Source organism: Capricornis sumatraensis, chromosome 5 (genome assembly GCF_032405125.1).
Source record: "Capricornis sumatraensis isolate serow.1 chromosome 5, serow.2, whole genome shotgun sequence".
Taxonomy (NCBI): domain Eukaryota; kingdom Metazoa; phylum Chordata; class Mammalia; order Artiodactyla; family Bovidae; genus Capricornis; species Capricornis sumatraensis.
The window spans coordinates 106,606,729-106,731,769 of NC_091073.1; the positions used below are offsets into that span (position 1 = coordinate 106,606,729).

At 38.4% G+C, this 125,041-nt stretch overlaps 1 protein-coding gene across 2 annotated transcripts; it reads left to right on the forward strand.

The window, feature by feature from the left end:
• Positions 1-1,873: 1,873 nt before the first annotated feature.
• TRIM24 (tripartite motif containing 24) lies at positions 1,874-114,903 on the forward strand. Of its 2 annotated transcripts, none has more exons than XM_068972541.1 (19): positions 1,874-2,237; positions 54,751-54,869; positions 59,132-59,279; positions 62,901-63,033; positions 67,027-67,143; positions 69,979-70,093; positions 72,978-73,124; positions 82,848-82,965; positions 85,518-85,786; positions 91,720-91,893; positions 95,403-95,576; positions 98,069-98,204; positions 100,078-100,150; positions 103,492-103,660; positions 106,531-106,859; positions 107,650-107,782; positions 108,774-108,848; positions 112,573-112,722; positions 113,686-114,903. In XM_068972541.1, exons 1-19 carry the CDS (start codon positions 1,874-1,876, stop codon positions 113,893-113,895), a joined length of 3,153 nt encoding a protein of 1,050 aa, XP_068828642.1. In that variant the 3' UTR covers positions 113,896-114,903. The 2 variants fall into 2 exon arrangements, with proteins under 2 accessions (XP_068828642.1, XP_068828643.1); XM_068972542.1 differs by having other exon boundaries at positions 85,518-85,684.
• Positions 114,904-125,041: the final 10,138 nt, after the last annotated feature.

Genomic DNA, 125,041 nt, shown 5'->3' on the forward strand with positions numbered 1-125,041 from the left:
CATAGTGCCAGCAGCAGTACATGCCACTTTGTCTGGCAAATGGGAACTCACCGTCTGTAACACCTTTTCAAGGCTATCCAGTGACCTGTCTGCCGCCTCCCAGTCTTCCACCAAGGCCCACACCGAGAAGACCACGCTGACCAAGTACCACATGCTATGCTGTGGCCACTGGCTTCCTCCATCTATTGGAGCCTCAGGCTTCCCTTCCTGCTAGGTATCCTGCCCACTATGCCAACTGTTTCGCTGATCACTGAATCCAGGGTAGGCAAGGTGCGAGCAACAAAGCTGGAAGAAAATGCGAGGAGCCATAGGAACTGCAGACATGCTTTATTTGCAGTGGCTGACACAGCAGCAAGGGATGTTTCAGGTGGGCTTAATATTGGTATACAGAAATAAAGGTGGCAATTTGACAAGCTATTGCATCACAATGCACGTGTGCATTGTTATAGATGATCTCAGTTGTTACATAACCATGCAAAGTTGTTTTTCACACAAAGTAGGGCAAGAGAGCCTGACTACCACCATCTTGGCTACTTACTATTTCTCTAACACAGGATCATTTCCATTTTAACAAAGCCTAATCTGACCCCATCCTACTCTCTGCAAAGGTGCAGCATCACTTCATGTATTCTTTAAAATGGCACTTCTACAATCATATGGGTACAGAGGCTCGTTTCCCCTACCCTATTTCTATACTTTTGTAAAGCTTGGCCATTTTTAAAGTGAAAATATTGTAACTTCTGATCAAAGTTTGTTTGCGGAGGGGTGGTGAGGGTTTGGAGAAATGAAAAAGAATATTTTAGAATTATTTGGATATCAGTATTGACATTTATTTCCATATCTTGTAATGATGCCATATTTATGCAATAAAACACTCAGTCTTCGTTAATCCCTTGAAGAACAAATCAGTTTTATTCACCTAAAAAGCAAATCACTTTTATTTAAAAATTAATTTCACCTTTTTCACGAGGAAAACCTTTAAAATTTTCGGACTTTCAAAAGAACCTCCCCTCTTATCACAGAGATTAGTAAATCCAGGTGGCAAAATCCATGCTACTTCCACAACATTTTCCCTTTTTGAAAAATTCTTCCCTTTGCTCCCTCACTCGACTTCGTTATTCTTAGACCCTCCCCACCATATTTACTCCTACAGGACCTCGGTCCGCAGTAGTAAACAGAGAGTTTTTCGAAGCAGTTAATTAACAGCTTTGGGTAGACACTGTGAAGCCCCGCCCCATAGGAGGAGCTAACACAGTTGGACCGAATTATGTGGTCGATCGTTAACAAATAAACGCTTAATCTTTTTAGGGGAGCTAAACACACACAAAGGACCAATCAGAGGCCGTGGTTCCCGGAGCTCGAGGGGCGGGGCGGAGCAAGCGCCCTCCCACCTCCCAGCCTCCAGCCGCGGCTGTCTGAGCCTCGCGGGCTTCGGCAGGCCCCGCCCGCCGATCAGACGCGACTGGATAGGAGGGCTCTCTCCCTGCCTTCGCTTCGGTTGCTGGGAGAGGGAGGGCGGCGGCGGGGGCGTGGCCTGAGGTGGGGCTCGCGGGCCCCAGAGAAAGGCAGGGAGGCGAGGGCGGGCTCGGCGGGTTTGACGAGCGCCGCGGCGGTTGGCGAAGCGAACCGGGCGCAGCCTCCCCGATGCGAAGAGCAGTCCCCGCTGACAGATCCTCTTCTTCCGGCCGCGCCACCCGGGAGGCGGATCCCCGGGGCCTGAGGAGGCTTCCTCGGCCCGAGCCCCCGTCCCTCCCTCTCCTGCGGGTCACCGGAGCGGCCTAGGAGGAGGAGGAGAAGGAGGTCTGTCGCGGGCGGCGGCGGGCAGAGAACGCGCTCCCCCTTTCCCGGCGGCGGCGGCGGCGGGGGCAGGACAATGGAGGTGGCTGTGGAGAAGGCGGCGACGGCGGCCGCGGCCGCTTCGGCGGCGGCCGCCGGGGGGCCCTCGGCGGCGCCGAGCGGGGAGAACGAGGCCGAGAGTCGCCAGGGCCCTGACTCGGAGCGCGGAGGCGAGGCGGCCCGGCTCAACCTGTTGGACACTTGCGCCGTGTGCCACCAGAACATCCAGAGCCGGGCGCCCAAGCTGCTGCCTTGCCTGCACTCCTTCTGCCAGCGCTGCCTGCCCGCGCCCCAGCGCTACCTCATGCTGCCCGCGCCCATGCTGGGCTCCGCCGAAACCCCGCCGCCCGTCCCCGCCCCCGGCTCGCCGGTCAGCGGCTCCTCGCCGTTCGCTACCCAAGGTGAGTGGCGGGAGGGTGGGGTGGGGTGAGGAGGCCGGCGCCCCGGGGCGGCGCGGCGACCCGCTGTCACGTCGCCGCCGCCCGGGGTGCCCGGCGGGGGAGGGGCGAGGAGGGTCTGTGCTGGCTGCGGTGACATGCAGGGCTCGCGCGCTCTGCGGCGTCCGCGCGCCCCGCGAGCAACTTCCCCCGGCGCTGTGGACTTGGCCGAGCTGCCGCTCCCACCCCCCCGTCCCCCAGCCTCCTCCTCCGGGCTGCGTGGCCCGTGCAACCCGTACTTCTGAAAACCTCTGTTGGAGTGCACTGTTGTCTATCTCCGGCCCTTTGCCGGCTGCATCTAGTTAACCGCTACCCTCTGCCTCCCCGCAGCTTTGTCCAGGTGATACTACTCATCTCGTCTGTACCCACGTTATTTGAGCTGGCGAGGGGAAGGGAGGGATGAAGATGAGGCGGTGGGGACTTTTCTTTGGTTACATATCGGATTCTGTTTTTTGTTTTGTCTTGCATGTTTTGGGTTATTTACCTTAATGAGCCATCAGTTCTCTCCAATGGGGACAAAGGAACTAAGAGACGGTGTTTCGTGGTGCTTCTCTTTGGGAGATTTTGTTTTGAGACGGTAAATGGTAAAGACAAATAGAAAAAAGTGATTTGGAGTGCAGCATTTTCTTGGATTTTGTGGACAGCAGCTGGAAATGTTGAAGTTACTGTTGTCTTTGTGGTGTTTGTTACCGTATAATGAGACTTTTGACAGGTAGGTCCCATTGCTAATGTTAACAGGTTTTGAAACACAAAGTTGAAGTAAGCACAGTAAATTGTTTGTGGTAGAATAATTGAGGTTTTAAATGTTTACGTGGCGAATATTTGAGCAACTCTCTTTAAAAAAAGACAAAGTAACCGGAAATAATTCGGTTTTACATATACTGCCTTTTTAAAAGGGACTAGTGGATGTAGGTAGAGAAAAATTGGTAATTAAATAATTGAGCGAGGTCAAAGAACACATGAAATTGATGCTTTTAAATAGGTTGCCGTGTTAGACTCTTGATTTATTTATATGTTAGAAACTGTCTAGTTGAGAGACAGTTTTCCATGGATCTGGCTGTTTCTGCAGAGCTTGCCAGGGGAGGTACTGACTGCCTGCCCTTTGTTTCTGTTTTTAAAGGATGTTTGTATAAGGAAAAGCCTTGGATGGTAGAGACAGTGTCTACCATCAGAGCAAAGAGGAACCATGCATATGGTACAATGGTAACAGATCAGTGTCTCCTAGGGTAGAAGGCAGGCATGCTTATTGCCCATCATAAAAGATTAGGGTTCCCTAAACTTGGGCTTCCTCTCCTGCAACACAGCCCATTGCTTGCGTTGCTTAAGCAAGTGTCAGCTGACCCTCTTCACCTTGCCAGGTGAGAACCTGGGGCTCTGGGAACCAGTGCGCTAAAGTGTTGATGCTTTGGCTTATGTTATTACTGGAAGTAATAATAAATTGCCCTTTGTCTCCGATTCACCAGTCTCATGCCTTCTCCCAGCTTCCATGGTAAGCTAATACTTTGTTAGTTTGCAAGTAGGGTAGAAAGCTCAGATCCTTCACCCTAATTTGCTCTTGACATGGCCCACCTGTTGGAAAGTTAGTACAGGTGAAACTTAAATTTTCGTTCTTAATTTTTAGACACATTTAAGGGTTTCTTTTATTTATATTTTAAATGCTTAAAACAGCCAGAAGCCAATTAGGATCTGAATTCTGCGTAATTCTAGAATTAAAGATGTATTATATTCCAGGGCATGACATTTAGATCTGAATGAATGAGAACATGAGTAATAAAAGCTCTGATCCTCAATTCTGAGGCAAGTTTCCAATTATAAAGTTCTCAAACTGTTGCAGTCTCCAGATATTTTTTATCTTTGTTTGTATTGTAAGCCAGAGTTCAGGAAAGCTTTTAAATTGGAAGGTAATGTTTTCGTTTTTTTTATACTGAGGAAGATGTCTTTTACCAACGATACTTCCACATACATCTCTAAAAGTTAGGATTATCTTCAATAAATTAAAAATAGTATGTTGAGTCTTAATATCTTGAATATTTTCTCCCTTCCTCTCTCCTTACAGACTTATTCTAATACTAGCTATAACAAAAGTTACTAGACAGTTTATTTCAGAACCACAGTTAACCCTTAAGCAGCACTGAAGGGTTAATGCAGCCACAATAGGGTAGCGGAGATGTGCCTGCAAACGGGTCTCTCTGCTCGGGCTGAACGCGCTTGCAAATGAGGCGTTCTGCCGAGGAGTCTGGACACAGCCTTGAGTTTAACGGTCCCTTGCAAACAAGGGAACATTCCCTTCTTGTGATAAGGAGAAAGAAAAGGGGCTCTGGACAGACTGCAGTAGACAGGGATTTCACTCCCCTTGCTGTATGATAACATGTATGCACCTGCGCTGTACTGAAAAGGCTTATTCATGCAGTCTGGAATTCTGCCTAGGGGGCTTTATAAAAATAAACCGCAATTAGTTTTGCGCAGTTTTTTCCTCCGGCCGGAGTGGTGTATTGTCTGTCTCTTGTGTGTCTCGTTTGTTTTGTCTTTGTGTCATTTCGCTCGCAACAAGCACAGTTTGAACTGCAAGGGTGCACTAATACACAGATTTTTTTCAACAGTAAATACTAGAGTAGTACATGATTTGTCATGGGTTGAATCCAAGGATGCAGAACTGGGATGGGGAAGGTCAACAGTAAGTTACATTCGAATTTTCAACTGCGCAAGTGTCAACACCCCTAACCCCCAGGTTGTTCAAGGATCAACTGCAAATAAGGTTCATTATCTCTGTTCTTCTTCTCCTAATGAACTTGTGGGGACAGGCATCAAACTACAGTTCTGTCAGGAGCTAAGCAAGTAATAGATGGGGAACTAGAAGGGTTGGGTACAATAATAGGGAATGGTGGGAGAGAAAGGAGGGGAGCAAACTCTACTTAGCTCCAGCAGGTTGTCTTGTGATAGAGCAGGGCCAGGGTTGGAGGATCTTTAATTTTTAATGAGAAGTCTGAGGTCTGGAGGAATGTAACATTTCTCTAGTATTAGATATTGGCAAGTAATTAACACGTACTCATTGTGGACCCTTTCTGTAGGCCAAACAAAACTAGTTTTGTTGAGGCCACATGTGTTGCAGTTCATACTCAGATTTAGATCTAGTCAAAGCTATGGTTTTTCCAGTAGTCATGTATGGATATTAGAGTTGGACTGTAAAGAAAGCGGAAAAATTTAGATAGGTATTTTCAAATTTTCACTTTACTAGAATCACCTGGTATGCTTGTTGCAAATAGTTTTCTAGACCTCTCACTCAAGAGAGCTCAGTATGTCATAGCTTTAGTTCAGAGTTCTAGATAATCATAAACCCTAGTGGTTTGGTTTTATTTTGTTTTTTAGTTCAAGCTGTATTATTCCAAAGTACAGTTGCTCAAAGAGGATTCATTAGAAAATGAAGACCAAATTCAAAAGTATAATGTTCTCAACACCATCGAACCTAGTTTCCCTTTCTGTTAAGTGTTTTGGTGCTCCCTTTTTTATCCTAAATGAACTTTATAGAAATTGTTTTCTAACTTTTTTTTTTTACAAAAATGGACATAATGGTTTGATTGTTGTAAAGAAGAAACAAAGCTAATTTGTAACAACAAAGATAAACACATGTAAGAATTAAAGATTTTAAAATTTAAAAAAAAATAAATAAAAACACATATGAAAACACTAAGACAAAGGTAAAATGGGAAAGAGACATAAATAGGTAATTTGCAACCAAATGAAAGTAGAAATATATGAAAAATACTAAACTTCACTTTTAGTCAAAGAGATTAAGATTAAGGTAAGGCTGTAACCTGTTTCAAATTAGCAAATTTTTTTTTTTTGGAAAAAAAAAAAAAGATACAGTTTTTGTAAATGCTAAGACTCATTTCATGTTTTGTCACCAAGCCCATATTGAGAACATTGTTTAAATTTTGTATGGCTACCAGTTAGAAAATGAGTGACCACAAGACTTTTATTTTCTTAGTATGCAGTAATGTCCAGGAAAGGGGGAAGAGCTTGGAAAATATTTTCTTTAGATACATTATGGTACATGAAGTCAGGAGACAAACTGATCTTAAATGTTATAATGTTGTGAAATGTTACAATGTTATACAATATTTTATAGTGTGGATGTACTGTTCAGCCAAAGAGTAGCAAGCTCTAAGAGCTATTTTTAAAGAAGACTGAGCACACTTTTGAAAGGGGTCACTTTAGTTGTCAAAGTGAGAGTAAAATATGAGTCCATCAGTTTTCTTTATTAACTGGCAGTCTGTAACACTTAACCATCAATTCTGGGAGCTGATTTCTTTTGTGAAGTTTGCTCTGAAATATTTTATGATAATATTCTTTAATAATATTGAAAGTGGTATTTAAAATTTTTCATTTCCAATTGTTGCTTACACTTTGAAATACAATTGACTTTTGTGTATTGATTGTATCCCATTCTCGCTAAATTCAATTAAATCTAGTAGTTTTTTGTAGATTCCTTAGGAATTTCAACATAGACTATCATGTTGGTTGCAGGTAGTTTTAATTATTTCTTTTCATTTTTTTATAATTCATGACATTTTCTTCTCTTACACTAGCTAGGACTTCCAGTACACTATTGAAGAGAAGTTTAGTTAATTTCAATATTAAATGAGAGATGACATTCTTTTTCTTATTCCTGATCTTAGGGATAAAACATTAAATGGGACACTGTCACAGCAAGGGATGGAGAGGGTGGGATGAATTGAAACATACACAGTAGCATTGAAACATACATACTGCTAAGCTGCTTCAGTCGTGTCTGACCCTGTGCGGCCCCATAGACGGCAGCCCACCAGGCTCCACCACCCCCGGGATTCTCAAGGCAAGAACACTGGAGTGGGCTGCCATTTCCTTCTCCAGTGCATAAAAGTGAAAAGTGAAAGTGAAGTCCCTCAGTCATGTCCGACTCTTAGCGACCCCATGGACTGCAGCCTACCAGGCTCCTCCATCCATGGGATTTTCCAGGCAAGAGTACTGGAATGGGTTGCCATACCATGCATAAAACAGCTAGTGGGAAGTTGCTGTATAACATAGGGAGCTCAACCCCATGCTCTTTGACAATCTAGCGAAGTGGAATGGAGGTTGAAGAGGGAGTGTGCATATATATACTTATGACTGATTCACATTATGGTATGGCAGAAACTAACACAACATTGTGAAACAATTATCCTCCAATTTAAAAAATAAAAAATTAAGTTGCTCACCATTAATATGTTAGCTTCTTTGTTTTTTATAATCGCCCATTATTAAAAAAATTAACAGGTTTCCTTCTATTTCAAATGTCTTGAGGGTTTTTACCATGAATGAACGATGAATTTGGTCAAATGCATTTTCTATATTTATTAAAATGGTTATGTGGTGGACTTTTTTTTTTCCCTGTGACTGTGGTGACTTACATTGTCATATGTTAAACGAGTCTTGAATTCTTGGTCACAGTGTGTTGTCCTTTCTGTGCATTTCTAGACTTGATTTGCTAATACTTTAAGGATTTTTTTTTTTCTTATATTCATGAGGAACATTGGTGATATGGTTATCTTCTGTTCTTACCTAATTTTGGCATCAAGGTAATACCTCAAAATATGATATAAGGTGTTCCCTCCATCTCTGTTTTCTGAAAGAGTGTTTGTACTACTGTTAATGTCTCCTTAAATATTTGACAGAATTCACTAGTGAATCCACATGGGCTTGGAGTTTTCTTTATGGGGAGGATTTTGATTAGGAATTCAGTGTCTTTAATAGAAATATGGCTATCAGATTTTTTGTATTTCTTCTTGAATCCATTTCAGTAAATTGTGTGAATAAAAGTATATGATTCTGCTAATTGGTACATTTATTGGCATGAGTTTGTTCATAACATTCTTCAGGAGCTGAGTGATATTTCAGCTTTGGACCAATGGGTTGCCTAGAAGTGTGTTAAATTTGTAGATGTATGGGGGACTTTCTAGATAGCTTATTTCATTAGAGTGAAAAAAAAATGCTCTGTAGGATTTAAATCTTTTGAAGTTTACAGTCAGCAAAAACAAGACCGGGAGCTGACTGTGGCTCAGATCATGAACTCCTTATTGCCAAATTCAGACTTAAATTGAAGAAAGTGGGGAAAACCACTAGACCATTCAGGTATGACCTAAATCAAATCCCTTATGATTATACAGTGGAAGTGAGAAATAGATTTAAGGAACTAGATCTGATAGAGTGCCTGATGAACTATGGATGGAGGTTCATGACATTGTACAGGAGACAGGGATCAAGACCATCCCCATGGAAAAGAAATGCAAAAAAGCAAAATGGCTGTCTGAGGAGGCCTTACAAATAGCTGTGAAAAGAAGAGAAGCAAAAAGCAAAGGAGAAAAGGAAAGATATAAGTATCTGAATGCAGAGTGCAAAAGAATAGCAAGGAGAAATAAGAAAGCCTTCCTAGGCGATCATTGCAAAGAAATAGAGGAAAACAACAGAATGGGAAAGACTAGAGATCTCTTCAAGAAAATAGAGATATCAAGGGAACATTTCATGCAAAGATGGGCTCAAGAAAGGACAGAAATGGTATGGACCTAACAGAAAAAGCTATTAAGAGGTGGCAAGAATACACAGAAGAACTGTACAAAAAAGATCTTCATGACCCAGATAATCACAATGGTGTGATCATTCACCTAGAGCCAGACATCCTGGAATGTGAAGTCAAGTGGGCCTTAGAAAGCATCACTACGAACAAAGCTAGTGGAGGTGCTGGAATTCCAGTTGAGCTATTTCAAATCCTGAAAGATGATGCTGTGAAAGTGCTGCACTCAATATGCCAGCAAATTTGGAAAACGCAGCAGTGGCCACAGGACTGGAAAAGGTCAGCTTTCATTCCAATCCCAAAGAAAGGCATGCCAAAGAATGCTCAAACTACCACACAATTGCACTCATCTCACATGCTAGTAAAGTAATCCTCAAAATTCTGCAAGCCAGGCTTCAGCAGTACGTGAACATGAACTTCCAGATGTTCAAGCTGGTTTTAGAAAAGGCAGAGGAACCAGAGATCAAATTGCCAACATCAGCTGGATCATGGACAAGGCAAGAGAGTTCCAGAAAAACATCTACTTCTGCTTTATTAACTATGCCAAAGCCTTTGACTGTATGGATCACAATAAACGAAAATTCTGAAAGAGATGGAAATATCAGACCACCTGACCTGCCTTTTGAGAAACCTATATGCAGGTCAGGAAGCAACAGTTAGAACTGAACATGGAACAACAGACTGGTTCTAAATAGGAAAAGGAGTCCATCAAGGCTGGATATTGTCACGCTGCTTATTTAACTTCTATGCAGAGTACATCATGAGAAAAGCTGGAATGGAAGAAGCACAAGCTGAATCAAGATTGCCAGGAGAAATATCAATAACCTCAGATATGCAGATAACACCACCCTTATGGCAGAAGTGAAGAGGAACTAAAGAGACTCTTGATGAAAGTGAAAGAGAAGAGTGAAAAAGTTGGCTTAAAGCTCAACATTCAGAAAACGAAGATCATGGCATCTGGTCCCATCACTTCATGGGAAATAGATAGGGAAACAGTGGCTTCCTTTATTTTTTTGGGCTCCAGAATCACTGCAGATGGTGACTGCAGCCATGAAATTAAAAGACGCTTACTCCTTGGAAGGAAAGTTATGACCAACCTAGATAGCATATTCAAAAGCCAGAGACATTACTTTGCCAACAAAGGTCCATCTAGTCAAGGCTATGGTTTTTCCAGTGGTCATGTATGGATGTGAGAGTTGAACTGTGAAGAAAGCTGAGCGCTGAAGAATTGATGCTTTTGAACTGTGGTGTTGGAGAAGACTCTTGAGAGTCCCATGGACTGCAAGGAGATCCAACCAGTCCATATAAAGATCAGTCCTGGGTGTTCATTGGAAGGAATGATGCTAAAGCTGACACTCCAGTACTTTGGCCACCTCATGCGAAGAGTTGACTCTTTGGAGGGATTGGGGGCAGGAGGAGAAGGGGACAGCAGAGGATGAGATGGTTGGATGGCATCACCAACTTGTTGGACATGGGTTTGGGTGAACTCCCAGAGTTGGTGATGGACAGGGAGGCCTGGTGTGCTGTGATTTATGGGGTTGCAAAGAGTCAGGTATGACTGAGCAACTGAACTGAGATATTTTATGTCCTAGCGTATCATCTGTTTTGATGAATGTGTTCTTAAAGAATTTAAATTCTCTGTTTGCTGGGTGTAGTGTTCTGTAAATGTTTATTAGGTCAAGTTGGTTGTTAGTGTAAAAATATGTTATATTTGTATTGTTTTTTGTCAGGTTTGTGTTTTTGTTTTTCTGCTTGTTCTATCAGTTATGGAAAAAAGTGTTAAAATCTTCAATCATGATTGCTGATTTATCACTTAATTCCTTTTTTCTAGTTAGTTTCTGTTACACGTATTTTGAAGCTTTGTCTTACTGATGGATTGCCTGCCCTAACAATATGAAATGTTCTTCTTTATCTTTCATACTATTTCACGATGCCTGTTGTCGTTCAGTTGCTCAGTCGTGTCTTATTCTTTGCGACTGCATGGACTGCACACACGAGGCTTCCTTGTTCTTCCTCATCTCCCAGAGCTTTCTCAAAGTCATGTCCATCAAGTTGGTGATGCCATCCAACCATCTCATCTTCTTTCATCCCTTTCTCCTCTTGCCTTCAATCTTTCCTCGCATCAGGGCCTTTTCTAATGAGTCAGCTCTTCATTTCAGGTGGCCAAAGTATTGGAGCTTCAGCATCAGTCGTCCTTCCAGTTAAAATTCAGGGTTGATTTCCCTTAGGACTGACTAGTTTGACCTCTTTGCAGTCCACGGGATTCTCAAGAGTCTTCTCCAACACCACAGTTCAAAAGCATCAATTCTTCGGTGCTCAGCTTTCTTTACTGACAATTCTCACATCCATACATGAATACTGGAAAAACGATAGTTTTGACTAAATGGACCTTTGTCTGCAAAGTGATGTCTCTGCTTTTTAATATGCTGTCTAGGTTTGTCATAGCTTTTCTTCTAAGGAGCAGGCATTCTTTTAATTTCATGACTGTAGTCACCATCTGCAGTGATTTTGGAGTCCAAGAAAGTAAAGTCTGTCACTGTTTCCGCTGTTTCCCCATCTATTTGCCATGAAGTGATGGGACCGGATGCCATGATCTTAGTTTTCTGAATGTTGAGCTTTAAGCCAACTTTTTACTCTCCTCTTTCAACTTCATCAAGAGGCTCTTTAGTTCTTCTTCACTTTCTGCCATAAGGATGCTGTCATCTGCATATCTGAGGTTATTGATATTTCTCCCAGCAATCTTGATTCCAGCTTGTGCTTCATCCAGTCCAGCATTTCACATGATGTACTCTGCATAGAAGTTAAATAAGCAAGGTGACAATATCCAGCCTTAATGTACTCCTGTTATTTTATTATAGCTATCCGTTTTCTTTGTGTTTAAATTGTGTATTTTTTTCATCCTTTTACTTTTAACCTTTATATTCTATCTCTTATAGGTAGTGTATGCTTGTGTCTTGCTTTTAATCCAAGTTGTAAAATTTTACTTTTAATTGTTTTATGTATTTACATTTTAAGTTATTATTATGATCCGGTTTAAGAATGCCATCTTTTTATTCATTTTCCTTTTCTTCCCTGTGGGCCTCTAGTGGATCTTCTCCTCTCTCAATCCCTTAGCAGCTGCTCTTTGGTAAGCTTCTGTAAGTCTCACCCTGCACGTGCATGGCAGCCTTCAGCCGAGGATTCAGAGAAACTCTTCACAGACTGCCGGTACCCTTCCTCTGTGCAGTTCCCTTCTCTCGAGTGCTTACCTATTTCACCACCCAAATTTTCCTCTGGATTCTAATCTGTGTCCTGCTTAGGCTCTAGTTCCCTGCACCACAGCCAGAATATAGTTCCCAGGTAGAGAATCAAGATATTATAGGGGCTCACTTCTTGAGTTTTCCCTTTTTCAGGGATCACTGGCATCCATTTCTGTTGTTCAGTGCCAGAAAACAGTTAACTTCATATGTATTCTTCCCAGTTACATATAGTTGTTCATGTCAGACAAGCTTGTCCTGCTATTAGTTACTCTGTCCTGATTGAAAATGGATGTCAGAAGACCATTTTTTAATCACATTGCTTTCTTCCCCCTCTACTCAAATGTGGTAATCAGCAAACTTTGGTCCTTAGATCTCCAGACTTTTCCCTTAAATTCGGAGATTGCACCAGTTTAAACTGTCACATAGATGCACACGTCTCTTGTATCTTCCTATAACCTAATTCCTTTCTCAAATTTTACTTGTATATTTTCACGTATATACTAGACCAGTAGTCTCCAAAATGGAATGTGTGCCATATTATGAAATAAAATACCTACTGAGGAGAGGGAAAACATTAGAACTTATTTGCATAAATTAAATTTGGAAGTACTTGGTTGTATAGATTACTGTGGTCTCATGAATAAGCATGCCACTTGGCTGCGTTGCACATGTCGTATCCTGAAGAGAAGTCAGGGTTGCTGCAAGCCCCAAAGGTACCTTTGTGTGAGTTAGCAATAAGGCTTTTCTTGGCATATGTAGCACCTGGGGGATACATGGCTTAGCAAGTGGTATGTCTATAATCGTCATTTGCCCTTTTAAATTAGGCAATCCCTAGTGCTGTGTCTGAATCTTCCCTTGCCTACCAACCAAATTTAGTTGTGCTTAGAGCATAGTGGAATTCCGTCTATGGGGTCACACAGAGTTGGACACGACTGAAGTGACTTAGCAGCAGCAGCAGAACCCTGGAAGACTGAGACTTAGATTGAGACCTGGGAATCTTTCATAAAAGCAAAAGACAAAAACAAAACTACACAGCTGCCTTAGGGGTGATGAGATTTCTCTACTGCAGACCCTATTGTGTTTTTTTTTCTCCTGCAAATTGTAACACAATTTACATGTGCTCGGATAAGTTTATGGACTAACTGTCAAAGATTGAAGGTCATGGTAGGCCATTACCAGGATCCTGGTGTACAACCCTCTAATCTCCATTCCTAGGGAAGTTCCATATGGATGCCACTCAAAGTCCCGTGGTCTCCAGAGTCCATGCGCCATAGCCATAAAAAGTGATTCTATGATCAATTCATCTTTGACAAATGAGGCAAGAATATACAGTGGAGAAGAAGTCTCCTCAATAGGTAATGCTGGAAAAACTGGACAGCCACATGTAAATGAATCAAATTAGAACATTCTCTAACTCCGTATACAAAAATAAACACAAAATGGATTGAAGACCTACATATAAGGCTGGATACTATAAAACTCCTAGAGGAAAACATTAGGAAGAATGCTCTTTGACACGTCATAACAGTATTTTTTGCATCTGTCTTCTAGAGTAATGGGAATAAAACAAAAATAAGCAAATGGGACCTAATTAAACTTAAACTTAAACTTAAACTTAAACTTAAAATATTTTGCATAGTAAAGGAAACCATAAACAAGGAAACTAGTAACCCAAGGAATGGGGTAAAATATTTGCAAACAATGTGACTGACAAGGGATTAATTTCTAGAATACATAAGCAGCTCATATAGCTCAATAAAAAAAAAATTAAACTCAAATCAAAAATGGGAAGAAGACCTAAAGACATTTCTCCAAAGACATCCAGATGGCCAACAGGTACATGGAAAGATGCTCAACATGGCTAAATATCAGAGAAATGCAAATAACAATCACAATGAGGTATCACTTCATGCTGAATGGCCATCATCAAAGAGTCTACAAATAATAAATGCTGGAGAGGATATAGTGAAAAGGGAACCCTCTTACTCTGGTGGGGGGAACGTAAATTGGTGTAGCCACTGTGGAGAAGAGTATGGAGGTTCCTTAAACTAAAAATAGAAATACCATGTAATCCTACAATTCCACTCCTGGGCCTGTATTTGGAAAAGGTGAAAACTCTGTAATTTGAAAAGATACATGCACTCCAGTGTTCATAGCAGCACTGTTTACATTAGCCAAGACATAGGAGCAACCTAAGTGTCCATTGACAGAGGACTGGATAAAGAAGATGTGAATGGAATGGAATATAACTCAGTTCAGTTCAGTCACTCAGTCATGTCCAACTCTTTGTGACCCCATGGACTGCAGCATGCCAGACTTCCCTGTCCATCACCAACTCCCAGAGCTTACTCAAACTCATGTCCATCGAGTCAGTGATGGCATCCAGCCATTTCATTCTCTGTCATCCCCTTCTCCTCCTGCCTTCAATCTTTCCCAGCTTATTACTCAGCCACAAAAAAAGAATGAAATAATGTCATTTGTAGCAATATGGATGGACCTTAAGGTTATCATACAAAGTAAGTCAGTCAGAGAAAGACAAATGCCATATATAATTTTTATGTATAATCTTAAAAAAATGATATATGAACTTATTTATAAAACAGAAATAGATTCACAGATATAGAACAAACTTACCATTACCAAAGAGGGAGAATGGTGAGGGGGCAGCAGGGTAAGTTTGGGATTTAACAGATACACACTACTATTTCTAAAATAGCTAAACAACAAGGTTTTACGGTATAGAGCAAGGAACTATTCTCAATTTCTTATAATGATGATAATGGAAAGGAATCTGAAAAGAATATATATTTTATATATATACACTCCAGTATTCTTGTCTGGGAAATCCCATGGACAGAGGAATCTAGCAGGCTCCAGTCCATGGGGTCACAAAGAGTCAGACATGACTGAACAACTAACACTTTCATATATATATGCTGCTGCTGCTGCTAAGTCACTTCAGTCATGTCCGACCCTGTGTGACCCCATAGATGGCAGCCCACCAGGCTTCCCTTTCCCTGGGATTCTCCAGGCAAGAACACTGGAGTGGGTTGCCATTTCCTTCTCCAATGCATGAAAGTGAAAAGTCAAAGTGAAGTCGCTGAGTCGTGTCTGACTCTTAGCGACCCCATGGACTGCAGCCTACCAGGCTCCTCCACCCATGGGATTTTCCAGGCAAGAGTACTGGAGTGAGTTGCCATTGCCTTCTCCCATATATATATATATGTATATAAAAAAACACTATTCCTGAAACTAACACAACATTGTAAATCAACTATACTTCATTCAATTAAAAAATGATAAATTCTTTTTAAAATAAAGTGATCCCCAATTCCAATTAAAATTGTAGAGATAGTTCCAGTTAAATCTATAATCAAGATTGGGTACTGTTGACTTGCTTCTTCCCCGGTGACAGAAAGCTGAGCTCTGAGAAATCAGGACTGCTCATATTTGATGATGTCTTCAGTGTTTTGTAGAGGGATAGATACTTGTTCTTGACACCTGAATATGCAATCAGTGGTGAGTTAGCTGGTGAGGAGATCCACGTTGTGTAGAAAGCTATAACTGTTACTGCCTGGTTGCTGCCTTATTTTGTGTTTAATTTTATCAGGTGTATGGAGTTGATGGTGTTGTGAGTTTTCCCACCATGCTTAAATTGTTTAAAAGATCATTTTCAGCTATCTTAAAGATAATACTAATTTTGCAAGTATAACATTAGAATAGCCGAACTGACACATTTTTAGGTTCTTCATCAGTCTTCAAGCTAATGGTATTAGCCAAGCTTCATAACAGTATGAAACTTCCATGATTAGCAATACATTTAAGAGTATTTCATTCTTTAAAAATATCTTATATTTTTGTGATTTATTATGTACAAGGTATAGTCGTTTTTAGCATATATACATAATAAATATGTAGGGTGCTTATTCAAACATTTGTGTTTAAAACAATGCATGAACATGACTATCAGCTGAATTATCTCAATGTTTTTGCATGTTTATCTAGTCTTTAAAAACATTTTTCACATTCTCTTTAAAGTTACAAAACAATCCTATTCCTCAAAGAACTTTGTTTTGATTTCCTTTAATAAAAATAGTTCATAGGTATTCATATTATGGTACAACAAAATTTAAAAGAAGTTCTTAAATAGTATTATTTAATACTTAATTCTTAATAGGAGTTCTTAATAGAAATTCTTAAATAGGAGTCATAATTACCAGAATATTTATTTTGATATTGGATGGATAGGCTCCCTGGGATCTCTTAACTATATATCCTCAACACTAAGCTTAACCAGGAAGAGAGCCTAAAGCACTTGATATTTTTAGTGTCTGTCTCTATACTGATGTATGTTGATTAATATTTCTTCCTCTCCTCATCAAACTTCTAGACTGGTCCTGTTGTTCAAGTTCTCCTCCCACTTTCCTGACCCTTCCTATTTGATCTTCTTGCTGTCTTCTGTTTCTTCTGCTCTTAGCAAATAGAGTGTGGAATACACCTAGGACAAGCCTTTAGGAATTCTTATGTCTAACGACTACTGGGCTTACCTTGTGGCTCAACTGGTAAACAATCTGCCTGCAATGCAGGAGACCTGGGTTCCATCCCTGGGTTGGGAAGATCCCCTGGTGAAGGGAAAGGCTATCCACTCCAATATCTGGCTCAGATGATGAACTCCTTATTGCCAAATTCAGATTTAAATTTAAGAAAGTAGGGACAACCACTGGACCATTCAGGTATGACCTAAATCAAATCCCTTATGATTATACAGTTGAAATGAGAAATAGATTTAAGGGACTAGATCTGATAGACAGAATGCCTGAAGAACTATGGACAGAGGTTCATGACATTGTATAGGACACAGGGATCAAGACCATCCCCAAGAAAAAGAAATGCAAGAAATCAAAATGGCTGTCTGAGGAGGTCTTAAAAATAGCTGTGAAAAGACGAGAAGGAAAAGGAAAGATAGACCCATTTGAATGCAGAGTTCCAAAGAATAGCAAGAAGAAGAAAGCCTTCCTCCAGGATCACTGCAAAGAAATAGAGGAAAACAATAGAATGGGAAAGACTAGAGATCTCTTCAAGAAAATTAGAGATACCAAGGGAATATTTCATACAAAGATGGGCCTGATAAAGGACAGAAATGGTATGGACCCAACAGAAGCAGAAGATATTAAGAAGAGGTGGCAAGAATACACAGAAGAACTGTACAAAAATGATCTTCATGACCCAGATAATCATGATGGTGTGATCACTCACCTAGAGCCAGACACCCTGAAATGTGAACTCAAATGGGCCTTACGAAAGCATCACTACGAACAAAGCTAGTGGAGGTGATGGAATTCCAGTTGAGCTATTTCAAGTCCTGAAAGATGATGCTGTGAAAGTGCTGCACTCAATATGCCAGCAAATTTGGAAAACGCAGCAGTGGCCACAGGACTGGAAAAGGTCAGCTTTCATCCTAATCCCAAAGAAAGGCAATGCCAAAGAATGCTCAAACTACCTCACAGTTGTACTCATCTCACACGCTAGTGAAGTAATGCTCAAAATTCTCCAAGCCAGACTTCAGCAATATGTGAACCATGAACTTCCAGATGTTCAAGCTGGTTTTAGAAAAGGCAGAGGAACCAGAGATGAAATTGCCAACATCAGCTGGATCATGGAAAAAGCAAGAGAGTTCGAGAAAAACACCTATTTCTGCTTTATTGACTATGCCAAAGCCTTTGACTGTGTGGATCACAATAAACTGTGGAAAATTATGAAAGAGATTGGAATACCAGACCACCTGACCTGCCTCTTGAGAACTCTGTATGCAGGTCAGGAAGCAACAGTTAGAACTGGACATGGAACGACAGACTGGTTCCAAATAGGAAAAGGAATACGTCAAGGCTGTATATGGTCACCCTGTTTATTTAACTTATATTCAGAGTACATCATGAGAAATGCTGGGCTGGAAGAAGCACAAGCTGGAATCAAGATGGGGCTGGGAGAAATATCAATAACCTCAGATATGCAGATGATACCACCCTTATGGCAGAAAGTGAAGAACTAAAAAGCCTCTTGATGAAAGTGAAAGTGGAGAGTGAAAAAGTTGGCTTAAAGCTCAACATTCAGAAAACTAAGATCATGGCATCTGGTCCCATCACTTCATGGGAAATAGATGGGGAAACAGTGGAAACAATGTCAGACTTTATTTTTTGGGGCTTCAAAATCACTGCAGATGGTGACTGCAGCCATGAAATTAAAAGACGCTTGCTGCTTGGAAGAAAAGTTATGACCAATCTGCTAAGTCACTTCAGTTTTGTCCGACTCTGTGCAACCCCACAGATGGCAGCCCACCAGGCTCCCTCGTCCCTGAGATTCTCCAGGCAAGAACACTGGAGTGGGTTGCCATTTCCTTCTCCAGTGCATGACAGTGAAAAGTGAAAGTGAAGTCGCTCAGTCGTGTCCAACTCTTTGCAACTCCATGGACTGCAGCCTACCAGGCTCCTCCATCAATGGGATTTTCCAGGCAAGGGTACTGGAGTGGGTCACCAGTGCCTTCTCCAATGACCAATCTAGACAGCATGTTAAAAAGCAGAGACATTCTTTGCCAAAAAAGGTCCATCTAGTCAAAACAATGGTTTTTCTAGTAGTCACTTACGGATGTGAGAGTTGGACAGTAAAGAAAGCTGAGCACTAAAGAGCTGATGCTTTTGAATTGTGGTGTTGGAGAAAACTCTTGAGAGTCTCTTGGACTGCAAGCAAATCTAACCATTTCATCCTAAAGGAGATCAGTCCAGAATGTTCATTGGAAGGACTGATGTTGAAGCTGAAACTCCAATACTTTGGCCAGCAGGGGGCCAATACTTTGGTCACCTGACTCATTTGAAAAGACTCTGATGCTGGGAAAGACTGAAGGCAGGAGGAGAAGGGGATGACACAGGATGAGATGGTTGGATGGCATCACTGACTCAATGGACGTGAGTTTGGGTAAACTCCAGTAGTTGGTGATGGACAGGGAGGTCTGGCATGCTATGGTCCATGGGGTCGTAAAGAATTGGTAATGACTGAGCGACTGAACTGAATGTCTACTAGATAAGGATGAAACCTGCAAAGGAGACAGACAGAAGTAGGAGAAAACCAGAAAAATAGAGTATCATCAAAGTGAAAGAGAGAAAGCATTAACAAAGGCAGCAGTGGTTCATAGTGGCAAGCTCCTGCAAGGGCTAGTAAGAGATGCCAAGAGGATTTTAGGGTTAGAAACATGGAGGTCTTGCAAAAGTATGTTTTGGTAGAGAGGTAAAAGGGAAAACCATGTTAGAGTGAGTAGGAGGCAAACAGACATGGAAAATTGCCAAGTTTGTAAAAAGAAAAAAGTTTACTTCTGGGTCAGAGAGGAAAGGGATAAGGCAATACCTGGGAAGAAGAAAGGAATTGAGGAATATTTGTTCTTTTTGTAAGTCAGAAAGACTTAAGCATGTTTGTTTATTGTTTGTACAATATTTAAAGGTTACTCTTCATTTTACAATTATTACAAAATACTGGCTATGGTTCCTGTGTTGTGCAATATTATCTTACACCCAGCAGTCTGTACCTCCTCCCCCTTATCCTTATATTGACACCTCCCCCCCACCCCCCCACACACAAATACTGTTAACCCTAGTTTGTTCTTTGTATCTGTGAACCTGCTTTTTTTTTGTTTTCTGCACTACTTTATCGTATTTTTTTTTTAGATTCCACATAGGTAAGTGATATCATGCAGTATTTGTCTTTCTCTGACTTATTTCACTTAGCCTAACACCTTCCAAGTCCATCCATGGTGGTGCAAATGACAGAATTTTGTTTTTTTTTATGGCTGAGTACTTTACCTGTGTGTGTGTGTACACACATACATCGTCTTTATCCAGTTACCTGTTGATGGACACTTAGGTTGCTTCTGTATCTTGGCAATTATAAATAATGCTGCTGTGAACATTGGAGTGCATATATCTTTTTTGAATTAGCATTTTTGTTCTTTTCAGATACATACTAGGAGTGGGTTTGCTGGGTCATATTGTAGATCTATTTTGGGATCCACTCAAGTGAGCTACTGAACATACAAAAGAAGAGATGTGTGACTGTGTGAGGCCTCTGAGAAGGCAGAGTAGGCTTGATCCAAGGCATAGGTGGAGACATTGGTGACTAGATAGGAGAAGAAACATTTTCTTTATTGTGAACAGGAGAGAAGGCAAGAAAAGGCATAAATATAGAAGGTTTCTCTGTGTGTCCTCAAAGTGGATGGTGTTTCCCAGTAAAATGTATTATGATTATAGATCATGTTTGCTGCTAAAGATCAAAATTATAGTGATACTGAAACTGGTTCTGATGTGATGTAGCCACGGAGTGTAGTCTGTACCTGAGCTCACAGTTCTTGTAAGGAAAAAAAATTCCTTTACTCAGTTGAGCAGATAATAGAGACCACTTGAGGCTTGCAGCAAGAAAGTTTTTTGAAAAGGAGCAGAGACCTTTGACATAGATATCAGAAGGGGGTAGGGAGAGTACCCACTTTGTTAATTTGAGCAGAACATTATATACTTTTTGTTGGCTGCTAACAATAGATAAAAACACCTCAGGGTTGTAAAAGTTCCACCAGACCCTTTCCCAAGGCATACATCCTGAGATAACTTCAGTACAAAAGATTAGCCTGTTTACAACTCATACATAGGAAACTTCTCTTATAAATTTAGGAAAACAACATAATATGAATTATGGAATCTACTGTGGTTTTACACCTTTCAAAGATATAAGAAAAAAAGACAACATCTCTCTGAATAACAGATCTAAAGAAATGGAGATAGCATTGCACCTTAGTCTTAAAGTAGAGATATAATGAAAACTATTTCTACAAATAAAACAGAATGTTATGTAAAAAAACCAGAATTACAAAATTTAGAAATGAGATGACTGTGATACAGAAGTCATGAAAAGAAAAACTGAGAGTTAAGGAATAAAATTAGAAGTATTTCAGAAATTAAAACAGAAAGTTCTTGAATAGACACTCTTGTCCTCATGCTCAGTCCCACAGTTTTGAGTCTGACTCTTTGTGACCCCATGGACTGTAGTGCACCAGGCTCCTCTTTCAGTGGAATTCTCCAGGCAAGAATACTGGAGTGGGTTTCCATTTCCTCCCCAGGGGATCTTCCCTACCCAGGGATCAAACCCACGTCTCCTGCATCTCCTTCATGGGCAGGTGAATTCTTTACCACTGAGCCACCTGGGAAGCCAAGACACTCTAAAAGCTACCATAAAAGAAGTAAAGGGTAGAAAAAGATGAAAACAAATCAAACAAGTAGAGAATGAGATCAAAGAAATTCATAGAGAAAAAGACAAGAAGATCTTCTATTCTCATACCCATAAATATATGAACATTTATAATTGTTGTTCAGTCACTGAGTCATATCCAGCTCTTTGCAACCCCATGGACCACAGCACACCAGGTTTCCCTGTACCTGAATGAGTACTAAAATAAAGGAACAGGAAAAAAAAAATTACTTTCGAAGAAAATGTCGCTGAAAGTATGATAAACATCTACATTGAAAGAGCTTTCCATGTACCTACAGCCACCACTGAAACATGTTCCAGGGTTTTAAAGAAAACATTTTGGACATCTATACAAAAAGACTACATCACTTATAATGCAAAGAGTGTCAGATTATCATTGGACTCCAGCATCAACATTAGAGTCCAGAAGACTGTAAAGATTTTGAGATTTTCACAGGAAGAAAAGGTGAGAAAAATGATATCCAAGGTGACTCAGCATTAAAGAAATCTGCCTGCCAATGTAGAGACTATATCCAGCCAACTGATTTTCAAGCATAAAGGCTACATGTAAGAACTTAGCGAGTATTGTCCTTACATCCCTTTAGTAAGGATACCAGATTTTGCTGTGTTTTCTTTATTTCTCATGTTAGTATCAGTTCAGTCCAGTTGGTCAGTCATGTCCAACTCTTTGCAACCCCATTGGACTGCAGCACGCCAGGCATCCCTGTCCATCACCAACTCCTAGAGCTTGCTCAAACTCATGCCCATTGAGTCGGTGATGCCATCCAACCATCTCATCCTCTGTCGTCCCCTTCTCCTGCCTTCAGTCTTTCCCGGCACCAGGGTCTTTTCAAAGGAGTCAGTTCTTCTGACTCCAAAGCATTGGAGTTTGAGTTTCAGCATCAGTCCTTCCAATGAATACCCAGGACTGATCTCCTTTAGGATGGACTGGTTGGATCTCCTTGCAGTCTGAGGGACTCTCAAGAGTCTTCTCCAACACCACCGTTCAAAAGCATCAATTCTTTGGTGCTCAGCTTTCTCTATAGTCCAACTCTCACATCCATACATGACTACTGGAAAAACCATAGCTTTGACTAGATGGACCTTTGTCAGCAAAGTAATGTCTCTGCTTTTAAATATGCTGTCTAGGTTGGTCATAGCTTTTCTTCCAAGGAGCAAACATCTTTTAATTTCATGGTTGCAGTCACCATCTGCAGTGATTTTGGAGCCTCCCAAAATAAAGTCTCTCACCATGTCTAGTTCTAACTGTATCCAGATTTCTCAGGAGGCAGGTCAGGTGGTCTGGTATTCCCATCTCTTAAAGAATTTTCCACAGTTTGTTGTGATCCACATAGTCTAAGGCTTTGGCGTAGTCAATAAACAAGAAGTAGATGCTTTTATGGAATTCTCTTGCTTTTTCTGTGATCCAGCAGATGTTAGCAATTTGATCTCTGGCTCCTCTGCCTTTCGTAAATCCAACTTGAACATCTGGAAGTTCATGGTTCACGTATTCTTGAAGCCTGGCTTGGAGAATTTTGAGCATTACTTTACTAGCATGTAAGATGAGTGCAATGGTGTGGTAGTTTGAGCATTCTTTGGCATTGCCTTCTTTGGGATTGGAATGAAACCTGACCTTTTCCAGTCCTGTGGCCACTGCTGAGTTTTCCAAATTTGCTGGCATATTGAGTTCAGCACTCTCACAGCATCGTCTTTTAGGATTTGAAATAGCTCAACTGGAATGCCATCACCTCCAGTAGCTTTGTTTGTAGTGATGCTTCCTAAGGCCCACTTGACTTTACATTCCAGGATGTCTGGCTCTAGGTGATCGTGATCACACCATCGTGGTTATCTGGGTTATGAAGATCTTTTTTGTACAGTTCTTCTGTGTATTCTTGTCACCTCTTAATATCTTCTGCTTCTGTTAGGTCCATACCATTTCTGTCCTTTATTGGGCCCATCTTTGCATGAAATATTCCCTTGGTATCTCTAATTTTCTTGAAGAGATCTTTCCCATTCTATTGTTTTCCTCTGTTTCTTTGCAGTGATCACCGAGGAAGGCTTTCCTTGCTATTCTTTGGAACTCTGCACTCAAATGGTTATATTTTTCCTTTTTTCCTTTGCCTTTAGTTTCTCTTCTGATTATTATTAGTTCTTGTCAAACAAGTTTACTCACTTGTTTAAGGTAGTGAATGCTTTTCTTCACCCAAAAGATTTTGTTTTTTCTCCCTTTTGTAGTTAATACTTCCTATGAGTTTGGGAATCTGTGAATATTCAGTTCCCCAAATCCTTAGATGGACATGCACTGCTAACTCATGCTTTTATCAGTTGTTGATGTGATGTTGCAAAATGGTGGTTTTTTTATGTCATTCCATGCTTATTGGTTGATAATTTACTACTCAGTGACATTTTACTGCTTCAATGACATTTTCCTTTTTCATTTATTTATCATTATTAGGGGCTTCTCTAATTTTTTATTTAGTATGTTATAATCCATTTCTTTTTTATTTTAATAATCATATTGTTCCTATTTGGGTAGTACAGACCTCTTCAAGTCAACTTCTTGTTATTTGACACAGCCTTGTTGATTTTTGAACTTTATGACAAAACAAAGAGTTTCTAGATTTGTCTCATACTTTTTCTATATCAGCCTTAGTTATTTCCCCAAGGATCCTTGATTCCTTATTTTGATGAAGTACAATTTATCTTATTTTCTTTTGTGCTGTATCTAAGAAATCTTTACTTACCACCAATGTTTTCTCCTTGAAGTTTCTTTTATGTTTTACATTCAGGTTAATGATCTATTTTCAGTTAATGTTGATATGTGGTATAAAGCACAGATCCAAGTTCATCTTACATATGGATATTTTAATTTTTCCACCACTGCTGTTGAAAAGGCTGTTCTTTTGTTCTGCACTGCCCTTGTCAAGTGCCAGTGGTCCGTGTATGTCTGGATTTATTTCTGGTCTCTCTGTTCTATTCCATTGATCTATTTGTCTGTTTTTATGCCAGTACTATGCTGTTGAGACTGTATATTACTGTCAAAAGATCTTATGCCAAAAAACAACAGGGAAGATGTTCTGCAGGAAATTCTTATGTCTAACTGCAGAACTGAATTTAATATTAATAACAGGGAGAAGGGGTGACAAAGTAGTATGTACTTGTTTGTTACATGCTCTAACAAGGTAGACATAATACAATTATTCAAGAACATAAAGAATATAGTTCATGTAAATCTGTCTTGAGGAAGCTATTCAGTTCAGTTCAGTCACTCAGTCATGTCCGACTCTTTGCGACCCCATGAATCGCAGCACGCCAGGCCTCCCTGTCCATCACCAACTCCCGGAGTTCACTCAGACTCACGTCCATCACGTCAGTGATGCCATCCAGCCATCTCATCCTCGGTCATCCCCTTCTCCTCCTGCCCCCAATCCCTCCCAGCATCAGAATCTTTTCCAATGAGTCAACTCTTCACATAAGGTAGCCAAAGTACTGGAGTTTCAGCTTCAGCATCATTCCCTCCAAAGAAATCCCAGGGCTGATCTCCTGCAGAATTAGAGAATAAATTTCAGGCAACCAAGAAATGATTTTATAGGCTCATTGATTGCCTTATAGAAATTCACCAGGGCATCAAAGAATATTACTTTAAATAGATACTGGGGGATTCAGTGCAGAGATTATATGAGAGGGGAAAAGAGCTAATTTCTATATTACTTATACTAGTGAATCAATAGACAGTAAGAAGTATGGAAGGGGAAAAAAAAGAACAAAGGAAATAAACACAGTGAAATAATTTAGTCTGACTCTATGACAGAATTGAGACCATATCAGGCAAATCATTAAATGAGCTTAACTGGCTTCTTAAGAGAAACATATTTTGAAGTTAATTTACATAACAAAATCTACCCCTGTAATGTATGCAAAAGATATAATGACAAAACTAAAAGTTAAGAATGAGAGGTTAGACAAAGATACGCCAGACAAATCAAAGAAGACAGAGGTCACTATTTTGATGTTGTGCAAAGTAGAACTCAGACTAGAAATTCACTGGAGAAGTAACATAAGTTACAAGCTGCAAGTCTTAATGAAAATATATTATTGGACAGATTGATATTAATGACAATTTTGATGATTTTTTTTTAAGTTTCAGGAGTCAGTAAATGCCAGAGTCCAGCTCCAGCAGCCAGGGAATCAGCCTGAAGGGGGGTGAGCAGTGTCAGCAGGGGATAACGTAGCCTCTGACTCAAAGTACGGGACTACATGTTAGCTTCAGGTTTTCTTTTATACTTTGACAAAAGCATTAGGTCAGAGGTTTGACATTTTTAGTTTCCCCACACAGATTTATTGTCTCCAGAAATCATTGTTGCCCTACAAACAGAGTTCCTGCTTCAGCGATTCTCTTAGAATCAGCTTTACTATCTATTATCTACTTCCTCTTATGTGTCCTATACTTAATTTGTGATTACACTGTAACTCATGGCACATTCCTCAGTTTATTTCTTAAACTTATTTCTTCTTATCTTTCTAAATCCTGTTTTCCGTAGCATCCTAAGCTCACTATCTCCTAAAAAGGCTTCTAGCTATTCTTAATTAACCCTCAGCTCAGCAAACTTCTTTTGCCATAAACATTCCCCTCACAAATAGGTCTCAGATAATAATCCTTCCCGTGGCCTCAAGCTGCAGCTGCTCATCCTGGAACATTCTTTGTAAAGATCCTTGAACAAATGTCAGTGGTTAACTTTATGGATTATTTTCTGGGCACAACTGCAGAAGGCTTTGTGCTTTCTCATGCTCCTCTCAAGAACAATAAGCACCTTAACATTCTTTCTTAGCCAATTCAACCGAAGAAAGGAAGAAATGAGTCAGAATCACAAGAGCTACCTCTTCGTCCCAGGACCATGCCTGCGGGATGAGGAGAGGAAGTTGGGGCCGTGCCTCCATTTTGTCAGCAATGCCTAATATGACTCCCGACAAGTAAGAATTAGAGCATATTAATAAAAGAAGACTTAAAAATCTCAGTTGAAAATGGGTCAAGTGACCAGAAATGTTATTAGGTTACTAGGAGCTCAAAAGCCTCTTGATGAAAGTGAAAGAGGAGAGTGAAAAAGTTGGCTTAAAGCTCAACATTCAGAAAATGAAGATCATGGCATCTGGTCCCATCACTTCATGGGAAATAGATGGGGAAACAGTGTCAGACTTTATTTTGGGGGGCTCGAAAACCACTGCAGATGGTGATTGCAGCCATGAAATTAAAAGACGCTTACTTCTTGAAAGGAAAGTTATGACCAACCTAGATAGCATATTGAAAAGCAGAGACATTACTTTGCCAACGAAAGTCCATCCAGTCAAGTCTATGGTTTTTCCAGTGTTCATGTATGGATGTGAGGGTTGGACTGTGAAGAAAGCTGAGTGCCGAAGAATTGATGCGTTTGAACTGTGGTGTTGGAGAAAACTCCTGAGAGTCCCTTGGACTGCAGGGAGATCCAACCAGTCCATCCTAAAGGAGATCAGTCCTGGGTGTTCATTGGAAGGACTGATGCTAAAGCTGAAACTCCAGTACTTTGGCCACCTCATGCAAAGAGTTGACTCATTGGAAAAGACCCTGATGCTGGGAGAGATTAGGGTCAGGAGGAGAAGGGGATGACAGAGGATGAGATCATTGGATGGCATCACCAACTCGATGGACATAAGTTTGGGTAAACTGCAGGAGTTGATGTGGACAGGGAGGCCTGGTGTGCTGCGATTCATGGGATTCCAAAGAGTCGGATACGACTAAGCGACTGAACTAAACTGAACGGAAGACCTAAATAACACAACCAAAAGGCGGACCTCGTGTCTGTATATTACATATGGGAGAATGCGTCATCTTGGAAATGAGTGTGGAGCATTGATGAAAAAAATGATTTTTTGTTGATGTATAAACAAAACAATCCAAAAACATCCCCAAAATAGATACCACGGTTTTGGACTAAAAATCAGTATAGAACATTGGAAAAGACCCCTCTACCTGGAAACTAACAAACATATTGCCAAACAACTCTTGGCTTAAAACGAAAATTCAATAAAATTGTTGAGTTTCCTGACATAATACGTCAGAATTAAGGCATTATAGTGGGGGCCGGTAAACTTTAAAAACAACAACAACAACAACAATAGTTTGTGGATCATATGGTGCTGGGAGCCAGCACGGGAGATCCCACCCATGACAAGGTCATGTGGAGAGACCTGGCGGGCAGGGCGAGTCGGCTCTCGAGGGACTACCCCAAAACCAGAATCTATCTGTTTTATTATTTCATGACTTTCACCAACTCCTCTGACGTTAACAGGGGCTATCCCCAACTGCCTTTCTCTGGAAAAAGTTAACTTAGAGCTCCAGTTAGTCTCCCACATATAAAAGGAATATCTCAGCTCAAACCTCTCTGATGTCTGTCTAACTTGCCTGACAGGTTTCCCCGGACTTTTACAACTTTACAACTACGCATGTGATTGTTTACAGCCTCCCAACTGTGAGAGGCATGGGAAGCTTAAAACATCTTAAAGATATAGAGTCTTTTTAAAGAGCTAAGAATTATATTGGTGAAGGGTTTCATTGTTGAGTTAATGATTGCTGCCAGGCCTCCATATCCTTTATCTTTTAGGCACCTGGGAGGATATTCATCAATGTAATTGGGATGCAGAAATAGGAATATAGTAGTTTTGATGTTAGCAATACTAGACTTTTGAGTTAATGAATTTTCTCTTTGTTATAAATCACTGTACTCCTCTTTCTTTGTTATAAATCGTTGTATCCTTGCTATGTAAGAATGTAACTTTATTTAGTGCTTTCTGAGAGTGGCACCAGACTTTGGAAAGAACAACACTTTTAGGGCAAATAAGTTTTCTGGTTGAGGGACCCTTATCAGAAAAGGGCCATAAAATGCTAATAGGCCTCCTGGCCAGAAGATGATATAAATCACCTAAGACCTGTGTATACAGATAGGTATGCAGAGAGAAAGCCTGGTCTCGATAAGGGCCAGGGCTGCTGACCCTGCATGACTTTGTATTTTCCATTATTCTCTATGTACAGCTTAAGGTATATAAGCTCCCTGGAAAAATAAAGTTTTGGGGCCTCACTTACTGAAGCTTGGTCTCCCTGTGTCTTTCTTTGTTTCTTTCTTTATCTTCTTTTCAGGCTGACTCCCTGGGGCGTAGAGGCCCTCTGAGTTCACTTTCCTGCCCGGGCTTCTAAGACCCAAGCGAGAGGGAGCCCAAGGCAGGGCATCTTCCGCTATTCAAGAGGGCGCCTGTGGCCTACGTGAACAGAGCAAGTCTCTTGTTTGAGACTTTATTGGCTTTCTGCGTAAACCAAGGAATATCAGTCTCTTTCTCTCCTCCACTTTCTTAACTGCAACATTCTTTCTTTATCTCTCTCTATATCTTTAAATAAATCCTTATCTCCTTCTGTATCTCTAAATAAATAAATCTCTCATCACCTATGCTCTCCACGCTTCAGATACCCTGATCCAACTGGGACTGGTCCCCGGTAATATGGTGTCTTTTGCAACTTTCAGACTTTTCCATTGTAGTGTGAAAGTAGTCATAAGATGATATATAAATAAGTTTATCTGGCTGTTCCAACAAAACTTTATTTATACAAACAGGTGACAGACTGGATATGGCTCATGAACATCTGGGTTATAGCCAAAGCTATTATTATCAATAGAAAATTCTTAGCATAAAATGTTTACATCAGTGAAAATGACAGTGAATACTCAAAAGGTAGAAAGACACCAAAGGAAAAGAATGCAGAAGGAAAGATTTAATAAAGAGTGGGTTTTAGCTAACAGAAAAGTAGAAGTAATACATGTAAGCATGACAATATGCTCATAATAGTAGCAATACAAATTAAAACTATAGTGAAACACCATGTTTTTGCTGAATAAAATGGCCAAAAAAAAAAAAAAAAACGTTATACTAGTTGGATGAAACTGGAGAAAGTAAGACACTCAGCAGCATTGCTGATGGGAATGTGAAAATGGTAGAGCTCCTGTGGTGTGGACTTTGACAACATCTAGCAAAATGGGAAATGCATTTTCTCATTGACCTAGCAATATTCACTTTTAGGAATATATCGCAAAGGTAGAATTGCAAACGTATGAAATTAGGTATGTGCAGAGTTGTTGCAGTAGTGTTTGCAATAGTGAAAAATTGGTGTGACTAGCAGTAGATAACTAGTGGAATACCCTGTCATTGTGCAGATGTAGAAAAGGAGTGAGGAAGTTTCCTGTGGAGCGAATTCCAGGGTGTATTGTCGAGTGGAAAGTGGCAAGATGCTAAAGTATGTGTCATACTGACATTCAAGAAATAGAGTGAGATGTGTTAGTGTGTGTTTCTTACTTCTGTCCACTGTGGTGGCCTAAAAGCAGTATCTCAGTAACAATAAGAAATAAGCAAGAGAGGGACTTCTCTCATAGTCCAGTGGCTAAGACTCCACACTCCTGATGCCGGGGCCCAGGTTCTATCCCTGATCAGGGAATTAGATCCCACATGCTGCAAGTTGTGTGCTGTAAGTAAGGCACATTTTTTTTTTTTAAATAAATAATGTTTTTAAAAAGAAATAAGTGGGGGAGGGGGAAGATAAATAAGTGAGAAGAAAAAAGAGAAAATATATGCTTATATTTTTAAAAGAAATAATAAAAAACTAAAAATGGCTACTGATGATGGAGGCAAGAGGATATAGGGAAGGGATAGGGATGAAACCAGATCCATGTCAATGTAACTTATATTGCAGTATTGATTTTTGAAACAATATAAATGTGTTATATAATAAAAACTGAAGTATTAGCTACCCCCCCAAAAAAAGATCCCACCCCTGAACAAATGAATATAATCAGCCAGGTGTCTTAATCAATTTTTTCAGCTGATTTTAAATCACAACATTAACTGTATTGTTATATAAACAGAAAAATAAAATTTGTATTTCATTCTGTGGCTTATTATTAGTTATTATTCTGGCATAGATACTTTGAAACTCCCTGTTTCATTGGCATAAAGCAAATAGATAATTATGTTAATATAATCAGGCCAAGGAATTTCCAGGATATAGTGAAGGAAAGTCCAGGATGGTAGCTTGCAGCAGACTTGAGGGAAGATTGTGTCTGTTTACGTATGTATGTGTGTTCAGTTGCTCAGTCGTGTCCAACTCTTTGTAAACCCCATGGACCGTAGCCTACCAGGCTCCTCTGTCCATGGGATTCTCCAGGCAAGAACACTGAAGTGGGTTGTTTCCTCCTCCAGGGGATCTTCCCAACCCAGGGATTTAGTTCCCTGCATTGCAGATGGATTCTTTTCCACTGAGCTACCAGGGAGCAACTGGAGAAAGACTTCAGAGCAGGATACATCTGAGTAAAAAAGTGAAATTCATAGACTACTTGATATACTTGAACATATTGAAAGGGATTTGTTGGAAAGTTTGGGGCTGATTTAGTGATGAATACCTAAAAACTAAGCAAATTATAAAATGTAGAAACTGTTGATTACATCCAGCAAAACTGAGAAATATAAATGTAATATGTTCTGTGACTCAGTTGTGAATATTACTAACTGCTCATATTTTGATTTAGTGGAAAACTAATAGAAATGTTAGGGTGATAGAGGGAAAGAATTTGGGGGGTTTATCATCTTCCATTGTGCAGTTGGGCAGGGGCCTCCTGTTTTTTAACCTGATACAACTTAAAAATACTTGGTGTCATGTATTAGCAGAATTAAAGGAAAAAACTAAAAAACATGATTAATAAGTCATGGCAAATTAAATTATTTTAAAAGTAGAAAAAGTCTCTTAAAAAATCATACCTGTGGCACTATTTAGTTAGTAAAAGTCAACTTGTTTAAATATTTCAGTTGATTGTGAAACAATCCACTATTTTTGTGTTCTCTTTTCCTATATATTCAGTATGCATTTAAAAAGTACTAAGCTAAAAGTTAAAGCTTCTTCCTTGACTTTATGTCAACTTTCTTTTCATATCTATCGGAAATCTCTTCCCTTTTTTATTAATCCTCTTAGATCAGGCCTTCTCTATTTCTTAGGATTATTTCAGCTACTTCCTAACTGTTCTTACTTCTCAGTTTTGTTGAATAGGTTCCCCCTCTCCCCCAAAATTAGGACATTTAAACTTTTTAAAATTGTGAAGAAAACACACATGCAATTAACTGTTCAAGTGAACACTCATTTAACTATCACCTAGATCAAGAAATGAACATTGCCAGTACCCCAGAAGTTGCCTGTGTCTCCCTTTCCCATTATCCCTTCCCATCCCATAGATAGTGACTTTCCTCATTTCAGTTCAGTCACTCAGTTGTGTCCGACTCTTTGCAACCCTATGAATTGCAGCACGCCACGCCTCCCTGTCCATCACCAACTCCCAGAGTTCACTCAAACTCAAGTCCATCGAGTCCGTGATGCCATCCAGCCATCTCGTCCTTGGTCATCCCCTTCTCCTCCTGCCCACAATCCCTCCCAGCATCAAGGTCTTTTCCAATGAGTCAACTCTTCGCATGAGGTGGCCAAAGTACTGGAGCTTCAACTTTAGCATCAGTCCTTCCAAAGAAATTCCAGGGCTGATCTCCTTTAGGATGGACTGGTTGGATCTCCTTGCAGTCCAAGGGACTCTCAAGAGTCTTCTCCAACACCACAGTTCAAACGCATCAATTCTTCGGCACTCAGCTTTCTTCACAGTCCAACCCTCACATCCATACATGAACACTGGAAAAACCATAGCCTTGACTAGGTGGACCTTTGTTGGCAAAGTAATGTCTCTGCTTTTCAATATGCTATCTAGGTTGGTCATAACTTTCCTTCCAGGAGTAAGCGTCTTTTAATTTCATGGCGGCAGTCACCATCTGCAGTGATTTTGGAGCCCAGAAAAATAAAGTCTGACACTGTTTCCACTGTTTCCCCATCTATTTGCCAGGGAGTGATGAGACCGGATGCCATGATCTTCGTTTTCTGAATGTTGAGCTTTAAGCCAACTTTTTCACTCTCCTCTTTCACTTTCATCAAGAGGCTTTTTAGTTCCTCTTCACTTTCTGCCATTAGGGTGGTGTCATCTGCATATCTGAGGTGATTGATATTTCTCCTGGCAATCTTGATTCCAGCTTGTGCTTCTTCCAGCCCAGCGTTTCTCATGATGTACTCTGCATAGAAGTTAAATAAGCAGGGTGACAATAGACAGCCTTGACGTACTCCTTTTCCTATTTGGAACCAGTCTGTTGTTCCATGTCCAATTCTAACTGTTGCTTCCTGACCTGCATACAGGTTTCTCAAGAGGCAGGTCAAGTGGTCTGGTATTCCCATCTCTTGTAGAGAATTCATACAATAGTTAATGAATTTCTACCACATGCCATGCAAGGCCACATAAGGACAGAGTCAGCCACCAGGTATTGTAGGAGGCAGGCTTTGTATGTACTGTTTTGAAAATAGGATGTCCCCTGGTTCCCACAGGAGGATGTGATTGACATGTTTGAATAATTCTATAAGCTGACAAGGAACTGAAACCCACTGTTCAAAGATAAGCAGAAACTGTCTGGTCCCTTTGATTAGGAAGGAATGGTTTGTTAGGGGATCTTACCAGTGGGAGTAGAATGCAGAGGAAAACTTGCAGTTAAGCTGTCTGTGAAGTGGCTCATTTGTGTCCGACTCTTTGCGACCCCATGGACCATAGCCTGCCAGGCTCCTCCATCCAGGGATTTTCCAGGCAAGAATACTGTGGGTTGCCATTTTCTTCTCCATGGTATCTTCCCGACCCAGGGATTGAACTCACGTCTCCTGCATTGCATGCAGGCTCTTTACTATCTGAGCCATTCCTGAGGAAGTTAAGCTATCTGAGACACTTCCAATTTTACCAGAATTGAGGCAGCATAATATATTAAGCCTTGCATTTAGGCCTTAAAACTCCTCACTGCTATTATGTACAAAAGGTTTTGGGTTTTGTTTTCTTCTTTAATTGTGAGTAGATTTTTTTAAATCAAACACTTTTTTTGCATCTAGTGAGAATAATTTTTTCTTTTCTGTTATGTGATGAATTCAAAGATTTTATTTTCTAATGGTAGAATAGCTTGCATTCCCAGGCCAAAGTCTACTTGATAATGTTAAATTATCCTCCTGACACATTGCAGGATTTGGTTTGCTACTGTTATGATTTTTGCTTCTAAGTTTAGAAGATAGGTGGCCTGTGATTTTTCTTTTTTATGTTACTTTTATGAAATTTCCTTTAGAGTTATGCACACTTCAGGATTCTCTAGGGGTCAGTCCCTCCACTGAAACAATTTTTTTAAAAAAAGCTAAAAATAAAATTATTAGAATCAGCAGTTTCAGACTCTGGACCTTGATCAAACACTCAAAAGAACCAGGGGAGTGCTTGATAAAGGGAGAGCCTGCTGCAGAATGGTAAGAGGACTCCACAACTTGGAATTTTGTGTGTCTTGATCAGTCTCATGGATCCTTTAGGACTAGAGGGATGGACTCTGGCATCGCTGAGATTTAGACGTGGTACCTCTCTCCTTTTGGATTCAGGCATTTAGGGAAATTTTTGTCAGTTTATTGGCTGGCCACTAGTTAGTATGGAACAGACGACAGACACTTCATAAGAAATTCGTACATACTTTGCAAAATGGTTTGGAAAAGTCACAAATGGACTGCTCTAGCAATCAGTGAGTAAAACTTAGTAATCCTTGAGGAGTAGAAAAATTATAGAGTTCTGGAGTTACCATTGTTATGTTTATTAACAAGATCTTTTTTTAAGTTTATCTTGCTTGAAGTTTGTTGAGGTTCTTAAAGATATAGATTCATATCTTTCATCAAATTTAGGAAGTTTTCAATCACTATTTCTGCACAGTTTTTCCCCTGTCCTTTTCTCTCTCTCTTCTCCTCTAGGAGTGCCATGATGTTTACATTGGTATGTTTGATGGTATCTAACAGGTCCCTCAAATTTTGTTCACTTTATTCTTTTTTTCCTTTCTTTTCTTAAAAAAAATATTATTGGAGTATAGTTGATTACATTGTTGTGTCAGTTGCTGTTGTACAGAGGAGTGAATCAGTTATACATACACATGTATCCACTCTTTGTAAAGATTGTTTTTCCACATGGATCATTAGAGTATTGAGTAGAGTTTCCTGTGCTCTAAGTAGGTTCTTATTAAATATCTATTTTATATATAGTACTGTATATTTGTCAATCCCAATCTCCCCATTTATCCCTCCCTCCTTTTCCCCCCTTGGTAACCATAAGTTGGTTTTCTATATCTGTGACTCTTATTTCTGTTTTGTAAATAAGTTAATTTGTACCATATATTTTAGATTCCACATATAAGCAGCATCATGATACGTCTTTCTACATCTGACTTACTTCAGTCAATATGACAGTCTCTAAGTCCATCCATGTGACTGCAAGTGTCATTATTTCATTCTTACAGCTGAGTAATATTCCATGTATATATGTACCACAATTTTAGCCATCCATCCATCTGTTGATGGACATGTAGGTTGCTTCCACATCTTGACTATTGTAAATAGTGCTGCAATGAGCATTTCTTCATTCTTTTTTCATTGTTACTCCTCAGACTGGAAGATAATAGCCATATCTTCAGCTTTGCTGATGTTTGTTTTTTCTGCCTATTTAACTCTACCATTTCTGTCAAATTCTTTTTTCCTATGAATGAACCCATATTTCCTGATTTCTTTGTAATATTTTGTTGAGAACTGGACATTTTGAGTATTGTGGTAACTCTGGAAATCAGGTTCTTCTCCTCAGGGATTGATTTTGTTGCTTGTTGAGGTCTTCAGGTATCTATCTGTATAGCAACTTTTCCAAACTATTTATGCAAAGCCTTACTTGTATGTGTTATTGACCTGTTATCTCAGCCTGTGACCTCTCAGAGGTTTCTTAAATGTGTAGATTTAAAAGTGTGTATTCCTTTTTAAATGTTCTAATGTGTACTGCCAGAGAAGCTGCTGCAGGGGAGCTGAATAAAGTCAAGCATCTCAGCTGACCATCAGGAAACCGCCATGCTAACTAAATCACATAGCCCCCACATCTTGGAGTACAAGATCCTTACTGACCATCCACACCAGGCAGCCACCCCAGGGATGGGGGCTGCTGTCCCTGCTCTGCAGCAGAATTTAAGATACGTGGGCATGGTAGCTAGTTCATGCAAGCAGCTCTCCTGCCTAAGCAGCCCCCTTCCTTCATTAAGCTCCTCCTTGATTGCTGTAAATGTCTGAACCAGTTTCATAGTTCTGGGATAGTTGATTTTGATCATTTTTTCCAGCTTAATGCTTGTTTTGGTAGAGAAACCAATCCCGATGGCTGCCTTTTTTTTTTAATGACATTCTTTGCTGCTTTTTTTGCTACTTTATTTTTTTCCTTTTGTAAATCTTTATTTAGAAAAACAGGGCTTATATATGTGACAATATCTGTTGCTGTTGTTGCTCTGAGGGTGCTACATTGTGCTGGATTTTATAATGGGTTTAGTATTATAAAATCTAAAGGGCAGGAGAGAGGAATTTTACAATGTAGATAAAGTAGGTCCTTTCAAGATGCAGACCAAAACTGATGGTGTGTTTATTTCATCTCTTAGGACTTTCCTGGGGGAGTTCAGTTTTTATCATGTTCTATGTTGTATGCCTTTTTCTGTTGTATGTGCATGCTCAATTGTGTTTGACTCTTGTGACCCCGTGAACTACAGCCCACTAGGCTCCTCTGTCCCTGGGATTCTGCCAGCAGGAATACTGGAATGGGTTGCCAGTTCCTTCAGGGGATGTTGCAGACCCAGGGATTGAACCCATGTCTCCTGCAGCTCCTGCACTGGCAGGTAGATTTTTTACCACCTGGTAGTGACATGAGTCACTCCATTTCTATTGTAACGAGATCCAGTTTGTTTGTTTGTTTGTTTTAATTAAGAAAAAGCATGCATAAAGCCTTAAAAATTGGCAACATATTTTTCCTGCTTTTAATACTAATTTTTAAAAATTTATTTTTGCTACTTTGAAGTAAATCACAGATTTGGCATTTCATCCTTGAAATAGTTTAACTTGCATCCCAAAAAAATAAGTAACCTTGATAATCCCAATATAATTTCCATGGACAACTAAAATAGCTATTATTCCCTTGTGTTCTTCCTAGTACAAGTCTGTCTTCACATTTACCCCCTAGAAATGTGCTTTAAGCTATTTGTGCTTTTTTTTTTTTTAATTAATTAATGTTTTGGCTGTGCTGAGTCTTTGTTGCTGTGTGGACTTTCCTCTAGTTGTGACAAGTGGGGGCTACTCTGTAGCTGTGGTGCATGTGCTTCTCACTGTTGTGGCTTCTCTTGGTGTTGAGCACAGGCTCAACAGTTCTGGCACATGGGCTTAGTTGTTCCACAGCCTATGGTATCTTCCTGGATCAGGGATCAAACCTGCATTGGCAGATGGATTCTCTACCACTGAACCACCCAGGAAGTCCTGCTTTAAGCTGTTTTTAAACCACAAAGCAGTCAAGGATTAGCCGTCATGTTTGGATGTCATACTTCTTAGTTCAGTTCAGTTCAGCTGCTCAGTCGTGTCCAACTCTTTGCGACCCCATGAATCACAGTATGCCAGGCCTCCCTGTCCATCACCATCTCCCGGGGTTCACTCAGACTCACTTCCACCAAGTCAGTGATGCCATCCAGCCATCTCATCCTCGGTCGTCCCCTTCTCCTCCTGCCCCCAATCCCTCCCAGCATCAGGGTCTTTTCCAGTGAGTCAGCTCTTCCCATGAGGTGGCCAAAGTACTGGAGCTTCAGCTTTAGCATCATTCCTTCCAAAGAAATCCCAGGGTTGATCTCCTTCAGAATGGACTGGTTGGATCTCCTTGCAGTCCAAGGGACTCTCAAGAGTCTTCTCCAACACCACAGTTCAAACGCATCCATTCTTCGGCACTCAGCCTTCTTCACAGTCCAACTCTCACATCCATACATGACCACAGGAAAAACCATAGCCTTGACTAGACAGACCTTAGTCGGCAAAGTAATGTCTCTGCTTTTGAATATACTATCTAGGTTGGTCATAACTTTCCTTCCAGGAGTAAGCGTCTTTTAATTTCATGGATGCAGTCACCATCTGCAGTGATTTTGGAGCCCCCCAAAATAAAGTCTGACACTGTTTCCACTGTTTCCCCATCTATTTCCCATGAAGTGATGGGACCAGATGCCATGATCTTCGTTTTCTGAATGTCCACTCTCCTCTTTCACTTTCATCAAGAGGCTTTTTAGTTCCTCTTCACTTTCTGCCATAAGGGTGGTGTCATCTGCATATCTGAGGTTATTGATATTTCTCCTGGCAATCTTGATTCCAGCTTGTGTTTCTTCCAGTACAGCGTTTCTCATGATGTACTCTGCATAGAAGTTAAATAAGCAGGGTGACAATATACAGCCTTGACATACTCCTTTTCCTATTTGGAACCAGTCTGTTGTTCCATGTCCAGTTCTAACTGTTGCTTCCTGACCTGCGTACAGATTTTAAGTCTTTCTTAATCTAGAATAGTTCCCTCTCCTGTCTTTTATTTTCTCCTGTCTTCATTTTGTACACGTTGGAGAGAAGCAGTCAGTTGGATTGTAAAATATTTTGCATTCTGGATTTGTGTGGTGTTCCCTCATAGGCTCTTCAGGTAATTCCCCTCAAATAGAAGTTTAACTGATTAAAATCAGGTTTAATTTTTTTAGGCAAAGAAGATGCTATACACTATGTATATAGTAGTTTGCTAGTTTTTTTTTTTTTTATAAAAGAATTTTTGCAAAAGGAACTTCTATGGAGTGAAAAAGTTACTTAAAGGGATTAACCACAAAAAAGGTTTAATAAAAATGGTGACCTATAGGGAAGTGGTGCAAATGGAATGCAATGGATAGAGGGATCAGGACAAAAGTGAAACTTGGTATACTTTCTAATATATTTTTTTACTTTTGATGAGTAAATGTTTTACATATTCAAAAATAATTTTATACTAAAAGTAAACTTTAAAAACAAATATTATCTTTATCTAAAGAAACTAAAACAGCTTGGAATAGAACTTATGAGAGTGGACACCTTACATCCTCCTTCCAAGTCACATCAGAAAACAGTATTTCAGTATTTCATCATTAAATATGCTAGGTGCAGAATTTTAATACATGGTCATTATCAGGTTGAGGAAGTTTCATTCTGTTTCTAGGTTGCTGAGAGGTTTTGTTTTTTATCTTGGGTGGGTATTGAATTTTTGAAAGATATGATTTTTCTCCTTTATTCTATTAATATAGTGAATTGCTTTAATTGATTTGGATGCTTAACCAACTCTTCATTTCTGTAATAAACCCTACTTAAATGATATATTATTATTTATATGTATTTCTGCATTTGATTTTCTGTATTTCATTAATGAGATTTTGGTCTGTACTTTTCTTTCCTTGATTTTAGTATCAAGGTAATATTGGGCTTATAAGATGAGATGGGCAGTGCCCCTCCTCTATTTTTTAAAGAATTGTTTAGAGTTAGAATTATCTTTAAATGTTTGGAATCCAGTGATCTCTTCTAGGTCTAAACTTTGTTTATGGGGAAATTTTAAATTATGAATTCAATTTTTTAAATTAATATAGAATTATTCAGGTTTTCTGATTCTTTTTGAGAAGATTCTGATAATTATGTTTTTTGAAGAATCAACCTATTTAATTGGATTGATAATGTCATGATCCAGGAATGGGTTGGAAAATAACTTCCAGACATGAGACAGAATGAGAGGGAAATAGAGTTTATTAGAGTGGGAGACGCTGTTAGAACAGTGGGCTATCTCAAGAGAGAACCGACGTTGAACAGGGCTCCTTAGTCCACTTTTATACCCAGCGTACAAGGAGTGGGATAGGGTCTTGTAGGTCGTTTGCTGATTGGATGAGACACGCATAGGAGTAGGGCAATTACCTTCTTCCTGTGGGGTAGGAGGGGAGACAGGTTATACTACTCAGGAGGACCTGAAATCCATTAATAGTTACAACATGGAGGGAAGAACAATAAGGGCCTGGTTTTTCCTTCCTGCATTCCAAGACCCTCCTTCGTTTTATCTGCTCTTTCATCCTTGGGTCACCACAGATAATATTCCCTTACTTTTTAAAGCTCCATGAACTCTGTAGAAATGGCCTGTTTTACTTTGCATTTTGGTCATTTTTCTTGGTTAGTTATTAATTTTATCCCACCCCAAAATCTGTCTTTGGTTTCATTGATTTTTTTTTTTTTTTGCTCTTTATTCCCATTTTCCTGTTCATTGTATTCAGCTCCTTATTATTTCCTTCCTTCTGCTTTTTTGGGGGGATTAATTTGCTCTTCTTTTTCTAGCTTCTGGAAGAGAATTCTTAGATCATTGGTTTTTAGACCTTTTTCCATTAACACATGGGTTGATGGGAAGTAAGTTGTTCAGTTTACAAACATTTGGGAGTTTTTCAGTTTTCTGTTAGTGATTTTTAAGTTTATTTCATTGTATTCATGTGATAGCTTACCATGAATGATGTTGGATTCATGATCTCTGAAGAAGATGATTTAGCTTCAGGATCAGGGACCAGGCTTGAGCACTCAGAGCTTTTTTTATGTGGCAGAAATTTTATTACAGTGAAAAAGGCCAGAGAAAGCTTCTGACATAGACATCAGAAGGGGAAGGAAGAGTGCCCTGTCACTTATCTTAGCAGGGGAGCTATATACTTTTTTAATTGGTTATTAACAATAAATCAAAAGACTGACTCAAGGTTGTAAAGGTCTTACCAGACCCACTCCCACAATTTACATTTTAAGATAATGGGATTAGAACTAACAACAGAAAGATCTTACCAGACCCACTCTCATAACATACACTTTAAGATGATGGTGGTCCAGTGATTAAAACTCCACAATCCCAACGCAGGGGGCCCAGGTTCATTCCCTGGTTAGGGAACTGGATCCCACATGCCACAACTAAGACCCATAGCAGTACCCCCACCCCCCAAAAAGTGTGTGTGTGTGTATATGTGTGTTATATATATATATGAACACACACATATATATATATATATTTTTAAGATGACAGGATTAGTCAAGGTTCTTAAGAAAGATACATTGTTGTCATATAATCATTGGTACAGAGTTTAAGGAAAAACATACCCTTGAGCGCGATGAGCTGTTTTGTTATGCAATCAATAGCTCTGGGCTTAAACAAAAAAAGTCTTACGTGAATAAGATGCAGGAATGTAGGAAAAAAAAAAAAAGTTTGTCCTTTTCTCCTCCTAGAGAGCCCAGACACCTTTCTTCTTCTTGGGGACACGAGACTTATCAACCTACCTAAGAATTAGCTTTCTCACATGGAACATATTTTGTGTGTGTTTATTTTTTATACTTGTTTTATTGTCCAGCATGTATTATATCACTTTAAGAATATGTATTCTACTAACATTGGGTATTTTTTAAACATCAATCGGATCAAGTTATTTGATTCTTTTATTCAAATCTGTATTGATTTTCTGTCTACTGCTCTATTGATTTTTTGTTGTTGTTATGCTATATTCTTTTTTTTTTTTTTTTTACTTTATTTTGCTTTACAATACTGTATTGGTTTTGCCATACATTGACATGAATCAGCCATGGGTGTACATGAGTTCCCAATCCTGAACCCCCCTCCCACCTCCCACCCCATATCATCTCTCTGGATCATCCCCATGCACCAGCCCCAAGCATCCTGTATCCTGTATCAAACATAGACTGGCGGCGATTCGTTTCTTACCTAATAGTATACATGTTTCAATGCCATTCTCCCAAATCATCCCACCCTCTCCCTCTCCCACAGAGTCTAAAAGTCCGCCCTATACATCTGTGTCTCTTTTGCTGTCTCGCATAGAGGGTTATCATTACCATCTTTCTAAATTCCATATATATGTGTTAGTATACTGTATTGGTGTTTTTCTTTCTGGCTTACTTCACTCTGTATAATAGGCTCCAGTTTCATCCACCTCATTAGAACTGACTCAAATGTATTCTTTTTAATGGCTGAGTAATACTCCATTGTGTATATGTACCACAGCTTTCTTATCCATTCATCTGCTGATGGACATCTAGGTTGTTTCCATGTCCTGGCTATTATAAACAGTGCTGCGATGAACATTGGGGTACACGTGTCTCTTTCAATTCTGGTTTCCTTGGTGTGTATGCCCAGCAGTGGGATTGCTGGGTCATAAGGCAGTTCTATTTGCAATTTTTTAAGGAATCTCCACACTGTTCTCCATAGTGGCTGTACTAGTTTGCATTCCCACCAACAGTGTAAGAGGATTCCCTTTTCTCCACACCCTCTCCAGCATTTATTGCTTGTAGACTTTTGGGTTGCTGCCATTCTGACTGGTGTGAAATGGTACCTCATTGTGGTTTTGATTTGCGTTTCTCTGATAATGAGTGATGTTGAGCATCTTTTCATGTGTTTGTTAGCCATCCGTATAAGTCGAAATCTCCAACCATCGTGTGGACTTGTTTTCTTTCACTTTACGGTATCAGTTTTTACATTACGTATTCTGACACTGTTATTTAGGTACTTGAGCATTCAAGATTATGTGTCTTCATGAGGAACCAAGCTCTTTATCATTATACACTGTCCTAACTTCATATCTAATAATAGTTCTAGTTCTGTAGTCTACTCTGTCATAAAATTATACACTCCTCCGGGTTTCATGTGCTTTTTATTTGAATATGTTTCTATTTCCATACTTTGATTTTTTTTTTAAACCTGTATGTATATTTAGATTGGGTTTCTTGTAAGTAGCATTTTAATTGGATCTTTTGTTATATATACATTCATATGCTTAAGTAGCAAGCCATCAATAGTATTGACAGGACCTTGGACAGAGCACCATTTTCCATTACATAGATCTCTTCTCCCATGCATGCCTGACTGGTGTGATCCATCTCACACCAGTGAGATGTGGTCCTAACCTTCAGCTTACTTACGTCTGTGATCCAGTGTGCAGTAAGAGGCTTTGAATCCACATTCATCTCTTTCATGGAGTTTATGTCTTCAAACTGTAAACATTTATTCCATAGAAAAGAATAAAACCAGATACTAAAGCTTAAATCCAGCTGCTTTTATAAATGTGTTCTTTATGATCTGTCATTAATCTCTTATATCAGCCATGTTCTTTTGTGACCTTTGTTGTTGTTTGATACCTCAGTCATGTCTGACTCTTTGTGACCCCATGGACTGCAGCATACCAGGCTTCCCTGTCCTTCACCATCTCCTGGAGCTTGCTGAAACTCATATCCATTGAGTTGGTGATGCCATCCAACCATCTCATCCTCTCTCGTCCCCTTCTCCTGCCTTCAATTTTTCCCAGCATCAGGGTCTTTTCTAATGAGTTGGCTCTTCACATCAGGTGGCTAAAGTATTGGAGCTTCAACATCAGTACTGCCAATGAATATTTAGGATTGATTTCTTTTAGGATTGACTGGTTTGATCTCCTTGCAGTCTAAACATCTTTCATGATTTTTTTAGCAAACACAAAAATTTACATAATATCTTCAACAGTCCTTTTTCTTTAAAACACAGATAAAGAAATGTTACTTGTTTTAGCTTGATTAATAAATAGGTGATTTCTTTGTTTAGCTTGTACCTAGCACATATTCTGGTATTAGCAAAGAGAAGCAATTTGTACTGGTCTGTTTGCTTTCTATTTCTCTTGAATTGAAGTTGGCTCCCTGCTTGCGTTTCAGATTTCAAATTTTCCCTTTTCAAAAATGGGAGTTGTATTATGTTTCTGCAGTATTCCCATCCTTTCCAGAATAGTGTGATGAAATCCCTTATGATTATCCAATGGAAGTGAGAAATAGATTTAAGGGCCTAGATCTGATAGATAGAGTGCCTGATGAACTATGGACAGAGGTTCAGGACATTGTACAGGAGACAGGGATCAAGACCATCCCCATGGAAAAGAAATGCAAAAAAGCAAAATGGCTGTCTAGGGAGGCCTTACAAATAGCTGTGAAAAGAAGAGAAGCAAAAAGCAAAGGATAAAAGGAAAGATATAAGCATCTGAATGCAGAGTTCCAAAGAATAGCAAGAAGAGATAAGACAGCCTTCTTCAGCGATCAATGCAAAGAAATAGAGGAAATCAATAGAATGGGAAAGACTAGAGCTCTCTTCAAGAAAATTAGAGATACCAAGGGAATATTTCATGCAAAGATGGGCTCAATAAAGAACAGAAATGGTATGGACCTAACAGAAGCAGAAGATATTAAGAAGAGGTGGCAAGAATACACAGAAGAACTATACAAAAAAGATCTTCACGACCTGGATAATCAGGATGGTGTGATCACTCATCTAGAGCCAGACAACCTAGAATGTGAAGTCAAGTGGGCCTTAGAAAGCATCACTATGAACAAAGCTAGTGGAGGTGATGGAATTCCAGTGGAGCTATTTCAAATCCTGAAAGATGATGCGTGAAAGTGCTGCACTCAATATGCCAGCAAATTTGGAAAACTCAACAGTAGCGACAGGACTGGAAAAGGGCAGTTTTCATTCCAATCCCAAAGGAAGGCAATTGCACTCATCTCACATGCTAGTAAAGTACTGCTCAAAATTCTCCAAGCCAGGTTTCAGCAATACGTGAACCATGAACTTCCTGATGTTCAAGCTGGTTTTAGAAAAGGCAGAGGAACCAGAGATCAAATTGCTGACATCCGCTGGATCATGGAAAAAGCAAGAGAGTTCCAGAAACACATCTATTTCTGCTTTATTGACTATGCCAAAGCCTTTGACTGTGTGGATCACAATACACTGTGGAAAATTCTGAAAGAGATGGGAATCCCAGACCACCTGACCTGCCTCTTGAGAAATCTGTATGCAGGTCAGGAAGCATCAGTTAGAACTGGACATGGAACAACAGACTGGTTCCAAATAGGAAAAGGAGTACGTCAAGGCTGTCTATTGTCACCCTGCTTATTTAACTTCTATGCAGAGTACATCATGAGAAACGCTGTACTGGAAGAAACACAAGCTGGAATCAGCTTGCCAGGAGAAATATCAATAACCTCAGATATGCAGATGACACCACCCTTATGGCAGAAAGTGAAGAGGAACTAAAAAGCCTCTTGATGAAAGCGAAAGAGGAGAGTGGACATTCAGAAAACGAAGATCATGGCATCCGGTCCCATCACTTCATGGGAAATAGATGGGGAAACAGTGGAAACAGTGTCAGACTTTATTTTGGGGGGCTCCAAAATCACTGCAGATGGTGACTGCAGCCATGAAATTAAAAGACGCTTACTCCTGGAAGGAAAGTTATGACCAACCTAGATAGCATATTCAAAAGCAGAGACATTACTTTGCCGACTAAGGTCTGTCTAGTCAAGGCTATGGTTTTTCCTGTGGTCACGTATGGATGTGAGAGTTGGACTGTGAAGAAGGCTGAGTGCCGAAGAATGGATGCGTTTGAACTGTGGTGTTGGAGAAGACTCTTGAGAGTCCCTTGGACTGCAAGGAGATCCAACCAGTCCATTCTGAAGGAGATCAACCCTGGGATTTCTTTGGAAGGAATGATGCTAAAGGTGAAACTCCAGTACTTTGGCCACCTCATGGGAAGAGCTGACTCATTGGAAAAGACTCTGATGCTGGGAGGGATTGGGGGCAGTAGGAGAAGGGGACGACAGAGGATGAGATGGCTGGATGGCATCACTGACTCTATGGACGTGAGTCTGAGTGAACTCCGTGAGTTGGTGATGGACCGGGAGGCCTGGCGTGCTGCGATTCATGGGGTCGCAAAGAGTCGGACACAACTGAGCGACTAAACCGAACTGAACTGAACCTTTCATTTATAAGTGTTCAGGTATTTACTGTATAATACAAAATGCCTGTTTTGTTTTGTTTTGTTTTCTTATACTGACTAGATACATCTTGAGCTTCGGAATGAAGTATGGGTAAAGACGCAAATTTGAGATTCACCAGCATTTGGCCTTACTGTTTCTTGTTTTAGGTTGAGGTACTTCTGTGACTGAGGGAATGAGGTAGGTGATATTGTGCTGGGCCTTTCAGAAGGACTCAACTATTAATCTCATTTTAATTGGGAGCACAGAGTGTGATGCACAGGTTCACCAGGTACCAGCCCAACATCATTAGGCCCTTTTTATACATTTATTAATATAATGTTCATAACAGTTCTGCCTCAGATTTGGTCTATTGAGCATGGAATATTTAGCCCAATAACAAGCACAAATTGTCAGTATGGTAACCATTGTTATGATTATCATGCTGCTATTACTTTACAGAAGAGGAAATAGAGGCTCATAAAAATTGCTTCAGGGATATAAAAGTCAATAAAGAGGAATAATATATAGGGCATATAGCTTTATAGTCTGAGCTATATCCCATGGGCTTCCCAGGCAGTGCTAGTGGTAAGGAACCTGCCTGCCTATGCAGGAGACATAAGAGACACGGGTTCGATCCCTGGATTGGGAAGATCCTCTGGAGGAGGACATGGCAACCCACTCCAATATTCTTATCTGGAGCCTAGAAAATCCCATGGACAAAGGGGCATGGTGGGCTATAGTCCATTGAGTCACAAAGAGTCATACATGGCTGAAGTGACTTAGCATGCACGCATATCCTTTTCATTTAAATATTTTCTGTGTAGAATGGACGCAAGATGTATCCTCAGGCAGATTTCAAATTCTGCAGTTGGCTCTTAGTAGTCGAATGACCACAGGCAAGTCATGATTCTGTTTCCTGATTTCTACAGTGGGGATGATACTCAATACACTAGAGCTGGGTAGCTGTGAGGGTTACTAGTCCTCAGGCTCTCATCCCTAGACTGGACATGAAGTTTAATTGGCTTGCACTCGTTTATTTCCATGTGCTCTTAGGCCTTCAAAGTGGTTTGGTTCATTAAAGATTAGATGGGATAAAATTAGTATTGCAGGGGAGCTGCTTATTCTTTCCTCCTTCCTTGGCATAGCCATTATCCAGAATTTTGTGTTAATCATTCTCTTGTTTTTGTTTATAGTTTATCAGCTATACTTGCTTTCCTAAATAGTATTTTTGAACTTTGATATAGAGTATAATTGGAGAAAGAAATGGCACTCCAGTATTCTTGCCTAGAGAATCCCTTGGACAGAAGAGCCTGGTGGGCTGCTGTCCATAGGGTTGCAGAGAGTTGGACATGACTGAAGCGACTTTGCATGCATGCATGCATGAGAGAGGGAAATGGCAACCCACTCCAGTATTCTTGCCTAGAGAATCCCAGGGGCAGAGGAGCCTGGTCGGCTGCCTTCTATGGGGTCGCACAGAGTCAGGCACGACTGAAGCGACTTAGCAGCAACATAGAGTATAATATATATTCTTCTGGGACTTTCTTCACTTAACATACTTTGGGGAACTCAGCCATCTGTAGTTTACATACATTGACTTCATTGTTATCAGTTCAGTTCAGTTCACTCAGTCATGTCCAAATCTTTGTGACGTCATAGACTGCAGCACGCCAGGCTTCCCTGTCCGTCACCAACTCCTGGACCTTACTCAAACTCATGTCCATTGAGTCAGTGATGCCATCCGACCATCTCATCCTCTGTCGTCCCCTTCTCCTCCTGCCTTCAATCTTTCCCAGCATCAAGGCATTTTCCAGTGAGTCAATTCTTCACATCAAGTGGCCAAAGAATTGGAGTTTCAGCTTTAGCATCAGTCCTTCCAATGAATATTCAGGACTGAGTTCCTTTAGGATTGGCTGGTTGGATCTCCTTGCAGTCCAAGGGACTCTCAAGAGTCTTCTCCAACACCACAGTTCAAAAGCATCAGTTCTTCAGTACTCAGCTTGCTTTTATAGTCCAGCTATCACATCCATACATGACCACTGGAGAAACCAGTGAGACAGACCTTTGTTGGCAAAATAATGTCTCTGCTTTTTAATATGCTGTCTAGGGTGGTAATAGCTTTTCTTCCAAGGAGCAAGTATTTTTTAATTTCATGGCTATAGTCACCATCTGCAGTGATTTTGGAGTCCAAGAAAATAAAGTCTGTCACTGTTTCCATTGTTTCCCCATCTATTTGCCATGAAGTGATGGGACCAAATGCCATGATCTTAGATTTCTGAAGGCTGAGTTTTAAGCCAACTTTTTCACTCTCCTTTTCACTTTCATCAAGAGGCTCTTTAGTCCTTCTTTGCTTTCTTCCATAAGGGTGATGTCATTTGCATATTTGAGGTTATTGATATTTCTCCCAGCAATCTTGACTCCAGCTTGTATAGTGTTCTATTATTTGTATATACTATAGTATTTTTGTTCTACTGTTGATGGACATTTAGATTGTTTGTCGTTGTGGACTTTTATGAAAAATAGTGCTGTGAACATTTTTGAACATGTTTCCCAGTGCTGAAGAGTTTCTCCATGGTGAAAGTGTGAATCACAAGGCGTGTGCATCACTAAGGGAGTTCATTCACTCATCCACTAAATATTATCAAGTACTGCTATGTGTGAAGTACATGTTTAGGTGCTTGGAATATCAGTGAACTAAGCAGATGATTTACATTTTACCTGCAATAGCCAGAAGATAAATAATAAATATAAATGAAACAGAAGGATAGCTGCCCGAGAGAGAAGAATCAGAGCAGGATTGGGGGAATTTCTTGTGCAGGAAGGTGCAGGGAGGTTGGGGGGGGGGGAGGGGGAGGAGGGGTGCAGGTGTCATCAAAGGCAATATTTGAAACAGACTTACAGGAATCTATGTACTATTTACAACTTTTTCAACCTTATAAATACCAGAAAGAAACAACTATGGCCATTAAGCACACAGTGATGAATGATTAAAGAAAGTATCTCCACACTTCTCACAGAATTATTTTTCTTTAATCAGATTTTAATCACTCTAATTTCTGGAAGGATATATTCCAGATACTGATCTCTATCAGTCTGTATAAAGGAACTTTATTTTATTTTTAGTTGGAGGATGATTGCTTTACAGTGTTGTTAGTTTCTGGTGTACAACAACTTGAATCAGCTGTTAGTATACATACATCCCCTCCTTCTTGAGCCTCTCACTCACCCCACCCCTCTAGCTCATCACGAAGCACCAAGCTGAGCTCCCTGTGTTAGGCAGCAGCTGCCCACTGGCTCTGTTGTACACGACAGTGTATATATGTCAGTGTTGCTCTCTGTTTGTCCCGCCCTCTCCTTCCTCCACTGTGTCCACAAGTCCATTCTCTGCATCTGTGTCTGTACAGAGGAGCTTTAAGTGTGCTCAGACTTGAATAGCAATTATGTTTACCCGCTAACTTTTTATGGGTAACAAAGTATTGTTGAGGTAGCATTTACTTGGTTTTAAATTCACATAGGTTAAATTCACCACCATACACAAATGGGGTTCTTAATTCATGGATTAATGTCCTATCTGTCACAGTGATGCAGTCTGTGACCCCATAGCTTTCTATGGCCTTTTTGTAAAGTATGGCAGTACAGAGCCTGAATTCTGTGGCCACTTGGCCATGGGTTCAGATCACAACCCCACTGCTGTGTGACCTAAGCCAACGTAATCCGAGTCTCTGATCTTCATTCCTCCTCTGTATCAGGATAAAACACTACATACAAGAAGAGCACTAAATAAAGGTTAGTTATTTTGTTTTGTTTTGTTTTTTTAACTTCTTATTTTGAAATAATAATATATTGATGGAGAGGTCCTTTGCACCCAGTTTTTTCCCCAGTGATTACTTCTTATATAACTACAGTGCAATATCAATCCAGAAAATGAACATTGTTACAATAGTGAGTATAGTTCTAATGCAACTTAATCACGTGTTCAATTCAGTTCAGTCGCTCAGTTGTGTTTGACTCTTTGTGACCCCATGGACTGCAGCACGCCAGACCTCCCTGTCCATCACCAACTCCTGGAGTTTACTCAAACTCATGTCCATCGAGTTGGTGATGGCCATTCAGCCATCTCATCCTGTGTCGTCCCCTTATCCTCCTGCCGTCAATCTTTCCCAGCATCAGGGTCTCTTCAAATGAGTCAGCTTTTTGCATCAGGTGGCCAAAGTATTGGAGTTTCAGCTTCAGCATCAGTCTTTGCAAAGAATATTCAGGACTGATCTCCTTTAGGATGGACTGGTTGGATCTCCTTGCTGTTCAAGGGACTCTCAAGAGTCTTCTCCAACACCACAGTTCAAAAGCATCAATTCTTCGATGCTCAGCTTTCTTTACAGTCCAACTCTCACATCCATACATGACTACTGGAAAAACCATAGCCTTGACTAGATGGACCTTTGTTGGCAAAGTAATGATTACAAAGTAATCACATGTTTAGATTCATATAACCTCACAGTCAAAGATGCACAACAGTTCCAAACAATCCCATCACCAAAGCTCTCCCTCTTGTTACCTCTTTATAGTCAAACATACCCTCTTTCCCCAGGCCACATTATCCCTAATTTCAGGCAAAGTACTAATCTGTTTCACATCTCTATATTCTTGTCATTTTGGGAATGTTATGTAAGATCATTCATAAGACCTTTCAAAATTGACTCTAAAAAAATTCACACTAATGCCTTTAGGATCCATCCAGTTTGCTGTGTCTATCAATAATTAGTTCCCTTTGATTGTAACTGTTATCCCATGGTATGGATGTACCACAGTTTATTTAACCATTCGCTTATTAAAGGAGATTTGGGTCCTTCAAGTTTGGGGTTCGTATGAATAACAATTAAGATTGTGAAGTCCATGAGGTCGAAAAAGAGTCGGACACAACTTAGTGACTAAATAGCAGCAGTAGCAGTTCCGATTTTTGTGTGAACCTAAATTTATTTCTGCTCGGGAGTGAGATTGCTGATTCATGTGATAAATGTTATGTTTAGTGTTTTTTTAAGAAACTGCCAGACTGTTTTCCAGAATGGCTGTGTTATTTCACACTCTCAATGGGAATGTGTAAGGGATCTAATATCTCAACATTTTTTAATAGCTCTGTGCTGATAACCCATCATGATCTTAATTTGTATTTATTACCTGATGGCTATTGATGTGGAACATTTTATCATGTGCGTATTTGCCATGTGCATATCCTTATTGGTATTGCATATCCTCTATGTATTTTGTCCATTTTCTAATTGGGTGGGTTGTTTTTGTTTTGAGAGTTCTTTATACATTGTAGATGTGAATCCTTTGTCAGATCACTGGTTTGCAGATATTTTATCCCAGTGTGTAGCTTGTTTTTTCATCTTCTGTATAGGTCTTTTGCAGAACAAAAGTCTTAAATTTTGGTGAAATCAAATTCATCCACATTTTTCTTTTATGGATTGGGTTTTTGATATATCTAAGACCTTCAACAAGTCCTATGTTCTCAAGATTTCTCCTGTTTTCTTCCAAAATTTTAGTTTTATGTTTTATATTTAAAACTGATCCACTTTGAGTTAATTTTTATATAAAATGTGAAGGTTAAGTTGAAGTCCAGTTTTTCCTGAGTACCCAGTTGTTTCAACCTTTTGTTGAAAAGTCTTTCCTTTTTCCACTGAATTGTTCTCACACTTTTTTCACAATGAGTTGCACTTACTTGTGTGACTGTATTTCTTATTGCTCTATTCTATTCCATTCATCTATGCATGTATCCTGCCAATACCATCCTGTCTAAAAAGCAGAGATATTACTCTGCCAACAAAGGTCTGTCTCACTGGTTTTTCCAGTGGTCATGTATGGATGTGAGAGCTGGACTATAAAAGCAAGCTGAGCACTGAAGAACTGATGCTTCTGAACTGTGGTATTGGAGATGGCTCTTGAGAGTCCCTTGGACTGCAGGGATATCCATCCAGTCCATCCTAAATGAACTCAGTCCTAAATATTCATTGGAAGGACTAATGCTGAAGCTCCAATACTTTGGCCACCTGGATGTGAAGAGCTGACACCTTAGAAAAGACCCTGAAGCTGGGAAAGATTGAAGGCAAGAAGAGAAGGGGACAAGAGAGGACGAGATGGTTGGATGGCATCACCAACTCAATGGACATGAGTTTGAGCAAGCTTCAGGAGTTGGTGAAGGACAGGGAAGCCTGGTGTCCACGGGGTCGCAAAGAGTCGAATACGACTGAGCAACTGAACAAGAACAACAGCAATCTTTCAATCCATGAACAGTATCTCTTTTCAACATTTTGTAGTTAATCAGTATAAAGATGCTTTTACACCTCTGTCAAAAATCAGTTGGCCCTACTTGTGTAGATCTGTTTCAAGTCTCTATGCTTTTTCGTTTATCTGTGTGTCTATCCTATGGTCAATAACGGACATTCCTGATTACTCTTGCTATGTAAGTCTTGAAATTGGATAGTGATTCTTTATTATTCTTCTTTCCTTTATCCATTCAGCTATTATAGTGCATTTGCCTTTTAATATAATTTTAAAACAATCTTGTCTGTATCTGCAAAAGGAAATGTTGTTAGGATTGTATTAGGAATTCTGTTAAACTGGTAGATCACATTACTTTTTACTACATTGATTATCTCTATCCATGAACATTGTCTCTCCATATATTTAGATCTTTTTTGATTTCTAAGATTTTGTAGTTTTCAGCATACTAGTACTACATGTTTGTTAGTATTAAATTTTGTTTAGAGCTGATTTCCATATAATTAAATGGCTGTCCAAATTATTTTATAGTAGTTTGTACATTTTGAGAAATTGGTCCATTTCACTTATATTGTCATTTTGTTGTGAATAGTGTTCTTAGTATTTCCCTGTCATCCTTTTGCTGTCTTATGGTCTGTAATGATATCCCCATTTTTATTCCTTATGTTTGGTGAGTTGTATCTTCTCTTTTGTCTTTATCAGTCTTGGAGGTTTGTTAATTTTATTGACCTTTTCAAATAACAAACTTTTTGTTGAATTTACTTTCAGTTTTTCAATTTCATTGATTTCTGCTCCTACATTTATTATTTCTTGCCTCCTGTGAGGTGGAAGTTGAAGTCTTAAGTTTCTTTCGCTGCATCCTTTGCTGCCCTGGTGAGAGATCTTCCTCCTCACTGGTCAGTGGTGTGGAAGCTGATGCTCTCACTGGGCACTGCTAATACCTCCCTGGATGGTAGGGGTGTGAGTGCCTGTTTAGTGTTTCTCATGTGTTCTTCATTGACACATCAAAGGAGAAGGGATATAGGGGTGAGGGAGGTTACTGATAAATACCGATGAAAGTCTGGACTTAACACCAGGCCTTCAGCCTGGAGGCAGGGGAGTAACTGATTATTGTTCTGGACATAAAAGCTCAGGCTCCTCACATCATCTCCATGGACACTGCTGGGGGCCTCGTTACCACCCAGTGAGGACCAAAGCCCTAGCTCCCCACCAGGCTTCTCTGACACAAGCAGCAGGGAATGGTTGGGGCAGCTGGTTTCTGCTTGGCCAGGGTAGAAGCTGAAGCTTCCCACTGGACCTTTGCTGGTGGGAGAGGAAACACTTTTTTTCTATGGTGGTTAGCTGCAGTTTTCTGTCTTGCCAAACTGCCCTGTTCCTGGTCCTTTGAATAGAGGGAGCACCCTTTTGTGGATTTTTTTTTTTTTTAACTACCTTTTGGTGTTTCTGAGACTACAGCTTCATGAGCTCCCACTTTAGCATATATGAGGCTAAAAGAAAACCCAGCAAACTCACCATTGTCATTCCTCATGTCCTGAGGTCTCTAGACAGCCTGCCTCCTCTCTGCCTTTCTCAGTTTTGTATAGAATGTGTAGACTCTTTAGCTGTGCTTATCTGGAATAAGGAAAAGCATGTTTATTCAATATTTCTATTCTGTGAAGTGCATTGCCACATTTTTACAGATTTGGATTACTGATTTCTTGTCAGTTCTTGTTCTATCTATACCTTCTCCCAATTGAAGGCTTATTTTCTCATTTTCTTCGTGGTAATCTTTTGCCTAACTTTACTGAAGTTCTTAACTTTACTGAAGTTGAATTCATTCATTTCTCCCTTGTGCTCTTGCTTTTTGTTTTCTTGAGTAAGAAACTTACTCCAGCTCTAAGGTTACACAGATACTTTCCTATATTTCCTCATGAAAGTTTTAAATTTCTTCATCTGTCCTATCCAAAATTTTGAATTAAGTCAAGTAGGGATCTGATTTCATCCCTCTCCCACTGTAGAGAGCTGTTAGCACCATGAAAAGTTTTCCTCCCCTTTCCCACCAATTTCTAGTGCCACATCTGTCATGTGCATAACTTCATTAAATCTACAGATACATTTGGAGAGACTTGGCATCTTACCATCAAGAACATGGTGGTTTCATTACTTAGGTATTTTTTGTTAATGATTCTAAATATAGCTTAACATTTTTCTACACAATGCCCTTACACATTTTCAAAACTTTACTCCTAAGTACTTAATATATTTTTGTTATTATTGTGAAATAGTTTTAGTTTTTTTAATTAAGATTTTAAAAATTTAGATTTTAATTTATTCATTTATTGTTTCACAACTCCCACAAAGGGGAAAGGGACACAGGACAAGCACTGTGAAAGATCTCCCCTCCCCCAAAGGAACACTGTTTGCACTTAAAGGAAGCAAATTTAGTGTTTTCTGACTTCCCATGGGTATTTTAAACAAAATAAGTGTGTCTGTGTTCCATTTTTAGCAATCCTGATCTTGTAGGTCCAGAGAGAACCAGAACTCTAGTTCCTTTAGGAGAGTCCATATGATTCTGCACATCTCTCTCAGAGAAGTTGCTAAACAATAAAAAGAATAGCCCAAGGGGATATTTATTTAGAAGAGCATCTCATTTAAAGTTATGAGCATTTTTTCATCATTTAATATACTAGTGTGGGACATACACATAAACACACACACTGTATGCATAAACACACGGTGCACACGCATATGAAATGCATATGTGTACATAAAAGCGAACTGCTTTATGTTAAGTAACAACAGGTATGAATTTGAAGATAGTGGACCTGTGAAAGAACCCATTCACAGTTTGGATGAGATGTGTTGGGTTAGGGACTCCATATGTTTGTTTTAAAACTTAGAATGTGAGCTTATGGATATAAACAGGATTGGTGGTTGCATGAGATAGGGGTTGGGAGTGGGCAAAATGGGTGAAAAGGGTCAAAAGTTACAAATTTTCAGTTATAAAATGAGTAAGTCATAGGGATGTAATGTACAGTATGGGGACTATAGTTCATAAAATTGTATCACATATATGAAAGGAGCTAGGAGAGTGGATCTTAAGTTCTTACCCCCCAAAACACCACCAAACTTGTAATTATGAACAATGACAGATTTCAACTGAATTTTTTGTGGTTCTCATTTTGCAATATATACAGACATTGATTCCTTTTGTTGTGCAGCCTAAACTTAATGTGTTATGTCAATTATGTGTCAATGAAAATAAAACTAAAAATACAATTTTGTCATTCCTAGTTGGAGTCATTCGATGTCCCGTTTGCAGCCAAGAGTGTGCAGAGAGACACATCATAGATAACTTTTTTGTGAAGGACACTACTGAGGTTCCCAGCAGTACAGTAGAAAAGTCTAATCAGGTAAGTGTATTAAGTCTTGAGTCTCTTGCTTCCTTTTAATGCAACAGCCTAGAATACTGGAGAACTTATCATGCATTTTGTTGGTTTGCCTCAAGCATATCTTTAATTAATTTCAAATTATCCTTTCTCCCTGCTTGGCTTTCTTTCTCCTCCCTTTTAATGTATTTGCTGGGTAAACTGGGTTGTTAGTCCAGTAAAATTAGCCTTATTCTGAATTTTGTGCACCTCTTAAGTCATTTGACATGCTTCCCTCTCTGCTGTATTTTGTGTAAACTGGTGATAAAAATGTAGAGGTTGGTTTATATTTGAGTCCCACTGGGTGAGAGGACGTAAGAACACTTCCATCCGTATGTCTGTGTGTCTTTCAAGCAGAAAGATTGTAATGCTTGGTTGTCTTTTTTCTGATGTTAACGGCCATCAGTGATCACTGCCAGGATTCCATATTTCACTCGGACTTTGAAAAAGGATGGCATTTTCATTCTGTCATTCTCCTTTATTTCTCAACTGGAATAGGAAGAGAAAAGCATCCTCCATTTATTCTTAGGTTTACAGGAAAGGTAGATAAATGCTCAATTCTTTCCCTTGAGTTGCTAATTTTTAGAGTAGTGATTTATTTTCTTCGCATTCTTGAGAGGTGATTAACGAGTGGTATGTGTGCTTATTGTTATGAACTAACTCATGGAGTTTTAACATGAAATGTGTTGTAGTTATTCTTCTTGGTGCTCAATTTGTGCCATCTTGGCAATGAGGATTCCTGAGTCCTTCCGACACAATCCCAGTAGTCATTGCTATCTCCCTTGCTTTCTATTTTGACAAGATCTTGTTCATTTTCTGTTCTATACCTACAACCAGCAGGAGTTGGTTCTTCTGAGAACCTTGGTTCCCTTTAGTCTGAAATGGTATGTAGAGAACACAATATGGATGCTCCTGAGCACTTTGTTGGCCATTTTTCTATGATTTTCAAGAGAATTGATTCAGCAAATGCTTTTTATTTTTAAAAGAGGAAGGAAAAAGGAAAAATATATCAAGGATATATTGACATTTTTAAGTCAAATCTAGAATTGTAGATGAAAAGTTGAGCAAATAGGAAGCCAACTAAGATGATCTTGTCCTCTGGCATTGCAGTCTTCCTCTAGTACCACCTATTGCTAGAATCTAATGTGGAACCAGCTCATTAAGCATAAATGAGGCTTGCAGAGTAAGAATGAAGACAAATAGAGTTGGTACTGAAAGTAGAAATTATAGAATTGTCTCTGTCAAAACAGAAGACAAGGTAACAATTACTAAATGTATGTACTGGAGATATTCAACCAAATCATCACGTTTTAAGGTTACTTAAGTAATTCTTCTCTGTATAGTTAAGTCACCCACTTGATAGGTTCATTTGTTCATTTTGCTTTTGTTTATGGTTTTGTTTAGGGCTTTAATTTAGTTTTTTTTTAGGGCTATGAGCCATGCCATGTAGGGCCACCCAAGATGGACAGGTCATGATGGAGAATTCTGACAAAACGTGGTCCACTGGAGAAGAGAATGGCAAACCACTTCAGTATTCTTGCCTTGAGAACCCCATGAACAGGATGAAAAGGCAAAAAGATAGGACAGTGAAAGATGAACTCCTCAGGTTGGTAGGTACCCAATATGCTACTAGACAACAGTAGAGAAATAACTCCAGGAAGAATGAAGAGACAGAGCCAAAGCAAAAACAACCCCCAGTTGTGGATGTGACTGGTGATGGAAGTAAAGTCTGATGCTGTAAAGAGCAATATCGCATAGGAACCTGGAATGTTAGGTCCATGAAACAGGGTAAATTGGAAGTGGTCAAACAGGAGATGGCAAGAGTGAATGTCGACATTTTTGGAATCAATGAACTAAAATGTACTAGAATGGGTAAATTTGACCCAGATGACCATTATATCTACTACTGTGGGCAAGAATCCCTTAGAAGAAATGGCTAGCCCTCATAGTCAACAAAAAAGTCCGAAATGCAGTACTTGGATGCAGTCTCAAAACAACAGATGATCTCTGTTCTTTTCCAATGCAAACCATTCAGTTTCACAGTAACCCAAGTCTATGCCCCAACCACTAATGCTGAAGCAGCTGAAGATCACCAGTCCTATGAAAACCTACACGACTTTCTAGAACTAACACCCAAAAAAGATGTCCTTTTCATTATAGGGGACTGGAATGCAAAAGTAGGAAGTCAAAAGATAACCTGGAGTAACAGGCAAATTTGGCCTTGGAGTACAGAATGAAGCAAGGCAAAGGCTAACAATTTTGCCAAGAGAACGCACTGGTCATAGCAAACACCCTCTTCTGACAACACAAGAGACAACTCTACACATGGACATCACCAGATGGTCAATACTGAAATCAGATTGATTATATTCTTTGCAGTGAAAGATGGAGAAGCTCTATACAGTCAGGAAAAATGAGACCAGGAGCAGACTGTGGCTGAGATGGTTGGATGGTATCACCAACTTGATGGACATGAGTTTGAATAAGCTCCAGGAGTTGGTGATGGACAGGGAAGCCTGGCATGCTGCAGTCCTTGGGGTCACAAAGAGTCAGACACAACTAAGTGATTGAACTGAACTGAACTTAGTTTTTTTTTTTTTCCTTTGAAATTTGTGAAACTACATATAAAATATTCATATACTGGTTCCAAAGAAAAATCTATGAAACAGAATGTTTTCAGGGAACTCAAACTTCTATCTCCATCTTCACCTACCCTATTTTTTCTCTTACAGCTAACCGTTTGATTTCTTTTGTGGTTTACCCTTGCACTTTTAATATTGTTTTATAAGTAATTTTACGTTACTTAAAGATTTAAGCAAATAAGTCATTCCAGTTCATCTGCGTCTTTCTTAGATAAGCAGTAGTATGGTATGCTTTAACACTTTGCTTTTTTAGTTTTACTTTTTATAGTAGACATCCTTCCCTAAAAGTATGTATAGAAATCCCTTACTCCTTTTTGCTGCAGAATGTCGAGATTAAGTTTTGGGTGACATCCTTATAGAGGTGATAGTTGAAGCTGAGGAAATGGATGAGACCAGTCCTTAAACCTAACAAAAATTTACAGAATCCAGAGGAGAAAGAGTAGTGGTGGGATCCAGAGAGGCAATCTAGGAGATAAGAGGATGTGGAAGTGTCATGGAATCAAAATTATTTCTAGGACATAAGAGTGGCATCAAATGTTGTTAGAAAAGTGAAAGGCAAGAACTGAGAAAGAGCAAGTTTGGGTTTATGGAAGTATTATCCAGATATTTGGAGTTTGACTAATGTAAACCACTGACTGAGGGAAAAACATTTTTTCCCAATCATAAATGGTGTTATGAGGACTGTTTATGTGTTGTGTAACCTTAATATCTGTTCTTAGGAAATAGGGCCAACATCTACACAGTTATACAAGCTGGGGAAAAAGGCACTATCTCTTGCTGTCTCTTCATCTGGCATATCCAGTGCATCCTCCAAACCAGTCAGTTCTACTTCCCAAATCTCCATCATTCATCTCCACTTGTAGCACTGCATTCCCTCTGTGCAGAAGTACTTGCCCTTTTTCTGATCTGGTCTCTACATTGCAGGGGCAGTCATGCACTTTCTGTGATTTTAAAAATGCACTTTCTGGCCATGTCACTTACTTACTCAAAAGCTTTTAGGAGACTTTTTCAGACAAAGACCAACAGTGTCATGTGATCGTCTGGCCTCTGCCTCCCTTGCCATCAGCTCCTTCTCTTGCCAGTCTTCCTCTTGATCTCTCCACTTTAGTGTAGTGGCTTTCTGTCAGTTCTTTGAACCTGCCGTGTTCTTGCTGGAGGCTTTGGTACATGCTGTTCTCTCTGTCTAGAAGACTGTCACCAGTAATTGATGACTCAGCCTTCTTATCTTGGTGCAAATATGATCTCTTTAGAGAAAGCCTTGCCTGGGTGATCTCTCCTCACTTTTCCCAACACTTCAACCCTACTCAAAGATGACTTTCTCCCATCATATGTTTTTGTAGTTTCTCATACCTTTCCTTTATGGCACTTTTCAATGTCTAGTTTCATATTAGAGTGATTATTCCAATAATGTTTGACTTCCCCCATGTTATTCTTCATAACCACTTAGTAAAATTCATGTTATTGCCATTATTTTAAGATGAGCCTTCTAAGTAACCTGCCTAAGACTACTCAACTAGTAACTGTGGGTTCATTTATGTGTGGTTAATTGTGAGACCACCTTTTCTTTATTCTTAAAAATCGATGGGACATGTTTCTTTTTATTAGGTATGTACAAGCTGTGAGGACAATGCAGAAGCTAATGGGTTTTGTGTAGAATGTGTTGAATGGCTCTGCAAGACATGCATCAGAGCTCATCAAAGGGTGAAATTCACAAAAGACCACACTGTGAGACAAAAAGAGGAAGTATCTCCAGGTAATAGTTTCTAAATCTCATTTTTTTCTCTGTTCTTCCCAGGTCATTCTTTCCTTCCCATATTAACTTGTTTTGATACAGTTGTAAACATTAAATATACTCTTGTCTTTTAATACAAGAAAGTCTATTGTAGTTGAAGTTGAATACTTGTAAATGTTGGTAAGTAATTATTGAGTAGATTTAGAATTCTTCTGCGTTATTTATACTCATAACCCTCCTCCTATAAATGCCTTGATTTGGAATGAATGTACAACTGAAAAAAAAATTGCTTTTAAAATTTCTCTATCTCTTTCTTTTTAAGATGATAAGGGGTAAGTTAAAAGAAGTTTTACAACTCTTTTTCTCACTGATATTCTTGTAGTAAACCTGTTTCAAGATATTTATTATGTAGGTAACTAAAGAAGCTTTGCTCTTTAAAATGTAATGATGGTTTCTGCATTTTTGTTGTGTTGCTTATAATGTAAACTTGACTAATACATTTTTATTATAGTAAAATATGTATGTAACTTAAAAATTGACATTCTAACCATTTTTAAGTGTACAAATTGGTGGCATTAATTGTATCCAAAGTGTTATGCAACCATCACCACTATTTTGAAAACTTTCCTAGCACCCCCAAAATAAATTGTACCCAATAAATAATAATTGCCCATTCCCCTCTCCAGCCCCTTTTAACCTCTAAACTATGATTTATCTCTATGAATTTGCTTACTCTAGATATCTCATACAAGTGAAATTATATGGTGTTTGTCCTTTGATGTCTGGCTTATTTCACTTACCTCAGTGTTTTCAGGTTTTATCTGTGTTGCAATATTTATCAGCTCTTCGTTCATCTTTATGGCTCATTAATATATTTTTGTTTAAAAATTAATTCACTGCTTTTTATTCACTGAGTCAACAAGGGTTTGAATGTCTATTCTATATTCCAGGAACTTTGCTAGATTAAAGAGATGAACGAGTAAGACAGGTACTTCCCACCCTCCAGGAGGTGTCAGTATGATGAAGACTATGAACAGATTAGCAGTCATAGTTTAACTTCATAAGTTCTGTAAGAGCACATGAAAGGAGTACCAAACGCAGACTTGGGGATTTACATTGAAAGCCACATCTGGGACTTCAAGGGTAAATAGAAGTTCATCACATAAATGAGAAGGGTGGGGAAAACCGTAGCACATGCACAAATTTCCAGAGGGAGAACATTGATTGTACCTGAGAGTAAGATGCAAGAAGAGTAGTAAGAGATGGAGCTAGGAGTGCTGAGACACGGGAAAAGGGATATAATTTCCAAGAACACCAATGAAGAAAAAAGAGAAAATAATCTCAGATAAATTTAATAGATTAGTATTAGAAAGACTTGTTTTTCTGTGAAGTCCAATGTCTATTGAAAAAGAGATTAGAAGCATTAAGGACTTAAAAGGTAAGGGACATGGAGGATACTTGAAATAACTTCAGTTCAAAGAGAGCTCTAGCTTTGGAAATAAAATTACTTGGTAACATCAAGGTTGCATTTGATATAGCACTTAAAACTTCCTCTGTCAGTCCTCCAGAGTCTGGTGGTTATAGAGAAGAATTGAACTATTTATGGTTGGGGTTTAGGGGTAAATGATACAGATAATGGCATGTGTTGACATGAAGGATTTGGGGTTTTAACTGTAGAAATAAAGTGAAGTTGTTAGGATAGAAGAAGCAGTTAGTGACTAGAGATATCAGTGAGGTATAATGAGAGTAGTTGAAGAATTGGAAAGTTAGAAAGTAGAAGTTATTAAGAGTGGGATATTTGAATTTATGATTACAGAAATGGAATAGTAACAGACAGTAGAAAATCTAGGGTGAGACCATGATGTATATGAAACAGAATAAGCAGCTGAAATGAAGTATAGGTCTCTAGAGATGAAAAAGTCTGAGAGGCTTGTCTTTATGTGGTGCTCTCTGCGGACTTCTCAATCATCCAGGATGATCATGATGAGACTTAGGGCTTAGAGGATGACTCTGGGTCAGAATCGAAATTCCTCATAAATAAAAGAAATCTATAAATGGGTGACATGTTAATTATCTAAATTAGGTATTATAATAATATAATTATTCCTGAAGAGCAGGCACAAACCAGGATGTCCCAAGCCAAGCCAGGATGTCTGACTACCCATCATCTACTGTGGTGCCCAGATGACTTGAACCTCAAGGAGACGGGAGTGGGGAAGCTATGACAGTATTGAGCCATCTTTGCTTTGCTGGGATTCATTCCATTTGGTCTTGTTGTGTGTGCTTTTAAAATTCTTTTAATACATTGCTAACTTTCTCTATCTGGTTATTTAATTTCCTTCCCCCCGCCCCCCCCGCCAGAATTTTATGTTTTCCCTTTTCTGATAAACTAGACAGTAGTTTACCTTTTTGTGTTTATCCCTAAATTTATCTAATTGCCCTCCACATATTTTTAGTTCATTAATTTTATTTTTAATTCCACTCAGCTTACCTTAGTATTGTTTAATCAGTCATTCTATTTATTTGTATTCTGCGTTTCCATTTAATATTGTAACATAAGCATTAACTGGTCTTATCTCCACCCTAGATAACTAATTAAGAAGTTATGTGGATGACTGCAATGTAATAACATGCATTTTATGATTATCTTTGTGTCAATGGGTATCCTCTGTTAGGAGTTTTGCAAAAATGGGGAAATAATTTTTCCATCACCTCTTTTATACATTTTTATTAGATTTTTCTGCATTGCACATAAAAAAAACCCTACATTTGCAATAAGGAGAATTCCAGTTGGTTTCATTCATTTATCTGGGCTATTTTCCTAAGGTTTTTTTTCTTTTATTTCATCAGTTCAGTTCAGTCACTCAGTCATGTCTGACTCTTTGCTACCCCATGGACCGCAGCACACCAGGCCTCCCTGTCTGTCCATCACCAACTCCCGGAGTTTACTCAAACTCATGTCCATTGAGTTGGTGATGCCATCATCCTCTCATCCTCTGTCGTCTCCTTCTCCTCCTGCCTTCAATCTTTCCCAGCATCAGGATCTTTTCAAATGAGTCAGTTCTTCACATCAGATGGCCAAAATATTGACGTTTCAGCTTCAGCATCAGTCCTTCCAACAAATATTCAGTACTGATTTCCTTTAGAATGGACTGGTTGAATCTCCTTACAGTCCAAGGGACTCTCAACAGTCTTCTCCAATATCACAGTTCAAAAGCATCAATTCTTTGGCATTCAGCTTTCTTTAGAGTCCAACTCTCACATCCATGCTTGACTACTGGAAAAACCATAGCTTTTAATAGACAGACCTTTGTTAGCAAAATAATGTCTCTACCTTTTAATATACTGTCTAGGTTGGTCGTAACTTTTCATAAAGCATCTTTTAAGCTACACACTTTCTTTTTCTCATGAATTAATTTTAATGTTAACATTCTAAAGTGAAAAGTTTATCTTTTCCTCTACAAATGAAAAAAGTACTTGATATTTTACTATCTGTAAAACCTAGTAGTAATGGTGATGTGGATGAAGCTGTACCTCCTTTACATCTCTGTGGATTTGAATTTAAACGAACACTCTAATAATTATTTACTGTTTAATTATGTTAATTTTCTTCTTTTTGCTCCCTCCTCCCTGCCCCTACAGAGGCAGTTGGTGTGACCAGTCAACGACCAGTATTTTGTCCTTTTCATAAGAAGGAGCAGCTGAAGCTTTACTGTGAAACATGTGACAAACTGACGTGTCGGGATTGCCAGTTACTAGAACATAAAGAACATAGGTACTTGCATCTTTGGTTATATACATAGATTTATAATATAGCTTTAGGAGGACTAGATGACTGCTGGCATCACAGCAAAATGGCAGTCTGTAAATGTTTTGTTCAGCTAGTAGTATGCTGACCTATTAAAGGATTTTTCAGCTTTTGATGTTATTGACTTTGGAGTCAAGTGATTCTTTGTTGTAGGGCCTATCTGGTGCATTATATGGTGTTTAATGGTATGATGTTTTACCTCTATTTACTAGATTCCAATAGCATTCTCCCAACCGTGACAATTAAAAATGTCTCCAGATACTGCCAAATGCCCTGGTGAGGAAAATCACCCCAGTTGAAAACCACTGGCCTGCACACTTTAAAAATATAGAGAATTCGTTGCCAGCATTGTAGATGAGATTTTACGTTTAAAAAATTTGTAGGTCTTTCATTTTGGTTTTTTGTTTTGTTTTTTAAAGAAAATTGAACCTGTTGTAGCCCTCGGTGCCATATATTTTCATGTCAGCGTTTGACTGGAATTGACTTTCAGTTCAGTTCAGTTCAGTTCAGTCACTCAGTCGTGTCCAACTCTTTGCGACCCCATGAATCGTAGCACACCAGGCCTCCGTGTCCATCACCAACTCCCAGAGCTCACTCAGACTCACGTCCATCGAGTCCGTGATGCCATCCAGCTATCTCATCCTCTGTCGTCCCCTTCTCCTCCTGCCCCCAATCCCTCCCAGCATCAAAGTCTTTTCCAATGAGTCAACTCTTCGCATGAGATGGCCAAAGTACTGGAGTTTCACCTTTAGCATCATTCCTTCCAAAGAAATCCCAGGGCTGATCTCCTTCAGAATGGACTGGTTGGATCTCCTTGCAGTCCAAGGGACTCTCAAGAGTCTTCTCCAACACCACAGTTCAAAAGCATCAATACTTCGGCACTCAGCCTTCTTCACAGTCCAACTCTCATGTCCATACATGACCACAGGAAAAACCATAACCTTGACTAGACGGACCTTAGTCAGCAAAGTAATGTCTCTGCTTTCGAATATGCTATCTAGGTTGGACACAACTGAGCGACTGAACTGAACTGAACTGAAGTGAATCTAGGTTGGTGACTTTAGTCCTCTTTAAAATGGTCATACTTCTCTAATTCATCACAGTTCCTACTACAGCTAACTTTTACATCTGTCCTCCGTCGGCATTTGAGCTAGCAACAACTGAATTAAACGGTAAGATTATGATACACTGATACAAATACAATTGGTTTAAAAAAGTCTAGTCTTCCAGTAGTGGCAGACTAGGTAATTTGGACCAACCATACCAGTGAGCTCAATACCGGTGTAGCTCAGGGGCTTCCCTGGTGGCTCAGCAGGTAAAGAATCCACCTGCAATGTGGGACACCTGGGTTCTATCCCTGGGTTGGGAAGATCGCCTGGAGAAGGGAAAGGCTATCCACTGTAGTATCTGGCCTGGAGAATTCCATGGACTGTATCGTCCATGGGGTCGCAAAGAGTCGGACATGACTAAGCAACTTTCACTTTCACTATATTGGTGAAGGTAACTAGAAAACATGCACAAAATATAGAAACCATGGATATTTTAGAGTTGGTAATAAAGAATTATTAACACACTCCAGTATTCTTGCCTGGAAGTCCCATGGACAGGAGAAGCCTGGCAGGCTATTGTTCATGGGGTCACAAAGAATCAGTCCCAACTTAGCAACTAAACAACAACAATAATTACTAGACCAGGATTGGTTTGCAGTGGGAACAGAGAATGGTACAGGCTTTTTTCCCCCTTTGAAGCATTTGCCTAGAGGTTAAAAGGTACTTTTAACAAGTTCTCAGAGCTGAAAGACAGGGATTGGAGTTCTGGGATCACAAGGGTTAAAGGCTTCTCCTTGCCTTGCTTTGGGATCCTGAAAGTGAACACTATTATGATAAACATCAACTAGTTAGTAAATAGTTCCTCACCGGAACTAAAACGCAGAATCAGATCTTCCCAGTACCTAAAGTTGGATTAAATTGAAATCATACTGCTTGTGCCTCAAGACACCTGGTAGAATAAAATGTGAATCCTCCCTGGAAGAAGACATCTCCCTAGACCTCAAATCTATTTAATAATGAGTTTTGCAAAATGGGTTCAGCACACAATTAGAAATAACCAAATATGTTAGGCAATGTGAACAATGTCTAGAACTTAACATTACAATAACTGATTAACTCAGTAAAGGGTTTAAGAGCTGATTTGACATGCCAGTAAATGAGAATTCATGAACTGGAAGAAAGTTAAGAAAACATCTAAATTAGCATGATAAACAGAAAAATGTAAAATGGATCAAAAAGATGTAACACAGTGTGTAATTAGGCTGCAAGAGGGAGAGAGAGAATGGGAAGGAAGCAGCATTTGAGAGCAGAGTATAATGGCTTAGCACTTCGTAATGTGCAGATATCTAGCTCATATTCAAGAAGCCTCATAACTCCTCAGCAGGATAATTAAAAAATAAAGTAATATTTTTGAAGTGTAAGAAGAAAATAACTATAAAACTAAAATTCTATACCCAGTGAACATATTCTTCATAAATGAGAGTTAATGAGAAAGACATATTCAGACAAAATAAACTGAGAGAATGTATCCTTGGTAAACACTCACAAAAGCACTTTAAGCAGAAGAAAAACAGTAGGTGATGAGTGATTGAAAGAGTAGTAGTTAAAATAAGTATGAGTAAATCAGAATAATTGTTGACTTAACAGTAATGTCTTGGTGTGTGTCGGGTGTGTGTTATATATCATACAGCAGACATGTTAGGGGAGGATATGGAGTTCATGTCCTTAGCATTGTTTAGGAAGACGGTAGTAAATATAAATTAATCTTAGATGATAAGTCAAAATATGCATTTTCTAATGTAGAAAGTAGTCACTAAAAGAGTAGTAAAAGTCAATATGATTATCAGGATAACAGAGGAAGTGGAAAAATTAATAATTAGTCTAAACTCAGACTAAAGAAGAAAAAAGGAACAAAGAGCAAGTGGGATTTAATAATACTTTGATAGGTTGGTAGATCTCTAAATATATTTGTAGTTATAATAAACATGAATGGATAAAAGTTTCCAAATTAAAACATTCCAGGCTTAATAAGGAAGCAGAGAATCTGGAATTCTCCAAGCCAGAATACTGGAGTGGGTAGCCTTTCCCTTCTCCAAGAGATCTTCCTGACCCAGGAATCGAACTGGGGTCTCCTGAATTGCAGGCGGATTCTTTACCAGCTGAGTTACCAGGGAAGCCCAAGTAGTTAGAAATCAATTTAAATAAAGCATCGAGGAAATTCCAATAGATATTAGAAAATATTTTTATCTGAATGATAAAATATTATCCTTAAGGTATACTGCTAAAGCCGTAATTAGAGGAAATTATCATTAAATGCATATATTCTATGTTAGGGATAAAAGTAAATATATTAAACATTTATCTCAAGTTAAACAAAACAGTAAATTAAACCCAAAGTAAGTAGCAAAAGGGATATGATAGATACGATGCAGAAATTAATGAAATAGTCATAGTGAAAAGTTGGATTAAAATAGTCCTTTAATTTAGTAATATCTATAAAGAATCCCTCCTTCTTAAGGGATAATGAAGGGAAAAGCTACCTTCTATGGATATATTTGACATTTTTTTTTAAGTTATTGCTTACATCCTTTATACCCATTATCATCCTAGTGGGCTTCCCTAGTGGCTCAGATGGCAAAGAATCTGCCTGCCTTATGGGAGACTCAAGTTCGATCCCTGGGTCAGGAAGATCCTCTGGAGAAGGAAATGGAAACCCACTCCATTATTCTTACCTGGAGAATCCCACGGACAGAGGAGCCTGGCAGGCTGCAGTCCATGGGTTGCAAAGAGTCAGACACGACTGAGCAACTAAGCGTACCCTTTATCTTAGTCTTCTATTATTTGTTTGCTTTGGGGCTTTCCCTCATTTTAGACATATTTGTGTGAAATAATTTGCTTATTATTTTTTCAGATACCAATTTATAGAAGAAGCTTTTCAGAATCAGAAAGTGATCATAGATACACTAATCACCAAACTGATGGAAAAAACAAAATATATAAAATTCACAGGAAATCAGATCCAAAACAGGTAAATTTATATTTGTGGTATTATTTAAATCATCTTTATATACAATGTATTAAGTATATTAATTTTAAGAACAGACAGTTTGCTCAACTCATGGTGAAGTACATCAAGTGAGTTGTCAGATGGGTCTAATAACAGAGTTTGATAAGACTTGTCCAGAAACTTTGAATTTTTGTAAAGTTTGAGAGTATTCTCAGCCATGAAATTTCAGAACTGTTATTAACAGCTCATTTATCAGGTAAGTATTAATAATAATTTTTAATTATTTGCTGTTTTCCAGTTTCCCAAGAAATGCCAGGATATAGAAGCTATAAAATATTTAACAATTAGATAAATACTTGCAACCTTGAGGAAGAAGAACATATCATAGAACATCAGGAGACAGGGCTTGTTAAACTGTTTCACATACCTTTTATTTAACAGGTATAATACTTCAAACAGTTTCTACATATTATCTGTTATACTTTTGTCCTTCAAGGGATCAAATCATCAGATGTCCATGTCTTACAGTTCAGTGACTGGGGGAGCAAACCACTGACCTCTGTGGGGAAGAGGGAATTTGTCTGGTACCCCTTTTTATCCCATTTGGGACCCACACGGACATTTTACAACGTCTGTGAAACTCCATGTCTCCTTTCCTTTGTTGTTGTGCACACAGAAGTAACATGTCACTGCTTAAATAGATCAAGAAAGAGAGAGCCTGAATAAGAGAGGCCTTGCAGGAGTTTTCAGTGCTGTTCACAGGGAAAAAATATATCGCCCTCTTATAGTTCATCTTCCTTAAGATCAGTTGTCACAATCTCTTACTCTGATCATTTTGCAACATGGCTAGAATGGGGCATTTGGTACTTTTTTCCAAGAAATTCCTTGATTTACCTGGTTTTCTTACAGGAGACTTTAAGTATGATTTAACCTTTCTCGATAACCTGGTGGTGGTGTTATTATATCTATTTATTATTATACACTGTAGTAATAAGTTATCAGCTCTCATTTCATTTTACCTTTCTCTTTCATGTAAAAACTGTAGTTGACCAAATACTGTTTTCTTTGCCATATTCCAATCAAGTCCTGTATTTGGCAAAATTGACATAACTGGTGGGTTTAAAATTTTTGTATTTGAATAATGGAAAGTATATAATGAATATTTATGGAATGATAAGGATAGTTTTTCCCATCTAATGACAAAGAGTAGCAATTGTAAAATAACTACTTTTATATAAACTATTCACCCTTGATGAAATTTCACCCTTTTGACTTTTTTTCTTTCACTGTGTATATGGTATGAATTCTGAGCCAAAGTTTACTTAAAAAAAAAAAAAAGATATCCATTTATTCCAACACTTGTTCCAGTTGTTGAAAAGACTATCCTGTTGCTGTTAAACTGCGTTGGCACCTTTGTAAAAAAATCATTTGGCCATATATGTATGAGATTATTTTGGACTTTCCATTTCATTCCATTTTCTTTCTTGCTAATACCACACTTGCTTCATGACTAGAGCTTTTTATAGTAAATCTTAAAATCAGATAGTGTGAATTTTCTAAATTTGTTTTACTTTTTTTAAAAGTTGTTTATGCTATTTTTTAAAAATGATACATTATGATATGGAAGGATTTTATTTTTTGAATGGTAAGAATTTAAATTAGCTGCTAATTGTTAATATCTTTATAGCCTACCTGATTATAAAAAGGTTAAATTTACTGGACTGACTTCGCTATTAATTCATTTTTATTCATGTGCAAACATGGCGTGACTTGTCCCTGTTTTCATTCTGTTCTACCATCATGAGATTTTTGTTTATTTTTTGAGGTTGTTTACTTCCTTGATCCGATAGCCAATGTTAATGTTCAGTAATTATCTTGAATTTCCAACATGGCAGGGAATAAATAGCCCAGGGAACTTATACTCAATATTTTGTAATAATGTATAAGGGAAAACAGTCTGGATAATAATAATAATAATATATATATGTATGTGTAACTGAATCCCTTTACCATACACCTGAAACTGATACAATGTTGTAAATCAACTATAATTTTTTAAAAAAAGAATTTCCAACAGAGAATAAAATCCCTGCCCCTTTGATCTTAAGTTTTGGAAGATAACTATGGGAGAAGCAGACAGAAGAAACGAAGCCTTTTATTTACCTCATAATGTTTGATGCCTCATTTTTATCTGCTTCTATAAGGTATTCTGGCTTGATGCTATGTATTTTTTTTCTCATCCATCTTGATCTCCATGAAGACATTTTTTCTGGTCAAAGGAAAAAATATATATTGTGGTTTGTAAAAACATAAAGTAGTTATTTGGCTGCTTATTTCAAGACAAATGTGTTATTAAAAGTTGCTAACTATTATTATGGTCTTTTGGTTTTTATTCAGATATAATGTGTGGGCAGCAGTTCAGATGACTAAGATAATTGTGACACATTTAAGCTTTTCTACTTCTTAGTTGCAGTGAATACAGTAGAACTCAGAGTCATGATTTTCCTTATCTTGTTTGTAAATCAGTTTTTTTGGTCCATCCTTAAAGGCTGAGAATTTTTCTAGGTGTCATCATCATTTTTCTGAATATTATTTCCTTAAAATGTGTTCATTCTTTTACAGTTTTATACATTTTTATTTTAAGATTGAACTGAAGTGACTGTCTTTTGAAAGAATTATATTTTTGTTCTCTCATCTTTAAGAAAGTCAATTTAAACTGAAGGGCCCTTAGAAATAGGCAAGCTTTTAAGAGCTGAAAACTTTCTGGTCTAATTTAGACATTAAAAAATCAATATTGCGTATTGTAAAACAAATCTACCCTAGATTTTAGATTTTCCCCTTTTGTTTAATTTTCAGGATAATTGAAGTAAATCAGAATCAGAAGCAGGTGGAACAGGATATTAAAGTTGCCATATTTACATTGATGGTAGAAATAAATAAAAAAGGTAAAGCTTTACTGCATCAGCTCGAGGTAAGTTACTGTTAATGGGACGAAATGTGGTGATTATGTGAAGTGTTTTCTTATGTATTTGTGAATTTGGAATCACAGCCTTTTTCATATAATTGTTTTCATTTATGATTCAGTAATATTTTAGGCTCTACCTTGTAACTGACAATTTAAGACTTTAAAATACACTAGGAATGTCTTAATTCTTCTTGTTTACTTCATAGCACAAAGCATAATGCTTTGCTTGAAGGAGGAGCTTAGTAAATGTTAAAACAAGATGAACTGTTTTAGAGATTCATTGAACTGACAGCTTTGGGTCCCCAAAGCAGTGCAGCAAAGTTTTTCAGTAAGTTACCCTAAGCTATATTTAAATCTCAAATATATACATTTAACCTTAGGAGAAATTAGATAAAAGGATGTGTTTCCTCCCCTCAACAGTCTTGTGAAAGCAATACTCAGGGAACGATGCTCAAGGCACTTAGGATAGTTTTTTCTCACTGCAGGTAAGAAAAATATTACTGTCTTAATCAGCTTTTTTACACACATAAAGGTCAAGATCCAGAGTTAATGTTTGACTCAAATAAAATGAAGCTACAACTTCTACATGGTATCTTAATGCAATAATAATTGCATGATATTTTGGTATTCTTTTAATATATTGGTACAAAAGGAATTTAAGAGTAGAGAAGCAAATTAAGAAGAGAATAAAAGAATCCTAATGTTTGAAGATTTAAGGGGAAGAAAGCTCATAGAAATAAGTTAGTTCAACCTCTTTTTCTATAGTTGACAAAATTATAAGGTCTTTGTCAGCAAGATCTCTTCCTCTTGGAAAAGCATGATCATTCCCCTGGTTTATCAAACACAGGAAGCAGAGACCAAAATGATTTTCTCTCCTTTTGGAAACAAATACATAGTGAAAAAGTTTTCTGGCTGGGAGGAATCAGACCCCATTTGTAGTAACTGTCTTTTCAAGGTTCTAGGGTGCATTTGGGGGTTGTTGGTTTGTTTAGCTAGAAGCATTTAAACTATTTTAAAAGACGTCAGAGCTCTACTTAAAATCAGATGTCACATCAGTTTTCTTTCTCAATGAATAGTGTACATATTGCCATAGCTGTTTCCAAATTTCACTGTAAATCAGGATTGCTTGTTTTTTAAAAATCCAGGAAAGAACACAAGATGACCACATTGTCAAATCTCTAAAAGTGAACCTGGTCATCAGTATTATTTTAAATCAACTTTATATATTGACTTACAATTTTTACAACGACTTTTAAGTATTCTTGTCAGTCTTCATACCCTTTCTCCTGCCCTTTCTCCTGCTTCATAGGATCCTCCTTTAAGGCAAATAAATATAATCAGTGTTTTCTAATAACTTGAAAAAAAGTCAGCCAAATAGTTATTACTATAGAAGACCAAGAAATTTGGGCTTGTGATTCTCAATTTGCAACATCTCTAAAAGTCAACAGAATTTCTATTCTTTCTAGAATGTCTCCAAAGAAACAGGTTTTGCATGGTCAGAAAGAGCCTAGCAAATCATCTCTGAACTTAAGATTAGACACAACATCAGTCTTTCAGTCATCAGTCACTGCAGTGATTTAATTCAGTTTGAAGTCTCTCAGTCGTGTCCAACTCTTTGCAACCCCATGGACTGTGTAGCCCACCAGGCTCCTCCATCCATTTTCCAGGCAAGAATACTGGAGTGGGTTGCCGTTTGCCTCTCCAGGGGATCTTCCCGACCCAGGGGTCGAACCCGGGTCCTCCACATTGCAGACAAATGCTTTACCATCTGAGCTACCAGGGAAGCCTCTAATTCAGTTTAGCATGTATGTGTTTTCCAAATTTGAAACCAACTAGGGCAAAGATGTAGGTTCACTTTTTCTATTGAGAATATAATTCCATATTGGAGTATAGCAATTTTACTTAATATTTCTTAGAGCTAGTGGAAGGTCCTGTTTTCTCCTCCTTTCTTTGCCAGGTAAAGGAGACCTTGGGGATAGAGACCTTTAAAATAGCCCACATTTAGTGGGGTTTTCTTCTATTCTGGACTGACCTATGTTCTTGCTTGTGTACTTCCTTTGGAGAAGTTCTGTAGTCTGCTTTTCTGTGGCTTTTCTGAGAGTGAATTCATTACATTAGTCACTGTATCTGTTGGTTCATGGCAGTTTTCACTAGACAAAAATTATATGCTTCCCCCTTTTTTTACTTACTACATATAAAGCATAAATGTTGTCTACCATGTGGCACGACTTGGCACTAAGTAGCTGCAATCAGGATAAGAGTGCCTGAAGGGGGAAATCATGTGTTTGAGTAAATCATGTGATCTGGTAGCTTTACTCGATTGCTGGGTGGTACACCTATTTTATTTTTTAGTATTGAATTTAATGGGCACTTGCTTTGTTAAAGGGCTTCCCAGGTGGCTCTAGTGGGAAAGAACCCCCCTGCCAATGCAGGAGACATAAGAGACGTGGATTTGATCCCTGAGTCAAGACCATCACCTGGAGGAGGGCATAGTAGCCCAACTCCAGTATTCCTGCCTGGAGAATCCCATGACAGAGGATCCTGGTGGGCTGTAGTCCATAGGGTCACAAAGATAGCTAATCCATGGTTTTGTGCCTTTTTGGATACTGGAAGATGGATGAACAGAAACCTAAATCCCAGAATATGTGAAACCCAACCCAAGGCCTTGGCAGCAGAGATGAGGTAGCATCGGCAGGGAGTGGGGGAGGTGACTGTGACACTGGAGACATGATTTTTACTTCAGTTAAAGTGATCTTTTGTACCTAGGGATAAGTGATAGGTTACTGTCACTTGGTTCTTAGAGGTGGTGGGTATTTTAATTTGGTAATCTGAAAATGACCATTAAAATGTGTTACATGCAGAACAAACTAATTTTGAAACTTTTTTTCAGAGTCTTGCAAAAGATCATCGAATGAAACTTATGCAGCAGCAGCAGGAAGTGGCTGGACTTTCTAAACAATTGGAACATGTCATGCATTTTTCTAAATGGGCAGTTTCCAGTGGCAGCAGCACAGCATTGCTTTATAGCAAGCGACTGGTAAGGTCAAGTGTGTGGTTTAATATACAGAGATACAGTGAAGTTACTAGAATGCTCAAAATTTAGAAATGTTCAATAATCTATACTTAAATGCTTTTTACCTTTTTCTAATTTTTATCAATCAAAATATTTTGGTTTTAAAAAAATCTTTAAACTCCCATGATTTAGGTGTATCTTCAATTTATTCTGCCACTGTCACGTCTATTTTGTTCTTTTCCAGATTTTCCCTTAATGACAACTGAACTTTTACTAACAATAACAATAATGGTAAATATTTCCTGATTACCTGTAGTGTACCAGGCACTTAATTCTAAGCATTTCATGTAATATTTTATTTAAACATTTACATCATTTTTATGAGATGGGTGTACCTATCCACCCCCATTGTATGAGTAATGAAACCAAAGCACGAATTAGCATAAGACCACCCAAAATTCTAACTTGGACATGGGAACCCAGAGTCTTTGTTCCTCTTGTCAACACTGCACTGTTTACCCCGTCAGTGATGTGTGGTGCTGGATATTTCAACCCCATTGCTACAGAAAAGTGGCTGTCATTTGTCCAGCTATTTTCAGAATAGTCTAGAACCTTGCTACGGAAAGTGTGTTTACTGCATACTAATTACCTGAGGATTCTGGTTCAGTAGATGTGATCTGTAGTTCTAACAAGCTCCCAGGTGATGCTAATGCTGCTGGTCTATAGACCACATCTTTAGTAGCAAGGATGTAGAAGAAATTTAGCTGTGGAAGTCACACTATGTAAGTATTCTTAAAAACTCCTGCTCTACTCATTTTAAAGATTCCACAGAGATTTATATTTTGAAATCAAATTATGACATCCAAATCTGTTTTCTGTTCACCTACTCTGTTTTGTGGAAGAAATTTTCTATGACTATATTGAAATAAGGAAATGGATTTCAGGATAAACTTGTGTAAACTAGGTTCTAATATTGAGTGACTTACTAGAAAACTGATTTTAACTATATCTAAAACTGTTCCTAACCATGAATTATATTCAACTCTTAAGATTTTTTTCTTTTATAATTATCAATGATATGTTCTCTCATTCTTGAGCCTCTTTTTCTTTTTTTACTGCTTCATTAGTCTAATGAAAAACAGCTTCTATACAGTTCATACTTTTTCTGTTACCTATATTTTCCTATAAGTCAAACAAAACACAGCTAACAGAGAAAGTGAGAGAATTGTCCTCTTCTCTACTAGACCCATAATGAATATTTTTATTTGTACATAAGAAAACATATTTGCACAGATAGTCTCCTTATCAGTTTAATAATGTTTCTGTAATTTTATTCTATGATTTTGTTTGTGATTATAATAAAACAGTAAAGTTAGAGGATAGGATTACTTAATCTGCACAATGAGCTCTTGAAATAGAGAGGGAGACTGTTCTCTGTATTATACACGGGAGAAAATAGACACAAGGAAGCATAAGGAACCAGTATTACCAGCTTCCTGACTCACTGAATTGTGGTGCGCCTTGCTGCATCACTGGCAGCAGATACAGCTAGTAAAATAACTTACCTGTGATGAATGCAGAGCTAAAGCTTGTGATTGCTTGTAAACATTTAGAAGGATTTTTATCCTAAGAAAATTTGAAAGTCACTATATTATGCAACTCTGTCCTTTAGAGCTTCCATGCTTCATAAATATAGACATGTTTTCTCAGGTTATTTTTTAAATAATGGCTTTTATACACTTGAAAATTAAAAAGAAATGTCTTACTGGCCTGAAATTTCAAGCTTAGCTTGAGATTCTTAGTTCATTTTTTTTTTTTTGGCAATAGGAGTTATACTCAGTAAAAGACCAAATGTATTGGAATAGAAGAATCCTTTCAGAAGTCCAGTTTTAAATATATTTGAAAACATTTTCCCAGTATTTCCCTAGGGTTCTTCTCTCATCTGTTAAACATTCAGTTTATCCTTACGTTATTTAGAAGAAAGGTAAGAAATACTGACAAAAGAGACCAAGAGAGTGTACTAGCAATAGGTGTTTTTGTAATACTAGTGACTAAGAAACTGTTAGAATATATAAGTAGTAAAGTGGTTAGAGTATATACGTAGTAAAAGGGGATTCCACAAGTTTTTTTACTCCCTTTCCCTTGTCTGCCTATATAATTAACCTTCAAAGACCTTTATGTTTCTTAAATATCTCCTTGCAGTTCCTTTTAGTCCTCAGTGCTCAGAATATATCATGTTCTTTTGCCTGGATTACTGTTACCCTTTCTTAGGATGCTGTTTCTTTTTAGAGACTACTGGGTTTAGTTTAGATTTGTCTTCCATTCCTTTTGGCAGCCTTCCATGATCAACACTGGGTTGGATTAACCTTCCCTGTGTTTACAAAGCCCTTATGCATGTATCCATCATACTGTTACTTATTTTTATCTACTGTTATTATATTTGCATATTTTTCTTTGAATCTCCTTCACTTTTTTTTTTTTTTTTTCTTCTTTTAGATTGCACTGGGTTTCCATCGCTGTGGGCTTTCTTTAGTTGCAGTGAGCAGGGGTATTCTTTTTGCAGTGTGTGGGCTTCTCATTGCTGTGGCTTCTCTTGTGGAGCACAGGCTCCAGGCACACAGGCCTTCAGTGGTTGTGGCACACAGGCTTAGTTGCTCCACGGTATTTGGGATCTTCCTGGACCAGGGATCAAACCCATGTCCGCTGCATTGGCAGGCAGATTTTTATCCACTGGACCACCAGAGAAGTCTGACTTTTTACTTCTTTAAGGGTAGAAATTTTATGTTACCCAGTGCTTGATATATAGGAATTCAATGAAAGATTGATAGTAAATAAATAAGGTATTAGATAATATCAACTGTCAGAAGCTATAAATAAATATAGGTAAAACTTTCTGTTATATTTTACAGGATTGGAAACTCAAATACTAAATTTCTTTGTTTATTTTAACTTCAGTAGAAAGGCAGTATACAGTATTGCCATCTCAAAAGCTTTTTACACATCTTTCATATTTTTTTTTAATTTTGTCTTTTGCTTTTTGAACAGTAGCTAAGTTTTCAGTGTGAAATCTGACTTAAGTTCAGATACATCTGAAGACATCAACAAATACATTTAATGACTCGTTGTTTATCTTTTACACTAGTCAAGGTTTATGACTCCTCAGAATTATCTCAAACATGCATCAAGGGTTTCAATAAGTATAATGGTTTATATTTGAGATGGGTAATATAATATGACAAGAGGTTTTATATATTTACATTGAATGTCAGTAAAATACAGCAGAAATTGTTATTTAAGATAAAGAACAGAGTTTGGCCAAATTTAGTATTACTTTTAGACCTGCCACAACTTAATTAGTGAATAGGTACTAGTTATCTGAGATAAAAATAAATTCCATGTCTTCTAGTTTCTCATCAGTAAAAGAAGGAATTTACAGCATAGTACCTCAAAGGAAAAATATAGTGTTTCCAAGTGATTTGCCTCATAGTTCTTCTGATTAAAGCTGATTACCATCTAAGGAAGTGCTTAAGTTTCTGACTTAATTTTGGGGGGCAAGAAAGCTTTATTTTTCAAGTTCCAAACTAAAACTCATAAATTTGAAGTGCTAAGTTACTATAGTGTGCCAAAAAGGATTGTTAAAATAAGAATGATCAACTCTACTTCCTGGCATGGAGCCTTTAGCATGGTGACTATGAGGACACAGTGTAGTGAAGAGGGTTGGGGGACCACATAGAGGCAGCCCCAGCCAAAGGCATGAAGTGGTGAGTGGGGAACACAGAGGTAGTAAGCAGAATGTCATTTGGATTTTGGTTACATTAAGCAACAGAGTATCAGTAAATGGACTGAGCAAGTAAGTAAATATATTGAGGGCAATGGCAGCCAAGTTTTGGTTTGTTTGGTTTTTTTTTTCCTCCTAGAAAAGATATTTAGAAACATAGAAGAAAGAATAAAGCTATAAAGATCCCTAAGATAGAGGTATAATTATGAACTCAGAGTTTAATAAAGGTCCGTATAGTCAGAGCTATGGTTTTTCCAGTGGTCATGTATGGATGTGAGAGTTGACCATAAAGAAGACTGAGTGCCAAAGGATTGAAGCTTTTGAGCTGTGTTGTTGGAAAAGACTCTTCAGAGCTCCTTGGACTGCAAGAAGATGAAACCAGTCAATTCTAAAGGAAATCAACCTTGAATTTTCATTGGAAAGACTGAGGCTGAAGCTGAAACTCCAATACTTTGGCCACCTGATGTGAAGAGCTGACTCATTAGAAAAGACTCTGATGCTGGAAAAGACTGAAAGCAGGAGGAGAAGGGGACGACAGAGGATGAGATGGTTGGATGGCATCACTGACTGAATGGCTGTGAGTTTGAACAAGCTCTGGCAGATGGTGAAGGACAGGGAAGCCCAGTGTGCTGCAGTCAATGGGGTCACAAACAGTCAGACACAACTGAGTGACTAAACAACAGAGTTTTATGCATATACACAGATCTGGAAATAATTTTAGGTGTGTAAGTATGTATGTGTATGTATGTATGTTTGCTATGCTCAGTAGCAGTGAACCCACTGTCCTTCCAGATGTGGGTTTCTAAATATCAAACAAAATGAGGGAAAGTGCAGGTTGTACCCAGAATATCTTGAACTGATGAAATGATGAAGACTTGTCAAAAAGATTAGGATCCAGCCTAAGTGGGTCACCTTGGGCACACCCACAAATTTGAGGCTGAAACTAAATAAACAATGAGTTACAACACATTGGATTAAGTAGGGATAAATGAGCCCATGATGAGAAAAATAGGCAAATGACAAGGGAAGAATTTATGGTGAGAATATAAATAAGTAGAGAAAAAATAGTGAAATTAAAGAAGCACATTTGGTCACAGTCTTAGTGAAAGCATTGGCCACTCAGTCATGTCCAGCTCTTTGACCCCATGGACTGTAGCCCGCCAGGCTCCTCTGCCTATCGTTGGGATTTCCCAGGCAAGAATATTAGAGTGGGTTACCACTCCCTTCTCCAGGCTAGCTTCCCAACTTAGGGGTTGAACCTTAGACTCCCTCATTGCAGGCAGATTCTTTACTAGCTGAGCCACCCACTGTCTTAGAGGAAATTCAAAAGGAGTTCTCGCTGGGTACTAATGTAGTGAATAGAGCACTGTGAGGAATAGGGTTTTTGTATAACCCTAAAATACCTCTCTGCAAAATATTGATCAGTTATAAACAGAGTGGTGAATTTACAGTAGAGAAACTGGGCAGCAGAATGACTACGTGATGAAGATTAGTATCATCAATGGCTGGACAGTTTACATCCTGAGCTTCTCAATATGATGCCCTGAGAAGTGCACATTATCACTTGTGTGGTTTTCCTGACAAGAATACTTTACCTATACTGGAGGAAATACGCTCGAACCCAGGTTGAAAGTCATCCTACTGAATGTAAAGCCTGAAATCATCAAAGACATACATGTCAGGGAAAGACTGAAGAGACATGGCAACTGAATACAACCTATATCCCTAGTGAGCATCCTGGAAAGAGTCACTGTGGGAAGAGTTGGCATTAGAATGAATTCTCTGGGTTGAATGGTCATGTTGCAACAGAGCTGCTTTCTGAATTTGTACTTTGTTGCTTATGCTAGAGGATCTTTGATTTAGAATATAGTCACTGGAGTGTTTAGGGGAGACAGAACCTATATGTCTTCAGCTTGCTATCCGAAGCTTTGTAAAAAGACTGGTAATAGTAGTGTCTGTGCACAGGAATCCCTGAGTGGGCCCTGAAATAAATGTGCTTATTAACAGTTGGGAAATCTGAGTGAAGGGTTATTTTTATTTTTCTCCAATTTTAAAATTACTTCAAAATAAATTATTCAATTTTGAAAATGATAAAGCATAAGGACTTTATAAAGGAAAAATTGGGGTCATCATTCTTTTGATTAGCATCTTATTGAGAATGTTTTATAGTGAGAATTGCTAAGATGCAAAGAATTAAGGAAGCAAGAAAAACTTAGAGAAAAGAGCATTGTGTTGAGTGCTGTTTGCCAAACACTGTGCCATGTACTCTACATTGTCCCAGAATAAATGTTTTTTACTCAGAATTTAGTATAGCTATTTGAGATAATTTAGCAATTAAAGGAGGCAAACTTATTTATTCAACATTTATTGAAGTATTCCAAATACTAAGGGAACAGAAAACAAAGCAAAATATCTGCCCTTAAAAAGCTGCATTTTAATAAGGAGAGATAGACAATACCAAAACAAGTAAAATATATAGACCATTGCATGGTGTTGAGTGCTGTAGGGAAAACAGTAAATTAAGGGAAGAATCTGGGAGCGTTGGGGTGGGATTGTGGTTTCAGATAGGGAATTCTGCCTAAAGAGGGCGATATTTGATCTCACACCTGAAGAAGGTGACAGAGCAAGGCAGGCACATACTCGCAGAGAGTATTCAGGTAGAGAACAGGCACAGGTGGCAAGGGAGAGACTGAGATGGGAGCTACTGTGACATGGACCAGGAGGCCTAAGAGGGGCACAGTGAATGAACACACAGTAGGATGAGTAAGTACTGAGATGCAAATTTGAGTTGTATAAATGATGAGACTGGATGAGATCTCTCAAAAGTACTTGGGTGTAGGAGAAGAAAGAGCAGTTGCAAGACACCCTGGTGTGGGAGAGAGGGAGGAACCAACACCGGAGACTGAGATGTGACACTGGAACTCACACCTATACTCAGTGACCTTAAAAAGTAGCAGCCGGTGAAATAAGGGGAAAACCATGAGACTGTAGTCTGCTAGAAGCCAAGTGAAGAAAATGCTTCGCTTCCATGAGGGCCAAGTGATCACCTGTGTGAAAAGCTACTGAAAGCCTGAGAGGAGAAAATTGCTGAGTGCCGTCTTTGAATCGGCAAGGATGGTAGGCCCTGTTGCCCTAGTGTAATGGCTTCCCTGGTGGCTCAGAGGGTAATGAATCTGCCTGCAATGTAAGAAACCCAGGTTTGATCCCTGGAGAAGGAAATGGAGACCCGCTCCAGTTTTCTTGCCTGGAAAATCCCACGGACAGAGGAGCCTGGTGGGCTCTAGTCCATGGGGTTGCAGAGAGTTGGACACAAATGAGCAACTAACACTTGCACTTGCACGAGTGCATGGTTTGCTCTAGCTGGAAGCCTGGCCGGTCAATCCACTGTGACAGGAGGGACCACTAGTACTGGTAGGTGGTGTAAGTTTGTAGAAGGTCTCTGATCGTCCCTGTGTTTTTTTCAGGAGATGCTGGAGGTTTGGTAAGAGAGAGTCATTTGAAATAGTCATTTAGGAGAGTACGGATGTGAAGGACCAGAGGAATGTCATATGATAGCATGTCAACCTTAGTAAATAGGCTGTTTTTGAAGTCCGATCAGTCCCTTTACCAGTCCAATTACAGTCATTAGAAAAGATTTAACCAGTGTTGTTTGTTGGTTGTTGTTTCAGAGAAAGGTTGAAGAGAAGGGAGTGTGTCTAATTTGACATGTGAGAGAAAGGTGTTGAGGATATATGCAAGGAAATGATTATGAGAATTACTCCTGGGATTTAAGCTGGATAAGGAGAAATTGATGGATAGTGTTGGACATGACTGAGCAACTAACACTTCACTTCAGATGGATATTGTAAGATTGGGAGGTAAGATAAACTCAAAGGACAGGAAAAATTTTAAGAGCAAAAGTTCATAGGACCTTTAGGGTTTGTAGGATTATTGGGATGTGGGCACTAGAGGAAACAATCTGGAAAGAAAGGTCATCTAATTGTATATTAAAATCATCCAGAATTTGTTGTTCAGTTGCTAAGTCATGTCTGACTATTTGTGACCCCATGGACTGCAGCACACCAGGTTTCTGTGACCTTCACTGTCTCTCACAGTTTGCTCTAACTCATGTCCATCGATCGTGATACCATGCAAGTATCTCATCCTCTGTTGCCCCCTTCTCTTCCTGCCCTCAGTCTTTCCCAGCATCAGGGTCTGTTCCAATGAGTTGGCTCTTAACTTCAGGTGGCCAAAGTATTGGAGCTTCAGCATCAGTCCTTCCAATGAATATTCAGGATTGATTTCCTTTAGGATTGACTGGCTTTATTTTATTTTATTTTATTTTTTTGGATTGACTGGCTTTAATCTTCTTGCAGTCTAAGTGACCCTCAAGAGTCTTCTCCAGCACCGTTGTTCAAAAGTATCAGTTCTTCAGTGCTCAGCCTTCTTTATAGTCCACTTCTCACATCCATACTTGACTACTGGAAAACCATAACTTTGACTATATGGACCTTTGTCGGCAAAGTGACATCTCTGTTTTTTAATATGTGATCTAGGTTTGTCATAGCTTTTCTTCCAAGGAGCAAGCATCTTTTAATTTCGTGGCTGCAATCACTGTCCACAGTGATTTTGGAGACAAGAAAATAAAGTCTGCCACCATTTCCGCTTTTTCGTCTTCTATTTGCCATGAAGTAATGGGACCAAATGCCATGATCATAGTTTTTTGAATGTTGAGTTTTAAGCAAGCTTTTTCACTCTTTCACCTTCATCAAGAGACTCTTTAGTTCCTCTTCACGTTCTGCCATTAGAGTGGTATTATCTGCTTATCTGAGGTTGTTGATATTTTTCCTAGAAGTCTTGATTCAAACTTGTGATTCCTCCAGTCCGGCATTTCTCATGATGTACTCTGCATAGAAGTTAAATAAGCAGGGTAACAATATACAGCCTTGATGTACTCCTTTCCCAATTTTGAACCAGTCAGTTGTTCCATGACTGGTTGGAACTATTGTTTCTTATCCTGCATACAGGTTTCTCAGGAGAAACATAAGGTGGTCTGGTATTCCCATCTCCTTAAGAATTTTCCACAGTTCAAAGACTTTAGCAGAGTCAGTGAAGCAGCAGTAGATGTTATTTTTGAAATTCCCTTGCTTTTTTTATGATCCAGCAGATGTTGGCAATTTGACCTCTGTTTCCTCTGCCTTTTCTAAATCCAGCTTGTACATCTGGAAGTTCTCGGTTCATGTACTGTTGAAGTCTAGCTTGAAGGATTTTGAGCATTACCTTGCTAGCATGTGAAATGAGCACAGTTGTCTGGTAGTTTGAACATTCTTTGGCATTGCCTTTCTTTGCAATTGGAACGAAAACTGAGCTTTTCCAGTCCTGTGGCCCATCTAGGATTATGGCAGGAATAATATTGGAGATGGTGATTATGAGCCAAGAGCTGAACTCTTCAAAGACTGAGAGAATGACTGAGCATTCACTGAGGACTGCAGTGTGGAGGAGGGTGGGAGGTGGTGTGATGACTAAGATTCACAGCACAGGAGCAAGAAGGGCCATCCTACTAGCAGGCCTGGTCAAGGCTGCACTTAATGTCCTGAGCAGAGATTCATTTGTATTTTCTGTAATCCATTAGCCCCCTAATCTCTACTTTGAATCCTTCTTTGAAAGAGTAAAATAAAGGCAGTATGTGATTTTACTTTACAAATATGTGGTTGGTACATCTGTGAAACTTCTGTAATTCAGTGAACCAACTTTAACCTGTCACTTTAGGAAAGATTTGTTTTGTGTTCAACAGTAAAACTAATTGTACTTAAACCTCTAACGCATTTTTGAAGAAAAACTGTGTGGTTTGTCCACTTTTTATAACTTATGAACACTTGTTTTGTGTTGGCATATATGATAGAGAGCATTTTTTATGTATTTGTTGGGAACTTGATAAATTATTTGCCTAATAAAGACTTGGATGCTTAGTTGTCTCTGCTTTCTTCTAGATTACGTACCGGTTACGGCACCTCCTTCGAGCAAGGTGTGATGCTTCCCCAGTGACCAACAATACCATCCAGTTTCACTGTGATCCTAGTTTCTGGGCTCAAAATATAATCAATTTAGGTAGGCTGTTATGTAGATTTTCTCAAAGTGCCATTTGTTTCTGGAACTCTTAATGATTATGAGATTGTTGAAAATGTATTCCCTTCTACCCCCTAAGTATTTTTATTATCTTGTTTTAAAGACATGGAATTTTCCTGGTATTTCATTAGTGTGTGTATATTTGTGACACATGCATGAATATAAACACACATATAAATATGTGGGTGATATGAAACATCCTTTTATTGACTCAGTGTCTAGATTTCTGGATTTAGGAGTTGTTTTTCTTCCTAAGCAAGTAGAATCTTGCTTGTGCTGTTAGTGACATATTTATCAGAATAGTTGTTAAAACTCTTTACATGTGTCTGCCATTAATATAGTACTTTTTAGAATGTTTTCTGTTAAAACAGTATTTCTCATACAATTCTTGGCTTACTCACTCTTGAGACCCAGTTGTCAGGTACTAATGGCTCATTTATTTGCTTTTTCTTGGTAGGGAGGAATTCTCTCTCTGTGTTTTGTTTTTGTTTTTCCTTTTATGTAATAATTAAATAATTTTTAACCTCCTAATTGAAGTGTATCATGCATATAGATAACTGCCCAAATTTGAAGTAGTAGAGTTATCAAAAAGGGGGAATTTCAGTATCATTTGGTAACATCACATATCCCTGCAGGCAGTCCTTGTTACATTATGTACTAGTAAAAAAAAACCTTCAATTTTTGCCTCCTTTCTTAATTTCTCACAGGGAAATTATAGAAACAAAAACAAGAATTTCATATACATTCTTCATTAACCACCTTTTGGCAGTTTTGGGGCTTATTGACTTTGTTTCAAAATCATCAAATAGGGTTGCTCTCTCATTCTCTAAGCTAGATTCTGGGTAAGAAAGAACTGGCTGGAAAGAGAACCAGTGCTCTCAGAACACTCCAAGAAAGGAAGAAATAGGCTTACATAAATCTCATCCATATGTGAGAACAGTAAGAATGGTAATGTGACCCTTTGAAGAAATGATAAGGTGACTCCTCAGCACAGTTTAGAAGTACATATTTATTGATTGATAAACATAGCCAGCAGCTGGTATCATACATATTCTCATCTATATAACTAAAAAGAAGCATCTTAATACAAAGCATGTATATAACTATCTCTTATCCTACTCTACCCTCCACCACGTATGTAGCTATACAAAGAATCTATCACAGCTTTATATCCACAGTAACAGTCATGTTGACTTTTATGTACTTATAAGCATATCACTTAAAACATAGTCCACATGATGTAGACATAGGTAAAATTAAGAAAATATGTAACTGTATGCACATAAGTGAATATAGTTTAGGTAAATCTGAATCAGCAAAAACAAAAACACCTCCTGTTTTTGAGGAATTTGTAAGACAGTATCCTTTACTGTAGGACTTTTCAGAGCTGTCATATATAGCTCTATAAATTGTCGTTTAAAGTGAGATTGAAGTTTTAAATCTTCTAAGAAGGATACAACTTTCCCAAACTTGTTTATTTATGGCTTCTGGGAAACATGTTGTAGAAGAGTGCAAGGGAAAAGTAATGTCTTGGACGCATATTCAGTTTAGTGTCTTTGTGACTTTGGATAAGTTGTTTGGCCTCTCTGAACCTTAGATCCCTTATCTGTATGAAGGATTTTAACAATATACATAGATCTCCTGTCATGGTACCTAATGTGGAGTAAGTATTTAATGAATGATAACCATATTTTTAAGGATGCATATGCTTAGTAAATCAGGAACTTTTAACTGAGTCTCTGCTATTGAAGAAATCAAGCTTTGCCCTATTCTTGGACCAGACCTGTGAGAGGTACCTTTAATCTCTTTTTTAACAGTGTAGTTATAAAGCATGGTGTTCGCCATCAGAGAACTAACACAATTTGCGCCATGAAGGTGTAAAGAACTAGCTGTTGTTGTCATTCAATTGCTACGTCATAGAGAGATAACTGAGTCAGAAATACTCTGTGGTATTGTTCTCACATCCAGTGAGAACAGTCAGGTTTGCGTGTTTTGTTTTGATTATACAGTAGCAGTTCTCACAGTGTAGTCTGAAGCTCCTTCAGGTGATAAAAGGTCTCCCTTTTCCAAGTACATACCCATATGTGGCTGGGTTTTCTGCATGTATTTCTATTTAAACAATATATTAGATAATGCAGAAACAGTTACCGCTATTAAGCCAGACATTTTAAAGAACTGTTTGAAAATGTAAAATAGTGCCATTCTTCACTAAACTTTTTTGAAAATAAAAAGGTTTTTTGTGTGTGTTTTTTTTTCCATAAAAATATGTTACTCTGGGTTGTCACTTTTAAATGAATTAGTATGGAAAAATGTTTTTTAATTCTCATTTCTGATTTTGAATAAGGTAGATTTTGTTTGATAGACCCTACATAAACAGAAACTCTTCGGAGTTTCTACCTTTAAGCGTGTAAAGGGTTCCTAAGACAAAAAGAAGTTCCTTGGAAATCCTGAAAATGAGCAAAGATAGCCTTTTACAAAATATGGTATGTTACTATCAGAAAATCTTCAGAACTTAACTTTTTCTCTTTGATTAGGTTCTTTAGTAATTGAAGATAAAGAGAGTCAACCACAAATGCCTAAGCAGAATCCTGTCGTGGAACAGAATTCACAGCCACCAGGTGGTTTATCTTCAAACCAGTTATCCAAGTTTCCAACCCAGATCAGCCTAGCTCAGTTACGACTCCAGCATATGCAGCAACAGGTAATGGCTCAGAGGCAACAGGTGCAACGGAGGCCAGCACCTGTGGGTTTACCAAACCCTAGAATGCAGGGGCCCATCCAGCAACCTTCCATCTCTCACCAGGTAAATTTGGAAGCAGGCCTGTCCTAACTTAGATAATTATAGTACAGTTGTATTCAGCAGCTCCTAAAATAACCAAGGTTTCCTTCCTCCATGATTTAAATATATGAATTTATAAAAATTTGTCTCATCAAGGGTCCCTAATTTAACTCTAGTTCTTAGCCCTTCTGAAAAAGAAATTAATGGTTTATTCAGCTGGGACATCTATTCTCATCTGCTTTTTGTCATCTTTGTAACAGAGGATAAGTGACTGCATTCCTGAATAACCCATGCATATGATTGGTGGGAAAGTTGTGTACCTGTAACTCATAATTGTTACATTAGTGCTTCAGGATGACTGAAGCTTCACGTATCTGTCCTCTATGAAGATGCAGCGTTTAGAAAACCCACTGCATCTAGAAACTAGGACAGAATGAAATAGAAAAGGGTAAGGGTGTGGTTTGTTAGAAGTCTGCCTTTTTCAAACTTTTTTTCTGAGCAAATGTTCCAGGCACCATTCTTTTTTTTTTTTTTTTTCAGTTTTGTCATCTTTTTATTTGTATTATTTCTTAATTCTTAACAAAGATTTCAGTCACAGGTGAAGAAATGGAAAAAGCATGTGTTTATTTTCTACTTATCCCTCTAAAGGGTTTGAAGAACATATGCATGTAAATTCTACTTGTGATGTAAGTGGGTGGAGGAGTCTAGACATGTGTTCATATAGTCATAAACTCAACAGTACTAACAATACAGTAACAAGTTCAGAGCATGAATCAAAATCATGATCCTGTGGATTAATTACCGTGCATTAGTTAAGAACAAACAGCTGCAATATTAGTATACATTTCTGCTGTTGTTATAGAAGAAGCTTCTATCCACTCCATTTAGAGCAAGTCTCTTTTTATCCCCCCATGCACCATTCTTATTTTAATGCACAAAAATTGTCTCTTTATTTTCAGTTCCTTTTATTTATTAATTTATACTCCCTGTTTCTCAGAATTTGAACTGATTTACAGTAAGTGACTCAAATGAAATGGCACAGGGATTAATAAGTATTAGTAATGTTCAAAGCATGCAGAACTAGACTAAGAATTCTCATTATGCTTGAGAACAGGACTTAGCTCAGTTTTTGATCAACAAAAGAATCAGGAATAATATCTATTACTTGATTAAAAGGAAACATATCATTAGAGAAATTTTTTACCAGTGTTTTTTTAGCACTAAGAGGAATGCATACATAATGCAGTTCTTTTATGAAAAAGCAATTAAATGGCATAATAGCATGTTTTGGTAGCAGTTATACAAGACTCTTCATAGGAGACTTGCTTCAACCCTGAATAAGGCTTATGGGCCTGTGTGAATCCTGATTTTGTTAAATTGCTTCTGTGTAGGCCTGAGGTGATTTTATTTGTGATTTATGGCTGTCTGGTAATTTGGTTAAGAAGATATGTCAAATCCAAGAGAATATTAATTAGTATGACCAGTTGATTATTGCTCTCGAACTTTGTTTTAACCCAGGTTTTTAAAGGAAGTAAATAGCAAGCAATTTAAGAGGTCTTTGTTTTTTGAGTGTTCTATGAGAAAAGATGTATACACTTTCGATCCCAGGAGTGCCACTGGCAGAGTTGAAATTTTGTTAAGAATATGGAGGAATTCTTCTGTCACTCCCCACCCAGACTGCAGAGTAACATATTGCGGATAGACTGCAGAGCACCCAAATTGTTTTGGACATATATTTGATGAGGAAAAGAGAGAAAATACTTACTGAGTGACTAGTGCTAAGCATTTACATGATTAACATTTATCTTAAGTATCTGAAAGATGGTAAAGTGATTTTTATTACTTTACTAACCTGAAACAGGATAAATCCATCATTTGCATTAATTCCCTTTTCATTGAAAAGTGAGGAACTGAGGCAGTTAATAGATTCTGTGTGACTCAGTCACATTCTCAGAAACAGCTATTTATAGATACAGTAACCAAACAGAAGTAACCTCAATAGAGCCTTTACCCTGCTTATCTCAGAAATTTATATTTGATCTTATTATTTCTTTCTGTGGTGTACTGCTGTATGATATATATATATAATGTACAATCTTTGTTATACAGCCTAATTTTCCCACTTACCAACACATTTGACCCTTGAACAATTAATTCAGGGGTTAGAAGCACTGACCCTCCATATAGTTGAAAATCCACATATGACTTATAGTCAGCCACCCCCCGCCACCCACCATGGTTCCTCCACATCCACTGCTCTGCATCTGAGGATTCAACTAAACACCGATTGTGCAGTACTGAAGTATTCACTATTGAGAAAAATCCTTGTCTAAGTGGACCTGCAGTCTAAACCCGTGTTGTTAGAATATCAGCTGTAATTTTCTCATCTTTATGTCATTACTTCACACACTGCTCTTTTTCTGTCTCCTCTCAGTGACCCCTGAACCCTCTTCTAGTACTCTCATCTCTCATTTTTATCTTCTCTCTACCAAATATCTGCTCCTACATTTTTCACTCAACAGTTTTTTCCCTCTTCTTTAAACTTTTACACTGCCCTGCTTATCTGCTTTCTTAGTTCTCTAGCAGTTTATTTGCACGTACATCTGGTAAAATATCTGTTTGTAGACAGGTGTATATGTGTGCCTCTTTGTCATACTCTACCTGTAGCCTGAAGATACAGGTCAATTTAAACGCCTGCTCTAAAAATCGCTTACACAGGAGTTCCCTGTTTCTTCTTTCTCTGAAAGCAGCCATGTAATCTGAATGATTGAAGAGCTGGGTGATACACAGATAGACTACATAGTTACATGACTGTGTGGTACAAACTGATAAACTCTCTGCATCTCTTTATTGAGTGGTGTACAGTATACTCTGTCGTACTGCAGTGGACAGCTCAAAGTTTGTTAAATCTAAGTCTGTTATTGTATACTTTATGGTTCTCACTCCTGGGCCAGATTTACTGTTCTGCAGAGATACTCTCATTTATATGTATATATTAATTTTCCTAAACAGTGAGTGGATGTTAGAAGGACATCTGCTATCCTTCATGGTTATACTGACCTAGAATAAAATTACCACCTATAATAATGAAAGTATTTACAGTGAGAGTAAGGATAATGATGAATATATGTCTCTTTACTTAAGCTCTCAATTATTTCTCTATTCTCTCCCTTTTTTCCTTCTTGCAAGTTAATTCCATTTAATTAAAATAGCATTGGTTTTGCTATTTCTTTTATGTTCATAAATAGTTTCTAGTCCTGTTCTTTTAAGTTACTTTTCCTGTCATGGGGTTCTTAGAAATTAACTCCCTCAACAATAACAGTTTAGGAGAGGAGATAAAAATCAATCACTTTAGATCTTTCTACACTGGGATTCCTTGATGGGTGAGTGAACATCCAGTTCCACACTGATTTCTTACAGGAGTATAGTACACTGGCATCAAATGTCACTTCGTTTTTTTCTTTTTTCCCTGAATGTCATTTCTTGACTGAATCAATATATAAATCCCAGTCAGGGAAGGAGTAGGCGAAAGTTTTAACTGCCTTTGTTTTCCCTTAAGGATCATTTTGAGTGCTTTTCCACTTTTTAAAAAATAGTCTTTTGGATGAATTTAGAAGTTTTCCACTATACTTCCCCAATTATTTTTTGTTTGTGTTTCTGTGATATAAAACCCTTCCAGTGAAAAACTTTAATAGAAGAACCAAAAAGAATTGCTATGGCTTCAGGCTTCTGTGAAATTTTGGCATTTTCTCTTTTTCTCATATTTTTCTATTCTTCATCCACAGAATTTCCTTTGATCTTGAAATAGTGTCTAAGTCTACTTTTCATTAGGTCTGTAATTGCTGGTCACTCTTGTAAGTTACTAAGTGTGAACCCAGTGCCAGCTAATTTGCAGGAGAGGAGAAACAGAAGACCTTTTCCCAGGAAAGGAGATAAATTCCAAAAATGAGAGAAAGAAAAGAACAAAAAGAGGGCAGGGCTACACTTTATAGCTGTCCACCTTAAGACGTTGCTACTTCAGCTTTATAAGTTCATTATTTGTCCCCCCCACCACCACCACTTTGAATATGGGGGTTAATAGTTCCCTTTCTGAGAAGTTCTGGTCATATACAGTTAACAAAGCCTGAAAATAAGTATTTACTTTGCAATAATTTGCCAACCTTTTGTGGAACTTTGGTAACCAAGGTTACCTTTTTTGTGGAACACTGGTGTCAATTTCTAAGGATAGCATTTGTGAGCAAACTAAGCTTGTCCTTACCCTGTCCTGTAATCAACCAATGCTGTCCTTGAACGGTTTCCTTTAAAAATCTGTTTTCTTTTAGAGAAACTCATCCTCTAAACTGTGATTAGTACCTCAACCCCCAGTTAAACACCAGAACATGTTTGACTAATGCAATGGCAGACTAGTGTTGGATTAAAACCATAGTGCTGCCTTTAATGAGTCATGTGACTTCTTTTCTGGTTATCCCAGCTTTTTAATGTTTAGTGTCCTGATTTGTAAAATGGCAGGGGTAGGGGAGTAATAAAGAGCCTCTTGATGAAAGTGAAAGAGGAGAGTGAAACAGTTGGCTTAAAACAACATTCAGAAAACTGAGATCATGGCATCTGGTCCCATCACTTCATGGGAAATAGATGGGGAAACAGTGGAAACAGTGACAGACTTTATTTTTCTGTGCTCCAAAATCACTGCAGATGGTGACTGCAGCCATGAAATTAAAAGACGCTTACTCCTTAGAAGGAAAGTTATGACCAACCTAGACAACATATTAAAAAGCAGAGACATTACTTTGCTCACAAATGTCCGTCTAGTCAAAGGTATGGTTTTTCCAGTAGTCACGTATGGATGTGAGAGTTGAACTATAAAGAAAGCTGAGCGCCGAAGAATTGATGTTTTTGAACTGTGGTGTTGGAGAAGACTCTTAAGAGTCCCTTGGACTGCAAGGAGATCCAACCAGTCCATCCTAAAGGAAATCAGTCTTGAATATTCATTGGAAGGACTGATGCTAAAGCTGAAACTCCAATACTTTGGCCACCTGATGCAAAGAACTGACTCATTTGAAAAAAAGACCCTGATGCTGGGAAAGATTGAAGGCGGGAAAAGGGGACGACAGAGGATGAGATGGTTGGATGGCATCACTGACTCAACGGACATGGGTTTGGGTGGACTCTGGGAGTTGGTGATGAACAGGGAGGACTGGCGTGCTGCAGTCCATGGGGTCACAAAGAGTTGGACATGACTGAGCAACTGAACTGACTGAGGGGAGTAATAACGAGATAACATATAAAACGCCAATCGCAATGCCTGACATGTAGTTTGATCTCAATAAGATCTAAAATTCACTCATTTTTAAATGTTGTTAATATCATGTGTTTTCATTATTAATATCTGCTTAGAGTACAGACCTTAGAGGTCTGCACAGACCTTAGAGCCAGAGGACTTGAGTTCAGATCTTAGCTCCATTCCTTCCTATCATTGGTAATCTTGTACAAGTTTCCTTTTCTGTAAAACAGAGAATCCCTGCCTCAGAGGAGGATCTTTGTGAAGATTAAATGAGTTAACACATGTAAAGCATTTTAACTAGTACTGGACATGTGATAACTACTCAGTAACTATCAGTAATTATTATTCTATCATTTTAGATTTGAAGAGGGCAATTCTTTGCAGAAGATAGTCATCAGGGACTTAGGGAATCCCTATTTCCCAATTTGGTCTAGATTTAACTCTGATTGGAAAATTCTCTCCCAAGGGTCTTTTCCTAGTAAAACTTCTTTACTTTAAATGCTTATTCACATTCTGGGCAGCTGTCCCCTCCCCTCATACCCTTGTTGTAATATTAATAAATGATTCATCTGTGGCAGAATTGTTTTCTTTCTATAAAAGTTATAAAATAGAGTTCTCTGTAATTCATCTTTCAGGAGCTGACTGCCACTGAATTGATACAATGTCTTTTTTCCAGCAACCTCCTCCACGTTTGATAAATTTTCAGAATCATAGCCCCAAGCCCAATGGACCAGTTCTCCCTCCTCATCATCAACAGCTAAGATACCCATCAAACCAGAATACGCCACGACAAGCAATGAAGCCCAACCCCTTGCAGATGGCTTTCTTGGCTCAACAAGCCATAAAACAGGTATGTGTGTCTCCTCTCCACAGGTGCTTTTACTTCTCTCTGCTTCCAAATCATATTGAATTTATGGATAGAGCAATAGTGATGAAGAGCAAGAGTAAGCTGTTTTCTTTTTTTAAATAAATGTGAATTACAAAGTTTATTACATACAGACCTAAAGAGACAAAGCTAGGAGAAAGGATCTCAATGCTTTGTAATTAACAACAACAACAAAAAAATCAAGCTACTTATACAGAAGTAAAGGCCCAGAATAATCAGTGAGTCATGGGTATGAATTTTTCAGTATTAATGTGTGTAGCTTTTAGGTGAGTATGGAAGTATTCTAACAAATACAGATGGCATACCTCAAAAGAAACCAATGAATGAATCTTCAGAGTGTTTCAAGGAGACTTCTTGGAAACAAACTTAGTATCACACAGTTTTAATATGAAGCATTAAACAGTATATATATATATATACCTGTATATAAGACTATATTGTATTCAGTAGTAAACAGGATACAGTACATATACACCTGATAAAGCTTAATATTTAAGGTTATACATTATATTTTAGAAGGTTTAATATTTATATTCTTAATGTTTTCAGGTCATATGTTTTTTAGGAATTACTGTTTTAAAAAGCTAAAGTTCCCCCAGCACTTTGTCTTCCCCAAGTACTTGTGTCTTCCCAGCTTACAACTAGCAGATTGATTTTAGTTTTTTTGCCAAGACAAAAATAAAGAATATGATGTTATTCCCCATAATTCTGTAACATTCATTTTAATCAAATTATTTTAAAGTAATATTCTAAAGTACACATGCTGTGTCTGTGTGTTTTTATAATTACTGTGATATAAATTTTCTAAAATAACATTTTAATTATTTTCAATAAAATTTATACCTATCTCTCTTTTATCATTAGAAATGAGGTAAATAGAGACCAAGCTACAGTTAGATCTTACATTCTGATTATTTTCCTAATACTTTTGTGGCCTTGTACAAGTTTACTCTCTCAAATCTCATTTGCCCCTACTATAAAATGAGTTCGTACCTTGCAGAGTTGTGCTGAGACTTAGATGGTAGTGTGTATAACAGCACCTAGCACATTCTGGGTACTCATATTTATCTACCTCATAGCTATGTAACGGGTTTGATCCCTGATTTGGACGATCTCACATGCACTGGAGCAACTGAGCCTGCACACCACAACTATTAAGCCTGTGCCCTAGAGCCCAGGAGCCACAACTACTGAGCCTCTATATATGTAGAATTGTACTTGTTTGTTTATTTTTGGCTGTGCTGAGTCTTCACTGCTGCTCAGGCTTTTCTCTCATTGTGGAGAGAGAGCTGCTCTCTAACTGCAGGGCGTGGGCTTCTCATTTCAGTGGCTTCTCTCGCTGTGGAGCACAGGCTTCAGGGCATGTGGGCTCAGTAGCTGCAGCACATAGGCTCAGCAGTTGTGGCTCCTGGGCTCTAGAGCACAGGCTTAATAGTTGTGGTGCTTAGGCTTAGTTGCTCCACGGCATGTGAGATCTTCCCAGATCAGGGATCAAACCCGTGTCTCCTGCACTGGCAGGCAGATTCTTTACCACTGAGACACCAGGGAAACCCTCGGTTTGTTATTTTTAATGGATAGATACACACTCTAAGAATGTTTTTAAAAATGTTTTCTGGTCAAAGTCTAAACATGAATGAATAAATGAACAAACTAGGAGGAAAACATAGGGGAGCGTTTGTTTTAATAGAATCGCTTAAATTATACTGGTACAATGGAAATGCTTTCTAGCTATTAAGAAAAGGCAGTAATCTATATATGATCTTGTAAGTATATATGGGAAGAAACATCAAATTTGTGTGTGTGTGTGTGTTTTAATTTCATATACATAGAAGAAACCTGGAAAGATACACATGAACTGTAACTGCTTGTTCTGGGATGGGAAGGAAGAAGAGAGAGACGGATGGATGGATAGGCTTGAGGGGTGGGTGGTAGGTGGTTAAGTTGCCATTCATGTTCACAGAGTTTTTTACTTGGTTTTTTCAGTGGAGAATATAAATTAGGTTTTTCAAAGTTAGAATATTTCTGTCACTGTCACTCTGTATTGTGTCATCCCCGTATAAATGATACTGTGTTTGGGAGTTTTTTCCTCCGCATAGTCTTAAGATACCTCTTGGTTGCTTTTTATCATAAAATTTTCAAACTTAGTTGAGAGAGTTGTATAGCGGACAGATTGCTCTATTTGCTGTCTCCTTTGTTATCTGTATATCCATTCATCCATCAGTCAAACCTTCTTACTTTTGATAGATTTCAAAGTAAATTTTAGACAGCAGGGTGGTTCATCTCTGTATTCTATAGCATTCCTAGTCTTAATGGGTTTATCTCAGCCTGACTTCCCTGGTGGCTCAGGTAAAGCGTCTGCCTACCATGCTAGAGACCTGGGTTCGATCCCTGGGTCAGGAAGATCCTCTGGAGAAGGAAATGGCAACCCACTCCAGTACCCTTGTCTGGAGAATCCCATGGATGGAGAAGCATGGTAGGCTACAGTCCATGGGGGTCACAAAGAATCGGACACGACTGAGCGACTTCACTTTCATTTTGTTTATCTCAGCCTGTAACAATTTTCTCAGATGTTTCTTGATGCTTAGTTGCCTGTTTGTATATAAGGAATGGGTGTTTTTAAAAAAACTGAAAGCTGGGATATGGGGCTAATGTTTAATGCTGAATTTTGCTCTTGTGTGAGGGCTCCTTGGCATGTTTATTAGAGTTACTGATGTCACTGTCTTTAGGTAATGGCTCAGTTCGCAAAAGATCTCTTTGTTTCATGCCTGAAATGCAGGGCCTAATGCTCGTTGAAGCTCAGCATTCAGTGTGTGTACAGTTTCTTAATTTTCATTTTCAGTGTAATACTTCTGCCTTCAACTGAGCCTGGTGCCCATGAGTCCAAAGACACTGTTTTACCTATTCTGGAAACTTAATTTCCAGTCTTCTTCTGTGGAGGTGAAGGAAGTCCTTATTATTTTGGGGTAGCTAGAGTAGGAAAGGAACTAAGATTTGATCCTTAAACAGACTCAACGATCATCCTGTTTTTAGTTCTTTGTCTTTAGGGTCAATGTGTTGTTTTTTTTAAAAAAAAAAAAAAAGAAAAACTGACTGTCATTTTAGTTTCAGATATATCAGGTAGGGACAAAAGGAAATGTGTGTTTTCAGTCCTCCATCTTTATTTGTAGTTGCTATGTACAAGTTTAGATTTCTTTTTCGATATATACGTTTTCCAAGATTGGGTGCAGTGGTTTTTTGGTGTATACTGTTGTCTTCTGGGAGAAATCAGTGCTTTTTATTATTTATGTTTGTAGAGAATTACTGAAAATTATATGCACCAGTGTCCTCTCCCCGTTCCATGAAAATTACAGTTGAATTCAAATAGTAGAAGATGTCTTTTACTTTGTCTTGTACCTGGAACAGGGCTTAGATGGACATTTGATGTAACAGGCTTGCTGATAGGCAACCTTTCTTCTTCCTTCTTGCTACCGCAGTGGCAGATCAGCAGTGGGCATGCAGCCCCCTCGACTGCCAACAGCACGTCCTCCACTCCCTCCAGCCCCACCATTACTAGTGCAGCAGGGTATGATGCAAAGGCTTTCGGCTCACCTGTGATTGATTTGAGCTCACCGGTGGGAGGTCCCTACAATCTTCCTTCTCTTCCAGATGTAAGTAAACACAAAACTTCCACTAAAGAATCTGTTTCAGAAATTTTAAGTGAACTTGAATCTGGTGAAAGGCCATGGGTATGTTGGATTATAGGCTGTGTGTTTGTGTTTGGAAGTTGTTTTTATCCTTTAGAAATATTGTAACAGCAGGAATCATAAAAAGATTAGTATTAACACTTAAACATACTACAGAATGTCTTTCAGGGCACTGGAGTTAATGTGTTAGTAAATGAATGATTATGGTGATTAATTATGGAATGTAAGCTAGGGAAGGAGGGAAGTGAAAACACAGGAGGAGAATTGCTGGAACTTGGTTCATTGGAATAAGGTTAGAGAGCAAGGCTAACATTTAAGACATCAGAAGAACTGGAGGCAGGTTTAATAGAGAAATGATAACATTTTACTGACAAGTGCAGTATTACCTCTGATTTCTTTTTTATTTAAATTAAATACATTTACCTCTAAACTGGTTGTCAGTATGACTTTTTAATCAGTCAGTTTGGGGACTTCCCTGCTAGTCCAGTGGTTAAGACTCTGCAGTTCCCATGCAGGGGTTGTGGGTTTGACCCATGGTCAGGGAACTAAGATACCACATGCCCTGTGGCATGGCTCCAAAAAAGAATTTTTTTTTTCAAGACAGAAAATATATCATTGAAGAAACAAATCAGTTACACAAGAGTTGATATTTGTTTTACCTTTTTTCATCCTACAAGCTTAGGTAATCACTCATGCAAACATTAAGAACTTTTAAGAAATCTTGTAGGATTGTGAAGGAAATCTAAAATGTTATATTATTTACTTTTTCAAATTACTGAGATCAATTCATATTTCCTAAAAGTTGAATCATTAACCTTACTGGAGTTACTTCATTTTTAAAATAATTGTATGTAATTTAGTGGGTAGAGTATATGTATTTTATTTTCATGCATAGATGATAGGAAAACTTTCATTCATTCCTATAATTTTATTTTAGCTTTTAGGAATCCTCCACAGTGTAAATAACTTTTATTACATTAAGATCTAACAAATCTAGTCAATCCAGTACTTATTGCACTCTGGCCATAAGTATTGTATTGGCCAAGGTAGTGCCCAAAGCATATTAAAGGAAAAGAACCCCATTTACTTCCCTCCTCGCCCAACTGAAAGAGGACCCACAGAAAGTAAAATTTCCTCTACAGCCCTCAAATACAGATGACCCTTTGTGTACCAGCCTTTCTCAACTGAGATTCCTCATCTGAACCACAAAAGAAAGAAACTGCTTTGAGTGACTGTTTCCTCAGTCCTTCCAAGGTTTGTTCATAATTAGTACCATTCTAGATGCAGAGGCAAGAAAGTAAATTCATTATATACAGTCTATGCCCTTGGAATGAAGGACTTAATTTTCCCGAAGAATCTTGATTGAGAAAGACTAGAACTATTATTAAGCTGGATTGTAATCACAAAGACATTCTTAGGAAACAAATGGTATATTTAAGCATTAAAAATATTTGCATCCAAAGAGAGGTAGGAGAGGGTTGGATTGGGAGTTTGGGATTAGCTCATGCAAACTGGTGTATATAGAATACACAAGCAACAAGGATTAGCAACAAAGAACTGTAGCACAGGGAACTATATTCAGTATCCTGTGATAAACCATAAAGGAAAAGAATATGAATAATAATGTATATATGTATAACTAAATCACTTTTTTGTACAGCAGAAATTAGCAAAACATTGTAATTCAATTATACTTCAATAAAAATAAAATTTAAAAACTTTGAATCTAAAGTATTAAAGTCTTAGTAGAAGTTTATCAGTAGTTTGGCTTAGCAGTCAATTACTTATAAACATGTTAAAGCAAGAATCTACAGGGGATCAGATTTTTCCTACCAAACATTAATAATGTATTTAAATAAAGTTAATGTTCTCAAAATATGTGATGTGTGGACTTGTTTCATCTATCTAGTGCATACCAGAGCATGAGTTCTCAAAGTGTGGGCCAGGAACATGAGGGTCTGTACAACCTTTTCAGAGGCTCTACAAGGTCCTCCCTGTGTAAGACCAGATTTTCTTCATATTCTTTAGCCACAGTCACACATCTGAGCAGACTGAGAAAATATATCAGATTCCATTTGGCTGTTATTAAGCCAGACACTAAAGAAATTTTTAAAATGTGAAATTGTGCTATTCATCTCACCAAGGTTTTTTTTAATTGGTACTTCTATTATCTTTAACTAAAATTTTAAATATAATTTTGTTTTCACTTTTAAGGACGTAGCACACAGTATTCCTTTCTCCTGGCTCATGAGTTGTGAAATAGTGTGACCTTGGTATATTTACTATGATGAAATATTAAGAAGTATGAGAGCTTTTTTCTAAGATTGTTTATGGGGAAAATACACATCAGAACTTCTCAAAAGGATATTTGCATCTACTAAAGTTTTCTTATAAATTTAAAGTCGCTTTTAACTTGCCAAGTCAGAATGCCATGAAATAATTTCTTTTCTTACCAGATTGACTGTTCAAGTACTATTATGCTGGACAACATTGTGAGGAAAGATACTAGTACCGATCATGGCCAGCCACGACCACCCTCAAACAGAACTGTCCAGTCACCGAATTCATCAGTGCCATCTCCAGGCCTTGCAGGTAAAGTGGACTTGTAAAAATTTTACTAGTGTTTTCTCGGTTTTTTACTTAATAATAATAAAAGGATCGCCCTCCATCTTCCCTTTTTCTCTCGGATGATTAAAATGGACCTATGTTTTAGGTAGTCTCTGAAATTAGTGTACTTTCAAAGTGGAAAGCAAAAGTTAAGCCTTTCTACATTTTCACTTTCAACAGAACTTAGAGGCACCATAGCACACACTCGTAGGAGGAAATTGCTATTTTACTTTCTCTTTTAGACAAGTTGCCTATAGTATTATCCCTTTTTTTGTAGAATTTGCCTAGAGTTAAAATATCTCAGTAACAATCACTCTTTTTGTTGATTGGTCCTACCCTGGTTTGGTGTTTGTATTTTAAGAATTTTGGACAGAACTACTTATTTCCTCCAAGAGAGAAGCCCGTGACTAATGCTGCTACTCCCAGAGACCTTTGCAAATTGAATGCCTTAGACCAAATAAGGAAAGAAGAGACTCTCTTATGCCATTCACTAGTCCCACATAATAAAGCAGTTTTAGAATTTTAAGAGAGGTACTTATTTAAAACATAAACAAACTGAAAGGAAATTGTTGACAAAAGATGGCAGAAAAACTGTTTAATTATGTAGCTGCTGCTGCTAAGTCACTTCAGTCGTGTCCGACTCTGTGCGACCCCAAAGACGGCAGCCCACCAGGCTCTGCTGTCCCTGGGATTCTCCAGGCAAGAACACTGGAGTGGGTTGCCATTTCCTTCTCCAATGCAGGAAAGTGAAAAGTGAAAGTGAAGTCTCAGTCATGCCCGACTGTTAGCGACCCCATGGACTGCAGCCTACCAGGTTCCTTCATCCATGGGATTTTCCAGGCAAGAGTATTGGAGTGGGTTGCCATTGCCTTCTCTGAATTATGTAGCAAGTTCATACAAATGAATAAGGAAAGCACACAGTGTTACCAAAGGACCCTGCAGCATGTATGCTCAGTCCTGTCTGACTCTTTATGACCCCAGGGACTGTAGCCCACCAGGTTCCTCTGTCCGTGGGATTTTCCCAGCAAGAATACTGAAGTGGATTGCCATTTCCTTCTCCATGAGTAGATAACTTCCTAAAGTGAAGGGGCGGGAGGAAGAAAGATACATGGTTCCATCTCACTAGTAGTCATTATGAAATCAAAAGACATGATTTCTAACTATTGAATAAGCAAGATTTCAACAGTGAAAATACTCATTGATAAGGATATAATGGGAGGAATGCTCTGATACATTGCTGGTGGGAATATAACTTAACACATTTCTGGAAGCCATTTTAGCACCATTACTAAAGCTAACTTTATTCAGTACTGACTCTGTGTCCAGCACAGAGCAACGTACCTTCTACACATTGCTCCAGTGTCTTCCATTATTTAGTGTCTGTGTCGATTTCTTTCTTGGACTGATTTTATATCAGCCTGACCAACTTTTTATTGTCTCTGCAGCTTTTGCTGACATTAGTGTCCTCACTAAGCTCCTACCCTTGTTACTCTCATATGGAACACTGAACTGTGTTTGGAGACATTTCTGATTCTTACACCCCTAGATGCTGTGTATGTAGAGATGCTACTGGCATCTAATAACTGGTCGAGGCCAAGGGGGCTGCTTGGCATCCTTACAATGCACATACAGCTCCCACATCAAAGAATTACCTGGCCCAAAATGTCAGTAGTGCTGAGGTTGAACAGCCCTGCTACTTCATGGCACTCCAGCTCTGCTGGGAGTTCAGCAACTACGTTTTGTTTTATATAATTTCATTATGTGTTTCCAGTTTCAGTGCAGTACTAAGCGAGAACATTCAATAGGAATTAAATATAGATATTCATTTTATGAATGTGTATGATTTCTTCCTCCTCAGGACCTGTTACTATGACAAGTGTACATCCGCCAATACGTTCACCTAGTGCCTCCAGCGTTGGGAGCCGAGGAAGGTAAACTGACTCAACTTACTGTCCAGTGTATAATAATTATATATTACATGTTAATGAAATCAATGAATGGTTAATCAGTTTTGTATCTTTGAATCAAAATTTTGAATCTTTGAATCAAAGATAGAAAAAGATTTGTGCATGTGTTGAAAATTAGAAAATACATTTGAGTTTAGCATAATAGCAAGGACAAAGCAGAAATGATGTATGTATAACACACTGCACTGTATAGGGACATGCACAAATAAAAACTTAGGGAAAACAAATAATTTTATACTACAATTGGTGTTCTGACTTTTCTAAATACCTTGCATTGAATTTGCTGTAAAACAAATTAATTTACAGTTGTTGAAATTGTGTTTTAATTTCCGTTACACACCACTCATACTGCTTGCAAATTTCTCATCAATAGTGAGCCCAATTCTTACTTTCCTAATCTAATGGCGGAAACATACTCTGAAGGGGAGACAATCAAAAGACTGACTCAAGGTTGTAAAAGTCTTATCAGACCCACTCCCACAATTTACATTTTAAGATAATGAGATTAGAACTAACAGTAAAAAGATCTTACCAGACCCATTCCCACAACATACACTTCAAGATGACAGGATTAGTCAGAGGTTCTTAAGAAGGAGAAACATGTCCTCCAGTAGGATACACTGTTATATAATTATTGGTACAGTGAAAGTGAAGTCACTCAGTCGTGTCTGACTCTTGGTGACCCCATGGAATGTAGCCCACCAGGCTCCTCTGTCCATGGGATACTCCAGGCAAGAATACTGGAGTGGGTTGCCATTTCCTTCTCCAGGGGATCTTCCCAACCTAGGGATCGAACCCAGGTCTCCCACATTGCAGGCAGATGCTTTAAACATAACCTTGAGCAAGATGAGTTGTTTTGTTGTATAATCATTAGCTCTGGGCTTAAAGAAAAGAAATAGTTCTAGGTGAGTGATCACACCCTCTTGGTTATCTGGGTTATTAAGATCTTTTTTGTATAGTATTCTGTTAGTTCTAATCCTGTCATCTTAAAATGTTAATTGTGGGAGTGGGTCTGGTAAGGTTATTACAACCTTGACTGTAAAAACCAATTGAAAAAGTATACTACTCCCTTGCTAAGTCTAGTGAGGAGGCACTGTCCTTCACCCTTCTGATGTCTGTATCAGAAGCTTTCTCTGTCCCTTTTTATACTTTAATAAAACTCTACCACACACACACACACAAAAGTTTTCTGTGACAAAGATGCAGAAATGTAGAAAAAAAAATTTGTCTTTTTTTTTTCTTTTCAGGAGCCCCAGACCCCTTTCTCCTCCTCAGGACCCCAGACTTCTTATCAACCTACCTAAAAATTCATTTTCATTCATTTCATTTCAGTCACTCAGTCATGTCCCACTCTTTGCGACCCCATGAATCACAGCACGCCAGGCCTCCCTGTCCATCACCAACACTCGGAGTTCACTCAGACTCACGTCCATCGAGTCGGTGATGCCATCCAGCCATCTCATCCTCTGTCGTCCCCTTCTCCTCCTGTCGCCAATCCCTCCCAGCATCAGAGTCTTTTCCAATGAGTCAACTTTTTGCATGAGGTGGCCAAAAGTACTGGAGTTTCAGCTTTAGCATCATTCCTTCCAAAGAAATCCCAGGGCTGATCTCCTTCAGAATGGACTGGTTGGATCTCCTTGCAGTCCAAGGGACTCTCAAGAGTCTTCTCCAACACCACAGTTCAAACACATCAATTCTTCGGCGCTCAGCCTTCTTCACAGTCCAACTCTCAAATCCATACATGACTACTAGGAAAACCATAGCCTTGACTAGACAGACCTTAGTCGGCAAAGTAATGTCTCTCCTTTTGAATATGCTATCTAGGTTGGTCATAACTTTTCTTCCAAGAAGTAAGTGTCTTTTAATTTCATGGCTGCAGTCACTATCTGCAGTGATTTTGGAGCCCAAAAAAATAAAGTCTGTCACTGTTTCCACTGTTTCCCCATCTATTTCCCATGAAGTGATGGGACCGGATGCCATGATCTTTGTTTTCTGAATGTTGAGCTTTAAGCCAACTTTTTCACTCTCCTCTTTCACTTTCATCAAGAGGCTTTTTAGTTCCTCTTCACTTTCTGCCATAAGGGTGGTGTCATCTGCATATCTGAGGTGATTGATATTTCTCCCAGCAATCTTGATTCCAGCTTGTGCTTCCTCCAGTCCAGCGTTTCTCATGATGTACTCTGCATAGAAGTTAAATAAGCAGGGTGACAATATACAGCCTTGACGTACTCCTTTTCCTATTTGGAACCACTCTGTTGTTCCATGTCCATTCTAACTGTTGCTTCCTGACCTGCATACAAATTTCTCAAGAGGTAGGTCAGGTGGTCTGGGATTCCCATCTCTTTCAGAATTTTCCACAGTTTATTGTGATCCACACAGTCAAAGGCTTTGGCATAGTCAATAAAGCAGAAATAGATGTGTTTCTGGAATTCTCTTGCTTTTTCCATGATCCAGCGGATGTTGGCAATATGATCTCTGCTTCCTTTGCCTTTTCTAAAACCAGCTTGAACATCAGGAAGTTCATGGTTCACATATTGCTGAAGCCTGGCTTGGAGAATTTTGAGCATTACTTTACTAGTGTGTGAGATGAGTGCAATTGTGTGGTAGTTTGAGCATTCTTTGGCATTGCCTTTCTTAGGGATTGGAATGAAAACTGACCTTTTCCAGTCCTGTGGCCACTGCTGAGTTTTCTAAATTTGCTGGCATATTGAGTGCAACACTTTCACAGCATCATCTTTCAGGATTTTAAATAGCGCCACTGGAATTCCATCACCTCTACTAGCTTTGTTCATAGTGATGCTTTCTAAGGCCCACTTGACTTCACATTCCAGGATGTCTGGCTCAACTCTCTCATACAAATGAATTATGACCCTAGTTAATTATCTTCACTCTTTGTGACAGTAAATCATTAATATGAGCCTAGAGTTCTTTGTCACTGACTAGAGAAGGAAATGGGAAAGACTAAAAAAAAATTGCTAATTCTAAGATCTGGCTGCCTAATTTTAGAACCTTAGAATATTGAAGTCAGTTTTATTCAGAATTTATTTAAATGTATTTAAGTATCTTTCCAGGTATATAATGTGACTATTTAGGTAAATTAACACATATAACATTTTTTATACATAAACTATTTTGCATACAACAGTTGCATTTCAGTTCTGTATCATTTTTGCTGATATAACATAGTTATCACTGCCATGAAGATACAGCATTATTCCCATAAAGCTATTGTTATACCTCTTTTTAAGATACTTAAGATAGCTTTCTTAGATTTTATTTTCTTTCCTTTTTTTTTGTATTTCTAGCTCTGGCTCTTCCAGCAAACCAGCAGGAGCTGATTCTACACACAAAGTTCCAGTGGTCATGTTGGAGCCAATTCGAATAAAACAAGAAAACAGTGGACCACCTGAAAATTACGATTTTCCTGTTGTAATAGTGAAACAAGAATCAGATGAAGAATCCAGGGCTCAAAATGTAATTATGATTGCAGTACTACTCCTACTTGAGGGATAAGATGAAAGGAACTTTTAAATAGATTGTAGGAAATTTATTTAAATAGTATAAAGGCAGGAAAATAGTCAACTTAAAGGTTGAAAACTTTGAGGAAGTCTCTCAGTAGATCAAAACAAGAGGCTTATTAAATGAGGTTGGGTATTTTAAAGAGAGAATGGAGTAAACTACATGGAAGGTAACTGTCAAAGCAATACTACATGGAAACTTCCTATAACTGAAGGGCAGTACTAGTGAGTAGTGAAAGTCACTCAGTCGTGTCCAACTCTTTGCGAAAGCTGCTCAGTCGTGTCCGACTCTTTGCTACCTGAGATTCTTCAGGCCAGAATACTAGAGTGGGTAGCCGTTCCCTTCTCCAGGGGATCTTCCCAACCCAGGGATTGAACCAGGGTCTCCTGCCTTGCAGGCAGATTCTTTACCAACTGAGCTATCAGGGAAGCCCAACTGAAGGGCATGAGCATCTGAGTTGTAAGGGCCTAGCAAGTACCAGAGCAAGTAATTGAAAAAAAATGCAAGTCATATATACCATCATCAATTTTAGAATGCCAGTATTCTAAACAGATTCTAAAAGCCTCCAGAGGAGAAAAACACCTTACATAATGGATCAGACATTTTAATGTCACCAAGTCCTCCACACAGACTCTCAAAGCTGGAAACCAATAGAGAAATATCAAAATTGTGAAGAAAGATATTTTGTAGGGAGAATTCTGTACCCATTCAAATGATTATGTATAAAGATGAAATAAACATTTTTAGAAATGCATGCAGAGTCTCAAAAATTTAATTCCATATACTCATTCTGAGGAAGATATGCTTCATCGAAAATGAAATAAACCCAGAAAGAGGAAGACATAGAATTCCAGAAATAGAATCTAACACAGAAAAGAGGCAAAGAAAAGGATAGTTAGTCCCCAGTTCAGCAGCTCCTCTTGTATACCCAATAGGGGAACAGAAGACTCCATTAGGGATGTGTGAAGAGGGAGAAAAAAACTTTGACAGTATCGAGAAGCATTTTATAACCCTGTTGGAGATTCTGAGAATAACTTAGATATCTAGAAAAAGAAGCAAATGGATTAAATATTAGAGTAAGGTAATTGACAGTGACAGATGTTATTTTCTTAGGCTCCAAAATGACTGCAGACGGTGACTGCAACCACAAAATTAAAAGACAGGTTGCTCCTTGAAACTAAAGCTATAACAAACCTAGACAGTGTATTAAAAAGCAGAGACATCACTTTGCTGACAAAAGATCTGTGTAGTCAAAGCTATGGTTTTTCTAGTAGTCGTGTATGGATGTGAGAGTTGGACCACAAAGAAGGCTGAGTGCCAAAGAATTGATGCTTTTGTAGTGTGGTGTTAGAGAAGATTCTTCAGAGTCCCTTGGACACAAGGAGATCAAACCAGTCAATCCTAAAGGAAATCAACCCTGAATATTCATTGGAAGGACTGATGCTAAAGCTGAAGCTCCAGTATTTTGGCCACTTGATGCAAAGAGTTGACTCATTGCAAAAGACCCTGATGCTGGGAAGGATTGAGGGCAGGAAGAGAAGTGGATGACAGAGGATGAGATGGTTGGATGGCATCACCAACTCAATGGAAATGAGTTTGAGTAAGCTCTGGGAGATAGTGAAGGACAGGGAAGCCTGGTGTGCTGTCATTCATGGGGTCACAAAGAGTTGGACATGACTTAACTGACCAACAACAATTACTGACTCATAGTAAACAAAAAGTTAGACAAAAGAGGAAGTGATCATAGTACATACTGTGGTTGTGCAATGAACAGTATATAGTCATAATAATATAAATAAACACTGAAATAACAAATTTAAATAAGAACTTTATATAGTCAAAATATAACCTGAACATGCATTTGACCAAAAATTGATTTTTCAGGATACTTAGTACAGCACTGATACTGACCAGTTAGAATAAATCCTGCTTATAACAGTTGTACTTGCCCCTGCCAACTAAAAAGAAATCAGTGCTTAATAAAACTATGTTAAGAAGATGGCATAAATGGTGTGTTAAGTATAAGGAGGATATGGAGAATCAGGAAGGAAAAATCTAATCTTGCATAGTATGAAAAATATATACATGTGTAATAAAATAGAAAATGTTTAAAATTTAAATCTGGAAAATTACAGTATAAGCATACTCTTTAGAAATATATAACTAGCATAGAAAAAAGCTAAATAATTTGAAAATAATTACCTCCAAAGAATGATATTAGAATAACCATGCCCTTAACTGAATCTGCATTTTATTACTTAAGAGTTTATTTTAACATTTAAAGGAAATAATAGATTTAGTTCTTAATTTTAAATTTTCACCATTCTAGGCTCCAACATAAAATTTAGGTTCAACTTGATGATATTAATGGCACTTGGAGAGGTGAAATTATCGATAGGAATTAAAGCAGTATACCTTTCTATGATTGATTTTAAAAAATCTACAGTAAGAATGTTTTGTGTTTGGGTATAATTTGAATTAACGTCTCCAGTAAAATGTATTTACAGTTCACATGGTTGACTTCTACATTAACCACCTATTCTGCCACTTCTGAAGCCATTGAAAAGATTTTTCCTGTATTATCCACACCCCCTTACTGCTGCTGATCTTCTGTTTGGAAGATGTTTTTCAATAGAGACCCATGTCTTCTTTACCATTAGGGCCAGTTAGCAGTAAACACAGTCTGCTCTCCTGCAGTTTCATGTGCTCATTTGAAATAACCAGGTGCTCATGAGTAAGCAAATTGCAATCCAGAATTGCAGTAGTGCTGATAAAGAATGGCAGTTTAAGAAATCCATACACATAGTTAACTCTTTCCATTGCAGACCAACTATCCAAGAAGCATACTCACCTCCCTGCTCCTAAATAGCAGTCAGAGCTCTGCATCTGAGGAGTCTGTGTTGAGATCTGATGCCCCTGACAGCACAGGAGATCAGCCTGGACTTCACCAGGAAAACTCTTCAAATGGAAAGTCTGAGTGGCTAGATGCCTCCCAGAAGTCACCCCTTCATGTTGGGGAGACGAGGAAAGAGGATGACCCCAATGAGGACTGGTGTGCAGTTTGTCAGAATGGAGGGGAACTCCTGTGCTGTGAGAAGTGTCCCAAAGTATTCCATCTCTCTTGTCACGTGCCCACTCTGGCAAATTTTCCAAGGTAAGATGGCACTTGCTTCCCTTGCTTACAGTTTTTCACTATAAATAATAATAGCAATGACATTTGATCCTGTAACACAAAACCTTTTTTTTTTTAACACAAAACCTTTGTAAAAATTTAAATAGAAATCCACTTGGCATAAATTTATAAGCCAAAATGTTCAGCATAGGGTTTTCCATACTCTGTCTCCCATTTCGTTTGCTTCTCTCATCTCTCAAAAACCTAGTCTGCTATGTCAAGGAAAAAAACATCTGGCCCTTTAAATTATTACAAGGAAATTACCATGAAGAACAATGGTTCTTGTGTACAACTGTCATAATTTAGTGCATCTTATTTGCCAGGCATTTGAGTTTTATTATTTATAAATATCTCCAGTAAATGCTTAGACCTTATGAGATGATAATAATACAGAACAACCACTGTATAATTTCAAACTTAATAGTACCAAGAGTGTTTCTTTTTCTTGAATCATTTGGGGGAAAATGCCATTCGTGCCTCACATCAGCCATAGATTAATGTGTGTGTTTTGTTTGTTTTCTTTTGTGTGTATATTTCATGCCCCCTTCACTGGACTAACACACCCCTTAGGCCCATGAACTGTATTTCTGTTGATAAGCTCTCAGCACGGTGCCATGTACATAGGAGATAGGTGGTAAATCCTCAGTGATTAACAGTTACACCAAATAAATAATTCTGCATTACAGATGGCACGGAGCAGGGTGGGAAAGGGAGGTGGTGAGGAGAGGAGTGATGCCACAGGAACTCAGTCAGATACTTCCTCCCCCAACAGTGGAGAATGGATCTGCACTTTCTGCCGAGACTTATCTAAACCTGAAGTTGAATATGATTGTGATGCTCCCATTCACAACTCAGAAAAAAGGAAAACTGAAGGCCTTGTCAAACTAACACCAATAGATAAAAGGGTAAGTTTCCAGCCTAGACTGTTAAACTTAGTTGTTTTGGCTAGACGCCTCATCATTGTAATGCAGCTGTGCCGTCATCAAAGAAGTGAATTTTTCTTCCGCAGAATACAAGAATCTTAAATAATGGCAATTACAACTTTTTTAATGAAGTAAAATAGCAATGCTATATATACATTTCCTAGAAGCTTAAAATACAGTAATTGAACACGGTAGACTACATATCCTTTATATGGTCTGGACTTCTAAATTTAACCTACCTTTAATAAATTTCAGTTATATTTTCTACTACAGATATGTTTTCTTCCTTGGAATGTGTTCGGAATTGGCAGCAAAAAGATGGGTTTTCTATTTACTCTTCCTGGAAATAACTCATTCTTTCACCCAGTGGTACTGGATTTATACTTTAAAGCCAGCTAATGTATTTAACCTTATTTATTACTAAAGAAGCTCCTTTGCTAATTTATTAAGTAGAACAGTCAGTGTGAAAGTTGTCATGCAGGAGAGGGCTGAAACATGCACTATCACTGAGACACAGTGGTTACTGGGGTAGACTTGTAAGCAGAGAAATAGCAGAGTGCATGATAGAAACACCTGCATTCAGAGAGGAACCTTAGGACCCAACACCCCATGGAGAGATCCACCACTGGATCGCTTAACACCTGGATGGTTTTTATTGATTATGTGTCATTTTATTGACTATGAGTAATTCAGTATAAAAACTGCAGAGATAAGTGGAAATAAAAACTTCAGATAGTTTTCTAGTGATACTGTTTTTATTTCTGGAAAGACTGCTCTCATATGTTACATGGATCCCAAAATGTCAAACAGTACACTGTAGCAGATGATTGGAAAGGACATCAAAGCTCTAAGTATCACTGTTTTTTGTATTCATCTGGCTTTAATTTCCATTCTGGTACTTTTAGATCTATTAATATTGCTACTAAAAATTAGTTGTGACTTGATTATTTCTTATTCATTTATTTATGCTTAGAAGTGTGAACGCCTACTTTTATTTCTTTACTGCCATGAAATGAGCCTGGCTTTTCAAGACCCAGTTCCTCTGACCGTAAGTATTAATGGTGCATTAAAGTATTAAAATGCATTTTTGTACAGTGGGATGGTTTTTCTGAAACTTGATTTATGAGAATCTAGTTTCTGTACCATTTTTCAACAGTAAATTTCTTAAATTAATCAAAATCTTAAAACTTACTGCATTGTTGTTGTTTAGTCACTCCCCTTGCTCTTCTGCCCATGGGATTCCTCCAACAAGAATACTGGAGTGGGTTGCCATTTCCTTCTCCAGGGGATCATCCCAACCGAGGAATCAAGCACGCGTCTCCTGCATTGGCAGGCAGATTCTTTACCACTGAGCCACCTTGGAAGCCCTATTAATACATACTGAATGCTTTAATCTTGACTACATTTTAATGGTAACTAACTGCCCAAAAACTTCTGTTCTATTTTCATGTATTCTTTTTTCCTCATCTATTTTACTTACTATTCTCTGGGATGATTTAAATCAATTGTTTCTCTCAGGAGTTTAGGTATATATATCCTAAAGCTATTGAGAAAGAAACTTTCCATTTCAGGTAAAGACACCCCATGCCCACCCCCCATCTCTGTACACATTTTGATTTATAGGTGCAGACTTCAAGTAATAAGTTCAGTTCAGTTCAGTCGCTCAGTCGTGTCCGACTCTTTGCGGCCCCATGAACCACAGCACACCAAGCCTCCCTGTCCATCACCAACTGCCGGAGTCTACCCAAACCCATGTGCATTGAGTCAGTGATGCCATCCAGCCATCTCATGCTCTGTCGTCCCCTTCTCCTGCCCTCAATCTTTCACAGCATCAGAGTCTTTTCAAATGAATCACCTCTTCGCCTCAGGCAGCCAAAGTATTGGAGTTTCAGCTTCAACATCAGTCCCTCCAATGAACAGCCAGGACTGATCTCCTTTAGAATGGACTGGTTGGATCTCCTTTCAGCGCTCAGCTTTCCTTATAGTCCAACTCTCATATCCATACATGACTACTGGAAAAACGATAGCCTTGACTAGAGAGACCATTATTGGCAAAGTAATGTCTCCGCTTTATTATGCTGTCTAGTTTGGTCGTAACTTTCCTTCCAGGGAGTAAGCGTCTTTTAATTTCATGGCTGCAATCACCATCTGCAGTGATTTTGGAGCCCCCAAAAATAAAGGCAGCCACTGTTTCCACTGTTTCTCCATCTATTTGCCATGAAGTGATGGGACCGGATGCCATGATCTTAGTTTTCTGAATGTTGAGCTTTAAGCCAACGTTTTCACTCTCCTCTTTCACTTTCATCAAGAGGCCTTTTAGTTCTTCTTCACTTTCTGCCATAAGGGTGGTGTCATCTGAATATCTGAGATGATTGATATTTCTCCCCACAATCTTGATTCCAGCTTGTGCTTCCTCCAGCTCGGCATTTCTCATGATGTACTCTGCATATAAGTTAAATAAGCAGAGTGACAATAGACAACCTTGACGTACTTCTTTTCCTATTTGGAACCAGTCTGTTGTTCCATGTCCAGTTCTAACTGTTGCTTCCTGACCTGCATACAGATTTCTCAAGAGGCAGGTCAGGTGGTCTGGGATTCCCATCTCTTTCAGAATTTTCCACAGTTTATTGTGATCCACACAGTCAAAGGCTTTGGCATAGTCAATAAAGCAGAAATAGATGTTTTTCTGGAACTCTCTTGCTTTTTCCATGACCCAGCGGATGTCAGCAATTTGATCTCTGGTTCCTCTGCCTTTTCTAAATCCAGCTTGAACATCTGGAAGTTCACAGTTCACATATTGCTGGAGCCTGGCTTGGAGAATTTTGAGCATTACTTTACTAGCGTGTGAAATGAGTACAATGTGCGGTAGTTTGAGCATTCTTTGGCATTGCCTTTCTTAGGGATTGGAATGAAAACTGACCTCTTCTAGTCCTGTGGCCACTGCTGAGTTTTCCAAATTTGCTGGCATATTGAGTGCAGCACTTTCACAGCATCATCTTTCAGGATTTTAAATAGCTCCACTGGAATTCCATCACCTCCACTAGCTTTGTTCGTAGTGATGCTTCCTAAGGCCCACTTGACTTCACATTCCAGGATGTCTGGCTCTAGGTGAGTGATCACACCATCGTGATTATCTGGGTCATGAAGATCTTTTTTGTACAGTTCTGTGTATTCTTGCCACCTTTTCTTAATATCTTCTGCTTCTGTTAGATCCATACCATTTCTGTCCTTTATTGAGCCCATCTTTGCATGAAATGTTCCCTTGGTCTCATTCTATTGTTTTCCTCTATTTCTTTGCATTGATCACTGAGGAAGGCTTTCTTATCTCTCCTTGCTTTTCTTTGGAACTCTGCATTCAAATGGGTATATCTTAAGAAGTAGACATTAACAATAGAGGAAGAGGTGTGTGTGTGCTTACCATTGACTTCAAAAGCTTCATATTTCAAGTTTATGTGACTTTAGTGCATTATGGGCTTCCCTAGTGGCTCAGCTGGTAAAGAATCTGCCTGCATTGTGAGAGATGGGGTTCAATCCCTGATTTGGGAAGATCCCCTGGAGAAGGGAAAGACTACCCACTCCAGTATTCTGGCCTGGAGAATTCCATGGACTGTATAGTCCACGGGGTTGCAAAGAGTCAAATAGGACTTTGCAACCTTCCGTTTCACTTTCACTTAGTGCATTATTGTAAGGTGCTGGAAAGAACTTGCTACTCAAAATATGTTCTATTCTCTGATGTCTGAATTTCCTTTAAAAAGCTAATAGATTTGTTAAAAAAATTTTTTTAATGAATGCAACATTAGAAAAGAAAACTAGCCAAGTAACACTGAGCTGAGAAGCAGTGAACTTCTTTCCTTGTAAACAAGTTTTGAGAAGTTAAGATCGGAAAAAGAAATGCAGTTGACTCTTAGAACAACACAGAGGTTGAGGGCACCAACTTTCTGCACAGTGGAGTCTTCATGTGACTTTACAGTCAGCCTTCTGTATCTGCAGCGTCAATCAATCACAGATTTTATAGTATTGCTGTATGAATTTCATGGGAAAAAATCTGTGTATAAGTGTACCTGCACAGTTCAAGGGTCCACTATAGTCTTTGGGGTGGAAGGCCCTTTGTGCCCAAAAGAAGCAGGGCAAAAATATGCCAATAAAAAGTTAATTCACTTAAAAATGTGACCTAGAATTTGGTGCTTTTTCTAATGTTGGCCTACTGTTACATTTGGCATGAATAACGGCAACAGCAAAATAGGCCCCCTTAATATATATTATCTCATTTCGTCTTTACAAAATCCTATGAGAATGGTAGAATTATTTCTGTTTGAAACTTGAAGAAACAGCTTCAGTGAAATGACTGAACCCAGTAACATACCCAGGAGAGTGTTATTGAGTAGCAGAACTGCAGTTCAAACCCAGATTCAGAGCCCACTTGCTATAACACATGCAGCAAAAACATGTCAAATCTTACTAGAAGTAATACTTTTTCTAATGATTACCTTTTTTGTTTAATAATGAAAAAAGGAGAATAGTAAGAGGGTAAATGTAGTAGGCTTTTTTCATTAAAAATAACTGATGAAAATTTTTGATAAAAGTGACACAAAACATTTCGCAATGTCTGGAAACATGTAGGTGCTTGCAGATTTTGCTGAATATATGTCCTTATCAGTGACAAAACAGAACTGAGAAAAGCAGTAAGGACGATCTGAATTATATACTACTTATAGAATTTATATGGGACCAGGTAGAATTTATTTATTATAACATCACATTTCTTTTGAAAGGTGCCTGATTATTACAAAATAATTAAAAATCCAATGGACTTGTCAACCATCAAGAAAAGACTACAAGAAGATTATTGCATGTATACAAAGCCTGAAGATTTTATAGCTGATTTTAGATTGATCTTTCAAAACTGTGCTGAATTCAATGAGGTGAGAAGGGGGCGCGGGGGAATAGCAATGTGAAAGTAATGTTAAACCAAACACCTTACCAACAAAGGAGATGAAGATATCTATTTGTGGTAGCATAAATTTTCAAAAGTTCGAGTCTATGTCAAGGAATGAAAAGAGGTTATTAGGAAAATGTTATCCACATGTGGTGGCTCAGACGGTAAAGCATCTTGCTTACAATGCAGGAGACCTGGGTTCGATCCCTGGGTCGGGAAGATCCTGTGGAGAAGGAAATGGCAACCCACTCCAGTACTCTTGCCTGGAAAATCCCATAGACAGAGGAGCATGGTAGGCTACAGTCCACGGGGTCGCAAAGAGTCAGACACGACTGAGCAACTTCATTTCACTTATCCACATGTATAATAGTCAAAGGTTTATTATATAGTGAGTGGAAATGCAAATTACTGTTGACAAAAACAGTTTAGAAAATATTTTTATCTAACCCAGAAGCATTCTTTGTCATTCTCACCTTTATTTCTTGAAATATGGCATTTCCAGACTTTAGTCTTTGTGATATTGAAATATTAAGAATGTGGTTTAAATAATTCTTAATTAAGAATTTTCTCAAAAACCTTATCATCTAAACATCTATCAGACTTAAAGCTTTTTGATGATAGTTTGTCCTTTGTATCGGTTACTCATTCCAGAGGTAGATATTATGTTTGTTCTAAAAAATACCTGTTACTGGATTGTGATTACAGCATCTCTTTGATATCTTTTTGGTAATCTAGATGAGTCCAGGCCTTTATTTACTTCTTATCTGCTCTGCTCAAGACTTTGTCTTGCCCCAGACTATCATTTACTTTACATCAAAGCTATAGGTAAATAGTTCTTTCTAAACAATCCACTGATATTCATAATCTTGAGGTAAAAGGGAGCAAAATATAAGAAATCTACTAGTTTTATTGACTAAACATTTTGTTAATTCATATTTTTATTCAACAGCCTGATTCAGAAGTAGCCAACGCTGGTATAAAACTTGAAAGCTATTTTGAAGAACTTCTGAAGAATCTTTATCCAGAAAAAAGGTTTCCTAAACTAGAATTCAGGAATGACTCAGAAGATAATAAATTTAGTGATGACTCAGATGATGACTTTGTACAGCCCCGGAAGAAACGCCTCAAGAGCATAGAGGAACGCCAGTTGCTTAAATAAGCACACTGGCCTGTGCTGGTTTTTAGATTTTTGTTTGTTTTCAGAATACATTTTGCCACTAATTTAACATCATTACCAAGAAGAGTTTGTGACCATCTTAAGTTTTCAATGTTTACTAGACTCCAATTTCCTTAATAACCCATTTCTTTTAACCTTCTTATTAAGAAAGAAAGGAAAAGAGGGAGGAAGGAAGGAGAAAGGAAGAAAGAAGCATCAGCAACAAAATAAAAAGACACTCTTCCCACTTCCTGGATTTCAAACTGCAGTCCCGAGTGACAGCTACTATAGAAAGGACTTTGTATGAACTCTAAGTTGAAAATTTAATGTGGTCTGGATGTGTGCATTAATCCATTTTTAGAAAATACCACTACTCAATTATGGACCAACATGAGTTAGGTGTACTGCATGTAAGCACAGTACTCCATGAATGTCAGTGGTAATAAGAGTTCTATCCTAGAATGCCCACTGGTGCACCAAGAAAGTAGACTAGATGCTGTTTAAGAAGGTGCCTAATAAGCATATCATGTAAGATGGCAACTGTATTAAAGAAAAAGGAAAACAAATGTTTGATTTTTTTTTTTTTTATCTGTAGAGGTGTTTGATATAGCAGGTTTTCAAGGCCATGTTTCATACGTTTCTAAAACCTCTCCTTCTTCCACCAGGGAAGGAAGTAAGTGTACTTGTTTGGTTTTGCTGTGTGTCTATGTGTGGACTGGTGTTTGCATTTTAACTGTGCAGATGACCTTTTTATAACAAGGCTCATTGTCTGCAGTATGGCTTTTAGTGGAGCCATCCAGAATATGAAATACAGCAGTGTGTGCCATATTTGATGTAAAGATTCTTCAACTTATACCCTTTGGAGCATTAAATACAAATTCCCCTGAAAGGGACCAGTTTTTGTGGTTTTCATCTGTCTTTATAAATTGGAATGAAAGTCTTTTGTGGACATTAGAAGCAGGCAGTTAGAGGGAATTATAGTGAAATTTAAATTTTTTCTAAAGCATCTATTTTTCAGAATCAGAACCTCAACTTGATTCTTTCTGACTTAATCTGGGCTTCATTTTCATTCTCTTGATGGAGAGAGATAGAAAACCTACCTTCTGAAGGCAAGCATATTCTTCCTGGGTCAGCCTTGGCTAGTTTAATTGACTTTCATGTATTCCTTTTACTTGTTGTTCAGTATCAAGGAATGTAACTAGATTAAGATAGAGGAAAATTGTTGTGCCATTTCCTAATCTAACATTTGACAGAATACATGAAATGTTTTAGTTTGCCAAAGTAAACCTTTATTTATAAAACATCAGTTGGCTGAGGATATTTTCCTCTTAGGCCAGAAGAATAAAAATATAGCTGACTTGGCAGAATTTTATCCTTTGGATGGTGTCAGGTCCCATGAATTAAACCTAGAGGACTTACTTTTATCCACATGGCATTATTTCTTCAAATGGATAATTTGAAAATGCCTTGTGGCTAAGTCATTGGGTTTTCAGGTACTGCTGAAGATAAAATGAGAAAATACTGATTATTTATTGGCAAGAGCATCTCACTTTGTGTAGACTTAGTCCATATGTCAATTATGTATTAAAGTTTAAGAAACCGTAATTCACTTTTCCAAATACATGTTTCAGGGAAGTTGTTGTTGTATGGTTTTGAGTATGTATTTGCCATTTATTCTCCAGAAACAAACAGATTTCAGTAATAGTGCATTTACCACTTGATTGTCTTCTTTTGCTCCAGCGTCTTTAGCACAGCAGCCATGGAGCTGTTGCTAATCCGTTTATTGTTTTTATGTTAGAATAGTTCCTTAGGACATTTTCTTCTTCCACATTTGTCTCCTTAGTTAAAGGAGGGCACTGCAGATAAATTTTGAGGATGATCACAAAGGGAAGTAGCACTTAAGAGTGAAAAATTATAATTTCCTAAATGCATCTGAGCCAGAATGTCTACTAATGTACCCAGAACTTTCACTGTTATATTCAGTGCCATATGAATCGTTTAAAACAAGATTTTTCTTTCACCTTTATATATATATACATACACACACACACACACACACACACACACACATATATATATATATTGCTGAATGAAAGGCACTTGACAACCACATATATTAGAAGAGTTTCTCTCTCCAAATAGCATTTTCTTAACAGTCTTTAAAGTCCTCTGACCTTATTAACAGGTGCCTATGTGTCCAGGAAGATCCCAGCAAAGTAGTCATTAAATTATAATAGAAATTAGCTATCAGAAGAGCCTGACTATACCTCATGGCCACTTGGAGAGCATTTCTTTCAAAAGGTCAGTGCAACTCAAGCAACCTTGACCTAAACTTTGAAAACTCCAGTTTTTACCTCTGATCAAAAACTCCTGGAGATTGCCCTCTATATTTAGAACCAAGAGCCTCATGTCATATCTGCAGGACTCCCAATGCTGAAGGGGGATCACATGATGAACAGGCCATATGGCACCTAGAACTGACTCAGTCCAGCTCATCAAAAGTTTTCCCAGGTGCCAAGCATCTGATCTTTCCCATCAATAAAAAAACCCAATACACAGTCAGTGACTTACAAGGATAATGTATACCATGATAGTGAAAGTGAAGTTGTATCCACCTCTTTGCAACCCTGTGGACTGTAGCCCACTAGGCTCCTCAGTCCATGGGATTCTCCAGGCAAGAATACTGGAGTGGGCTGCCATTTCCTTCTCCAATAGTAAATTCCAAATACTATCTGGCAATACAATTATCTTGCCCTTTGAATTAACAGGCCCTGCTTTTCTTTTCTGAATTGAAGGGTAGGAAATTGGAAGTTCCTAGAAGGAAAATGTCCTCTTTTGGTAGCTTTACTTTCTTTTCCAAGCTAAAGAATTGGCTCCACATTTTACTACTACACAATAGTGTAGACATAACACAATTTAGGACTGCTTCCAAAAAGATTCATTCCACAATCAAAGGGTGAGTATATGAATTTGCATTTCAGTTTTCTCTTGCTGTTAACACTGCTTAAACTTTTAAATTTAGGTTACATGGAGAGACTAGTTAGACAGTGAAAGGAGGAACTAACTCCTTTTGATCTACAGATGAACGTGAATCCCAGCAGTAGGTTGCTTCACGGGAGCAAAAGATTTTAAAATTTAAATAGAATATGTTCTTATTTTTTCATCTGTATCTGTTATGAATGAGAGAAACTGAGTGATCTGATTGGCCATTAAAATTATGGACATAACCATGAGTTCAACCATCTAATTGCTTGTTGAAATAGAAAGTGAAAGTCACTCAATCGCGTCCAACTCTTTGCAACCCCATGGATTATACAGTCCATGGAATTCTCCAGGCCAGAATACTGGAGTGGGTAGCCTTTCCCTTCTCCAGGGGATCTTTAAGAAGCCCTCCTTTAAAATAACCATGCACATACATGTTTTAAAAAAGTTTTTATAAGATCATGTAAGTTAAGAATTCACGTCTTTTTATGTATATTATCTCTTCATCTTGGATGTGAATTATCTAAAATTCACATTTGATGGCTCATGTTTTTGAAAGAGAATAATGCTAGCCAATCAGATCACAGTTTCTCTCCTCATGAAGGTTTTGCTTATTGTGAAGGATATCTGAGGCAGTAGTCTTTGTTGTTGTTTTTAATTTGGGAGAGTCAACTAATGCTTTGATTTTAATAAAAATCAGCTTTGATGAATTTTTACTGTGAATATTTTACCACAACAAGGAATTTTTAATGGAAAAATTACTGTTTGTCATTCAGTAGAACATTAACTAATGTGGGTCTCCTTTGTGTCCTTTGTATATTCCTCTATAAAATCGGTCCATTTAGGGATGAGCTGTGTATGCTAAGTCACTTCAGTCATATCCAACTCTTTGCAACCCTATGGACCATAGCTGCTAGTCCATAAACAATAGGAAGACTTTTAAACAAACAAAAACAAAACTCTAACACAGGGATTTCACCAACTTTAAAAGATAAACAAAATTAATTTGGCAAATGGGACGGAAGAAGAGGGTGTCAGTGAGCCATTAAGGGCCATGCTTTGGCAATGATGCTGTTTCTCTAATCTAGTCGTTGAAAGCATTTACTGATGAGGGTGTATGTTAAGAAAGCTCAAGATATAATAGGTCCCAAATAAAGGCATTGACATTCATATTACAGGAGGATTTTTTGGCCACTGTAAACTGTGCTTTGAAGAGATTTTAAAAAATCAAATTCTCTTCTATACATAAAACTATAGATCCAGAAATTCAACCTCTGTCTCATTGCATAAAGCAAAATATGCTTGTACAGAGACTAGAGTTATGTTACTATTGTTAATACCTCAACTAGTATTATCTTTTAGTGGACTGTGAAACCAATCCAAAAGTTTTTAAAGTTTTAAATGACTTGACGTTTGTTGACTTCCATTTCTACTAGTGCCTGAAACGATTAAGGTAAGCAATATTTATGAGTTTATAAAAGATTTCTGAAATTCAGTATTTGAATTGAAATTATGTTGACAGGGTTTGCTGTAGACTAATTTAGTGTCTTCTAGGAAGCTTGAGTACTAGACAGTTCTAGACAACATTGTATAGTATCTTAAGCTTGGATACCACCACATTGAAAGTTCCTGAAATCCTTGGGAAGGTGCTTAAGCATCAGTTTTGTCACTGGTTTTCAGTCACTGCTATTCTTTGATTTTAAGTATTATTTACTGCTAAGGTCAGCATTAGGGTTTTGAGTTAGAGTTTGTCATGGGTTGTTCTTTTTTTTGGCTGCCTCAGGCCTTAGTCATGATGTGGCGTGCAGGCTTAACTGCCCTAGCTGTGGAATCTTCCCCAACCAGGGATCAAACCCACATTCCCTGCATTGGCCAATGGAGTCTTAACCACTGAACCACTTAGGGTTATTTGGCTAACCCTACATGTGTAGCCAAGACACATTTGCATCAAAAATATTTTGGTCTAAAATTTTCTAATAACTAGACTAAGGTCTACAAACTATTTAAAAGTATTACAGATGACAATTTAGGTAATCCAAACAAACTTTTATTCAACACTTCATGAAGAAGGCAATGGTTCAGAGAACAACAAAATGGTATGGAAGGCAGGAAGTCTTATGGGGTAAAGAATAAAGAACCAGAAATTTAGTACAGAGACCAGAAACTGCTTGGCATTTGATGATTGGCTGACTGGATGTATGGCATGTCTGGTCAAGTAGAGCATTTATTGGGAAATGAAAGTTAGTAAGTTTTAGTTTGTGTACATAGCACCCCCACCAGAAGTGGCTTCATGTTGGTCCTAGAATAGGCCTGGTACCACCTTTGGATCATTCTCTTGACCAGTTGAGAGTTTCAATTAAAAATATCAGTCCTAGTATGATTTTCAGTTACTGTTTCCACTTTGAGTCTTAGTGTAATGTTCAGAAGAGATGTCAGGCTTGTATTCTTGGAACTGGTTATGTTCTGTTCTCTTTGGTCGTTTTGATCAGACAGTTGTTAGCTGGTCAGTGGCTACCCCACATGCATTTAAAGCTTTCGTGAGTACACAGCCTAGTAGGGAGGCAAAAATTATTAGCATCAAAATAATACCCATGGTTTGGAAAGTATTCCTGAACCAGGGTTTCCATGTCCAAAACTAACTAGAATCGAATAAGTCAAGAAATATGGATGTGGGGGATACTTCTCAAAGCCAGTTGGTCTATTTATGTGTTTCATATAATTGGTCTATACTTCTCCAGAAGTATTTATCAAGTGAGCTTGTTCCAAAGACAGTCATTGGAAAACAGGGGGGAAGTTTATGATGGGCAAAAATAACAAACTACAGGATCACCAGCATCACCACAAATCTAACAGTTGGAAGTTGGATTATGTTCAATTTGAAATGGCCTGAGGTATATGAGTAATAGCATTCTTGGGAGAAAGCAGTCTGTCTTGATGTGGGCTACTTCTCCTCCTCCTCAGTTTTTGAGGTCTTCCATGTTTACACAGTTATGAAATAAGGACAAAAGGTTTGACATGTTAACAGCAGTGTTGGTGGTCAAGAGTACTTGATAGGGTACTTTGCATGAATCTCATTTTTGTAAAAGGATCAGAGTAAAATAATAACTGTCTATAAATGACAAGACTTTAAAATACTAGTGGTTATAAAATACTTAGGAATATATCTACCCAAAGAAACTAAAGACCTATATATAGAAAACTATAAAACACTGATGAAAGAAATCAAAGAGGACACTAATAGATGGAGAAATATACCATGTTCATGGGCCGGAAGAATCAATATAGTGAAAATGAGTATACTACCCAAAGCAATTTACAAATTCAACGCAATCCCTATCAAGCTACCAGCCATATTTTTCACAGAACTAGAACAAATAATTTCAAGATTTGTATGGAAATATAAAAAACCTCGAATAGCCAAAGCAATCTTGAGAAAGAAGACTGGAACGGGAGGAATCAACTTGCCTGACTTCAGGCTCTACTACAAAGCCACAGTCATCAAAACAGTATGGTACTGGCACAAAGACAGACATATAGATCAATGGAACAAAATAGAAAGCCCAGAGATAAATCCACACACATATGGACACCTTATCTTTGACAAAGGAGGCAAGAATATACAATGGAGTAAAGACAATCTCTTTAACAAGTGGTGCTGGGAAAACTGGTCAACCACTTGTAAAAGAATGCAACTAGATCACTTTCTAACACCGCACACAAAAATAAACTCAAAATGGATTAAAGATCTAAATGTAAGACCAGAAACTATAAAACTCCTAGAGGAGAACATAGGCAAAACACTCTCAGACATACATCACAGCAGGATCCTCTATGATCCACCTCCCAGAATTCTGGAAATAAAAGCAAAAATAAACAAATGGGATCTAATTAAAATTAAAAGCTTCTGCACAACAAAGGAAACTATAAGCAAGGTGAAAAGACAGCCTTCTGAATGGGAGAAAATAATAGCAAATGAAGCAACTGACAAACAACTAATCTCAAAAATATACAAGCAACTTATGCAGCTCAATTCCAGAAAAATAAACGACCCAATCAAAAAATGGGCCAAAGAACTAAATAGACATTTCTCCAAAGAAGACATACTGATGGCTAACAAACACATGAAAAGATGCTCAACATCACTCATTATCAGAGAAATGCAAATCAAAACCACAATGAGGTACCACTTCACACCAGTCAGAATGGCTGCGATCCAAAAATCTGCAAGCAATAAATGCTGGAGAGGGTGTGGAGAAAAGGGAACCCTCCTACACTGTTGGTGGGAATGCAAACTAGTACAGCCACTATGGAGAACAGTGTGGAGATTCCTTAAAAAATTGCAAATAGAACTACCTTATGACCCAGCAATCCCACTGCTGGGCATACACACTGAGGAAACCAGAATTGAAAGAGACACATGTACCCCAATGTTCATCGCAGCACTGTTTATAATAGCCAGGACATGGAAACAACCTAGATGTCCATCAGCAGATGAATGGATAAGAAAGCTTTGGTACATATACACAATGGAGTATTACTCAGCCGTTAAAAAGAATTCATTTGAATCAGTTCTGATGAGATGGATGAAACTGGAGCTGATTATACAGAGTGAAGTAAGCCAGAAAGAAAAACACCAATACAGTATACTAACACATATATATGGAATTTAGAAAGATGGCAATGACGACCCTGTATGCAAGACAGGAAAAAAGACACAGCGGTGTATAACGGACTTTTGGACTCAGAGAGAGGGAGAGGGTGGGATGATTTGGGAGAATGGCATTCTATCATATATACTATCATGTAAGAATTGAATCGCCAGTCTATGTCTGACGCAGGATACAGCATGCTTGGGGCTGGTGCATGGGGATGACCCACAGAGATGTTATGGGGAGGGAGGTGGGAGGGGGTTTCATGTTTGGGAACACATGTAAGAATTAAAGATTTTAAAATTAAAAAAAATAAAATACTAGTGGTTAGAGAGCTGACAAGAGTTCAGTTATGGAATTGACAATAAAAATGTGGTTATTTCTATGAGCTACAAATAGATATCTAACATTTTAAGATAATTGGAATTAGGACTGATACCATTGTACTAGAATGTCAGATTATCTGAAATTTAATATAATTTCTTGATAACATATTAATAACATATGCCCACACAAATAACCTAACAGAATTAAGTATCACTTCTTATCAGATAATGCTTTTGCAATAATTTCTGGAAGTATATTCTTCCTCGCAGGAAACTTTTCAGCATTACACAAGATGTTCCAAATATCTTTCAGTTTTTCTGTAAAAGTAAGTCTATGCTCAGTAATTAATATTTCAGAATTTTCTCTTACTTGTAAATGATTCAGTAAATATCCATCATTTAATCTCAGTATGACTTTAAGGTTTCAAGTGCCAAAAATATTTTGGAAACAATTTTTAAGCAGATATACCATAAAACATGATTATTGTTGAAAAGCTCCTTTATAAATTTATTTATGTTTGTTAACAATTATGTTTGGATTACTCATGAAAATTTCATGAGACTTTAAATCACTTATCTTCATCTAATTTCTTGCTGACAAATTCTGTAAAAGAAATAACATGAACTTATTTGACTTTTAGTAATCCTGGTAGGTTAGTCACTAAGTCATGTCTGACTCTTGCATGCCCACAAACTATAGCCTGCCAGGCTCCTCTGACCATGGGAATCTACAGGCAAGAATACTGGAGTGGGTTGCCATTTCCTTCTCCAGGGGATCTCCCCAACCCAGGAAATCGAACCCAGGTCTTCTGCATTGCAGGCAGATTCTTCACCAAATGAGCTACGAAGGAAGCCACTTAGTAAGCCTAGATAGAATAAAAGTTGTATGTCCACATTACATTAATGTTGATAACTTTAAAGATGTGTCTATTTTAATTAAACAGACACAACTTAAACTAATTTTTTTAACCAAAGATTATCCTAGATCACATGAACTTGAAAAATATTTGGCTTAGTTTCTATATTTCTGAGAGTTTATTTAATTTATATAAACTTCTATTTGTCTTTAAGTCAGTTTAATGGAGCTCTTCACAAATTTTGACCACACCATCCAGAAGAACAAAATCGCACATCTGTGACATACGATCTGCATACTGATCTTACCGCTTGTTTTACAATTTTAGCCACGAGATGGGTATGATAATTCAAAACTCACTAGTTTATAAAAACAGTTGGATCCAAATTGTGTTTCTGGCAGATGGAATGAATTAAGGTTACTTGCTCAGATAGTTTAAACTTTTTTACTAGTATCTGTGGAGAAGACTTAAGATTTTTTTCATTTACCTAGTTTCCAAATACTGCCCACCCCCTTTTTTTTTGTAAAAAAATTTCCTCCCTGAAGTTTGCATTCCAAAGAGACAAACCTCAGTTCTAGCAAAGACACTTAAACATCTATCTCACAGGCATCAACAAAGATGCAGCTTCCTCCAAGAAAGATGTTATCTGAAGCCTGCATTTTTACAATGCCTACAAGCCTTGGAGCTTCCCTAGAGGCTCAGCTGGTAAAGAATCCATATGCAATGCGGGAGACCTGGGTTCAATCCTGGGTTGGAATGATCCCCTGGAGAAGAGAAGGGCTACCCACTCCAGTATTCTGGCCTGGAGAATTCCATGGACTAAGGATCGGACATGACTGAGCGACTTTCACTTTCACTTTTCACTTTCACAAACCTTGTGAGATAGGGGAGAGGTTCTGATTAGTAAAAAGGATAGGTGAACTTTTTCTGCTCTTACAAAGACTCAATTTGTGAAATAGGAAATAGGATTGGAATACAGGATTATAACCTGAAAGATACGAAGGGGACCATCCACCCAACATCAAATTTCAGACTGGACAGTGACTGTTCCTGGCTGTACTGAACAAACACCAAGAGCTACTACCCTCCCTAGATCCAGAGTCACTCCCAAAGAGAGCCAAAAGAAAGAAGTACTTGGACAGTTTCCAAAGAAGCTGGCAACAGTTGGTAAGCTGCAAATGGGATGGAACCCACATTTCTGTCCAGCCATATTTTGTGGCCTGATAGTTGAACTGCCTCCATACACAAGAACAAACAACTCCCATGTGTCAGCAGGCAGAAAGGCCAGCCAAGTTCTCAGGACGCAAGAAGGCAATAGCTATTCCTGGGAGAGAAAGGATCAATAACCAATGAGTTCCCCAAACCAGACTCCCAAAAGTCTTCATTTGGAAAGGGAAGGATGTGAAATTTCTCTCTGGACCAGAAACCAGGGACCAGCAAGAGCAGACTTTGGTAAGAATTCTCACTTTTGGCTAGCTTCTGTGGGTTTTCCCAAGATCCCCATTTACAGATTCCAGTGAACAGAATTTACAGTAAAGAATGTAAGTTCTCACCTACTAGGATTTTACAAGGTTTTCCATTTGTTTTAGTTTCCCCTTGGCTGTTTAAGGGAATAACTGTTAAGAGTTTATCAGAAAATCCCTCAGAGTCCTATTCACCCTGGAAGGGCCGGCCTTTGAGAGTAGATAAGGGGGTATTCAAGTTCAGGAGGGAGGGGGTTTTATTACCTTAGTTATTTGGCCTTGGAGCTGTTGCAGTTTTAAAACCAACTTGGTGAATGTTTTTGGTCTTGGCTCTTCAAAGTGGAAAGGCAGTGCAGTTAGGATTAGGAGACAGTATTCAGGTAAAGCAAAATAGTTGTTGGAGCCACATTTGTCTTGTTTTCTCTGATTTTTCAATAGCCTTTAGCATTGAATCTTTCAATGAAGCCGTTTTGGAATTTTGCAGCATTTTGGAGTCTTCTGCATAGCAATTAAAATATATCCCATTCTGGTTGATTTGGGAATATTTTCACAGGTGGTTCTTAAATAAAGTGTGTCTAACTGGAATGTCCCTGATGATGGCCATTGCAATGCTAGGTTGTCTTAGATTTTGCCTTTTCTGTAGTTGTCTGCAGTTTCCAGGACCACAATTATTATGACAGAATAAGCAGGTGTGCCAGAAGGTGGACTGCTCAGTTATTTGAAACTCAAGGATCTCAAGGAGTCTTAGGTAAGCCTTGGGTCTTTGGGAACCAAATTACTACTTAAGAGGGATGTACTCTGCTAGGTTGGGGATCTGGTGGTATTTTACAGTGTACTTTGTTGCACAGAATTTTTTTTGAGGTTGTCAGGTG

What these genes read in the sequence shown, in the direction of transcription:
- TRIM24 (XM_068972541.1), top strand. Translation starts at nt 1,874, where the DNA reads ATGGAGGTGGCTGTGGAGAAGGCGGCGACGGCGGCCGCGGCCGCTTCG. An exon ending in CTTTACTGCATCAGCTCGAG is followed by an intron (nt 70,094 to 72,977) that starts GTAAGTTACTGT and finishes ACTTTTTTTCAG; the next exon opens with AGTCTTGCAAAAGATCATCG. An exon ending in TGCTTTATAGCAAGCGACTG is followed by an intron (nt 73,125 to 82,847) that starts GTAAGGTCAAGT and finishes GCTTTCTTCTAG; the next exon opens with ATTACGTACCGGTTACGGCA.